We start from the raw sequence: 128842 nt of genomic DNA on the forward strand, positions 1-128842 counted from the left end.
CTCTAGGCTTCAATTAATCCCCTGTAAATGAAGGGGTTGGACACTTAACACCTCATACAGACTGTAATTACGTATTCTATTTGGAAAGAGATTATAAAATATTCCCACAGACCTTCAGTTTATGTAGTTTGTTGCGGTTACTCAGCTAGAAACTGGCAAAGCCAGCACCCAAATGCAGGTGTTGCTCTAAAGCTTTTTTTGCCTTCATCCTGGACACTGTGATACTACTGCATTTATCACTGCTGTGTATCAGGTAAATTTCTCTCCTCGAGAAAGGATATTTCCCGAAGACAAGGCATCTGGGGAAATTCTGCTGCTCTGTGTTCTATCAAAAACAGGTCTGTGAGTTCAACATTTTGCAGCCACAGAACTTTTAAAAAAGCGATCAGAAATTGGATTACACTAAAATGTTACTTAGACACAACTCTACACATTCCTTTGCTGTATAGTATTTGCTCCTCTTCTTTAAAATGAGCGATTCAGTTCCAAGGCAAGAAAAAAAGTTTTAATAAGCTTTTATTTTTATATTCAAGATAAAGCATATACACAACTGAATATGGAAATAAATAACTAGAAATGCTTTGGAAACTTTTCCATTTCCCCCTCAAACTCATGAGTCTTTTTTTAACTTCATTTTAAGAAATACGGCAACTATAATACCAAGAGAAAAAAGAACCACAACTTTGTACAGAAACATATAGCCGCCTCTGACTATAAGGTTTAGCTGGAGTTTTAATAAACACAAAAGAGCACAAGACAAAAAGACTCTTCAACAGATTTACTCAAACAGCTTTGCTCGAGAAGAAAAAGGCACAGATTTAAGGGGATGACAGTGATTATTAAGAATATAGTAAATGGGGGCTCAGCCAAAAAGTGATACTTTATGAACTAAGTCTGGAAAAATGAACAAAATGAACTCTTTCCAATTACCTGCCTTCATTAAAATGAACTTTTAAATTAAATTGTATAAACATATGATATAAAGCTGGTACTTAGGAAGTATCTTTGTATATCTCCTCTATGTACAAATCTTTGTATACAACTTCAATGTTCCTGATACATTTTCTATACACCAAAATGAGCCCAGGCCTCCCAATTGAACACCCCCAAGTCTCTGTGGGGCTTGTTGGCAGCTGGAGGGCCCCAGCAGCACTCCCAGGCCAGCTAGAGAGAAGAGGGCCAGTTAAATGTAGTCATCTTCAACAGGCTCTCCATTGACGTCACAATAGTGGATAAAGATCGCCACTACTCGCTGAAACACACCCTTCTTCATCTGACGCATCTCTGAAATTTCCTCTCCTATTGTTTCCATACAGATGTCTGCAGACAGCTGCCCTTTCCTTCGAGGAGCATAGATGGTGCCTTGGAAAGTAGAAAGCAAAGGGGAAACAAGATTATCAAAATCATTTGGGAAGCTACTCTGATTAAGCTGGTCCATGAGATATGCCTGTATACTCTCATGCAGCGTACTGATGTATGTTTAGCTCATGGAATAGGTTCCCATCAGTGTGGTTATAATACTATTTTTGATGCCAAAAACAGTGCATATGGTTAAAGGCCCAAGGAGAAAATGCACCAGAGACGTAAAATATGTACATAAACTAAATATGTACATTTAGTTTATGAAATCTATTTCCTCCAAAATCTACACCTAAACTGTTAAGTTCCCACATGCTACCCAACAAGCAGCAGCTCATAATTAGCAGAATAATTAGTATAAGTGGAACAATTTTGAAACAATATAATTGACCAATTCTTTAATAAAAGAGTAACAAGATCATCAACATTTAGGTTAAAAAAAAAAAAAAAAAAAAAACTAGGCAGGAAAATCTGTCTGAAGGGCTCCTTCCTACACATCCCTAGTTAAGTCAATGATTCCCTATTGTACACATTTAGAGCTATTCTGTTTTTTGAGCAAGGGGAGAACCAAATAATAATAAAAAGCAAAAACATTCATATGGGAAGTGATTAAAAGCTGCACTGCTTATAACGCAAACAAAATACTCAGGATCTAACTCTCAAACTAGAGAATAAAAATCAAGTCAGGTCATAATTACTTTCTTCATCATCCTCAAAATCGTATCTGGCAAAGCTGTTAGGTTCTGCTGCCCGTAGTGATCTCAACCAAGGGAAGTCTGAAATCATGGAATACGGTGCTCCATCCACAACACCTAGAAGAAGACAGATCAACAGTGCTACTGGTGGGGAAGGAAGGATAGGGCCAAATGCTGTGCATTTCGAAAGCAGCACCAGAGCTATGGATTCCAATTCTAGCTCTGCTACTACTTGGTCATGTGATTTTGATCATCCTTGGCTTTCATTAAGCCTCAGTTTCTCTCCCTTTATGTGTGTGTGTATATGTTTATACACAAATAAAGAGGCTAACACAGGTTCCCTCAAGTCACTGCAACTCAAGCTGTATCAAGTTTCAATTTCTTTTACTTTTTGTTTCAATACTGTTGATTATTTTAGAGATGGCAAAGACTCATACAGGGAGAGCAATATTTATCTCAGCCCTGCTACCTGCAGATATTTAATATTCCCATTATTTTGACAAACTGTAAGGCTCCTACTCCTATCTTCCCTAAGACATGTCTCTCCATCTAGTTAGTTAACAGCTATTTAGCTTTCCAACCATTTACAAACAAATGCTCACCTTCTAATGTATAGATTTCTCTACCCCAGGGATACTTAGGGTACTTCTTTAAGTCATCTTCACTTCGTGTGGCTTCAGGGAAAAATTCATACTTAATGAGCTCTCTGGAGGCAACAAGAAAAATTAAAAAACTATAAAACTGAAAAAAAAGTTGGGATATAAGTTAGAAAGGAAATATCAAAATGTGTCTTGCCTCGATTCTAATGAAGACCTCAAACAAAATATTAAAATAACAAATGCATAAAGACTGATGGATATATTCTGATGATATAAAACATCACAGTTTTGGACTTGCCTGGTGGTCCATACTAAGTTGCTAAGTTGTGTCTGTTTGCTACCCCATGGACAGTAACCCATCAGGCTCCTCTGTCTATAGGATTTTCCAGGCAAGAATACTGGAGTGGGTTGGCAAGTCTAGTGGTTAAGAATCCGTCTGCTAATGCAGAAGACACGGGTTCAATCCCTGTTCCAAGAAGATTCCACGTATCATAAGGCAACCAAGCTGGTGGGCCCCAACTACTGGAGCCGACATGCTCTGGAGCCCGTGCTCCAGAGTGAAGAAGCCACCCTAAGAAGAAGGCTGTGCACCACAGTGAAGGGTAGCCCCTGCTCACTGCAACTAGAGAAAGCCCATGCACAGCAACAAAGACCTAGTGGAGCCAAAAATAAATCATTTTTTTTTTGTTTTTAAATGCGAATTTTTTAAGATCTTTAATTTGACCTCTTTTAAACATGTTGTGGGGCTTCCCTTGTAGCTCAGTTGTTAAAGAGTCTGCCTACAATGCAGGAGACCTGGGTTTGACACCTGGGTCAGGAAGATCCCCTGGAGAAGGAAATGGCAACCCACTCCAGTATTCTTGCCTGGAGAATCCCGTGGACAGAGGAGCCTGGCGGGCTACAGTCCATGGGGTCTCAAGAGTCGGACACGACTTAGCGACTAAACCACCACAACCAACCAAACATGCTGTAGGCTAAAGGCGTGAAACTAAAGGTACATGCACAGCCTGTTCTTGTGGTTTTTAAGCTTGGAAATAAAATGTTACAAACACACATGTATGCATTTTAGTTTTAAGTCTTATTTCCCTTATTATTTTCACATATTTCATGTGTGTCAGTGCCTGAAAAGCCTGGATGAAATCATTTAAAATAACAAACAATTAGGATTTGTTTCTGGGTGTCCTTGCTCCACAGAATGATACAGAAGGCTGTCAGGGCTGCAGATTACTTACTGGTTAATGTTTGCTATCGTGTCCATCCAGCTGCGAATGCGCACCTTGTTCCGGACATTGGGAGGGTTACTGAATTCATGGATAATACAGATATGATAGGGGTAGGGACCACTAAACAGCTTCTGCTCCAATGTTAGTGTGTCCACCTGTGGAAAATACCAGAGAGGATGTGGAACCAAGGAAGAGAATGCCTTAGCAATCTATCTCCTCGGCTTGAACAATCTTTCCTTGGGACCTCAGTTTTTGAATCTTTGGCTGATTTGAGAATCAAATAGTCACATTCTGCCCTGAACACAACTTGCCATGCTAGGAATAAGGCTAAGCAAATTCATCTGTCTAGCAAGCTCAACAATTTACATCTCACTGTTGTATAAACGCACATTAAACCAGAGAATCTGGATTTAGGTAACTGATCCCAGCAATTCACTTCTGAGTATGTCCTTTAGAGGTTTAAAGACAATATATTATAGAACTGTGAGTGTAGAACCATACACCTCATTCTAACTGGACTACTGTCCATCCCTAAAGACAGAACACATTTCCTTGCTTCCCTGTAGCTTTTGTTCGCACTGCATCCCTATTATACTTACGAAATCCCACTTTGCCATCTTGATGACATCCATGTCTACCTCCTTCATGGAAAGGCAAATTTCTCAAGGGAAGGATGATGATCTGGGTATTTTTCAGCCCCAGCAAATTATAAACACTCAATAAGCAATCTGTGTACTGAAACGACTCTTTTCAGGCCAGGTTCAAACACTGACTGAAAACACTGATTGTTTAAAGGTTACTATTTCCTTTAAACGTTCTTTTGACATCAAGCAGTTTTACATGCAGTGCTACTCTTTTTCCCTCAGTTTTACTGAGAAATAATTGACACACATCACTGTATACACTTAAGGTATATAGCATGATGATTTAGTAATATATACATTGTGAAATTTTACCACAAAAGGTTCAGCTAACAGCCATCATCTCATATGGATACTATAAAATGTTTACTCTTAATAATGATAATGGTAATAACAGCAACTATCATTTGATTGTTTGGTATATGCCAGAAACTATGCTAGCACTTAACATGTATTAATTTAACCATTACAGGAACTGCAGGTTTTTATTCTTCTAATTTTAGAGATGAAGAAACTAAAACACAGAAGTCAAGCAATCTGCTACAGATCAGTGAACCAGAGCTGGAACCAGGAAGTCTGAAACCAGAGTCTGCTCTTTATCACAGGCAACTTTTAGTAAGTATAAAAACTTGTTGAAAAACAACTCTCTTCATCATATAACTTGCTAAAAGCCTCACAACGATCTATTAGAGAAGCCCTGATGCAGAAAACTGCAAGATAGTCTAGGTTGGTTAAAAAACTAGAGAATCCAAAGAAACATTACTGTGGATTCAGCAAATGAATAAAAGCCAATTTTAAAAAGGCTGAAGACTAAAAAAAGGATGAGTGCAATATGTCATCACCAAAAAGAAGCAGAGCTCGTTACCTGCTGCATGGGGCGTAGGTATATGATACGGTTTCTCTCAGGAGGCATCCTTAGTATCTGGTCTAGTACCTGATCCATATTCAGTTTCTTGCACTGTGCATAATCAAATCGGTTTACGATTGGTGCATTTTCTACTTTTAAATGTTTCAGTACCCTGCATCTTGTAGCTACAAAATGAAAACAAAGGTAAGATCTACAAATAATTCATACAAAATAACAGAGCAACGAATATAGCCTATTTGGAATCCTCTTTGGAGGACTGGCACATCTTTCATTAGCATAAAATACTGCAGATAAAAACATATTTAACACAGGCCAAGTATTATTATACAGGACAAGTGACTGTCATCAAAATAACTTGAAAATATGATTCTGTCCCATTCAAAGGAGGACTGTCACCCTCATGCTAGAAGGGAGATGAAGGTACCTTTTCCTATCTAAGATGTTACTCACAAGAAATTCAAGTCTCAGAGAATGACTTGCTTAAATACAGGAATTGTTTAGGAAATGTTTATTGAAGAGGATGAATGATAGCAACTATTGACCTATACAACTTTATGAGTAATGGTTCACATGTTATCTTTCATTGGCCCATAGGGAATAAGCAGTGTTGATTTCAATTCTTATCACAGTATAAAACCAGAACCTTTAAAAAAAAAAAAAAAACAACTCAGAAATATTTGGATACTTTGGTCTAAAGTTGTACAGTCCAGTATGGTAGTCACGAGATACCTGGAGCTATTTAAATTTAAATTAACTACAATGTAATAAAACAATTTAGTTCTTCAGACACTAGTCACAGTTCAAATGTTCAAAAGTCACAAGTAGCTAGTGGTTACATATAAAACAACAGAGATACAGAATATTCCATCACTGCAGAAAGTACTACTTAAAGTGCTGCTCTGAAACATGATTAAATATTCTTCCCATTTTTTTTTAAATTTTATTTTTAAATTTTACATAATTGTATTAGTTTTGCCAAATATCAAAATGAATCCGAGGTTATAGAGAAAAGTAAATGTGACACATTTAACTACAGTAAGATACCAATTTCAGAAAAATACCCCCTTCCTTTTTTTTAATCTCACATATCATATACATATATGTAAGCATGTATCAATCACTCCATTAAACCTTGGCAAATGCTTTATAAAGTATAATTATGTACACTTTACAGACCGAAAAAAATCAATGCAGAATACATAAGTTGCACAAAGCAAGAAACAAGTCAGTTCTTAATGATTTTACATGGATAGTATCAAAAACAATTTTGAGTATAATAGAAAAATAAACAGATAATGCACGAGGCGTACTATGTATCTGAAGCTTTTAACTCATACATTTTCAATTTAAAAATTTTAAACTTGTAATAACTCACTTATTTGCTCAGAGATAAATATGTATATTAAAAAGACATGAGAAATGTACTGGAAGGATCTATATTAAATAGACAACCAGAGGTAATGGGAGCCAAAGGGACTGGCAGTGAGGGACAGATGGGACTGGAAAGAAAAGTAGGGCCTGGACTAAGGGTGATGTGCCTCGAACTGAGGTTATGATTGATGGTATCACATCCAGAGCAGTCAAGCACTTAAGGCCCAGTCACCACTCCCTCTGTAAACACACACGTAAAGACATGTCCAACACCACAGCTAGAAAATAGCAAAGAAGGATTCAAGGTGAGGCCTACTTGACTCCAAAGCCCAAAAATGCTGTTGACTTAACCTCTGTCAGATCAAGTTGCAATTATCTTGAGGAGGAAACTGGAGGAGAGTCTATATTAAAAGATAAACTAAGTCTCCACACAGGACCCCTTGCAAATACTACAGAGTTGAGAACTACAGAATGAGGACAGAATTAGAAAAATCTAACTGATTCTTTTGAAAAAGCAATACAGTAATGTTATCATAGCATTTATGAGACTTTAATCCTTTAAGCTCAGTCAGATGCTGTAGTATGACGTGGGCCTAAGTACATACCATGGATGAACATCATCTTGGGACAGTCTTTCAGCACTAGATCTGTGATTCCACAGTTGGTCATAGTGACTCCAACAAGATTTTTGGATTTTAATACAAGGACCTACAAGGAAAAAAATTTAAAAGATGTACCTTCTAGAGTATGTACTTTTTCTTTAAAAAAACAAAACTAAAATGTTTTCACTGGCACAACTGAGAAGCAACTACTACCAATCTCTTCTCTATAGGGCAAAGAAAATATGTAAAGACGGACACTTTATTCAGGACTTGGCAGGACTGAAAGGTGAGTGAAGGTGTTCCCCTTCACCTGTACATGGTCATCCTCAATCACAGGATCACTGGTACTGGTGGACTTATCCGCTGTCCGCTTCCGCTTCATGGCATGACGTGGCTTTGTTTTGGCAACTTCTAAAAAAGGCGAGAGGAAATTAAAGTTTTAGCTTTGTTGTCTTTCCTTCAAAGAGAGCACATTCAAATGCATAGGTATAAACTCCATTAAGGCAACTCTCAATTCTACTACTTGATTCTCAAAGGAATACAAACAGACTGCCATTTCCAAATGACTTCCAAAATAAGATAACCTTCCACTGTCTCAAACATACCAACATCAAATATACACCGTGCTCTTCACACCTGGGCCATTCCAACAGTCTAATCAACATTCTCGTCTCTAGACACTCAACCCATCCTAAATACTACTGGTAAGATTAAACTCACTGATTTCCTGCTAAACAATTTTAAATCATTGACTGCTGCTTAGGGAATACATACTGATGCCTGACATTTGGAGCTATACTTTAGCCCCAACCTTTCTCAATTTTACCCCATACCATATCCTAGTCATCTCCTATTGCCAATGGCTCTGAAGTCATTGATCATTTTAGCTTTTCCTGCCCACCTTTCCTGACTTCAATTTATGAAATACTATCCATCCCTGAAAGGTCCAGCTTAAATGCTACCTGCTCTAATAAGTCACCTGGATCCCCAAACATCTGGTTCTATAATTCCCTGTATATGTTTTATGTCTCCATTTAAACTAAAAGCTCCTTGAAGACAACAACATTGTCTTATTTCATCTTCGTATCAACGTCAGCTGCTAACGATGAGCTAAAATGAACATTTATTGAATGAAATGGCAATCAGCATTCACTGAATGACTGACAGCATCACAGATACACCAATGGAGCAACAATAATAGAAAATATTTACTGAGCGCTTACTGTGTGTCAGGCACTTTTCTCAGGGTTTTACTTACATTAACTAATTTAATCCTGTTAACAGCCCTCTGAGATAGATTATTCTCCTTGCTTTACAAATAAGTAAACTCAGACATGGAAAAAGAAAACAGTTTACCAAGGTTATTTAAGACTGTGCTAGAAAACCTGCAATTACTCATCTGCCAAAGCCTGCCTGCTGCTGCTGCTAAGATGCTTCAGTTGTGTCCGACTCTGTGCAACCCCATAGATGGCAGCCCACCAGGCTCCCCCATCCCTGGGATTCTCCAGGCAAGAACACTGGAGTGGGTTGCCATTTCCTTCTCCAATGCTTCACTTTCAAACCCTGCCTAGTAAGGCTCTAATTCATTTATTAGTATTGTTCTAAAACATTATCGTTTCGTTATATAATCATCAAATATCATGTTGATATTATTTAAGTACAAGTTCGAAATTCATCTCAAAAACTTAACAAGCACATATATTTTCCAAGACAAGACACTAAATCACTGTCTTCATTTAGAGTCATTCTGTAGCAGAGCATATACTGAATGAAGGTTGACATTAATTAATTAAATCCCACCATATTGCATACTACTACTAGATTATAAACATTCCACTTGGTAACTCTCTCACTTCTAACTTGAAAGACCACAAAGAAAGGGAAACAAGGTACAAATACCGAAAATTCCCAAAGGCCTGGGGTTATATAGGAACTCTATACAACCAGTTCAAGTGGTTTTTTTCTCTTTTCAATATACCAGAACTCTTTCCTCTACCACTCAAAATCTTTGTGAAATATTACACAAAACAACTGAAGACAGCTACTTTGGTTGAAGCCTAGAAGGGAGTACAAGAGTTTTTACCTATCAAACTTCCTCCAAGGACTTTGAACCCAAGCAAAAAACCCCGGGTTTCTGGAAAAGAAAACTACTGATACACTGAAGGCCGACTTACACAGTACTCCTGAAGGAGCTTCATGAATAATCTAATCATCTTCACTGACAGGAATCTAACAGCAGCACCATTTCATACAACAGCCAAGTTTCACACACCTGTTTCAACCAATAGTAAGTCCTGGTTCCCTCTCCCAGCACCACAAAAGCAAAACAGGGTTGCTTTCACTCCTTCATCACAGCGTCCAAATAAGGCTCTTCTATCAGCACTCTCCTTTCATGCTCCAGTCTTCAGCCTCTCACCATCATGGATTGTTTCCCTCCCCTACTCTTCAACTGATCAGAATATGGTGCTCAAAGTTAAATTTCCTATTCTCCTGAGTACCCAAATTGGCAGTTTGTTTTCTAAGAAAAATTATAAAACTAAGTCACATTTTATATGTAGATAATTTTGAAAAACAAATGCTTCCCAATGTAAAAAGAAAACAGAGTTCATTGTGCTTTTTCCTTATGCCTCCTTTGTTTAGGGACAATCTTTAGTGATTTTATACATCCACCAGCATCAACATACCTCAGATGATGGCTCCTACCACTTATTAAGTTCACAATTATTCACTCAAGACCCATACCATGTAAGACATGTGCTAGAAGCTGGGAATATTATGGTGAGCAAGCAGACACTGTCCCTGCCCTCTTGGAGCTCATAGTCTATTGGAAAAATAGACAGTAAAACATGGAATTACAATACACAGTGTAATTGACATTAGTCGAGATGCTACAGAAACACAGAAAAGCAGACCAATGCGGTTATGGGTGTTAAGGAAGAGGTTAGTATTCATGAGAACCGTATCATACTCATCTTAAATGCCATTCTTTGACAATCCAGTTAGTTATTTTTATGATATTTATTTTATAAAGCATTATACAATGAGGAGAAAAAGAACAACTTACAGGCATTTATTCCTAATGTAGGAAATCACAAGACAAATACTACTTCTAACATGGTTTTAACACTACATAGGGCCATAAATAAAAAACAAAATTAAAAACTCAAATATTTTCTTTGAAGTGATTTTAAAAATATCTGTAACACTCAGTCATGTTTGTTCCTTTATTGGTTTGGACTTTTCTCCTTAAAACTTTTAAAGCAGAATGGCCAACAGATATAAAAAAACATGCTAGATTAAAAATAGCAAACTGAAAGTCACCCACATAACTTGTTCTTCCCAAAAGAGATATGGATAATTTAAAAATCAGCAGTTTGAAATTTCCCCAGAAAAGCTGTTATTGAAAGAAAATGAACATTTGTATTGTGTTTAAAAATATTAAAAAGTAATTTACCTACCATATACATTATACACATTAAATATAGACATTATAAGTCTTCCCAAATTGGAATTTAAAAAAATCAATAAGACAATAGATATAATTTACCTAAAAAGTAAAAAGCACTATATAATTTAATTCTAGTAAATTATTTAACCTAAGAAAAAGTTCTAGTCACGAAACAAGTCAGAAGAAAGTGGCAAAGGGAATAACAGAACATAAGGCAAAGAAGTCAAACCCCCTCCCCTAAGATGGTTAATGTGAAGGACCCATATTAAAAACACAGGCAACACCCCCCGCCACCCCCGCCAAAAACAGTAACAACTCTTAAAACTTTACCAAGGCACAGGAGACAAAAATAGTCCCTAAATAGGAAGACTCAAAAACTGATCATTATCTTTTGTCCATCAATGTAAAGGAATTACAAACAAAACATAGGAATGTTTGTTTCTGCAACTTGACAAATTATAAAACTATAAAAATAAGTGATAAATGCATGACTAACCAAGGAAATTTTGCAACGAGTATGAAAGAGGACAGAACACTGGAATAGGACCTCATGCCAAGAGGTAAACTGCAACAGAGGCAAAGTACATGATAAAAGAGTATTTCAAAAAATGATGAGGATGGATGTCAATAAGTAGTGCTGAGACAATTAGGTGACAATTTGTAATTAAAAAACAGTTCCCAAAGATTATAATAAAGATTTAAACTAAAATAAACAAATATATGAATAAAAGAATGAGAAGATGTGAACAATTATCTGAGCCAGGTGTACGGAAGGCTTTCCACAGCATAAAAATAAAGATATCACAAAACTAAACATGTAGATCTGACTTTACAAATATGAAAAACCATACAACAAAGAGTGTCCTAATGAGGTGCTTCTGTTTAACAGGCAGAGACTTTCAATGTGGGACGATGAAAAAGTTGAGCTGGATGGTGGTGATGGATGCGTAACAATGTGAATATACCTAATGCTAATAAGCTATATACTACAAAATGATTAAAATGGTAAATCCATGTTATGTATTAAAAAAGATAAAAAGCATTTAAAATTCAAGCTGGGAAAAGTATTTTCATCATGGCCGAACTAATATTTGCAAAGCATAATAAAATCTTCAAATAAAACTCATATACTTTGAGTTTATGACTGATAACAGTACATAAGTAAGGTCTCATATTTATCTTACGAAAGCTTGCTTTTGTTAGTTTAACTCCACATGATTTAATCAACTCTACTTAGTATATAAAAAGGTACTTTGTGCTGGGTGTTGATGTAAAAATTTTAAAATTGAGTGAGACTTAGAGAAAATAAAATGTATTATTATTCATTGACAGCTATATACAACTTAATAAAGGCAGCAGAGAGTATTTAAAAATAAGATCAGAAATATAAACAGAACTACAATTAAGAAATGTGCTTTACCCCTACCAAATTCAATGCCTTGGCATACAAATAAATATTAATGAAACTGTATACATATGTACATCTTGAATATTTCTTCATCAAAATAATTCTCAGCTAAACCACTTACTTACCTGCTTATCTCCTGGCAAACCTGACTGGAAACAAACTAGACTTTGGAAAAAATTACTAAATACTGCAGAAGCAGATATAGGGGTATACCCATATGCTGTGCTCCCCCAGCTCCAACAACTTACAGTCCTTACCTTTTGGCTAAGGTTTTAAAACTTAACTAGTTAAGTCTTAAAAGTTAAGACTTCTGAATGTGGAATGGGAGCAGAGTTTATATATTGGGAATAACACATCAGAATCAGTACAGTATTTAAGGTCAATACATATACACAATTATACTTTTTTTAGAAGCATAACTATCTAAGCTTTTCGTGCCTGGATATCTTACAAGCTGTTTTACATGCCACCCCCACTCCCCACTCCCATCCCACTGCTGAAAATTAGCTCAAGATCTATATGATCATAGAACCCAAACACAGAAATCAATTTGCCAAACTGGCTTTATGTAAGAAAACCTTTAGAATGAGCAGATGCTCTTCTCTGGTGCTAACCTGCAGTAGCTAATCCTGGCAGCATTGTCATACCTGACTCAGATACCAGCGGTACATGGGAGAGTCTGCTCCTGGCCCTTGTTAGGGGCCTCCGAGGGTAGTCTTCATTAGACTGCACGTCACAGCGCTCAGGCTGGGAGCTCCCCCTCCTGTCCTCACCTGTAGCCCCAGAGCCACTCCCATTAGTCCTCTCATCATGTGCTGGGCCTGAAGACCCCCCTTGTGGCAGAGTCCTAAAGGAAAAGGCGGATCTCGTACCATCCGGGCCATTCACAACACAGGCTCGGCTGGTTGAAGGACGTTCCTCATCAGAACACCTGCTAGTTCTCCTTTGGGATTCCTGGGGCCTGTGACAGCAGCATCTGGGGCAGACAGAACTCTCTGCATCTCCCTCCTCCATGGCCTCAGAGTCCTCTGACCCACCGGGGGAGCAGACACACTGCCTGGACACATCCACTTCTGTAGGGCTAGGCTCGGAAGAGCCGCTGCTGTTCACCGTCCTTACAAAGTCGGGGCTTTGAGAAGCAGTGCTGTGTGAGCTGGAGTTTCCCACTGTGCTGGCGGTGGTGCTGCTGCAGCTGGGATAAACATCCTTGTTTTTTTTCTTTTCAGGTATATCCCTAGCTGCTTTCATATCGGCTTTGATCTGCTCACTGGTGACCTGACAGCCTTTCTCACAGCTGCTTTCCTCGAGAGGAAACTGCTTCGACTGGCCCATCTGATGGGAGTTGTACCTCTTTCGAAGTGGAGTCTTGCCTTTTCCACTTACTGCTTACAGAAAAAGAAGAATGGCCCGAGGAAAAGAAAAGATTTCAGTACAAATTCTGGACAAAAGGTAAGAGTAAATCTGGAACAGGAAACAATGTACACTAATTTTCCTAAGGCATAATGGTGACCACATCACTCAGCTGCTCAAGAGTTCTTTATGGCTCTCTACTGCCTACCTGATTAATACTCTTGAGATCAGCTGTCAAGGCTTGTCATGACCTAACTGCAAACTAACCTTCCATTCCTGTCCCCTCTATAAACATTCTATACCCCCACCCAAACTTTTCTTTGAATATACCCCTGTTTTATTACCTAGGAGCCTTTATTCTCACCAGTTTTTTTTTTGAGGGGGGCTTTGGACATCTGTTCAGTCTCTTCAGCACTCCCACCCCAGAGCCACCATAGTACATGCCCTAAAATATAATCTGTTTCTGACCTGACTCTTCAACCAGACTAGAGGTTCCCGACAGTGGGAGGGAAATACAGAGAGGTCAAGACTTATTCATCTCACCCCTCACAACACCTAACACAGTACCTTGTGGGCACAGTAAGGCTGAATGAATATACAAAAGCATACTTATATTAGGTTTTGTCTGGCTGACACAAAATCTGGTTTCTAAATTCAGAAATTAAACTTTCTAGGAAACACTAGATTAGTCAGCTGGTCACATGACTTTTCCTAAATGTCAGTGTCCATAAAACTCCTTTAAATAAGTGTAAAGATAAATCTGAATTTCTTAAAAGGAATAAAGTAAAAAATGAGTAATCAGTTAGTGGTTAGTAAGTTATTCCAAGTCTAAAGAACTGAGCTTACCATACACAGAAATGTGTGTATATTTCAGATTCGGTGTTAAATGTATACACATACATACTAAACATTCAGATACATTAAGGAATAGGGTCTTCAAGGAAAAATGAGTGGAAATTTAAAAAAAACCTCATCCTTTGCAGAAAATGGTAAGCATATGGTTTTAAGAAATAGAAGGGAAGACCAAGGAAAGAAGTATAAACCTAAAAGTTAACAGAATTAAAGTTTCTTGGTGAGGCAAATGGCAGAAGGTTGTAGACTGATTTAAAGGGAGACAAGGGATTATAAGAACATACTTCAGGAGTTCCTCAAGCACCAAACTAACCACCAACATTTGCTAAATAAGCACAAGTGGACAGATGACCACCTGGGGAATGGTTGTTCTTCACTGCTCTAGATGACTCGGTTGTCATCTTTTACGTGAGGCACAGGCCCCTCACTAATCCCTGATACTCTGATGCCACACCTTCCTAAAGCCTCCACTGTGGGACTGACAACCTCACATCTTCTCTTCCCCAAGCCCCAATTCCACAATATTCTTGTGCTGCACTCGCCCCTGGCAGTGCCACCCAGATTTTCCTCTCTTGCTTGCTCTGCTGCTTTTCTTGCCCCCTGTCACATTTCATAAGGTTATGTCAACTGTACCACAAGCTGTGGTAGGGACACAGTATGTAAAGACCAGTGTGTCCGTTCTCATGGTGACTCCCTAATAGGTCAGAGTAAGACACAGTCTCTCACCTGATAATTCCCTAGACTGTACAGACTCTCCGGTTTTTTCTTCACGCTCAGAGAAACGCCGGGCACCATTCTTAGGAATCCAGACTTCTTGGAGTTCTAGACTGTCTTCTTCATCATCACTCTCTGAGTCATGAACAGTAATTGGGGTTGGTTTCACTACACGCTGAAGACCACTGGGTCCTAAAACAAACAGCAAAGGCTTAACAGTCAATTTTTGCCCAAGAAAGGCTTTCACTCAAAATATTGTTCCAGTATTTTGGGATCAGAGAGATGCTTTGGCTCTATGAAACCTCCCTGATCACTCATTTTCATGCACATATACTTGGATGAGACACTGTGAAAACACTTTAACTCTAAAGCATTATGTAAACATTAAGTATGACTAATATACCACCCAACATTATAAAGGAAAATTAAAGTAGAAGAGCATATGGCATCTCCCTTTAAGATCTTCACTGCTGGAAAGAGTCACATAATTATCCTAAAAATAATACTCATTATAATGATTTAAAAAATAGGCTAGATATTTTCCTAATTTTGCAAATGTCTGAATGAAAGCAAGCCTCTGACACTTATAGACTGGTGAGAATTCTGCATTCTTTAAGTACAGGTCTAATGCACTGGATGTCACAGATATGCTCTTGAAAGGCTGGATGCATGCTACACTTTGGGTCTTTGATTATTTATATAAAAAATGTTTTGGGCTTCCCTGGCGGCTCAGTGGTAAAGAGTTCACCTGCCAATGCAGGAGACGTGGATTTGATCCCTGGGTTGGGAGGATCCCCTGGAGGAGGAAATGGCACCCAGTGCAGTATTCTTGCCCGGGAAATCCCAGGGACAGTGGAGCCTGGCAGTCCATGAGGTCACAAATAGTCAGACACGACTTGGTGACTAAACAACAACAAAAAATTTTTTGTCTGCTTGGCATTACACATTGTAAACCTTCAGCTCTCACAACCCACTTTTCTCTGACAAGTGAGGGAACTTTCCTGTCTTTTTCCTGTCATACTGTATAATGCCTGGCACAAGGTAGGCACTCAAGTATTTGTTGAGTGAGCGACTGCATCTGTAAGACACTTAAAACAAGGGTAGTTAAAGATTTTTTCAATTCAAAGGCAAGGTAGCATTTGAACAGACCAGGAGTGAGAAAAATTTTAGTTCTCATCTCAATTCTGTTCCTTGATCAATGGCTGAGTGGTCTTGAGTAAACCATTCAAACTTTTGAAAGAATATTAATTTCCCTATCTGTAAAGATGAAAGATTATATCAGGTAATCTTTTGGATTATATGACTGCTATAAATGACCCAGTGCCAAACTGAGACTAGATCTTGTTCTGTTTATTATACCAAATCAACCTCTCCACTGCTTCTTCTCCCCACCAAAATGAAGGGAGAGAATAAGCAGAACATTTAATCAGGTTATTTTCTTACTTATAACTTGAGTGTTTTTTTTTTCTCTACACACACACACATGTGTGTATACCAATAAAGAGGAACTGCTGCCACAGTTACAAAAAAATAAAAAACAAACTAATAAGATAAACACACACATACACAGAGAAAGAAATACCACAAGTCTAGTCAAAAATAAATAGCATGTAACATATCATTAGCTGTCATGTCAAAAAAAAACATCATTCTCAGTGTTTTCCTTTCTTCATTAAAGTCAGGCCCTAGTTTTTAGAACCCTGAATGTGGGAAGTCACAAGATTACCTGCTTGTTCCTCGTCAACATCCACAGGAACAACTGCCTGACTGTGAGCTGGAGTCTCATGTCCACTCTCGGCCATCACCTCTCCATCTTCTTGCACCATGTCTTCCATCTCATTCAGTGCTTAAACAAAAATAACCACAGTCAAAGCAAAACCAGGAGATGTCTAAGAAAACCACAATGGCAGGAAAAACTGTGGCACCATTAAGAAATGAGCAGTCTCATGAGCACTAGGCCCATTCTAAAAGAATGTCATGTGAATGTGCTTCATTCTATCGACATCAACAAGAAGTGTCCCATTCTATAGGAGGGGGGGACCACAGATGGGAAAAGCATTACTTGGTAGAGAAAGCCCACCATTTTAAGGTGAAAGGATGGAGAAAGGAAGAGTGGAAAGAAGAAAGCACTTATTCATTCCTGAAGATGTTACCAGGGATGGCTATATGAGGCAACTGTTTGTCTCCTTCTAAGCTGTTTGTTTGATGGCAGTGATAGCCAGCTACTGCAAGATCTCATGATCATCTTGTAAGCAGTTAGTCTTGTATCTGCCACCTGAACCAGGATGCACTGAGCAGGCAAGCTCAAATTGTTTCTTTTGCTGCTCTCTAGAGAATATGGTCATATTTTCAGCTCATGTGTAGCATGGATTATTAAACACAGGAAGTACATTTTTAACATTTTAGCATCATTCAAATGTTTAATCTGCATCTGAGTCTTCTAAGGCTATTAGTGCCTATCAGTAAATGGGAATGTTTATATTTTTCCGGATGATAAGCACATTGAATAACTTCAGACTGATAAGCTTCAAGATTTTAAAAGATTAAATTCAAATCCCTCAAGTCTGTATTCAAAGCACTCACCCCAGTACCCTCTTACTCCCGACCCCTAAGCTAGGTGCCTGCTCTCAGTCTGAATCAGGACAATACCGGTAGTGTCCTTTACGCTTACAGCATGGCCAGGACCCAGATGGCGGCAGGCTGTGTCTACCCTGTGAACCACTCAACACCTATGGGTGTACAACACTACTGCTATCTAATCAAACAACCATTTGAATGAAATGAAGACACCAACACAGAAGAAAACAAGATACTGTTCCTGAAAGAACTAAAGAATCTATTTAAGGAGACAAGAAAAATTCATACAGTCAACAAAGAAACAAGGTAAAATATGAGTATGCCAGAAACATACTATTTAGATAAATGCTACTGGAATATACAGCAGAGAGGTCTGAGATTTCAGAGGGACACTGGGGTTTGCTTTGGTTTTGAAAATACACAACAGCACATTTCCCCTCATGTTTAGCCTCCCATCCCAAACTCTTGCCCAACTCTAGCTTCTACACTTCATTTAGGGCCAAAAAAAAGGACTGACCTTGTCAAGAAATACTATATGATAAACGTCAATCAATTTGCTTCTTTCATTCAATTCTCAAGAGCAATTATAAATAGCAGCTAGTAATTACTGTGTACATATACTATGTCTGGCTCTGTGTTAAATGCCCTCAAATACGTTAGTTATTTCTTACAGCAATCTTATGAGGGTATTATTACTAGTCTCATTTTTGCAGTTGAGGAAACTGAGGCTTAGAAGGGTTAGCAATTTAAGGGGATTTGAAATGAGGTCCATTTCCAAAGACTGATAAAAAACACGGACGATGAGTAGGTAGAAAATTTATAGTCCCTGCTCTCAGACAACGCACACCTTCTAGCAGAAATGTTAAGATGTATAAAATAAGGTCAAGGCAAGGCAACCTACTCCAGTATTCTTGCCTGGAGAATCCCATGGACTGAGGAGGTTGGTGGGCTGCAGTCCATGGAGTTGCAGAGAATTGGACACGACAGAGCGACTAAGCACAGCACAATACATACTCATTAAGTGCTAGAACAGTCCAAGTAAAGGGAACATGGACAAAAAAGCAGTTGTTAAGTCTCCTGTTGGACAGAGAAGGTTTCACTGAGATGGAGTGATATTTCATATATCCTAGGAAGCATGTAACATTTTCCAGAAGAGTAAGTAGGTCAGTGATAAAAAGAACAAGAGTTTGAGTTGAAGTAAGGGTGTGAAAGAGGAAAGGAAGTTAAAAAGGTAGCCTGGGTCCCAGACTGTGAAAAGCTTAAAACTGCCTCTTATGGGCCGAAGAAAACCACTAGGACAGAACTACATTCTTCTATCTATGTGGGAAGATTTCCAAAGCTGTTCAGCAATTGCTTTTTAGGTTGCCACAATAACCTGTGGAAATACTATAAATACCCCAAGGTTATTTTAAACTTCTTTAATTGCATTCACTCACTGAATATTTATCTAGAGCTTACTACAATGTGTTACTGTTCCTAGGTTGCTAAAAGACAGTGGTTGTAGTCAGTATCTCTAATCTCATGGAGTTTAGTTGGGGAAGAAAAAAATTTTTAGTAAAATTATTTTTTAGTCAACAATAAAAACATCAGAAAATAAAATTAAAAGAGGGTGATATAAAAGAGAACGAATTAGTGGCACTTAAAGTGGGAAATTAAAAGACTTTTACTCCTTGGAAGCAAAGTTATGACCAACCTAGATAGCATATTCAAAAGCAGAGACATTACTTTTCCAACGAAGGTCCGTCTAGTCAAGGCTATGGTTTTTCCAGTGGTCATGTATGGATGTGAGAGTTGGACTATGAAGAAAGCTGAGTGCCAAAGAATTGATCAGCCTTTGAACTGTGGTGTTGGAGAAGACTCTTGAGAGTCCCTTGGACTGCAAAGAGATCCAACCAGACCATTCTGAAGGAGATCAGTCCTGGGATTTCTTTGGAAGGAATGATGCTAAAGCTGAAACTTCAGTACTTTGGCCACCTCTTGCGAAGAGTTGACTCATTGGAAAAGACTCTGATGCTGGGAGGGATTGGGGGCAGGAGGAGAAGGGGACGACAGAGGCTGAGATGGCTGGATGGCATCACTGACTCGATGGACGTGAGTCTGAGTGAACTCTGGGAGTTGGTGATGGACAGGGAGGCCTGGCGTGCTGCAATTCATGGGGTTGCAAAGAGTCGGACATGACTGAGTGACTGAACTGAACTGAAAGTGGTAAGGTGATCAAAAGGTTCAATAAGTCATGGAAATGTAACACACAGCATGCAGACTATATTTATTAATACCCTATTGCATATTTGAAAATTACTGAGAGAAGATCTTAAAATTTCTCATCACAGTAAAAAACTAATTATGTATGGTGATTGATGTTTACTAAACTTATTGTGATCATTTTGCAATATGTACAGTGTCAATTATACCTCAAGTGAAAAAAAAGAAGATTAACGTGGTAAGGAAAGACAGCTCTGAAATTACTATTTAAGCTAAGACCTACATATCAAGAAGCAGCCAGCCATGCAAAGATGGAGGGGAGGACATTCTATTAAGAGGCAGCAGTTAGTACAACAGTTGGTGCCAGTTTGGCACATTCAAGCACAGCATGTGAGGTGGGGAGTAGTACAAGGTGAGAACAAGCCAGATTATGTAGCACTTTATGGCCCAAATCAAGAAACTAGATTTATTCTAAGGCAGAGGGGAGCTGTCAGAAAGTTTTACAAAAGGAAGTAACATTGCCTGTTTTTGTTTTTTAAAAATTGCCCTGCCTACTCTAAGAACTAATTTTGCTATAAAAGCTATTAAAACATTTAGGTAAAAAAAGGTCTGGTACAATGAGGAAGAAGAATGTAGATAGACTGGGGAGATGTTTTAGAGACAGTCAACAGAACTTACTGAAGATTCCTTGTTGGAGAGAGCAGGTAGGTGCTGGTATAAAGCAAAGAAAGGATAATATCTTGGGAAAGACAGGCAAGATGGCAGAGGAATCGGATGGGGAGACCACTTTCTCCCCAACAAAATCATCAAAAGATCATTTGAATGCTGAGCAACTTCCACAACACAACTTCTGAACGCTGGTGGAGGACACCAGGCACCCAGAGAGGCTGCCCATTCTCTTTGAAAGGAGATAGGACAAAATATAAAAGACAAAAGAGAGTCCAAAGAGTTAGGGATGGAGACCCGTCCTGGGGAGGGAGTTGTAGTGAAGGAGAAGTTTCCAAACAGCAGGAATCCCTCTCACCGGAGGGTCTGTGGGCAGTTTTGGAATCTCACAGGGCAATATAACCAGGAGGATAAAAAAAAACAACCCACAGAATATGCGCCTAAATGCAACTCCCAGTGGAGAAGTAGCCCAGACGCTTGTGTCTGCTACCAGTGAGCGGGGGGCTACACAGGGAGGCTTGGGCTGCATGCTTAGGGTAAGGACCAGGCCTGAATGCCCTGAGGATAATCTGAGGGAACTAATGTGAGACAGCAACCCAAACTGTGGGATAGCCAGAGAGAGAGAGACAAGAAAAAAAAAAGAACTTCCCCATGAACATCTCTAACCTGGCCCTCTCACAGAACAAAGGACTGAATGACTACCAAAGGAGAGCTAGCTGGCTGTATACAGACCCACCCCCTTGCCAGAAGCAGAGAGGCAGGTATGCAATAGCCAGAGCTGGAAGGCAAGGGGCAATCTCGACCCCAGATACGCATCCTCCACCAAACTGTGAGCAGGCTCCCAGTTGCTAACCACGTCTTCCTAGGATCCTGGAGGACTGACATCTGCCAGTAGGGTCACAGCCTGAGATCAGCTCCCCAGAGGAGATACAAAGCACATCTGAGACAGTGCTCTCGCGGCACCCCCGGGAAACTGAGTGGGGGGACCAGGGAGGTGATTAAGATGCACAGTCCACCTGGGACAGTGCGCTCACCAAGCACCTGGTCACCTGAGCTGTTGGGACCTGGGAAGGGCATAAAACGCATGCCCAAGTGAGTCTGTGCCTTTGCGGAGTACCCGAGAACCTGAACCTGAGCAGCTCAGACCTAGGAAGTGCATACAACTCAGGGCCAGCTTTGGATAGTATTCCTGCAGAGCAACCTAGAGTCTGAGCAGTGTAGACCCGGAAAGCACAGGCCACAGTGAGCTGGGGCAAACCCAGTGTGGTCCATACACTGTGAGCACTCCCCACACATGCCAGTGATACTTGTTTGCAGTGTTCCTCCTCCGAACAAGTGAGCCTAAATAAGTGAACACCTTTGCCCCCTTGTGTCAGGACAGAAATTAGACACTCAAGAGACTTACAAACAGGAAGCCAAAATAAATAAAGAGGTGGAAGTGACTCTGGAAGTGACAGATGCAAAAGATTAAAACCCTGTAGTAAACATCAACAAAGCATTGGAAGGGGCTTATAGAGACTTTGAGAAGTACAAGGTGGAACAAGGAACTATCTGAAACTGAACTGACTCCACACTGCCCACAACAGCTCCAGAGAAAATCCTATAAATATTTTTATCATCAAAAAAAAAATTTTTAAAGTTCTTTACTATTCCTTTAATTTTCATTTTTATAACCTACTATTACCTTGCAAAAAAAAGAAAAAAGGACCTTATTTTTAAAGCAAATTTCATATATATATATTTATAATTTTTGTGACTGATTTGTTTTTTCTAAATATTGTATTTTTGAGAGTTTAACCTCTATCTAGATTCTTAATCTTTGCTTTTTGGTATTTGTTATCAATTTTGTACTTTTAAGAATCTAATCTTCAGTATCCATTTCCACTTGGGGGTGTGATTACTGGCTTGATTGCTCTCTCCGCTTTGACTCTCCCTTTTCTCCTCCAGGTCACCTCTATTTCCTCCCTCCCCCTTCTCTTCTCTACTTAACTCTGTGAATCTCTCTGGGTGCTCCAGGCTGGAACACTTAGGGAACTGATTACTGGCTAGACTGCTCTCTCCCCTTTTGACTCCCTGTCTTCTCCTCCTGGTCACATCTACCTCCTTCCTCCCTCTTTTCTTCTCCATGTAACTCTGAACCTCTTGGGTGTCCCTCACTGTGGAAAATTATTTCACCATTAACTTAGATGTTTTATCATCTGTGCTGTATGGATGGAGAAGTCTTGAGGCTACTGTAAGAACAAGACTGAAAGCCAGAGGTAGGAGGCTTAAATCCAAAACTTGACAACACTAGAGAACTCCTGATTCCAGGGAACATTAATAGACAAGAGCTCATCCAAAAGCCTCCATACCTACATTAAAAACCAAGCTCCACCCAAGAGCCAACAAGTTCGAGAGTAAGACATGCCACACTAATTCTCTAGCAACACAGGAACATAGCCCTGAGCATTAAAATATAGGCTGCCCAAAGCCTTGCCAAATCCACAGACACTTCAAAATTTACTACTGGACACTTCACTGCACTCTAGAGAAAAGAGATCCAGCTCTGCCCACCAGAACACAGACGCAAGCTCCCTTAACCAGGAAAGCTTGACAAGCCACTAGTCCAATCCCACCCACAGGGAGCAAGATCCACAATAAAGAGGAATCATAAACTTCCAGCCTACGGAAAGGCCACCCCAAACATAGCAATCTAAGCAAAATGAAAAGGCAGAGAAATATTCAACAGGTAAAGGAACATGATAAACGCCCACCAAACTAAAGAGGAGGAAATAGGGAGTCTACCTGAAAAAGAATTCAGAATAATGATAGTAAAGATGATCCAACATCTTGAAAACAAAATGGAGTTACAGATAAATAGACTAGAGACAAGGATTGAGAAGATACAAGAAATGTTTAACAAAGACCTAGAAGAAATAAAAAAGAGTCAATCATTAATGAATAATACAATAACTGAGATCAAAAGCACTCTGGAGGGAACCAACAGTAGAATAACTGAGGCAGAAGACAGGATAAGTGAGGTGGAAGAAAGATTGATGGAAATAAATGAAGCAGAGAGGAAAAAAGAAAAAAAGACTTAAAAGAAATGAAGACAACCTCAGAGACCTCTGGGACAATGTTAAACACCCTAACATTCAAATCAGGTGTCCGAGAAGAAGACAAAAAGAAAGGGCATGAGAAAAAACTTGGGGAGATAATAGTTGAAAACTTCCCTAAAATGGGGAAGGAAATAGCCACCCAAGCCCAAGAAACCCAGGGAGTCCCAAACAGGATAAACCTAAGGTGAAACACCCCAAGACACATATTAATCAAATTAATGAAGATCAAACACAAAAAGCCAATATTAAAAGCAGCAAGGGAAAAGCAACAAATAACACACAAGAGGATCCCCATAAGGATAACAGCTGATCTTTCAACAGAAACTCTTCAGGCCAGAAGGGAATGGCAGGACATACTTAAAGTCATGAAAGAGAAAAATCTACAACCCAGATTACTATACTCAGCAAGGATCGGATTCAAATATGAAGGAGAAACCAAAAGCTTTACAGACAAGCAAAAGCTGAGAGGATTCAACACCACCAAACCAGCTCCTCAACAAATGCTAAAGGATCTTCTCTAGACAGGAAACACAGAAAAGGTTTATTATAAATTCAAACCCAAAACAACAAAGTAAATGGCAATGGGATCATACAAATAATAACTTTAAATGTAAATGGGCTGAATGCCCCAACCAAAAGACAAGGACTGGCTGAACAGATACAAAAACAAGACCCCTATATATTCTGTCTACAAGAGACCCACCTCAAAACAAGGGACACAAACAGACTGAAAGTGAAGGGCTAGAAAAAGATATTTCATGCAAATGAAGACCAAAAGAAAGCAGGAGTAGTAATACTCATATCAGATAAAATAAACTTTGAAATAAAGGCCATGAAAAGAGACAAAGAAGGACACTACATAATGATCAAAGGATCAATCTGAGAAGAAGATATAACAATTATAAATATATATGCACCCAACATAGGTGCACCGCAACATGTAAGGCAAATGCTAACAAGTATGAAAGGGGAAATTAACAGTAACATGTTAATAGTGGGAGACTTTAATACCCCACTCACACCTATGGATAGATCAACTAAACAGAAAATTAGGAAGGAAACACAAACTTTAAATGATACAGTGGACCAGTTAGACCTAATTGATATCTGTAAGACATTTCACCCCCAAACAATGAATTTTACCTTCTTCTCAAGTGCACACAGAACATTCTCCAGGACAGATCACATCCTGGGGCACAAATCTAGCCTTGGTAAATTCAAAAACATTGAAATAATTTCAAGCATCTTTTCTGATCCCAATGCAGTAAGATTAGATGTCAACTACAGGAAAAAAACTATTAAAAATACAAACATATGGAGGCTAAACAACACGCTTCTGAATAATCAACAAATCACAGAAGAAATAAGAAAAGAAATCAAACTATGCATAGAAATGAATGAAAATGAGAACATGACAACCCAAAACCTGTGGGATTCAGTAAAAGCAGTACTAAGGGGAAGGTTCATAGCAATACAAGCTTACCTTAAGAAACAAGAGAAAAATCAAATAAATAACCTAACTTTACACCTACAGCAACTAGAAAAAGAAGAAATGAGGAACCCCAGAGTTAGCAGAAGGAAAGAAATAATAAAAATTAGGGCAGAAATAAATGAAAAAGAAACAAAAGAGGCTATAGCAAAAATCAACAAAACTAAAAGCGGGTTCTTTGAGAAGATAAATAAAATAGACAAACCATTAGCCAAACTCATCAAGAAAAAAAGGAGAAGAATCAAATCAACAAAATTAGAAATGAAAATAGAGAAATCACAACAGACAACACAAATACAAAGGACCGTAAGAGATTACTATCAGCAACTACATGACAATTAAAAGGACAACTTGGAAGAAATGGATGAATTCTTAGAAAAGTATAACCTTCCAAAACTGAACCAGGAAGAAACAGAAAATCTTAACAGACCAATCACAAGCATGGAAATCAAAACTATAATCAAAAATCTTCCAATAAACAAAAGCCCAGGGTCAGATGGCTTCACAGGTGAAGTCTACCAAAAATTTAGATAAGAGCTAACACCTATCCTACTCAAACTCTTCAAGAAAACTGCAGAGGAAAGCAAACTGCCAAACTCATTCTATGAGGCCAACATCACCCTAATACCAAAACCAGACAAAGATGCCACAAAAAAAGAAAACTACAGGCCAATATCACAGATGAACATAGATGCAAAAATCCTCAAAAACTTCTAGCAGACAGAATCCAACAACATATTAAAAAGTTCATACGTTATGACCAAGTGGGCTTTATCCCAGGGATGCAAGGATTCTTCAATATTCACAAATCAATCAATGTGATACACATCAACAAATTGAAAGATAAAAACCATATGATTATTTCAATAGATGCAGATAAAAACCCTCCAGAAAGCAGGCACAGAAGGAAAGTACCTCAACATAATAAAAGCCATATATGATAAAACCAGAGCAAACATTATCCTCAATGGAGAAAAACTGAAAGCATTCCCCACTAAAGTCAGGAACAAGACAAGGGTGCCCACTCTTACCACTATTATTCAACATGGTTTTGAAGTTTTAGCCACAGCAATCAGAGAAGAAAAAGAAATAAGAGGAATCCAGATTGGAAAAGAAGAAGTAAAACTCTCACTGTTTGCAGATGACATTATCCTCTACATAGAAAACCCTAAATATACCACCAGAAAATTACTAGAGCTAATCAATGAATTTAGTAAAGTTGTAGGATATAAAATTAATACACAGAAATCCCTTGCATTCCTATACACTAACAGAGAAAACAGAAACAGAAATTAAGGAAACAATTCCATTCACCATTGCAAGGAAAATAATAAAATACTTAGGAATCAATCTACCTAAAGAAACAAAAAAGACCTATATATAGAAAACTATAAAACACTGATGAAAGAAATCAAAGATGACACAAATAGTTGAAGAAATATACCATGTTGATGGGTCAGAAGAATCAATGTAGTGAAAATAAGTATAAACCCAAAGCAATCTATAGATTCAATGCAATCCCTATTGAGCTACCAACAGTATTTTTCACAGAACTAGAAAAAGTAATTTCACAATTTGTATGGAAATGCAAAAAACTTCAAATAGCCAAAGCAATCTTGAGAAAGAACAATGCAACTGGAGGAATAAATCTGCCTGACTTCAGACTGTACTACAAAGCTACAGTCATCAAGACAGTATGGTACTGGCACAAAGACAGAAATATAGATCAATGGAACAAAATAGAAAGCCCAGAGATAAATCCATGCACCTATGGACACCTTATCTTTGACAAAGGAGGCAAGAATATACAGTGGAGTAAAAACAATTTCTTCAACAAGTGGTGTTGGGAAAACTGGTCAACCACTTGTAAAAGAATGAAACTAGAACACTTTCTAACACCACACACAAAAATAAACTCAAAATGGATTAAAGATCTAAATATAAGACCAGAAACTATAAAACTCCTAGAGGAAAGCATAGGAAAAACACTCTCTGACATAAATCACAGCAGGATCCTCTATGACCCACCTTTTAAGCAAAAATAAACAAATGGGACCTAATTAAACTTAAAAGCTTCTGCACAACAAAGGAAACTATAAGCAAGGTGAAAAGACAGCCTTCAGAATGAGAGAAAATAACAGTAAACCAAGCAACTAACCAAGATTTAATCTCAAAAAATATACAAGCAGCTCATGCAGCTCAATACCAGAAAATTAAACAACCCAAACAAAAAATGGGCCAAAGAACCAAACAGATATTTCTCCAAAGAAGACATACAGATGGCTAGCCAACACATGAAAAGATGCTCAACATCACTCATTATCAGAAAAATGCAAATCAAAACCACAAGAGGTATCATCTCACACCAGTGTTAATGGTTGCCATCAAAGTCTACAAACAATAAATGCCGGAGAAGGTGTGGAGAAAAGGGAACTCTCTTATACTGTTGCTGGGAATGCAAACTAGTACAGCCACTATGGAGAACAGTATGGAGATTCCTTAAAAAACTGGAAACAGAACTGCCATACAACCCAACAATCCCATTGCTGGGCATACACACTGAGGAAACCAGAACTTAAAGAGACACATGTGCCCCAATGTTCATCGCAGCACTGTTTATAATAGCCAGGACATGGAAGCAATCTAGATGTCCACTGGCAGAGAATGGATAAGAATGCTGTGGTACATATACACAATGGAGTATTACTCAGCCATTAAAAAGAATACATTTGAATCAGTTCTAATGAGGTGGATGAAACTGGAGCCTATTATACAGAGTGAAGTAAGCCAGAAAGAAAAACACCAATACAGTATACTAACACATATATATGGAATTTAGAAAGATGATAACAATAACCCTATATGCGAGACAGCAAAAGAGATACAAATGTACTGAACAGTCTTTTGGACTCTGTGGGAGAGGGTGAGGGCGGGATGATTTGAGAGAATAGTACTGAAACATGTCTATTACCATATGTGAAACAGATCACCAGTCCAAGTTCGATGCATGAAACAGGGCACTCAATGCCAGTGCACTGGGACAACCCTGAGGGATGGGATGGGGAGGGAGGGAGGTGGGAGAAGGTTTCAGGATGGGGGACACATGTACACCCGTGACTGAGTCATGTCAATCAATGTATGGCAAAAACCACTACAATACTGTAATGTAATTAGCTTCCAATTAAAATAAATAATTAAAAAAAAAAAAAGAAAGGATAATATCTCAATAGATGTCTTTGGTAATTAAATGAGATGATGGTACTTTGGGGCTAGGGAAGTTCTAAGTGATTCTTGGTTTTGATTTTTTTGTTTCAAAGTATTTTATCATTAGGAAGTACATATTTTTCAGAACAATTTTAACTTACAGAAACTATGTAAGCTATCTTTTAATCAAATATCAATGCTTAACAAACATTCTGTTCAGGTGAAATGTTGTTTCAGTTATAAAAAAAATCCTGTTACCTAATATAATCATAAACCTTGATGGAGCTGAGCGATTTTACATATACACTAACTGGTCTCTTTCATATATAAATTTGAGAACCACTGTCTAAAATAAATGCTGCAGAGCAGTTTCACTTAGTGGTTAATTTGCAGGGGTGGTGGTGAGGGAATGGAGTGGCACCCCACTTTTGAAAGCAGTAAGTACATGGGATTTATTTTAAATCCAGATAGAAAAACAGTTAATGATATATAAATAAAACTATGCTTTACAGTTATAATTACTTCAAAAGTAATCATATCTAAATAACTTGGCAAAATGCTTTAGCAATTACAGAAGCATGATTTTGACAGATGGTAATATTGTTAGACAATGAGAATTGTTAAAAAATATGGCTATCTCCTCCTGTTTTACAGTGCTGCAAAATGAAGGTAATGAACTGAGATTTTCAGTTAACATAAGTAGTTCACAATAAAGCATTCTAAATCTTAACAGTTTTGGAAGTGCAAATCTAAGATAATACCGTAACCAAATTATTGAATCTTGGTAAATTAAATAGTACTCTGTATAACAATGAAAACATATTTTTGTTAGAGTCATCTATTACTTTCATGATAATGTTCACTAAAAAAACACCAAATTTTATTTCAGTGGTTTATTAGCAAAGACACTTAACTTATATAAATTAAATGGTCTTTAAAATTTTACAATGCCCTTCTTTGACAGGCAATTACTTCATGCAAGCTGATTAAGTTAAACAGGGCAACAGAGTGAAATCTACTTCATTCTAGCACTAATCCAAAAGTACATTTATGAAAAGTTCTAAAATTCTACAGTAAGTAAAGTAGACATGTGACTATCAATTTCAAACTGTTTAAAATATTGTTATGTTGGTACTTAAGGAGTACAAGCATTAATATTAGTCATTTCAGCTAACATTCATTCTTCATGATCCCTTTTATTTTTAATCCCTATACCACTCTTTGTTTTTTTTTTTTTTTTTCCTGTTGTTTCTTTTACTTGAATTCTTTGTACTTGGAATTTTGATCAACAGTCACATGCCCTTTCTCCAGATCTTTTTTTTTTTTGGCTGTGCCTTGTGGCTTGTGGGTGCCATCAAGGGATGGAACCTGGGCCATGGCAGTGAAAGTGCCGAGTCCTAACCACTAGAGCGCCAGGGAATTCCCCATGTCCTTATTTTTTATTTAAAAGAATTAACCTGACGTGTATGTAATAATAAAAATACACAAAAATATAGCATGAAGTTGGAAAGACCCATGGAGCCTAATGTTTCATGCCAATATTCACTTCTCTAAAGTGCTGCCACCATCTTTGGTATTCTTAGGTTTCCTCTTGTTGAGGCTGTCTAGTTCCTCAATCTTGGCATTTTGTCACTAACCTCCTTTACTTCTCAGCATTTGAAGATAACACATCTGACAAATTCGGTACCTCATTTGTTTTGTAATTATATCTCACATCTACTGAACCTTAATTTCAAATGTTAGTGGATGTAAGTTTCATTGTTCTCTCTTAAATCGAATACAGTATTCTTGCATATGTTTTGGTTCGTGCTGCATCAATATATGACTTAACAATGAAGGGCACCCCCCATTCTATACCGAGAAGCCAATGGCCATGTAACTTTCTAGTGGAGTCTATACTCTGTCTAGCACATCAACTCCAAACACAACTGCGTTCGGAGGATTTGGGGAGTGCTGCACTTCAAGTGCTGCACCAGTTTCCTACAGATGGTCAGTGTTCTCTGAAGTCCAGATCTTTGTGATGGCACACAAGGACAAGAAGGCAAAGAAACAGCGGACTCCACACTCCACCCCTTAACCCCTAGCACTTGCTGGCTCTGCACTTTTGTTTTTGTGTTTTAGGAGGAGAGATTTAGCCAGAAGTTTGAAATGCCTAAAAGTACTCCTGTGGAAATCAGAAGTATGAAGTTGGATATAACTGCAATTACTTTAAAAAAACAGAAATATCAAAGCTGAAAATAAAGGTTTAGAATTCAACTGTATATAGTTGGCACTGAAGCCATGAGACTGGATAAGCTTATAGAAAGAAAAAGGGAGAGCAAGGACAAGAGTGGAGGACAGGAGATGGTACAAGTGAAGGAACCTGAGGAGGTGTGTCCAGTGAGATAGGAGGAAAAATCAGGAAAATGGTTTCAGAAAGGCCAAGAGAAGCAAATACCTCAGGAAGATAGAAGTGGACAACAGTGACAAATGCAGCTAAGACGAGATGTCAGAGAAGATACAAGTGGAGAAAATATCACTAACCTTTATAAAAGAGCCACTGGTGACTTTGCCAAGAGCCAAAATGGAGAGTTCTCTATAGAGAGAACATGTAGGGCAGGGAAGTGAAGACAATGCCTACAAATGATTCTTAGGTCAGGCCCTGCATATACAGAGTGATCTTAAAGGAAATTATACACAGAATACTTTCATTATGAAAGTAATGAATACACCAGGGCACCCTATTTTCATTAATTACTCTGCCCAAGAGAATAAGTGAAGGGGCAACAACCAAAAAAGTGGCTAGAAGAGATTCCTTTTCCAGTTCTTAAGTGTCAACTGAGAAACTGGAACATCTGTAAGGAAACAATTTCACTCCATTCTCACTCATCAATATGGGCAGATGAAGCCTAATAATAGCTGGGGTGGCAGAGAGCAGGAGTTCAGTCAGTATCAAAGAACTGGATGGATAGTTACATAAGTTAAATCCCATAGGTCCTTATTAGCTTATGTGCTTAATTTTCTCGGTGGCTTTGAAGACTTAATGGCGAGAGGTGTGTGAAGGGTATCCAACACAATCTCTACACATATCTGGTATTCATTTTTCCAATTCTTGGTACATCCAAAAATGATCTCCACACTCAAGTTCAATGGTGAGAGAGAATATCTACTGTTTAGCAAGATACCGAAAGATGCTTCTTCACCCAAATCCTGACAGCTAAATCTCCATTAAGCCAGGCTTCTAAGGCTCACTGCACCCTAATTCTCATGGCATCTGAGTCCTTCCCTTTCTGTAAGTACCTCCAATAGATTCTATGGACAAGAGACGTCGCAAAGACAACTTTAAAACAAGCAAGTAGACAGGCAAACTCCATCCACCCATCAGCTGCTTTGTTAGCAAGGTTCCTCAATGTATAAAGTGACAAACTGAAATGGAGGAGAAGGAAACAGGAAAGTCAGAGAAACATGACCCAAAGTAAAAATCATCTCTATCTGGAGCTCACAAAAGATCTGGGTTACCGTCGGCTGCAAACTGCTGCTCTCCTGGCTGCAAGTCTTGCCGGAAGTCATTCTCTTCATCTGAGTCATCTGGGTGATGGTGATTGTTGTCGTGGATGTTGGCATTATTCTGGGCATTATTATCATTGTCATTGTTGGAGTTCTGATTGCTAACAAGGGCCGAGGAAACCCCAATTCCCGTGCCTGCACTCAGACCAACCCGAGCACAGCCCTGAAGCAAGACAAAACCACATGTTTATTAATTTGGGTTAGAATTAAACACTGCAGTTTTAATATTCCTTCATTTCATCTTTACATAGAATACTTATATAGCACTTTAAGAAATACTTTCACCTATTCATAAAGAACCTCATTTAAGGCCCATAACACCTCAAGCAAGACAAAGTTATTAGTCTTAATTTACAGATGATGACATGCACAATGGGAAGGGATCTGCCCAACAGTGCATGACCAGTATGTGTTACACCTGAGACTTGAAACCAAATAATTTGTCCTCAAACCCTGAGCTTTCCCTACTATGCAGCACCGCTGAGCTTTCCCTACTATATGGCACTGCTTTAACAGTGAGGGTATAACCATTAAGAACTGACAAGAGAGAACCTAATTCATTGAAACATTAAGTTTTTATTACAATAAGTTAAGTTTCTGTATACATTAAGAAGTTTTAAAATAACATTTTGTACAACTGGGCAACTTCAGATTTCCCCAGATACGCAACTGAGTAGAAAAAGTAGCAGCAAAAGAAAACATCCAAAATAAGTTCCTAATCCTTACTTATATTTTGGGTTGCTAATTAGAGATCTAATCTTTCAACTAACTACTCTAAGTAATAATTTTTGCTTTAGCTCAAATTTCCACCTTTGCTCTTACCTTAACTTTATAAACCTGATGGAGAGCTTTCCACTTACTTTTTTATTTATCTGGAAACCCCTTAGTATTCACTCACAAGAACATATGGCCATCCATTATTATAACCTTTATGCCTTCCTTCACTGAGGCTGGCAGTAAAAAGTCATATTATATCATTTGTAAAGGCATATCATTAGGGAAAAAAGTTACTTAGGTTGTTTTCTTGAGTACAAAACTCTCTCAAATGTGACTTACTTTGGGTGGTTCACGAAACATTTGGTCCAGTGAAATAAACTCCAGGCTGGGCAACAATTCAATAAACTGGCCGAAGGAGTCCAGCTTCAAAGCGTGGCAACGCACTAAGTTGATATCAACCAATCGAGTCCACCTTGAGTGGTCTGTTGAAGAAATGACATGGCCAGAGAAAATATTAACTAACACTTTCTCCATTACTCATGAATTTTGCTATAGGTCACAAAGACTTTCAAACCCATTTTCTTTGTGTAAATTTTATCTTATTTCATGATCTCTAATACTTAATGACTCTAAACTATGATGTCTCCTTACCCAATTTCATGAGAACCAGATGGACTGGAAATCGTTAACTTGAAAGTAAGTCTGTCTTTGTTTAAATGTGATTCACTTAAAACCTACATGCCTATTTAACAACAGGACACTAGTTAAAAGAAATGTTGGTGTATTCCTTTAATAAAACATTATGCAGCTACTAAAAGAATGAAGAACCGAATAAGCCTGCTAATATGGAGAGCTCTCCAAAATATTCTCAATGCAAAATACAAGTTACAGGACAATGTATATACATAGTAAGGTCCTTCAGTATACATAAATCATTTTTAAATGCTATACATGTATAGGCTGCAAATGCACAAAATAACCTGTCCAGAAAAATATACAAGAAACCATTGATGGTGGTTACCTTTGAGAAGAGGAGGCCTTTCATTTTGTACCTTTCTGTACTGTTTGATACTGTTTATCAAGTGCATGTATTACTTTTAGTTTTTAAGTGTTAACAGGAGTTCTGAGTGATGGGATTATAGGCCATTTTTTATTTTCTTCTTTATACTCTTCTGTATTTAAGAAAACAAACAAACCAAAAACCCAATAAATGTTATTTTTTAAAAGTGATCTATGCCAGCTACAACCTAAAGCTTGTACTTTCCAATAGCTTCCTGGTGCAGCTGGGCAAGGGGTAGAACTTCTCTTCCCATGGGTGAGACATGGCCATTCTAACAACTGATCTTAGCAGAGGCTCAGGAGCCCTGCAATAGGCCTGGAGGTGGGTTTTGTGTGGAGCTGTAGTATCCCTGTGTGGTGGCTCAGACAGCTGTCAGTGTTGGTTTGCAGCTGTCAGTGAGAGGGCCTGTTTGGTACGAGGATGTCAAAATGAAAAGTCTCTAGCTATGACTTTATTAAAGGCTTGTGAATTTAGGTATCTAAGAAGTGCCTTAAAAAAAATAAATAGCATTACTCTCTTGGGGTGGCGGGGGGGGGGAGGGGGGGCAGCGCGCGGAATAAAACTCCTCTCATAAGGGAAAATACCAAGTGCAAAAGTCACACTTCTGTACCCAAGGTATCAGGCAGGGAGATATCATGTGAAGTAGCCTAAAATTTTAAGGTAATAGAAAATTTCACTACGTGTTTAGTATGTCATTTAATTGAAGTTTTTAAAATACATACATACCTACTTTGTCTGTTCAGATGATATGCCATTTTAAGGTAACACAGAGAAAACAACCATAATATCCCAGGCAACAATTCCTAAGCTTAATTTTACATGCCCGGCCCAAAGAAAAACACATAACAATTAGTGCGACTGAATCTATAATCTCGACAAGTGCAAATTTCTAGGCAGAGAATCTCGGGAGTTCAAAGAGGCACTGAAAGTGTTTCTAACTCAGTTATCAAAGGCTCCCAGAACTTCTATGAACAATCTATATAAAAATCTACATTTTACATGAGGAATGTTAATGCCATACAGAAAACAAAGATATGTATTATTTTGACATCAATAAAATATACCTGTACTTAAGATATAGTACCTGAGATCCAATTGTATGGGTTATGTAGATGGGGGCAATTATAAATTGCCAGATATTTGATACAGGAGAAAACTTCATTGACTGCCTTCATCCCTATATCAGTGATAATACCAGGATTTTCCACCACATCAGCCAAACCATATTTCACCAGATCTGCATTAGCCATTCTGCCTAGAAAAAGATTTAAAAAACAAAAGATTCTTTAGTGTCATGGAATCTTGACAACTTAAGCTGTCAACTATTTAACATCCAGTATTGAAGAAAGTAGGGAAAACCACTAGACCATTCAGGTATGACCTAAATCAAATCCCTTATGATTATACAGTGGAAGTGAAAAATAGATTTAAGGGCCTAGATCTGATAGATAGAGTGCCTGATGAACTATGGAATGAGGTTCGTGACATTGTACAGGAGATAGGGATCAAGACCATCGCCATGGAAAAGAAATGCAAAAAAGCAAAATGGCTGTCTGGGAAGGCCTTACAAATAGCTGTGAAAAGAAGAGAAGTGAAAAGCAAAGGAGAAAAGGAAAGATATAAACATCTGAATGCAGAGTTCCAAAGAATAGCAAGAAGAGATAAGAAAGCCTTCCTCAGTGATCAATGCAAAGAAATAGAGGAACACAACAGAATGGGAAAGACTAGAGATCTCTTCAAGAAAATCAGAGATACCAAAGGAACATTTCATGCAAAGATGGGCTTGATAAAGGACAGAAATGGTATGGACCTAACAGAAGCAGAAGGTATTAAGAAGAGGTGGCAAGAATACACAGAAGAACTGTACAAAAAAGAGCTTCACAACCCAGATAATCACGATGGTGTATCAATGACCTAGAGCTAGACATCCTGGAATGTGAAGTCAAATGGGCCTTAGAAAGCATCACTACGAACAAAGCTAGTGGAGGTGATGGAATTCCACTGGAGCTATTTCAAATCCTGAAAGATGATGCTGTGAAAGTGCTGCAGTCAATATGCCAGCAAATTTGGAAAACTCAGCAGTGACCACGGGACTGAAAAAGGTCAGTTTTCATTCCAATCCCAAAGAAAGGCAATGCCAAAGAATGCTCAAACTACCGCACAATTGCACTCATCTCACACGCTAGTCAAGTAATGCTCAAAATTCTCCAGGCCAGGCTTCACCAATACGTGAACCGTGAACTTCCTGATGTTCAAGCTGGTTTTAGAAAAGGTAGAGGAACCAGATATCAAATTGCCAACATCTGCTGAATCATGGAAAAAGCAAGAGAGTTCTAGAAAAACATCTATTTCTGCTTTATTGACTATGCCAAAGCCTTTGACTGTGTGGATCACAATAAACTGGAAAATTCTGAAAGAGATAGGAATACCAGACCTCCTGATCTGCCTCTTGAGAAATTTGTATGCAGGTCAGGAAGCAACAGTTAGAACTGGACATGGAACAACAGACTGGTTCCAAACAGGAAAAGGAGTACGTCAAGGCTGTATATTGTCACCCTGTTTATTTAACTTATATGCAGAGTACATCATGAGAAACGCTGGACTGGAAGAAACACAAGCTGGAATCAAGATTGCCGGGAGAAATATCAATATCCTCAGATATGCAGATGACACCACCCTTATGGCAGAAAGTGAAGAGGAACTAAAAAGCCTCTTGACGAAAGTGAAAGTGGAGAGTGAAAAGGTTGGCTTAAAGCTCAACATTCAGAAAACGAAGATCATGGCATCTGGTCCCATCACTTCATGGCAAATAGATGAGGAAACAGTGGAAACAGTGTCAGACTTTATCTTTTTGGGTTCCAAAATCACTGCAGATGGTGACTGTAGCCATAAAATTAAAAGACGCTTACTCCTTTGATGGAAAGTTATGACCAACCTAGATAGCATATTCAAAAGCAGAGACACTACTTTGCCAACAAAGGTTCGTCTAGTCAAGGCTATGGTTTTTCCTGTGTTCATGTATGGATGTGAGAGTTGGACTGTGAAGAAGGCTAAGCGCCAAAGAATTGATGCTTTTGAACTGTGGTGTTGAAGACTCTTGAGAGTCCCTTGGACTGCAAGGAGATCCAACCAGTCCATTCTGAAGGAGATCAGCCCTGGGATTTCTTTGGGAGGAATGATGCTAAGGCTGAAACTCCAGTACTTTGGCCACCTCATGCGAAGACTTGACTGACTGGAAAAGACTCTGATGCTGGGAGGGATTGGGGGCAAGAGGAGAAGGGGACAACAGAGGATGAGATGGCTGGATGGCATCACTGACTCGATGGATGTGAGTCTCAGTGAACTCCGGGAGTTGGTAATGAACGGGGAGGCCTGGCGTGCTGCAATTCATGGGGTCGCAAAGAGTCGGACACAACTGAGCGACTGATCTGATCTGATCTGATCTGATGATTACTCTCTATGACCGTCCTGCTACATCTGTCCATTGTCAGGTTCAGATACAATCTTGGGTTAGGTATTCTGTACAAATGGTAGCCTTTATTTTGCAAAATAAAAATTTATGTTAAAAGTTAAGAGACAGCTAGCAGATTATTTTCAATTGTCTAGAAAAGGAAAAAAGAATGTGAAGTCTTAAAGCAAAACTGACGGATACATTGTACTGGTTTACATTTATGGTAAAGTTTTATTAGCTTTTAAAAAGAAAAATAAAATCTTAAAAATATAACTCTCTGGGACTTGCCTGGTGGCCCAGTGGTAAAGAATCTACCCTGCAATGCAAGGGATGTGGGTTTGATCCCTGCTTGGGGAAATAAGATCCTACATGCCATGGAGCAACTAAACCCACACACCACAACTGCAAAGTCTGTGTGATGCACTAAAAGATCTCGCATGACACAATGAACAACAATTTAGACCCGATACAGCCAAATTAATTAATTATTTATTTAAAATGTAACTCTTTTGCTGTATAAGGATAATGTTTTTCAAGTCAGGTGTGGCCATGTGTAGAGAAGAGTGAACTTTGAGAATCTGGATCCATTTTTAGAACTACGGTATTGGTTAGTAAATATTTATACCTTAGAGAGTGGACTTTTAACTCAGACACTCCCGTTCTCTCTGTCTGGGCTTTAGGGTCTACTGTCTTGTCAGAAAGTAGGGGCTGGGTTTAGTGATCAGCCAGTCTAGATTATGCCACTGGATATCACACTGTGTCTCCTGCTTCCTATTATTATTCCTGCCACCTGCCTGACCTTTACTCTATAGGATGGTCCACTTTACTATGAGCAATTTGAAGGAAAACTAGACTCTGCCTAGTTTACAGTTACATTTTCAATGTCCAGCATAATACTGGGATATAGGAACCCAATAAATGTCTCTCACAATCCCAGGGATCAAAACTGACACAAACTACAAAGAAAACACTGTTGCTCTGGTGAAGCTGTCCTGCCCATTACTGGGATTTACTCCCACCTCTTTAAATTTCTTTCCATACAATTCATGGTCTCGCTCCTAGGGTCCCTTTTTTTTTGTATTTACTGGCATTCTTGGACATTTTACCTTAACTAATTCTTCATAATTTTGCTGAGAAATACTCTTTAATCTCCTGGTAAAAACTTTGTTTTTGCTCTGTGAAGTATAATTTGCCTTCTCGCTTATGATCATCTTGAACCTGAGTGGGTGTTTCCAGCATTACTGCTGCAGCCTAGCATGATAAATCCATGTCTTACATTCATTCCTTTGATATCTGTTCCTATTTTTAGGGTCTCCTGATTGTCACACTTCTTCAGAACCCTGATTACATCACCTAGGACTTAGACTGTTTCTTTTTCCTTCAGCCCAGAGGTCAGCTAGAAGTAAAAGCTACCATTTACTGAATTTTTTTTTTTTTTTTTTTGAGATTTATTTTACTTATGGCTGCACTGGGTCTTCTTGCTGCACACAGGCTTTCTCTAACTGTGGTGAGCTACTCTGTTATAGTGTTTTGAGCTACTCTGAGTGGGGGCTCCTCTCTGTTGTGGTGCACGGGCTTCTCATCACGGTAGCTTCCCGTAGAGCACAGGCTCCAGGGCACTTGGACTCCGGCACTTGTGGCTCGAGGGCTCCAGAATGCTGGCTCAGTAGTTGTGGCACACAGACTTAGTTGCTTAGAGGCATGTGGGATCTTCCCAGACCAGGGATTGAACCTGCATCCCCTGCGTTGGCTCTTTACCACTGAGCCACCAGGGAAGCCCTACTGAATGCTTTCTAAGTGTAAGAGATTATAAAAGTCCATGTTTTCTCACTTGTCAAATGGATATAAGACCGTTTTCTACTTTTTTATTGGGTGATTTGAAGCCAAGAAATGATGTGCCCCAGGTCCCATGATTAATAAAATTCCATCTCACTCCTTCTTTCCAAAGTCCCAACACTAAAGACTATTCTATACTTCTCCTGAATCTGAATGAGTTTTACACCCCTAGCACTTTCCCACAAAGCTCTGAAATCATGAATCCACGTAAACAAAGAACCCCTCTCTGAGTGTTCATCCTTGGATCACTTTTCTTACATTCCTAGTACACAGCATCTACTTTTCAGCACATCCATTTCCCCAACCTGGCACTGCCACTTTTACCGTAAGTGTATGGGGACAAAGGTGATATTTCTATATTTTGCCAGAATCTCTGGAACAAAGAACTGATGCGAGTTTTACCAGGAGCCACCCCAACCTCCTGGAAAGATATTTCAAAATCTAAATGGCTAAGAGGCAAGAGATTAGTGACAGAGTATAAACAGTGACCTGTAATCTCTCCATGTTTGTTGGAGGCAATTGGCACCTATTCCCATACAGAGAATCCCAGACTTATCTTTGGAGTAACGGAGGAAAGTACATATATAAGAGAAATGGGTGAACTGTAGCAAATATGAAGAATGACGTATAAAAAGATAACTAATAGATTATTAAGTATAAAGAAGACTATGAAATAAGCTATGTTGCAAACATAAGATAATGGTAGTCAAAAGGTAAAGTGTTTTCAAATGAAAATGTGTGTTGAGGGGAAACAAACACTATTGAGAAATAGTTGGTTATAAAGACAATTCTCAGTGGACCTAAAATATAGTCATCATGAATATACAAATCCATTAAGTTTTTAGCTCTTAGGAAGAACAAAAAACAAGACTGCAGAAAAAGCACCAAATTACCAATAATAATTTTAACTATTACTATTAACTTAAAATTTTAAGTTATTATGTAGTAATATATATAACATATTTTCAGTTACTATACAGTAAACTTAAAATTATTAGCTTAATAAAATTAAGCTAAAGCTAATAATTTTAAGTTACTATATAGATACTGTAGAAACAGAGAATGTTAGCAATTTCACTGAAAAAGGAAAAACAACAGTCATATTGTTTGATCTGGACTGTCTTAAGAAATCAAGGTTGCTGGGAGAAATAACCTCAGATATGCAGATGATACCACTCTAATGGTAAAAAGGTGAAGAGGAACTAAAGAGCCTCTTAATGAGGGTTAGAGAGAGTGACAAAGCTGACTTCAAACTCAAACGTTAAAAAAACTAAGATCATGGCATCTAGTCTCATCATTTCATGGCAAATAGAAGGGGAAAAAGTGGAAGCAGTGACAAATTTTATTTTCTTGGGCTCCAAAATCACTGTGGATGTTGACTGCAGCCCCAAAATTAAAATATATTTGCTCCGTGGAAGAAAATCAATGACAAACCTAGAGAGTGTATTCAAAAGCAGAGACATCACTTTGCCAACAAAGGTCCATATAGTCAAAACTATGGTTTTCCCAGTGGTCATGTACAGACATGAGAGGTGGACCATGAAGAAGGCTAAGCACTGAAGAACTGATGCTTTTGAACTGTGGTGCAGGAGTAGACTCTTGAGAGTCCCTTGGACTACAAAGAGGTCAAACCAGTCAATCCCAAAGAAAATCAACTCTGAATAGTAACTGAAAGGACTGATGCTAAAGCTCTAATAATTTTGGCCACCTGATGCAAAGTGTCGACTCACTGGAAAAGACCCTGATGCTGGGAAAAACTGAGGCAAAAGAAGGGGGCAGCAGAGGATCAGATGGTTAGACAGCATCAATGAATTTCAGCAAAACTCCAGGACATGAATTTGGCCAAACTCCAGGAGACAGTGGAGGACAGAGGAGCCTGGTATGCTGCACGCCATGGGGTTGCAAAGAGTTGGCCATGACTGAGCGACTGAACAACATAAACAACAAAGCTTTCTTACGTTCTTTTACAATGCAAATTAGATCCAAAGAAAAAAAAAAACACCACCTGGTGACACCCAGAGTTTAAGAAAGACTTGTTATAAATTACATGAGTAAGAAACTAATTCTTGCAAAAATAAAAACATGCTGATGGTGTAAATGTTCTTGCATGTCTGACTACTGTCATGTGGGAAAAAGTTTGAATAGTGAACTGACATGCATTCAAACCCAAAGGATTGAATTCCCAATTTTAAATACATTCCAGAAAATGGTGTGAACAAGCCTTCCAACAGCAGTTATTATTAAATGAATACTGACCAAAATATGCTAACACTATCAGAAAATCCAGAACCCCCAGCAGGCTTATTACAGAAATGAAGAGCAGGGGTAGGGGCTGGGACCTCATCTGAGAGGACCAGCAAAAGCTTCAAGAAGTGTGGTAGGTCAAATTCAGCAAACAGAAGCAAGGGTGACATCCTGTGAAAACAATGAGGCAGAATGGGAGAGAAACTTGGGGAGCAAAGCGGAGACAAGATCAAATGTAGGTAAGGATCTTTTTTTGGGTAGACAATCACTTCATTTTCTGTAATATGCTAAAATCAGAGGCAATGTAGAAAACAAAAAATCACTGGCTCTTCAAGTTCAAATTTTTCAAGAAGTGAGAGCACCTGAGATTTGAAGTATTTTTATGTCTAGGAAAATAATGGTACATCCAAATTTAGGGTTCACTTTGTCAGGTAACTTTCCAACAATAATTTTAGGGCAGTAAATGAGCTAATTCTTACTCTGCAGCAAAAACTCATCTACATATCCCAGATGAAGGGTTTCAAACTGGGGGAATTCCAACTCTGCCATCTTTAGGGCGGAAAAGACGCCATCTTTGGTTAGGGAAGGCTGGATCCGAACTTCATGTAACCTACGAATGAGAGACACATAAAGGAATAAAATGAAAGCCATCAAAATAAAAGGTTCTTCCTAATGTAACGCTCTGAAAGAAGTTTATCGTACTGAAGTGTCAAATGCAAAAACACTGCCTCCTCCACAAAAAAATATCAGAGATGCTTCCTTTAAAAGAGCATTTTATAAAAGTGTGGGCACATCTAATGTGTACACTAAAGTCACAGTAAGAACAAATTATAATAATCTTATATCCTTTTTGGTACTTTCCTGAACCTGATTAAGTCAAGGCAAGAATCTGGTATTTCTTCAATACCTTTTAGAGGTTAATATTAAGTCCTGTTTTTAACAGAGTATAGTCCTATATAGTAGGTAACAATATCTATTCACTTAAATACAGTTTTATTTATACTCTTCATATTCTATGATGGAAAGGAAGTTTCCTTTTTTAAAATTCAATTTAAATATTATAAAAGTAAAAGCAGAGGTAGACTTTTGATATGTAGGAAATAGTAAATGTGGCATAAAGTGATGTGAAGATAGGTTAAAAATTTAAGGGTTAAAGGTCAGGATGCTGAAAAAGCTGACTTAAAACAGTGATTTCTAAATAGCAAGTATCACCAACTAAAACAATTCAGAAAACTGTCCAGAGGACGAAACAATGGCTCCTGAGCAAGTATCAGTACTGACTTCTGTTGGAATCTCAGGCACTTCCAGATAACTGACAGCTTTTTTCTGATGAGATCATGCGCATTTTAACACTTGCTGGGTCTGGACTGCAGCTCAGTTGGTCATCAGTTGTATAGAAGACTTCCCCTAAATGATAACCTACTGCTATTTAAACAACTTCTCTGTATTTTAAATCTGAAAAAGGCATGATCAAACGTCATATACATATTCTGCCAATTTTTATAGCACAGATAAAAACATAATTCTGACCCAATGTGAAGAGAAAACATACCTACGGGCAGCAGTGATGATGAGGTAACCAAGATCTACTTCAAGTGCATTTTTACAAGCTCCCAAAACAATAGTGTGCAAATTTCGGAAACCACCTAGTTAAAGGAAAAGAGGAACAAAAACAATTATCCCATTTGACCATAGCACTTTCAGTAAAGCATTTATATACACTTTCAGTGATAACTGTTTAGGTATAATCATTTTAGTGCTTGTATATAACACTGTGGTTTTAATTTTCATTTCTCTATGATCAGTGAAATTTACCGTATTTTCATGTTTGCTGGCCGTTCAGATATCCTCTTTCATTAAGATCTTCTCTACTCAAAATTTTTTCCTATTTTTCCTCTTGTTTCTGACTTTTTCTCACTAGTATTAGTTCTTTTTGTATTCTAAATACATAAATTAGAATATATGTATTTTAAATTCTTTCAGTTCAGTTCAGTTGTTGTGTGCAACTCTTTGCGATCCCCTGGACGGTAGCACACCAGGCCTCCCTGTCCATCACCAATTCCCAGAGTTTACTCAAACTCATGTCCATTGAGTTGGCAATGCCATCCAACCATCTCATCCTCTGTCATCCCCTTCTCCCGCCTTCAATCTTTCCCAGCATCAGGGTCTTTTCAAATGAGTCAACTCTTCGCATGAGGTGGCCAATTACTGGAGTTTCAGCTTTAGCATCATTCCTTTCAAAGAAATCCCAGGGCTGATCTCCTTCAGAATGGACTGGTTGGATCTCCTTGCAGTCCAAGGGACTCTCAAGAGTCTTCTCCAACACCACAGTTCAAAAGCATCAATTCCTCAGTGCTCAACTTTCTTTACAGTCTAACTCTCACATCCATACATGACTACTGGAAAAAACCATAGCTTTGACTAGATGGACCTTTGTTGGCACAGTAATGTCTCTGCTTTTTAATACGTTGTCTAGGTTGGTCATAACTTTTCTTACAAGGAGCAAGTGTCTTTCAATTTCATGGCTGTAGTTACCATCTGCAGTGATTTTGGAGCCTAAAAAATAAAGTCAGCCACTGTTTCCCCATCTCTTTCCCATGAAGTGATGGACTGGATGCCATAATCTTAGTTTTCTGAATGTTGAGCTTTAAAGCAACTTCTTTACACTCCTCTTTCACTTTCATCAAGAGGCTCTTTAGTTTTTCTTCACTTTCTGCCATAAGGGGGGGTGTCATCTGCATATCTGAGGTTATTGATATTTCTCCCGGCAATCTTGATTCCAGCTTGTGCTTCAGCCAGCCCAGTATTTCTCATGATGTATTCTGCCTATAAGTTAAATAAAGCAGGCTGACAATATACAGCCTTGACGTACTCCTTTTCCTATTTGGAACCAGTCTATTGTTCCATGTCTAGTTCTAACTGTTGCTTCCTGACCTGTATACAGATTTCTCAAGAAGCAGGTCAGGTAGTCTGGTATTCCCATCTCTGTCAGAATTTTCCAGTTTATTGTGATCCACACAGTCAAAGGTTTTGGCATAGTCAGTAAAGCAGAAATAGATGTTTTTCTGGAACTCCCTTGCTTTTTCAATGATCAAGGGGATGTTGGCAATTTGATCTCTGGTTCCTTTGCCTTTTCTAAAACCAGATTGAACATCTGGAAGATTGAACAACATTCACGGATCACGTATTGTTGAAGTCTGGCTTAGAGAATTTTGAGCATTACTTTGTATTCTAAATATTTATCTGATAGCTGTACTGCAAATAGCTTCTCCCAGTCTGTAGCTTGACTTTTTTACTCAAGCTCTCACTTATGCCTTTTGATGAACAACAAAAAAAACTCTTTAATTTAGCACAGTTTACCAATTTTTTTCTTTATGGTAAATGCTTTTTGATGTACGAATCTCTGCCCAACAATGTTAAAGAAAACATTCTCCAAACTTTTCCTTTAAAAAGTTTATTTTTTATATTTGGATCTATGATTTTTCTGAAATTAACTATTGTGTGAGATATTCTGGCTCCTTAAGTAAAATTAGAGTTGTTCTTAAATACTTATTAGGGAAGAAGAGTCTCTGTTGCTCTTTTAGGCCGTTTATGCAAATTCTTGGCTTTTGGCACCTCTCTCTAGGTCTTCTAATGAACGATTCCACTGTGGTCTTCTTTTCCTTTCTGACTGTAATCTTGTTAGCTATAGACATGGAGTAAAAATTGCGCTGTTCATTTTGAGGGAGTCTCCATTCCCTTCACAAAATGTAATGAACTACACTTGCACCAGACTTGATTAACTGACAAAATGTTAAAAATGCACTGCTTACTCATTTTAACAGTATTAATGATAACATCTATTTGTTACCAATGATACTCTATGATTTTCCATTTACATTTTGGACATTCAAGGTTACATTTTCTGTTCCCAACTATTAATTATCTATATAACTATACTTCTTGGTCTTTTTCTTACAATGAGGAGATAGTTTACATGGAGCACATTCTACTTACACATGATCATTTAAAATATAATTATGGGTGCTAGGCAGTAAAATCTTTTTTTCTTTTAAAAGCCATCATCTGATGGGTATGGGTGATCTAGTATCCAACTGACAAACTTTAAAACATTTTATATACTATAAAGTATCAGACAAACATTAGGTTAACATTTCTAATGCCTGAGTTCTTTTGTAGACCTAATTTGTCTAAGTCAAAAAATATCTCTTCTCAGCAATAGACACTAGGATATTTCTGTTAACATTTCTCAGAAAGATTTCAAATATACCATGAATTATTAACTAACTGATAAGTATTAACAAGCCAGAAAATATGACTTATCATTTTGAGAAGGTTTAACACTGCATAAAAAGGAAATGAATACTAGCCACACTCATAGTTACTTATTCTTCATCAAATATACCAGATAGAAAGTAAAATTACTAACAAGCATTTCTTTTATAAAGACTCTGTAGAAAAGCTAAATAAAAGCTTAATAATTTTTTTAACAGATTTTTAAAATATTTAGTAACTAAAGGAAAATGAATACCTGATCTCCAACTGTCTTCAACTACATGCTGAATAAGACCTCCAAGGAAAGGAACTCGAACCATTTCTAAATGTTCCAAGTTGCGGGCAGAGGCTAGGCCTGTTACTAAAGGGACATATTTCAAGGAGTTTGTGGGTCCTGAAGAAAAACAATTTCAATGGAACAATGTAAATTGCCAAGATGATTTTTCAAATCAGCAACAGAAATGAATAACATAAATTCTATGTCTGAAAATGATAGCCGAGTGGCTGGCTCTCTACAATTTATCATTGGAAACAAAACCATTAGTAAGTCAACCACATACTGATTCAGCATATGGATTTTTCAGTAACATTGGAGATATAGTATTTTTTTAAATTCCCTGGAATCTCAATAGTTTTGAGCTGAAAATAACTGAGGGGGGAAAAGGCAAGTTGAAAATTTGATCTTTCATTAAAATAAATAGCTCAATGACTTAAACATCTCTCTATGTGACCAGTATTATATTAGGTGTTATGGAAGATCACAAGATAGGAGCCTATCCATCAAAGAGTTTGCAACTGACATGGACATAAAACATGAATAATTATAAAAAGATAAAAAGGCAGAACATATCAAGAACAAAAATCAAATCTGGTGTACTACATAAAAAAGAGAAGGAAGTAAGTTGATGAGGCAAAACTTGCATAAAAGATGCGTACAAGTAAAGAGGAGGAAGGAAGTGTTAAACCTCAGGACAAGAAAACAAGAATAAGAAGACACTCAGGTGAGAGCTGGTATGGCTGTTTGGGAACAGTGAGTAGGCAAGCCTGACAATAAAAGGGGTACTTTGGAAAGGACTCTGAAATAAGGTATCAAGAACAGCTCTGATTGTTATGAACTCTGAAGCAGAACAGTTCCCACTTGACACACTAGGACAGAAGAAATACTTAAGGTTTTGAAACAAAAATGTAGTATCATAAAAGCAATGTTTTATACTTTAAGGTATATTAAGTCAGACAACATTTACATGCAAAAAGATCAAGAGACCAGAGACAAAGAAAATGTACAACAATTTATTAAAACAAACCTATATAAAAAGTGTCCATAAGAAATATGTAGAGACATTTTTGACACTTTGTGAAGGGTCAAAGATAAATCATATGTCTACTGTCTTTAAAACAAAAAAAAGTACATTTATATAAGGTAAGTTACAAACATAAATAGTAACAGCATAATATAATTTCACTTACAATGTATCATATCTATGCAGTTTGCTTTAGGATATTTTTAGAATGGTACATGTATATTTCCACTACAATTATAGACCCTTACCTGCACAGTTCCTCATGACAAAAGTTCGTAAACTGATGCAAAGAAAATCTTTGAACGGTTGTGGTTTAGTGAGTCTTACCCACTTCATGTAAAGGTGCCTTAGCATTGGGATACAAGGAATTTCAGGAACATTCACCCCTAAAGCATATACACACAAAAAGAAAAAAAACAAGAAAACCACTAAGACACTGTTTGCTGTGTACAGGTCCAACAGTCTATTTTTCAAGTTGACAATATATCCCTCCTGGATATTTTCATCAGAACAAATTACCTAGTTAGCTCCTATGAAGATAAGCTTATATAAAACAGGCTTGTAAAGAACAATTTAAACAAACAATAAACAGACTACTTTGTAATTTCTTTAGAAAAGGAAAATGGAAAGATGGGATTTATAAAGTATTTCAACATTTTATACACACAAGCTTTTCTCTTAACTCTGTAACTCTTCAAGAGTTACCAAGAATCATACTTGCAGAGGACCATTTCTGAAAGAAAAGGGGATGTACTGTAGGAGGATAAGTCAAGAGATATGGAAGAAGAGAGAATATGGGTAACTTGAAAATTCTTATGGAAGGACGCAGTTTGAGGAACTTGCCCCAAAGTCTAAACACTGTAGATTAGGGAACAGCAAAGAAGTGACAAATTCTCAGAAAGAAATTCAAGGATCCAGAGTGATGACATTTAGAAAGCAACAGCTGGCAAAATCAGTTTAATATAATTTTTAACCTTGAGTCAGTAGAAGCCCTGCTAGCAACAGCAACTAGAGAAAGCAAAATTGGGAGTACTTAAATCGGTGGTTCTTTGAAAGCTAAATTCTACACATTCTACTGTAAGCATTACTCCTTAACCTGGTCCACCCAAAAAACCATAGATAGCTTTAGCTTTGCACTATGCGTAAACACTGGACTCACTGGTGATTAGTCCAAAGGAAGAAAAGCAGAAGTAAGGTACAGACTGAGACTCAAGACGCAAAACTCACAAAGGTATATTTAGCATCTACCATTATGGTGGTAGTTCTGATTAGGAAACCCAAGGGCAGCAAGGGTGAGACAGACCCAGACAAGACAGTTATATTCTACGCCCAATCCACATTTTATCCCAAATCCATTCTATAAACAAAGGACACAATTACCTGTCTTCCCCAGCATGTTCATTAATTTACTATACACGTTTGTATCACCATCACAGTGTTAAACTGTTGAATTAATCAAATGAATTAATGCATTTCAACAAAATTTACCAAGTATTTATATTTGCAATGAACTGGAAACATGGAAAATATAGATATAAAACCACAGTCTCTGACTTTAGAGAGCTTATATTATAAACTTCAGATATTATAGAATTCCTTTATTATCTAAAAATCCAAATTCAAACTAGATATCCAAGTCTTTCATCAGAACCACTCATTCATCTTGTAAAGGAAGGACTGCTAGAGAGCTTTGCATGTCTCCCATAACTGCATCTAAATAGTTTTTAAGACCTACTCTTTATCATTCTTGCTGCTCTCCCTTCCCAGTTTCAGAAATATTCAGTTCTTCAGGACCATCCCCAATATCTGGAAGAATGCTTGGAACACAGCAGATACTCAATATGTACAAGTTAAATAAAATACTTAATCAGTATTAAAGGTCAGACTATAGTAACAGGAGTCCTCCCCAACCACCCTGAAATTCCTTTCAGCAATCTAAGCCAAAGACAACAAATTAAATTTGTAAAATATCTGTCCTTATCATTTATTTAGGTTTGAAATTATTGGGACACAATTTCAGAGAATATTCAGATGAAGAATGTACACCATGATGACTGCAAATAAGGTGTCTTTGGAAAAAGACCACTCCCTCCTTATTTCTCAAGAAAAAGAGAAGTGGCAGTTTTCCAGAAGCTCTGGGTTAAAGAAATGGGGGAGTTTTCTGCTTAGAGAAGATACAAGTAAATTTAAGAGTTTTACCTAAGATTTTTTATTCTGTCATGTTCTAGAACTGAAGAGGATAATAAAGTAGCCACTAGCTACATGTGGCTATCTGATACACTACAATAAAATTTAAAAATTCAGTTCTTCTGTTTCACTGGCCACAGTGGGTACCATATGTGATACTACAAACACAGGACATTTCCATCATCACAGTAAGTTGTTCTAGAGAACTATTCTCTAAACTCTCCTCTAAAGGGTAGAGCTAGGAGCAAAGGGTGGGTATCAGAAAACAGGGGCAAGCTTCCAGCTCATTCAAAAAATCAAAAACACAAAAAGCCCAACAACTTTCCAAACTACTCAAACTGTCTATTTAAATGAAAATAGACTAATTCTGAAATAGTAGTTTTCTCACCTACCCACCAGGCCCCTGGCCCCAAAGGCTCTTTAGTGGGAAATCTAAATTTTTATGCAAGTCTCACAAACATTTCTTTTTCTTTTTCATATATGTACTTTAAAATAAAAATATTTAATTAAAAATTAAAGAAAAATTTAATTGGAGGATAACTGCTTTACAATATTGTTTCTGCCACACATCAACATGAATCAGCCATAGGTATACATATGTCCCCTCCCTCTTGAACCTCCCTCCCACCACCCACCCCATCCTACCCCTCTCGGTTGCCATCAGCAATCACCAAGCTATTTCTAAAATCCCCATTATTCCCTTTCCACTAATATTCAGCTGTATGGCATTTAAAGGAGTCACAAGCAACCCAAGAAACATGTACTCACCAACTAAATGTAAAGTTTGAATTTTGGCTCCTATAGGAATTTTCAGTTTATTTTCAGGAGGAATTGGAAATGCTCCATTACGGTTACGAAATTTCCCCAAAATATGAACATGTGGCATGTATGTCCAAATGGATTCTACTAATTCCAAGTGAGAAGTTTCCACACCCTACAAAATAATGCCAAAGCAAGCATAAGAAAGGCTTTTATTTAGCATCCAAAGCTTCTATTTCTATATCATAAGATCCTAAGTATGGAGTGGAACTTAAAAGTTCGTTATGAATGAAATTTGCATGAACATGTTCTACCATTCTTTTAATTTAGTGCTTCATTCATCAGTTGATGTCAAATGTTCAACCAAGTGCACTCACCACTAAGTTTGGGCATGCCTGCAAAGCTTCCAGAACTCCTGGAATGCTAAAAGCCTCATGGCCCCGTACCCTTCGCCTCTCAAGGTATCGAGGGTGAAGGCCATATAGCTGTTCGACATCTGGCATCTTCTTTAGTAGTGTCAGAAAACTGGAATCTGTGAAGCCTAAGAAGTTCACAACTATTTAGAGCCAAGTTTATCGCCACTTGTAATTTTTATCAAATGTTAACAACAACAAAAAGATTTCCTTTTTAAATTTTCATAAGGCTAACATTACAGTTGAACAAACAGTTAAACAGAAAATATTTCCCTTAGGAACAGAAAATATATTAGAAACACCACCTATTTTGAGTTGATACTTCACAGTTGAGGCTTTTTATTTTCTTGTTGTTGTTGCTGCTGCTGCTTTTAAAGAACAGACATCTTCAACTAGGAACACCATACTTTCAACACAGATGACTTGGACCTGGTGGTGACGAAGGACAACCTACCTGACCACCACTCTCCTTCCCCAAAGGCACTTTCTGGTCCATAAAACCTTTATGCTCTACAGAGCACACAACCAAAAAATAAGACAGACAGGATCCCCATTTTCAGGAAGCTCACAGTTCTAACCGAAATCCCCTCTCGAACTGGGTTCTCTTAGGTACCCATGTCACGACAATTGCTCTATCCTGTGTTTAACATCATTCCCAGGATATTTTAGACAATTCATTCTTTTGAACAAGACAGATGCAAATTAGCTAAGAGAACATAAGCGATCCAAACTATGAGGATGCTGAGCTGACAGAAAACTATTTATCTCAAAGGCCAGTTGTGCGCCATTGTGGGAATCCACCAGACTGGGAAGAGAGAAACACTTCCATAGTATGAGCTGCTAGTGCCTGGTAAGTAAAGAGATAAGTATCTTAATTTCTGTTTTTAATGGAGGCCATCAGTAAGGCAACTGTTTATTCACTAATAATAAAAATAATAATTTTCAAGAATAAAAGTTCCAAACCATTAAGTCTTACTACAGTTTTCAAAAGTTGTTCTAGTTGTACAGGGCTAGTCAAGATGTTGTGTAAACTCCAAATTCACAAATAATGAAGATTAAGAAGAGACCTCAGAGATTACCTGGTCTCTCTAATTATAACAATAGTCCTCATTATTGTTCTGTATAGTAACTCTACTGATTAAGCCATTCAATGTGTTAATCATTTCACATATCTACTCTCACAACCCAATAAAAAAGTTTATCACCCCATTAAAAAATATAAAAAATGAAATTACCTTTGCCAATGGCCATCCTCTTTTGTTGTGTATTACACATTGCCTCCCACCCAAGAATGGGTAAAGTTCCACATTTACACATTTGGTGGGAGAGTCCAAGAATATCACATAGGTAAACCATAAAATGCTATATAAAAACCTTATTTAGTATTATTATATAGAGAATCAGGGTATAAACTCCAGAGACTAGACCCAAGTGGCACTAGCAAAGCAGGGTTAGTGAGATCTTATTTTAGGCTAGAGACTTTTGATTTCACTTTTTTACATTTGTTACACTGATGGAAAGCCTTGGGCTCACAGGTATTTATCACAGTCTAAAAGAAGCCAGCAATGTAAAAACACATTCTTCTCTAGTTTGATAAGGGGCAGAGATTTTCATTGGAAGACTGCACCACATGGGAGCTCTGCTATCCTGTCTCTTTAGTGCATTAACCCCATCTCCACAATTCCTACTGGCCTGCTGCTGCTGCTGCTAAGTCACTTCAGTCGTGTCCGACTCTGTGCGACCCCATAGACGGCAGCCCACCAGACTCCCCCGTCCCTGGGATTCTCCAGGCAAGAACACTGGAGTGGGTTGCCATTTCCTTCTCCATCCTACTGGCCTAACCTCTGTTAAAGCAAAATAATAAAACAAATAACAGCCCTTTTCACATTGCCCCTAATTTTTTCTTTTCTCTATCTCTGCAATATGATAAATCCTCTTCCCTTACAAGAGCTTCTTTAAAGTATCTGAAGATAAAAACATCACACCAAGCTAGGTTCTAGCCTCAAGTCTTTGCAGTGTTCTTCAGAAAAAGATATAACTCTGATCAAGTGACAAAATTATCAGTTGACTGATGAACTCTTAAAAGGCCTTGTAGCAACCCAAACTGAACAACATCTCAGTATTTCAGAGGCAGTCTGTTCTGTTCCTCATAACAGAACAGAGCAAGACAATAATCTCCTCAGCCCTTCACTTCTATTAAGCTCCCCACCACTCCAATTTGCCCAGCACCATGGCTTTAGCACATTTTCAAAATATCAAGATATGAATATTGTTGATCAAAGGTAGTTTAAAAAGACATTCAAAATTGCTAAGCATTAAAGTGGAGTACTTAAAGGACCGCTGTTAACTGAAAAGAAGCCTGATTAGCTCTTAATATTAATTCTTCCCTTTTAGGTGTGCTCCACTTAACTAAAGTCATTGACTTTTTCCAGTGGTCTCTTTACCTGAGGTCCATTTTTTAAGGTTAGGCTACTAACTTTTTTGAGTTCTTCACGTGCAAGGCCAAGGCATAATTTGAGAAAATTCCAAGACCTAGTATAGACCTTCTAAAAGTGTTAGACTATCCCAAAGCAACAAGTAACTTTTGATACGAACACTATTATTAGTTTCCAGTGGGGCTCCACTCACTGTACATTACAGGCTAAATTTACTTACCACTTGGCATGTATTCCCACCATCGCCCTGCACAGAGATCTACAACCCTCACAACTCTCAGATACAGGGTGACTGCTTCCTTTAGCTTCCGGGAAAGACACTCCATACACATGATATCCTGCAGGGGGAGGTACCTTTGTAAGAGAAAGAAACCTGGATTTATCAAGTGGGTAATTACTTCATCTAACTGACAGGCTATTTTCTTCCTTCCTCCATTCTCCTGCCTCAAGTTAAATACAACCCTAGGAATATTTACCAGGTTTTAAGATTAAATACATAGCATTTTACTGAAAAAAAAAAAAGAAAAAAATTAGCAAATACTTAAGCATACAAAAAAACTGTTGAGCTCCCTCCATATAGCATTGTATAAATCCTGCCTTTCTCCTTATAAGAACAAAGAAAATCTAAAAGGAAAAAAAAAGTCAGTACATTTCAAGGTACGGTGATATGGGAATATTAAAAAGATTAGAGAGAAATGATTAATTTAAACCTAACCTATATTATTTTATAGTTTTATAGAATCCATTTCCTAACGTGGCTAAAAATATTCCTTTCTGCTCCCGTTCACCACCTCAAAGAATCTCTACTATCTTCTTCATCAACAGATCTGTATACTAAGTTTACAGTGTACCTTTTTCCCTAGATCTTTTACCTTATAATCACATATTCTTTAAGTACTGCATAAGCATAAACTCATCTGAATTACAATTTTCTTTTTCCAACCTCCCCTGTTATCTGGTTCCTTCATGAAACATTTCAACTAACCTCTACTTTTGTTCTGTTTCCAGTAATATGAATATATTATATATTTTGAAAGATCAGAAAAATCTCATCTCTCTTTCTCAACAGACCCAGGTTAATTTAAGGGAAAAGAAAAAAGGCAAAGCTCCTCTTTATTGACCTGGTGTTGCATCACAGACACTGTACTATAGCCACTGTTTCATTTCACAACTTTGCAAGCTACGTTCTTTTCCTGTTTGCAACACAGCCCTCCCGCAATCCTTTTTCTTCCCTTCTCTGTTCTGCCGTGTTCCCCAGCCCCCCACCCATCCCTTTATGAATTGACTGGCCAGTGGAAGGCAGGGCAAAAGCTTTATGCTATTGTTAATCCCCTAGCTGAATGAATCCTTTAACATCTCTTACGTGTTCCCTTAACCCTACCTACACATCTCTGAATGATTCCTTCATTATCTTCAAATTCCAGCCAAGTATACCTTGCTTTCTGCTAAAACTCTCATTGATATACTAGGTGCTACCATTATTCCACTTTACAAGTAGTGAAATTCATCAAAAAGCTAACCAGAAAAAAATGTCAACAGTTAGATAAGAGAGTGGAAGAGCATGGATGTCAACAGGTACATCTATTTCCTAAAAATTAAGCTAATTCTAAAGGAAAATCCAAGTATGCCTGCTGAATATTTCTCTGCTCTATTTCCCCCCACCTATACCTGGCCCCTTTGCTTTCTCCTTTATAACTATTTAAATAAAGCGAATAAAATAAAGTCAAATTTTCTACCAAAAAAAATTATTGCCAACTTAATCTACAGTTTCTATTTCTCAGATATGCAAATAATTTTCAGAAACTACATTACCATGCATTTTATAAACAATGAAAAATTGAATTTGTTTTCTAAATCAACTTTTGCCACTAAAATCTTCCCCCATATCACTAATTTTTACCCAAAGTATTTGCCTTAGTTAATATTATTTAATATTACACTCCCTTGAAATAGAAACATTAGCAATTTTATGAAGATTAGATAAACAATGTATTTTTACTCCACAGATACATGGTTAAAAAGCTGGAGTTCAAAAGACAGATCAAACATGTTTTAGAAAAGATGTGTTTAACATGGCAGGTACAGCAAAGATTGGGTTTCTTTTAAGGAAACCATAGTTTTTTCTTATTTCATGAAAATATACTCAACAGTTAGTACAGGGCTACAAAAAGAATCTTCAAATAAAAACTTTAGAAGCCTAAAAAAATAAATGTTTATTTTTAGAATAAACATCTCAGACCAAATTCAAGCACTCAGCTTAGTTCACAGTTATCACTACATTCTGCCAATCTGCTGCATGTTTTTTTCATAAAAACTAGGGTACATCCTTCTACTTGATTCCACTCCTTCTACTGCCATATCCTGTTTGAACTGCAAAATCAAATCCACTATCAATTTATAATATGATCAAATAACTAGGGTACATCCTTGATTCCACTCCTTCTACTGCCATTTTGTGTTTGAACTCCAAAATCGAATCCACTATCAATTTAAAATATGATCAAATTTGTTCATAATATGTCCTACCATTAGTCAACAAACAACAAACACAAATCCCTATTTACCTATGCTCTCCTCTAGAATTTTAATAGTTTCATTATTTAATTCAGTGAAACATTTAGAATACAGTTGTCAGCACGTACACCCATGGCTGATTCATGTCAATGTACAGCAAAAACCACAATATTGTAAAGTAATTAGCTTCCAATTAAAATAAATTAATATTTTAAAAAAGAATACAGTTGTCAGAGAGATAAGAACATGTTTTATTATTTTCTTCAAATAGTTTTTAGGCTGTGACATCATCACTGAATAATCCACTCAGCTTTTCTTCACTGACGTGAATACCTAGTCTGTCATAAACTCGATCCCCACATATATTTGAATCCACATATGGAGCCCATATATGGAGTCTGTTTTACCCAACTGGCTGGCTATCTTCTCCCATACCAAATCTTTAATTATTTTATAATTTAGAATACATTTGAACATCTGCCAGGGTCAGGCTATTTCTGGAAAATTTTGGCTATAGGATTTTTCCTGCCAGATTAACTTTAGTATCATCTTGCTATGTTTTTTTTTTTTTTTTAAAGGTCTATTAATTGGGCCTTCTATTACCAGACAGAACTGAACAAAAACTACACTGACAGAATAACAAACTGCAGAAGACAAAGACTGAGGCAAATTTATACTGAAAAAAAAAATAAAGTGCCTAATGGTTCCCCAAAGTAACTCTATCACTATTTTATATAATCTGCAAATATTTAATAACTTTTTATAAATTGAAAACCTTTCTAGGAATTTTATATGTGGAAATTTCCCCTAAGTAAATAATCTAAAATAATCGAAAATTCAAATGTTTAGAGAAGTTAATTGCATTATTTAAGAGAAAAATTAGAAGTAATCCAGATGAAATATAAGAATAAAGGTAATTACATCATAGTGGAATAGAAAGCAGTGACTGAAATGATAAAGGCCATGTAGTAATATGAAAAAGAGGAACAACACAGTCATAATCACTAACATTTGCCAAGTATTTGTGTCATGCAGTGTATAAAGTGCTTTAAAAAATTATCTCAGATGGGAGGGAGGTTCAAGAGAGAGGGGACATACATATATCCACGGCTGATTCATGTTGATGTTTGACAGAAAACAAAATTCTGTAAAGCAATTATCCTTCAATTAAAAAATAAACAAATTAAAAAAAATAATTATCTCACTGAATCCTCATAATAACATCTTTATATCTATCATTGGTCCACAGCTAGCAAATGAGACTCAAGAGTCAAACTTTGGTCTCTCATTCCAGAGACAAAATATGTTAAGAAGAACAGAGCAGGAGAAATTATGATGACAGAGTTTTTTGGTTGTCTTTTTGGATTTGTTTCTGGTTTTTGTAACAGTTGTTAAGTACAGTTTAGATAAAAATATAATTTTTAAAAAAGGTTTGGAAAAAAATTTGTCAAAACAATCTTAATGTGTACACTGCATATAGTGGTTATTATTTCACAAAACTTTTTTTCCCATTTACTTACATATATGTGCACACTGAGCAAAATGTTGTTTCTTACTGTGGACTGTAATCAAAAAGTCAGAAACACTGTCTTATGCTGTACACAAATGGTACTGTAATAATAAAAGTCAACAAGTCTATCAGTCAATAGGAATTCTAAGAAGCCTGGAATGTTAACCATCTAGATAATTTCTGCCCAACAGAACTTTCTGCAACAAAGGAACATTCTTCACTGTCTGTGCCATCCTATACAGTAGCCACTAGCCACACCAGATCTGTAATTTAAACACCACATGTAGGTAGTGACTACCATACTGGACAGACAGCTCTAGGATTTGCTTCTACCTATAAATTCCAGGTAGGTGAAAATCAACCAAACAAAACCTTACCTAAAAATATGGCAAAGCACTTCATGTGAAAGTTGATTCATATAATCCTTTGTTTCATCGGATACTGCTTCCTCAGGAATTTCATTATTCACGAGACACGTTTTAACACTTTTCTTTCGTGGACCCATTGCTGTGTTATCTCCAGGATCAAAGAGCAAATCTTCCCTCTTGGTTACTTGATTTCAAAGCACCTGAAAGCAACCAGTGATTAGAGGAGACTAAAACATGCCAAACCCAGACAGAAATTATCCTTATAAAACACAGATAAAACAATGTCTATTCTAGAATACAGACACACGACAGTGGTGCTATTACAATGATACAGGCTACATTCAAATTAACAAAAATATTACACAAAAGGCACAGAGTATCTTTTTTTCTGAAGAGAAGTAAAGGTTAAAAACTAATTATTTAGAATGAGCAAAAATCCAAAGAGTAGGGAGTCTTGAATTCTATTTGTACTGTTGCTTCCTAGCTAATTCACTCAATTTCTCCGCATGTGTAAGGTAAGATCATTAAACTAGATACAGGTGCTTATGATTCTAGGATTGCCCTTAACAGCAGAAAGTAGAAGACTCTTAGATTCTAGTCCTGGGTCAGCCCAGATTATTTCTATGAACTTGGAACCACTGTTTAAATTCTCCCACCAGTAACAGTGAGGGGATCCAATTCCACCAGTGGGTCACATATCCCTTTAAGAACTTAATTAAAAAATAATAACCTTTTCCACAAAAAACAAAACCCCCAAAAAACTGCTTAATTTTATATGCAGCTTCAGAAGAAGAATAAAACTACCCTTCTCCTCTCTCTCTCCCATAAATATTAAGGAGCAGAAGTTAATTCACTTTTGTATTAAACGCATGTATGGTTTGTTTGAGGGAAGGAGGAGGTGATGCAAGGGACAAAGGAGGAACACCACAGTGGGGGAAAAGAGGAAAGTCAGATGAGCGAACTTCCGCCTAGAGGTTTGTTTTATTTTGTAGGTTAGGTTAAGAGAGAACTATGTGAAAAGTGTCCTTTTTTTTTTATATAAAATCTTTATTATTTTCTGATTATAAAGTTACTGTGTGCTCATTATAGAAAGTCTGTAAAGTACAGAAAAGTATAAAGATGTAGAAAAGTTACACCACTCAAGGCAACCAGTGTATTTCCTTCTAATCATTTTTTCTGTGCATGTTTTAACCTGGTTGAGCTCATATATATATATAGTTTTACTTGTTCCCTGGTGACTCAGACGGTAAAGCGTCTGTCTACAATGCGGGAGGCCTGGGTTCGATCCCTGCGTCGGAAGATTCCCTGGAGAAGGAAATGGCAACCCACTCCAGTACTCTTGCCTAGAAAATCCCATGGACGGAGGAGCCTGGTGCAGACTACTGTCCATGGAGTCGCAAAGAGTCAGACACGACTGAGCAACTTCACTTCACTTACCTGTTCATGTAAAATAGTCACTCAACATGAGAAAAATTTCCTGTGCTATTAAAATCCTATTTTTTAGTAACTGAATTTGAATAGAAAGTGAATATATAGCAAAATTTACTGAACTGTTCTTCTATTACTGAATATTGACTGTGCTGTGCTCAGTCACGTCCATGTGGTCTCTTGTGACCCCGCTGGACTGCAGCCCACCAGACCTCTCTGTCCATGGAACCCCCCGGACAAGAATAATAGTGTCATTTAAATAGTATTATGAATTATCTCTGGTAAAATTCTGAAAAATTAGCTGCACTCAAAGTGAGAGAACTCTAGAGTTCAGAGCTTAAACTTAATCATGTTACAGTGATGCAAAGAATGGCTGCTGCAAATCTGTCAGTCTCTCATTTACAGTGATTGCTCCCTTTTATGCACCAGTGTTTTTTCTTAATTATATTGGTATACCAAAAGTTTCTGAAGTGGACCACGTGCTTCCATTTTCTTACAGAGATGAGTCAATAAAAGCATCCCCTTTTCTTGATGACCTGAAGTGATCAATATGAATATACATGATATTCTGCAATATATTCTCAGGGATTAGTGAACCATATGGAGTTCCTGGGGTTCCTTTGCTTCAGCAATGGGAGAAAGCTACAAGGCTAAGTGAATTCTTATATTTTTGTGTGTGCATGTGTGTGTATACTCTGGTCTCTTCTTCTCTCACTGAATGGCTATGCACTGTGAATTATGGCAGGTGTCAGCATGCTTGCTTCTCTCTGCACTCCACCCAAGCACACACACAAACCTCTTAATTTGCTGCTTCTAATCAGCTATGGCCTGGAAAACCAAAGAAATAAATTTTTAGAATTGTGGATGGATTAATATTAAAATGAACTTAGTACTATGGCTTGAAGGAATTCTACAGAGTAGGTACATGAGCTACAGTTGACTGAATTTGTTTTTAAAGAAATATATACACATGATCAAACAGAAACCAAATCAGCCTACAAGAAATCCTAGTTTCCAGAGTATAAAGTCTTTCCAATCTGATCAAGCACCTTTCCAATCTCATCTTTCAATTTTTACCACTTGCTCATTCCAGCCACACCAATCTCAGTTCATGCATTTATTTAACATTCATCTTTTATTCCTAATAAGCACTAACTCCAGCTATAAAGTCCTTCCTTCCCCTTTCTTTTTCTTTTTGCTAGAAAGGCATTATTCTAAAGGCATTATTCAAAATCTAGTTTAAACGTTAGGTTCTCTGAGAAAATGTCTCCTACTAAAACTTCTCTTCTGAGGTCCCTGTAATACTTCACTAACATATGCTTCTCCCATAGCAACTTGGATAGTATTTTACTGATTATGTCTCTGCCAGGAAAAGGAAAAGAATCTCAATCTCCTGCCACTGGGTGATGACAAGTCCTCATTCGTAGTAAATCATACATCTAATGTGTAACTATCCATCATCTTTCCATTCTTCCATATGTGTTCAGCAGCAAAGCTGCTAAGAACCATTTCATGCTCCTATGAGCATTCTATTTGCCACCACAGCACTCAACGATCTCAGCAACAAGCCTGTAACCCTGGCAAAAATATAATCAAACTCCAGTAAGAACACAAAATAGCTACCCCTGAGGCATTCAAACACAGTGACAAGACTATTAATCAGTACAGACCCATCCAACCATGGATTAATTCTCCAGTTATGTTATTTAGCACCTGCATGTATGGATGTGAAAGTTGGACTGTGAAGAAGGCTGAGGGCTGAAGAATTGATGCTTTTGAACTGTGGTATTGGAGAAGACTCTTGAGAGTCCCTTGGACTGCAAGGAGATTCAACCAGTCCATTCTGAAGATCAGCCCTGGGATTTCTTTGGAAGGAATGATGCTAAAGCGGAAACTCCAGTACTTTGGCCACCTCATGCGAAGACTTGACTCATTGGAAAAGACTCTGATGCTGGGAGGGATTGGGGGCAGGAGGAGAAGCGGACAACAGAGGATGAGATGGCTGGATGGCATCACTGACTTGATGGACGTTGAGTCTGAGTGAACTCCGGGAGTTGGTGATGGACAGGGAGGCCTGGCGTGCTGCGATTCATGGGGTTGCAAAGAGTCTGACACGACTAAGCGACTGATCTGATCTGATCACCCTTTACACCCTCACCTTTGCTAACTCTAATCATGCATGGATACCATGTTCTTGACTTCATCCTTTAAGTAAAAATCTTTCTTGGCTCTTCATCCTCCTTTTACTAAGTGGTGTAGATCTGCTACCCTCATCTTATGATTCCACTTTTTATCGCTCCTTATTTTGCAATACTGAGGTTTTGTGTGAATCAGATTTGGTAGCTCCAGTGCACAACATACACTTGAAATTTTAAACAAATAGACTGCTCCTTAAATATCACAGAGTTTATATAATTTCCCTCGTTTAGAACTCAGAAAAATATTTACTCAGATATGACATTATACATTATAGAAAGGTCAGGTTAGGTCTCCAGCAAGCCCACAAAGATCCATTTAACCTAATATGCATTAACACTAACTACCAAAGAGCCTAAGTTAGTAGGACTGTAACAAAACTTTAGGTGAAATTGTATATATAGTTCCCATATCAAGTCTAGAATTGAAAACTTGGTCACAGAGCTACTTATTTGTCAGCAAGTGGAGTAGTGATGCCCCTGCTACAAACCTTCAGTGGGGAAGGGACTCGTGGAGATGAACACTGGGGTAAAGGATAAGACTACCATCCTCCACCTAGGGGCTTAAAGCTCAGGACCCATACCTAGGGGAAATCGCCAAGTCCTCTCCAGTCCCAGTAGTGCTCCTGGCAGTGTTAAGGACATTAAAGACTTCTTCAAAGACTCAATTCTTTCCCCTCACCACCACTCAAACTTTACTGAAAACAAACAACAACAACCAAAACACCCCACACAACTGTTTCAACTGAAGCTGGCTTCATCATCACTTGAGTGAAATACATGACTAGACTATGCTGAGAGCATTTAATCCTAAGCACTGAGTACATGGGTCTGGTATCCCTGTTTGAGAAGAAAACACTATGAAAGACATAGAGACCTAGTGATGATGAAGTCTCTTATATGTGCACTCTCTCTCTCTGCTGCTTGTCTTTCAGTGGAATGAAGGATAAAAGCAGGTGACAGCAGAAAACTACGATGACTAGCCTTCTATGTCTTGGTTTCCTCCTACCCTTCTCTCCAAAATATCACCACTTGTCACTTGAGAAACTCAGCAACGTAGGAGCGGTCCAAAACAGCAATAGGCTGAAAGGGGAAAAGAGGGAAATTCCAGTTATCAGCAGTAGATAAAGATGACACATAGGAAAAGTTTAGCAGAGGAGTTATGGAGGGTAAGAAAAGGTGAGTATAAATAACGAGTACAAATATATAGAGACTATTATTTGCAGCAACAGGTGTTATTTGGGGAGGATTCCCAGGTGGCACAGTGGTAAAGAATCTACCTGCTAATGCAGGAGACACAAGAGATGCGGGTTTGATCTGTGGGCCGGGAAGATCCCCGGAGTAGGAAATAGCAACCCGCTCTTGTATTCTTGCCTGGAAAATCCCATGGACAGAGGAGTCTGGCAGGCTGCAGTCCATGGGGTCGCATGCAGCCCCTAGGTGGAAGAGTCAGTCACAACTGAGCACACACACACAAGTTCTGGAGGCTAAGACTCTAAACCTCTAAGAAATGTCATTCCGAATGACAAAACTCATTTTCAAGGAAAGTTAAAAGGTGAAGGGTCCCTCAGAGATTAGTCACACAGTTCTTAATTTTTTGTGCATCATAAACCCATTCAGGACTATGACAACAGTTGTACATCCCCCAAAGAAAAAAACAAAACACTTTGAGACTCATATACTTTCAGGGGCTTCACAGCGACACGCAAGCTCTTTAACAGGATGCTATCCAAACTTGGTTCCTCAATTTTTAGATGGACAAACAGAACCAGCGGGTATAAGTCACTTTCCAAGGGCATATATTAAGCGTCAGAGTTTATGCTGGGATTCAGATTTTTCAGCCTACACTGTATAACCTGTCATCAAGGCAGTCCTCTGCACCTCAGCTGCCTGCCGCATTCCAGAACTATGCCCCAGTGCTTGGAGACGCACTTCTTGATGCTGTGATAAAACTGCTGACCACACCCTCCTTCACAAATTAGAGCCTGTGGTCCATCTAATTTGATTCCTACACAATAGCCTACAGAAGCCCTGGGTCTCTACAGTCATCCTGTAAAAGCTGTGTAGCAGACTTTAGCCAAAGGAAGCGTCGTTTTTGTTCTAGTGATCCAAGTACATTCTAACTAATGATAAGTCTGAGTTGTTTCTGAGTATTCTTTGAATTTGAGAAACTCGACAAGGGAAGGAAGGTCCTTTTCATTAACACAGTTTCTTAGGCTGCTTCGTTCCTTGCAACCTGCCAGTTCAAGTTTCCCTCTATCCCAAACTAGACTACCTATCCTCTACTAATTTAATTCACTCTGGTTGCTCCCAAATTTATCCCTCTCTTTTAAACCTTAACCCTCAAGGCTATTTCTACCACTTGCTGAGGAGCACCAACATTTCCTTGCTTGCAAAAATCATTTCCCTTTTTATTCTCTATTCCCATTAGAGAAGTTTTAACACTTATTGTACACAATTCTATCATTGATACCTATAAAAAGTCCTACATAAATCCACTCCTTTACTCCCTAAATGTCCAATTTAGAAATCTTCTTATACCTGTTCCATCTTGTCAACATCCTCTTCCATCTCTCTTATTCTAATTACTCTCTTCCTCAGGTCACACTGGACCCTCCAAGGTACATGTTTGTCTCTTACTAACGTACTTTATAAGGAAGAGATAAACTGACTTATCTTACAATTAATTAGAAAACTTAGGGACCTCTGCTTTTTCAGACTTTCACAATACTGAATCAATTTCCCATTCTGTATCTAATTAATAACAATTTTTTGGAGAAACTCCTTTTTTAAAACTTGCTATTATCAATCTGTCCATCCATCCAACCATCCCCTCACTTGATTATTTTTTTATTGCCTACTAGGTGCTGCTGCTGCTGCTAAGTCGCTTCAGTTGTGTCCGACTCTATGTGACCCCAAAGACGGCAAAGCCTTTCCTCCCATGAAGCTCCACCGTCAAGGGCTCCTCTGCCCCTTAGGTTTCTAACACCTTTCTTTAGTTGTTGTTTTGCTTCAGTTTGCTCATATCAAAGTAATATTGTATGTCACTTAATCTGACACCATTCCTTACAGATCTTCCGTCTACCACCTAGAACAGCCTCTCCTGCCTAAAGAAATGCTGCACCACATCCACCACGCTGCTCAGATAAAAAACAAACAAATAAGAAAAACAGAATTACAGTGCTGAAAATATCTAGGAATCATCCAGTCGAATCTTTCATTTTCCAAATAAGGAAAGTGAGAACCAGAGAGATAAGCTGGCTTGCCAGAAAGTATCAGTGCTGTAACAAGGTACCAGTACCGGTGCTGTCTGTATCTTTAACTCAAGTCCAGTTTTATTTCACTATGTCACTTTACTATAATCTGGCTTTTCCTTTTTCTTCTTTTCTATATCTTAGTATCTTTTTTTTAACTAAAGAGTATACCTCCAGGGACACAGTCATTTAAACAAACACACACAAAAGTTTACGCAAAGAGGACATACGAATCACAGCATGACAAATTTTAAAGAGAAGGAGCCCTGGTGATAACAACCTAGACCAGTAATTGTCAAAAATGAGATTTAAAAATTAGAAACACAGATTTTTCTATCTATATGGCTACATAATATGTACCCTCCATATCTCACCTTTCCCCTCCCCCAGAAAACCATGGATCTATAGTTATTATTTTATTCATTTGTGCAGTTGTTGTTTTGTTGTTTAGTCACTAAGTCCTGCCGGACTCTTTGTGACCCCATGGACTGTAGCCTGCAATGCTCCTCTGTCCACGGGATTTCCCAGGCAAGAAAGAATACTGCAGTGGGTTGCCATTTCCTTCTCCTAGGGATATTTCTGACCAAGGGATCCAACCTGCGTTTCCTGCATTGGCAGGAGCGTTCTTTACCGCTCAGCCTGCAGAGTATGAGAAAGGGGATTAAGAACCTGTGACCTAATCTAACTAATTCATTTGTCTGATGAGAAATCTCCAGTCGAGAGAAAGGAAGGTATTTGCCCAAAGTAAGTAAATCAGCAATTTAAGAGCAGTTTTAAGACAAAGGTCTGTTTTTCACATTTGCGTGTTTTACACTGCTGATATAGGTTCAAAAAACAGTCTTCAGGACAGAGCTTTTCAGAGCACAGGAAACACAGCAAGCTTCCTAACTGCCCAGGTGCCCTTGGTTGGCTTGGTGTCTGGAAACAAATATGGTAGACACCTCTGATAAATCATCTCCTGGTTACCCAAAAATGCAAAAAAGAGATGCTTTCAGGCGTGTTTCTAAGGAAAGTCTCCTTAAAAGAGAGTTGAGATTCTGACTTTTGAGTTCGGAGGGGCATCAAACGCACCCAACACCCTCATTTTACAGATATGTAAGCCGTGCCACAGAGAGGGTAATGGAAATGGGCAAGGTCAGAGTGAGTCGGTGGACGAGGTAACACTAGAACTCCGGGCTCCCTATCCCCCGTTTGGCCGCCTCTCACAGATGTATTCACCGCCTCCTGCTCGGATAATCCCCTCAGTAAGCTGACTACTGGCTTTAATTCACAGGTTAAAACACTGACTTAACATTAAAATCGTGGAATTTGTGACGCCCAGAGTACGACGGGGTCCCAGAAGGTAGCCAGGCCAAAACTCCCATTTTGTTCAGGAAATCGAGATTCATAGAGAGTGCTATATGCCGGGATCTTGGGCAAAGTTCAGGCAAGGTGGCAAACGCCGCCACCAGGGCCTCGAAGACCAACCACTACAAACCCAATCTACTACAAACCCAATCCCGGCTTTTCGAGGAGCTCTAGGCCCGAAAAGGGCCGGAGACCGAGAGCCCAACCGGTCGAGGGCCCTAGAGCCCGATCCAGCCGCCTCCACCCGCTGTATGCACCCCGGGCTCTGTAGTTCGCCGCCCGCCCCATGCCCACCCGGCCGCCGCCTCACCTATGCCAGCCCTCCGTTTGTTGTACTGGTGAAGGGGGAGGGAGAAACGCGACAAACACTTCCCGCGGACCCCACCGCCGGGACACTTCCGCTTCCGCCGCCCCTCGGGCACTTCCGGAATGTTGGCATCCGGGGCTTGGCCCATTCCCTGTGCCCATGTTGGGTGTGAGGCTCGGGCGTCCAGGCCTGGCAGCCATGTTAAGCGTGGCTTTTGGGTAAACTCGCGGCAACTCCTTCATTCACGTGACAGCGTTACCACGCCCGAAGTGTGTAGCGTCTGCCGCCGGATAAATAGTCCAGGTTCTGCGGTTTGCTTCTAGGTGGCTTTGGTGCACTTTTCAGGGTTTCGCGTTTTTCGGTTGCAAAGTAGCTAAATTCCGGTAGAGACTTTTTCCCAAAACTTACTTACCTGAAAAACAGAAAAACTTTTTTTGGCGAGGGTGAGGTGGGGTAAAAACGTCAATGTTAAGTCTGCTTTTCTCTACATTTGGGACGTTGTGTATGTACGTACTTTACAGTATTTTATAGTTTCCAAAGGATTTCCTCATCATTGTCTAATTAAACACTCGCCACGACCGTGACGTATTGGTAGGAGTTAATTTGACCCGTTTTTTTCCTTACAAAAACTACTTTCAGAGAGGGTGTGGACTGAAAAAAAAGAAAACAAACCAAAAAAAAAAAAAAAACCCACAGCCTAGAATTAGGGAATTACTTTTTATTCAGCGCACTGGCTGAGGACTTAAGCTGTGGAGATGGCCTCTCAGATGTCTGCGAGTGACTGTTGTGAAGAGGTAAGGCATGCAGATGTGTAGGCGAGTTTGAAAAAGAAAAAAAGCAGGTAGTTGAACGTGAAAATATTACTTCTCGTTAAAGAAACAAAATGTCAAATAAATGAATTTAGCTCTTTTTTATGTATGAGGTAATATGTGAATCTGGGCTTTATGAAGTCATTCTCTTGATATGTACCTTAGGTTTCTAGGGTCTATAATCCTGTTTTTCTCCGAACTGAATCTCAGTAGGATGCACCTTCAGGCACAGCTGCAGTGACTGATGGCTCCATGACCGCAACAGTCTTTAACCGAAATGACACGAACCATTGTATGTCTGCAGAGATAACTGCGCAGTGTCACACAGCTAGACTGAAACCAAATTTTTTTACCTTCCAAATGCCTTGCCCCTAAATATGGGTGACCCTTGATCAACTCTGGGGTTAGGGGTCAAAAATTTGAGTATAAGTTTACAGTAGGCCTTCCCTACTGCAGTCTACATCTGTGGGTTCAAGCAACCACAGAGTGAGTACTCATTCTGTGACATTGAGATGTCAACTCTAAGCTTCGGGTTTGTTAGGAAAAAAGGGATGTCGTTATGGTAAGTACATACAAAACCACCGCAGAATTTAGTGGCTAACCATAATTTGTTAGGATTCTGGGAGTTGACTGGGTTCAGTTGGGCAGTTGTAAATTGGGGTTACATGCATTTGATGTTAAATGTCGGCTGAGACTTTTCACTGCAAATTCAAATGAAAGTTGCATCATGGACAATTTAGTCTGCAAGCCCTCTAGGGCCTCAGCTTAAACTATCTGTCAGAGTACCTACACGTGCTTTATCCTTTTGGTTTGGATTTCTCACAGCAGAGCGCTGGGTTATGATAGCGAGCACTCAGAAATAGAGTAGAAAGTGAGCTGTTCCAAGCAGTACAGGAGGAAACTCAAGGACAGGACTTCAAATGATTCAGCCTTGGGAGTCCCAGAAGTCATTTCTGTCACATTCTGTTGGTCAAGGAAGCCACCCAGATTCAAAATGAGAAGGGTAAGATTCCACCTCTTAATTTAATGAGTAGCAAAAGATTGAGGGTCCATCTTTAACTGTTTTTTGGTGGGGGAGAGAGATGTAGATTTTATTAGCACAGGCTTCAAATAGGAAGGCTAGTAGCCCCACCAGTACAGTCTTGAGGGTGTACCTTAGTGATTCCTTACATGATTTATTTTTAATTGTAAAATATACATGGCTTCCCTGGTGACTGAGTGGTAAAGAATGCACCAGCCAATGCGGGAGTCACAGGTTCCACCCCTGGATCTGGAAGATCCCTTAGGGAAGTAAATGGCAACCCACTCTAATATTCTTGCCTGGGAAATCCTATGGACAGAGGAACCTGGTGGGCTCCATTCAGTCCATGGGGTCCCCAGAGTCAGACACGACTCAGGAACTAGATCACCACCACCAAAATATATGTAAAAAAATTTAGTATTTTTAACCAATTTTGAGTGTACAGTGGCATTAATTCATTGGCATTAAGACTATTTACATTGTTATGTGACTACATCACCATCCACCACCAGATTTTTTTCATCTTCCCTTCCATATATCCTAAACAATTCCCACCTGCTGCAGCCCAGCCCCTGGCAACCACCATTCTACTCTCTCTCTGTACCCATGTAAGTAGGCTCATACAGTATGTCCTTTTTGTTTGTTTTTTTCCACTTAGCATAATATTTTCAAGGTTCAGCTATGCTGCAGCATGTGTCAGATTTTTTTTCCTTTTTAAGACTGAGTTATATTACATTGTATGCATATATCATATTTTGCTTGTTCATTCATCCATCAACTGACATTTGGATTGCTTCCCACATGTCTGTTGTAAATAGACATTGTGAATAATTCTTCAATGATTATTAGTGTGCAGGTGTCTTTTCTTTCTTTCCATTATTTTGATATATATCCCAAAGTGGGATGGTTATATCATATGGAAATTCCATTTTTAATTTTTCCATAGTAGTTACACCATTTTACATTCTCAGCAACAGTGCACAAGGGTTCCAATTTCTCAACGGCCTTTCTTTCTTTTTTTTTTTTGTGAGATAATGTTCGTAATCCACTAAGAAGAGTGCCTCAGTTCAGTTCAGTCGCACAGTCATGTCCAACTCTTTGTGACCCCATGAATCGCAGCATGACAGGCCTCCCTGTCCATCACCAACTCCTGGAGTTCACCCAAACTCATGTGCATCGAGTCGGTGATGCCATCCAGCCATCTCATCCTCTGTCGTCCCCTTTTCCTCCTGCCCCCAATCCCTCCCAGTATCAGAGTCTTTTCCAATGAGTCAACTCTTTGTGTGAGGTGGCCAAAGTACTGGAGTTTCAGCTTTAGCATCATTCTTCCAAAGAACACCCAGGACCGATCTCCTTCAGAATGGACTGGTTGGATCTCCTTGCAGTCCAAGGGACTCTCAAGAGTCTTCTCCAACACCACAGTTCAAAAGCATCAATTTTTTGGCACTCAGCTTTCTTCACAGTCCAACTCTCACATCCATATATGACCACTGGAAAAACCATAGCCTTGACTAGACGAACCTTTGTTGGCAAAGAAATGTCTCTGCTTTTCAATATATTATCTAGGTTGGTCATAACTTTCCTGCCAAGGAGTAAGCGTCTTTTAATTTCATGGCTGCAGTCACCATCTGCAGTGATTTTGGAGCCCAAAAAGATAAAGTCTGACACTGTTTCCACTGTTTCCCCATCTATTTCTCATGAAGTGATGGGACCAGATGCCATGATCTTCGTTTTCTGAATGTTGAGCTTTAAGCCAACTTTTTCACTCTCCACTTTCACTTTCATCAAGAGGCTTTTTAGTTCCTCTTCACTTTCTGCCATAAGGGTGGTGTCATCTGCATATCTGAGGTTATTGATATTTCTCCTGGCAATCTTGATTCCAGCTTGTGCTTCTTCCAGCCCAGCATTTCTCATGATGTACTCTGCATATAAGTTAAATAAGCACATAGCAAATATTATGAAAAAGTTAGCTGTTACTATTTGATTGTTCAGAGGCTCTTCTTTTCCCTTTTTTCTCAGCAGTGTTTGAAGTTTCAAGGACTGAATTCTATGCATGTGGTTTTTCTGAAGTTCACTTTCAAAGCATCTTAAAATTTTCCAAGTTACATAAGGAAATACTGTGAAAGGATGTTGTAAGTAGGTGTATGCTTAGTGAATTGCACTATCAAAACCAAACACAAGGTGGTAGATTAGGCGTGTGCACATGCGGACACACACACATACACAAAAGGAGAAAAGAAAAAGTTTCATGGGTAGCTTTTATAAACATAAGGCCTGCTACTGCTGCTAAGTCGCTTCAGTCGTGTCTGACTCTGTGCGACCCCATGGACTGCAGCCTACCAGGCTTCTCCATCCCTGGGATTCTCCAGGCAAGAACACTGGAGTGGGTTGCCATTTCCTTCTCCAATGCATGAAAGTGGAAAGTGAAAGTGAAGTCGCTCAGTCATGTCTGACTCTTAGCGACCCCGTGGACTGCAACCTACCAGGCTCCTCCATCCATGGGATTTTCCGGGCAACAGAACTGGAGTGGGGTGCCATTGCCTTCTCCCAACATGAGGCCTAAGTGAGCATAAATAAATAAGGCTGTTTATTTCATTTTTAATTTGGACCATACTGTTCAAGGTTACATCTCAAGAAAGTGAATAGATTTAGAAACTTCAGAAACTCAAAAAGTTTACTTTAAGTAATAAGTCTTACTGTGTTTTCCCTGTCAACTGCATTGAGTGCTGATCTTTTAGCCAGCTCTCTAGAGATGTGAGAGTAAAGAAGATATTTTTTATAAAAAGAGATATTTGAAATGCCAAGAACTATTTACCATGAGCCAGCATTTACTAAAAGGCTGTGTGGGGCCTGAGAATATGTTAGACTGTTAGGGCTGCAGAGATGACTATGTAGCAGTTTCTGCTCCTAAGCAATCTGGGAGACATCTACAAAGAACACTTAAGTGAAGTTTGGGAACCCCTGGCCCAGTGGAATGTCAGGATACCCGAGCAGTACAGAGAACAGAGTCCAGGCTCTGTGCAGCTGTGCTTGAAATAGTAATTACAAACACCCAGTTCAGCTCACTTTTCCTTCCCCCACAAGCTTGTGTCACTACTTCTTTTTTTTTTTTAATTTTATTTTATTTTTAAACTTTACATAATTGTATTAGTTTTGCCAAATATCAAAATGAATCTGCCACAGGTATACATGTGTTCCCCATCCTGAACCCTCCTCCCTCCTCCCTCCCCATACCATCCCTCTGGGTCGTCCCAGTGCACTAGCCCCAAGCATCCAGTATCGTGCATCGAACCTGGACTGGCTTCTCGTTTCATACATGATATTTTACATGTTTCAATGCCATTCTCCCAAATCTTCCCAACCACTCCCTCTCCCATAGAGTCCAAACTACTTCTTAATTAGGTCTCTCTGTCTCATCATCCTGGCTCTAGTATCTCACTTGCAAATTCTTAATGTTTTGTTTTTTCATTGTTTAATCTCAATGTCTCTCTACCAGTCATTTTAAATACATCATTATGTTTAATCCCTATGAATTCTGTGAGGTAAGTGTTGTTTACCCCATCTTACAGGTAACGTAACTCAGGTTCAGAGAGGTTAAGTATTTTGCTAAAGTTCACACAGCTAGCAAATAAAGAGAATCACTGTGAAATTTTAGCTATCTTACTTCAAAATCCATATTCCTCCTGTGCAGTCTTGTAATTTTTCCTCCAAATAACAATCTGATTAATTTTCTTAAAGCACACAAGGAATGTGTCAATGGCTCATTTTTTCTTAAACTTTAAACCTTAAAGCATACATTTATTTCTTGTTGATCGGAATTCCAAGGCCCAGTATGCCTTGGTTGCAGTCTAGCATTTCAATCTCCTTTTGCTGCATATAGGACACACGGGAATCAGTTTCCCCTCACATACTCTATGACTCTCCTGACCTTGACTAAATGAGCAAGTTGCCCCCCGATTAGTAGAAGGTGAATTAACCTCATTCAGCTGTCACAAGGAAAGAAATGAAAAGTGCTGAAGGACTGGGCCCACCCAAATGAGCCTCATACTGGGATGGAAACTGATGGTCCTTACATTCCAAAAGTAACAGGTAGAAAGCAGGTGTAGTTTTTGAACGCTGGTTGTATTTTGAATCTGACATGGTTCATTAATTCATTCAACAAATATTTTCTGAGTGCTTGCTCTCAGGGGAGGCACTGGACTAGTCGCAAAGAAACAAACAATGATAAGTGGATATATTTCTTCCTGCAGTTTGGTCAAGGGAGTCAGGCAAACATCCAGATGAATCAATTTCTCAAACATAAACAGATAGGGGGGTGGGTATACAGTTAAGCTTAGTTGATGAAGGAATTAATGAAAGGATAATTGTACTCAATTTTTGCTTTTAAGTACTTCAGTTATAACAAAATTCTTTCCAAATGTTACAGCTCTATTCGGTTAAACATAAATGTGGCAAATGACAACTTCTCAAAGCGCCAAATAATACAGACTTAATAAAATTTTTATTCTCTTAAAATTATAAATTTAAATCAATAGTTAAAGATTTCAAATTGGAATCACACAATTCATCCATCATATTCTTTACTGTTATATTTTCTTAAAATATCTATATTTTAAATTATAATTATTTGTAGACTATTTCTTAACCAAAACTACAATATAGATGTGATTTATTCCTCATTTCTATGCTTAAATTTAATATTTTTGTGGTTATAATTACTTAAAAATTTCAACTCCCCATATTGGCAGATTGTAGTTGCATATTGATGGGGAGTAGCTAAGCCCCATGATTTCCCTTCTTCCCACCCCAACCCTTTTCCTTTTGGCTCTCAAGCTATGAGGACACATGACTAGGGTGGTAACAGCATTAAATCATCATGTAGATGGAATCTGTATGGGAGATGACAAAACCAGCATTCTGTGCAATCCATAGACTAGCAGAGGTCAGAGGTGGACAGTAAGACTCCTTGCGTTACTTAAGTCAGGGGATACTGCTGATCTTGAATTAAGACCATGGGTCCTCTTAATTGCATGAACCCACCCATTTCTTGTTTGACCTAGGCTCAGTTCAGTTCAGTCCCTCAGTCATGTCCGACTCTTTGCGACCCCATGAATTGCAGCACGCCAGGCCTCCCTGTCCATCACCAACTCCTGGAGTTCGCTGAGACTCACATCCATCGAGTCAGTGATGCCATCCAGCCATCTCATCCTCTGTCGTCCCCTTCTCCTCCTGCCCCCAATCTCTCCCAGCATCAGAGTCTTTTCCAGTGAGTCAACTCTTCACATGAGGTGGCCAAAGTACTGGAGTTTCCGCTTTAGCATCATTCCTTCCAAAGAAATCCCAGGGCTGATCTCCTTCAGAATGGACTGGTTGGATCTCCTTGAAGTCCAAGGGACTCTCAAGAGTCTTCTCCAACACCACAGTTCAAAAGCATCAATTCTTTGGCGCTCAGCCTTCTTCACAGTCCAACTGTCACATCCATACATGACCACAGGAAAAACCATAGCCTTGACTAGACGGACCTTTGTTGGCAAGGTAATGTCTCTGCTTTTGAATATGGTATCTAGGTTGGTCATAACTTTCCTTCCAAGGAGTAAGCATCTTTTAATTTCATGGTTGCAGTCACCATCTGCAGTGATTTTGGAGCCCAGAAAAATAAGTTTCAGTTAGATTTCATCACTTTTACCAAAAATATTCCTGATAGTATTTCCTATGCTGTGTTAGCCATTAACCTCCTCTATTATCCTCAGTTCAGTTCAGTTGCTCAGTTGTGTGTGACTCTTTGTGACCCCATGAACCGCAGCACGCCAGGCCTCCCTGTCCATCACCAACTCCTGGAGTTCACCCAAACCCATGTCCATCGAGTCGGTGATGCCATCCAACCAATTCATCCTCAGTTGCCCCCTTCTCCTCCTGCCCTCAACCTTTCCCAACATCAGGGTCTTTTCAAATGAGTCAACTCTTCTCATGAGGTGGCCAAAGTACTGGAGTTTCAGCTTCAACGTCAGTCCTTCCAATGAACACCCAGGACTGATCTCCTTTAGGAGGGACTGGTTGGATCTCCTCGCAGTCCAAGGGACTCTCAAGACTCTTCTCCAACACCGCAGTTCAAAAGCATCAATTCTTTGGTGCTCAGCTTTCTTTATACTCCAACTCTCACATCCATACATGATCACTGGAAAAACCATAACCTTGATTATTATCCTAAACCTTCAGAAAACATGTTACTTTGAGTAGCCTTGAACATGCTTGAGGAATGAAGCACCAAAGTGCTGCACCAAAGTGGTGGATAATATTAAAAGGTCAAATGAGGGGCTGATGTCGAGAAGTCTGCAAAATTAGGGATATGGAGCAAGAAGTAACCGTGAGAACAGAAGTGCCCTGGGGTCCTTTGAAGTTGAGAGGCCACCAGACTGCCCATGGTTGTGGGCCAGCACATCAAATGATTTTGTATGGGTATGAAAGTGTATTTTCCAGAAGGTTTAGCTCTCTGGGTGATATTTCCTTGCCTTCTACTAAGATAGTAAAGTGTTTCAGGTCCTGGCAGTACCATAACTTATGATACAGATAAGTGTGGTAAAGGCAGGAAAATAGCAGGGAATTGAAATTTGGGCAGGCCTGAGGACAACCTCAGATTCAGAGGAGGGAAAAGTGGAATCCCAAAAGGGTAGTATCAACATGTAATTGTAAAGAAGTATAAAGAAGTACACTTCTTTACAGAAGTAATTTTACAGAAGTAATTACTTCTTTCATTTTCCTGGCAATAGTGCCTTAATGTGGAGAAGGCGATGGCACCCCATTCCAGTACTCTTGCCTGGAAAATCCCATGGATGGAGGGGCCTGGTGGGCTGCAGTCCATGGGGTCGCGAAGAGTCGGACACGACTGAGCGACTTCACTTTGACTTTTCACTTTCATGCATTGGAGAAGGAAATGGCAACCCACTCCAGTGTTCTTACCTGGAGAATCCCAGGGACGGGGTAGCCTGGTGGGCTGCCGTCTATGGGGTCGCATAAAGTCAGACATGACTGAAGCGACTTAGCAGCAGCAGCAGTGCCTTAATGTTCCTTTGGGGAACAGTTCTTCATCCTCATCTCGTCCATTCAGGAGGGCTGCTTCACCCCTGGCTCCTGCAGTGCCTTGTAATTTAGTCTATTTCAATAAAAGTTAAAGCACACTTGTGGCCCTAAAATCTGATTCAGCAATCTTATCCCAACTAATGTATAAGCTTCAAATCTTTTACTAGAAGTCTTAAGAAAGGAAAGTTCTCTTCTACTGAAATTGTAACTCTGGAGCTGCCAGGGTTTACCTCTGGGATGGGTGAAGTGGTCAAAGCCTGAGAATGAAGACAATGTCAAGGAAAACATGGATGGATCGAAAAAAGGAGACCCAAAAAAACACCTGGCAACAATTTTTGAGACTGGGTTGAGCCATGCCTGAATTCAGAGATCCCTCTGGATTTTTCAAGTACAAATGCCGTGGAAATCCTCCCCACCTCCCCTACTTTGCTCCCACCTCCCCCCACCCCATTTTTTTTTTTTTAATTCAGTATCTGAGATGAGTTTTCTTTTGGGTGTTATTCTTCGAAAGAAGTTCATTATACTACATGTGTTTTCCCCACTAGAGGGTGTAGCTCACTCACTGCATAAGGAGCAAAACTGTAGATGCTTCAGTCAGATCTGTTGGGATGGTGCAGAGTCCCAGCCACAGAGTTCATATCGCTGATGGTGCCCTTAGAAGACCTGGGAGAACAGTCATATTGCCAAGTCCAAGCTCATACTGCTCACTGCATGACAGAACAATAAATCAAGAGATAAAGTGTTTGGACAAGGAATAACCACTTTATTTGGAAAGCCAGGAAATCATGAAGATGGTGGAGCTAGTGTATCCAGAATTAAAATTCAGGCTTCTTTTATATTAAAAGGGGAGGGAGTGTGATCAGTTATTGCAAACTTCTCGGTGCCAGAATCATTTGTGCTTCTAGCTGTCATGACGCTCTAGGTCATGACATTCCCGTAAACTTCTAACAAGCCAACTGTTACTCTCTACTCTGCAAATTTTTATTTCTATATGAATGAAAAATGTTCTACCTTTAAAGGTCAAACTTGAGGGGTAGAGCCTTGATAATGGGCTTATCATATGTTTCAGGTTTTTTCTTCTCTGTTACAGATAGATGATCAAGGCAAGGAAATGGAAGAGGACCCAGGTGCCACATGGAGACTTCATCTCAAGAACAGTGAGGCTTCCTTTGTCTTAAAAAAGTAAGGGCCAGAATGGCAAATGGGTTTTGTCTTCCATGCCAAATCTGATGGACACAACATGTTTTGATTGCTATGTTGAGAAAGATTTTGAAACCATGTCCAACTCAGTGGAGTGTACTCTCATTGATTACCAATACCTGGGGTAGGCATGGGAAGAAGCAGCAGGGTTGGATGCAATTGATACTTTGCCTCTATGGGTGAGATGTTTCTCAGTAGGCATTTTGGGTTTTTGGGGTTTGGCATTTTGGGTTTTTTGTTTGTTCATTGTTAAAGCAGATGTTTTTAAAATTTTTAAATTCTAGTTATTTATTGATGGCTGTGCTGGGTCTTGACTGCTTTCACCAGTAGTGGCAAGTGGTGGCTACTCTCTGGTTGCGGTCCACAGGCTTCTCTTGCAGTGGTTTCTCTTGTTGTGGAATATGGGGTCTAGGGCACACTGGTTCAGTAGTTGTGGTGCATGGGCTCCACTGCCCTGCAGAATGTGGAATCCTCCTGGAGCAGGGATTGAACCCATGTACTCTGCATTGGCAAGTGGATTCTTAACCACTGGACCATCAGGGAAGTCAACTCTTGGCATTTTGGATGGGTCACTTCTTTATTGTGTAGTGCATTGAAGAGTATTTATCCACTGAATAGCAATAGTACCACTCCAGTCACTGTGACAAACAAAAATAAAATCGCAACATATTTTTAAAAGCGTCTTATGAGAGCAGTCACTTGAAAATCATTATGTTTGGCTGAGAGTGACTTGACGTAGACTTACTTGAAGATTGCTCTAGAGCTTCTTATGTTTTTGAAGACTAACAGGAAAAAAGAATGAGGGTTTTTCTTATAAAACCTGAGAACCAATTTTCCACCAGTAGTGAATAAGAATCGACAATGGAGATGGGAATGAAGAGTGTCCAGTAAAGGGAAGAAAATGCTTATAAGGACAGGGAGTCAGCTATCAACTGGCAGCAGGTGATTAATATGGTTGAGGAAAGGATAGAGGGAGCTTCAGCTTTTGGGGAAGGGGTATCCTATTAAACATCAGGGTCATTGGGGTACTTTCATCCCACCTTAGGGTTCCATTGTCTCTAGGTGTCCTGTTAGGTCAGAGTGTTGTCTTTATATAACAGTTATCAGGGAGCTGCCCCCCTCTATACCTCTGAATCCACTGAATAATATCAGCCTCCTTAAATTATTTTTTGGAACAAGTTAGCATATAAGCCAATGAGTGAATAAATAGATGAATAAAATATTCCTTACCCCTTCGTTTAAGAGTTCAGTAGTACCTCTTTCATATTTCTTATGCCCCTGAAGAGAAAGGCCAGAAAGAGGGTTTGAACAACAGGCATGGTATTGTTGCCACTTTCAAGTTTTGCATTTGCCCAAGACCACACATGAGCAGCACCTTAGTTGGACAGGTCGGATGTATTATTCATCTCTGTGAGAGAGAAAACAATGGAAGCCATAGGGTACCTCAGTAAAAGGATATTAGGAAGGATTTATTGTCCAGATTTGGGATTATTAGGTTGATTTGGGGAAATTTTAATGGCTTTGCCCTGGATTGGGTACCCTCAGGACGTGGTAATTCTATGATTGGCATCTTGAAAAGTCTTATTTAGAAGGAGGAAATAATAGGCTAAAGTTGTAATTGGTAAAGAAGCAACAGTCACTCATATTAACCTAAAATAGGGGATGTTTGCTAGTTTGCATGATGTTTGTTTTGCCTGAGTTCAGGCTTAATTATAGAGTAGTATTGTCTTCGTCTTGATTCATCACGGTTGCAGACCAACTTTGTTGGATGTTAATATTCTGCAAAGTTGTTTGCTAAACAGGAGAACATCAAGGCCACTTGTTTTTTATTTTTCATTTGGACCCATGAGTGCTATGGCAATGCCAAGGTTAGCTCCTGGATGTCATGGGTTGTTTTCTTCTTTTCACATTGTATTATATCTTTTATAATCTTGTTTTCTTGCTCCCTCCCTGGATTGTAAACTGCACAAGGAACAGACTTATTTTGATTACTATTAAGGACCCAAACGTAGCCAAGTCTGTCAGTTCATAAGTTCTTAAAGAATATTTACTGAATAAATGAATTGTCCAATTAGCCTATCAGACTGAGTTACTCAAAGGCAGAGGTCACTTCCTACTCAGCTCTGTACTTTTAGAAACAAACACAATTCTGGTGTGTCTCATTAAATATATCTTGAATTAAAGAGGAACTTTCCATAGCATAAGATTTATTGATTTTTTAATAAGAAAATATAATGAATTTTGCTTTTTGAAGGAAAGATGATGGTTGGTTCACTTATGACGAATACAGGAAAGTCACTTCACAGTCAAGATTTTTTGAACTTCTGACATTTTCCAAAATGTTGAACTGAAAGAGTGAATTCCAAAGCTCTAAGAGAAATTGATATAAGTATTTAGTGACAATTCATATGAAATACAACCTTTATTTCTCCTCCTCTAGCTTTACTGTTTTGGGGATTTTAAGCGAAGACAAGTCTTGATTTGTAAACTCTTAACTTACAAATAACCTATAGCTACAAAGATTTGCCTCTCCTCTCAATACTCCCTTCACTCTGGAAACCACTGTACATTGTAATCACGGTGAATTATTAGGGCTTTTAACAGATGTATAAACTTGTATTTTAAGTAGGGAGAGGGAAAAACAGTGACTCCCTGAAGAACCATGGGAAAATCTTTTCAGTATTCTGAACCAGAATTATTTATTTGTAAAATGACCATAATTATGGGTACCTAACAAGAAAGGCTCTTTGAGGATCCTTGTAAAAGGGCTCTATGAACTACAAACAGGGAGGATTCTTATTGTGGGGGGCAAAGAGCATAATTGTCAAGAAAAAGATAAATACAGCAGTGCAGAAAACACAAGTGAAAATATTTGTCATCATTAGCAGAAATGTAATAACAACAGCAAGCCAATTACTACATTTTGTGATAAATTATAGTCAATGGACTTTTGTTATTGCATTTTTCATAAAAAAGTGGTCCATTTAAAAAAAGTAACAATAGCCTCTTAGGAAACAAAAAAACATTGTTCATCTTCCGTAAATCCTTCCAATTTGACTTGAGCAAAGGAATTAACTTTGGAGTCTTTTCTTATTATGTATAAAAAGGGAATAATCTCATCCTTGCCTACCATCCAGTATTGGTATGGCTTTCATAGGTGCCCTGTTTAGGAAAATACTTTCTAAACTATAGCAGACTATTAGTTATATATCTGTGTGACATATAGTAATAGCCTGAGAATAATAGTATCTTATTCTTCCCCACTCTTTCCCTGCACCTAGCACAGTGTGTAGAACTTACTAAGCATTTATTAAAGATTCATGAAACAGGTAAGTGTGAAAGATTGTTTTTAAATATTCTAAAACTCTGGTCAAACATAAGATTCTAATCAAAGTAATTCAAAGTTAAGCTTGAGGGCTCTGGATGTTAGATTCCTGGAATTGTTTCTTGGCTTCTCCCCTAACAAGCTGTGATATTTTGAATGAGTCCCTAAATTCCTTCCATTTTTACTGATAGTCTAGAATAGGCAAATACATAAAGGTAGAAAGTAAAGTAGTGATTGCCAGATACTGAGGGGAATGGTCGAATGGATACAGGTTTATATTTGATGAAAACTATTCTGACCTTTAGATAGCTATGATGGTTTCATAACTCTGTGACTATACTAAAGACAATTGTATACTTTAACAAAGTAAATTTAATATTCACCCTGCTTTTAAACTAAAACCCTAAGGGTAAAGTCTTAGCGCTGAGAAGTTATTTTTCAATTCCCTGAAACCTTGAGATCCTAGGAAAGTGGGTAGATAGTAAATTTGAAGAAAAGATGGAAGTGAAGAGCTATTAATAAATTTGAGAGAAGAGATAGCAATCATCTATACAGTTTCTCTTCCCTCTAAGGCGTCTCAGGGTGTTCCATGGAATTATTGTGATCAATACCTTGGAGGCCTGTAAGATGAGGGTTGAGATTGTCTGAAAGATATTGTTGTACTAGCCGAAGATGACTGTGATATAGTTTTTATGGTCTGAGTGAAGAAAAGAGTTGGGAAATGTAGAAGGAGAACAAGGGGTTGGTATGAAAGCATGTTGATGGTAAGATGACTGTTTTGGTCAAGACTGTCCTGTTTTAGCACTCAAAGTTTTCCCTCCCAGGAAAACCATCAGTCTCAGGCAAACTGGGATGGTTGGTCCTCTAGTTAGAAACGACATAACAAGAACACTAATGGCCTACTGTATGACAGGCATTATGCTAGGCTCCCTTTATGCATTATGCCTTTTAATTCTCATGACCAGCCTCTCAGGTAATTACTGAGGTTAATTATCTGTCCTAGATCATAGTTTAAATAGAAGAGGTGAAATTCCAATTCAAGGCTATAAGGATTAGTCTTTACTCTTAACCACATGCTCAAGTCTGAAAGATTGAGCCAATACAACAAGTGATAAAACTTAAAAATACATAACCTGTAAAGGGTTAAGTTTAAAAATGCTTTTTATACCCATTATGTTCATTCTCCTCAAGAACTCATTCATTCAATAAGTATATACTTACAGTGCTTATGTGGTGCTAGACACTGTGCTAAGTATTATGAATAAATAAAAAAACCTGCCTTCTGACTTAATGGAACTTAAAATTAGGAAATAAATAGAAAATCTGGGTGTTAGAAGAATTATAGACAGAGGCATATTAATATGGAAAATGTCAGAGATAAATCTATGTTAGGTAGGATGGTCAGGGAAGGCATCTGTAAGAAAGAAATACTTAAGCTGAAGCTTAAATCATGAGGGAGAACTAGTTCTATGAAAATCAAGGGGCAAACATTCTTATAGGAGAGGATAGTTTGTCCTAGGGTCTTGAAGCAAGAAAGAGCTTTGTACATTTGAAAATATCAGGAAAGAAGGTCACTGTAGTCAAATGATATTTAGCAAGTGAAGCAGTAAATATCATAAATACAATCTCAGATTTTAAACAGGAGCTCAAGGTTTGGAGTAGTTATGAGATTTCTCAGTATCACTTAACCACAGGGGCGGGACTCAATCCAAGGTCCTCAGACTTGTTGATTTGTTATCTTGAAAAGAGTGATTTGTCTTACAACTATGGTTTTCAAACATTTTAGGAACAAAACCTTTTCCCCATAAAACCATATTGAAATCCAATATTCAACGCTGATAAAGGAAAGGTTCTCTGCTAGAGTTGGAGGTGGGACTCAAAAATCTCAGTTAATCTCAGTTACCCCACACGCCTTGGGTTCAATAAGTACAACAGAAATTCCAGTAACATTGTTTTTAGTTTAGAGAATCACATCTTAAGGAGTTCACACACATTTTCCAAAATATGTAGAAGTGTTATCAGTTAGCTACACAATAGATTTTCAAAAGAGGGTTCTGTTTGGGGGTTGGTGTTTTCACTTACATTTTAGCAAAGCAGTACACGCAGGAGTTAGAATATGTAACATTATTAGAGGCACATATTGGGCTGACTCTTATGGAACATGTGTGTTTCTGTTGTACAGTCTTCTTTTGATAATAACTGCACGAAATGTCCTAAAACAAAACTCACAGGTCAAACTCTCTACCCAACAAGTTCTCTTAATGGCTTCTACTATAAGTACTTGGGTGTTTAACTTGGTGCACAGAGGAGATAATGACAAAATATGTCTTCTTTTAAAATTCAAACATGAAAACTTTCTTATCTTAAATTTAGCAGTCAGAGTCTGCAATTTTTACTCTGAAAGGCAGTTGAGGCTATGCAGCCCTGGTCCTTGACTGTCTGATATCTGTAACTTCTTGGAGAAGTAGATTATTTTGAGGAGTAGCAATAATGACTGTACCCACTCTCTGGGAATAACTGACTACAACCATTGTTCACGTGACTCCAGAGTTATTTTAGTTCATCCAAACCCACTGTCCATTAACTCTTATGCCTAGATTGGGACACCCTGAGTGGTCCCACTCTGGCACTGGCTATAGTTCAGTCTTTTGGAGATTTGGAAGCTGGAATAGTGAGGGAAGAAGTTACCAGGTTCAAATTTTACCAGTATCTCCCCCATTTTATTTTGATTTCTTCAATATTACCAGAGTTGGAGTATGTGTAGAGGAACTTGAGTGACAGAACAATTTGTCTGCAGGCAACAGGGAGACTTGTAAAGTTCATGAGAATTCTGTAATGAGCAGATTAGGAATGAGCTGTCCCAATTCCCTACTCCATAGGTTCAGATCACAGTCTATCCATACATCCAGTTTTTCCGGCTACTGCTCTGTGTACAAAACTTCCGTCGCTCCCATTACTTACAGTAATGTTTCCCAAATTTCAGTCATTTGGTTCATGACTCCTTCTGAATTCAGGTGCCATTTTTTTAAGTTTCCTTGAATTGGCTGCCTTTTTAAACTTGACTATTCACCTTAGATTTGTCCTAAGTATGAATATCCATGCTGTCTTGAATTTGAAGTTATTATATTCTAACACATTAAAAAAGCTATAATTATTGTAATACATGATAGTCATTAGATATTAACTAAAATCATCACTAATACTCAAATCACTGTGGGAAACAATGTTTATGTCTTCTGGCTCTTCTTTTAATGATTAAGCCCATATAATATGTTTGGGAAAAATTTACCAAAGAATTGATTCTTTATTGGGTTCCTGTCAGACTTTATTTTTTGGGGCTCCAAAATCACTGCAGATGGTGACTGCAGCCATGAAATTAAAAGACGCTTACTCCTTGGAAGGAAAGTTATGACCAACCTAGATAGCATATTCAAAAGCAGAGACATTACTTTGCCAACAAAGGTTCGTCTAGTCAAGGCTATGGTTTTTCCTGTGGTCATGTATGGATGTGAGAGCTGGACTGTGAAGAAGGCTGAGCGCCGAAGAATTGATGCTTTTGAACTGTGGTGTTGGAGAAGACTCTTGAGAGTCCCTTGGACTTCAAGGAGATCCAACCAGTCCATTCTGAAGGAGATCAGCCCTGGGATTTCTTTGGAAGGAATGATGCTAAAGCGGAAACTCCAGTACTTTGGCCACCTCATGTGAAGAGTTGACTCATTGGAAAAGACTCTGATGCTGGGAGGGATTGGGGGCAGGAGGAGATGGGGACGACAGAGGAGGAGATGGGGACGACAGAGGATGAGATGGCTGGATGGCATCACTGACTCGATGGACGTGAGTCTGGGTGAACTCCAGGAGTTGGTGATGGACAGGGAGGCCTGGTGTGCTGCTATTCATGGGGTCGCAAAGAGTCGGACACGACTGAGCGACTGAACTGAACTGAACTGAAGAATGAAAGGCATTTCTGAAGTTGAATATAAGTATAAAAAAGAAGGATAATTTAATTAGAAGGAATTATAATACAAAGACACACTGAAATAGCAAGGACCCCCAAATAGTTAAAGTTAGCTAGAATCTAAAGTGAGAGAAGGGAAGTTCTCCTTTTAGGGAGAAAGAGGCTAGGATAAGGAGGATATACAAAAAGTTTACTCTAAGGGTAGTAGGAGCCTTTCTTTAAGGAAGGTGGCATCTTAATCAGATTTGCATTTTAGAAGGCCCATTCTTATGGTTGTGGAGATTAGTGCACAGATTGGCAAACTTCCTATTAAGATCGAGGTGGTAAATATTTTCCTATTTAAAAGCCATACTACATCTTCCTTGCTTTGTTGTTGAAAGCAGCTAGAGACAAGATGTAAACAAATGAGTATGCCTGTGTTCCAATAAAACTCTATTTTCTAAAACCCTTGGATCAAACTAAGTGCAAGGAGATCATTAGACGGCTCTTGTAATAATATGAGCAAAAAGTGAGAAGGACTTGAATGAAAGAATCAGCAATGACTTTAGAAGGAAAAAGTGAAAGTCGCTCAGTTGTGTCTGACTCTTTGCAACCCATATACAGTCCATGGAACTTTGCAACTCTATATAGTCCATGAAATTCTCCAGGCCACAATACTGGAGTGGGTAGCCTTTCCCTTCTCCACGGGATCTTCCCAGCCCAGGGGTCGAATCCAGGTCTCCCACATCGCAGGCAGATTCTTTATCAGCTGAGCCACAAGGGAAGCCCAAGAATTGTGGAGTGGGTAGCCTACCCCTTCTCCAGAGGATCTTCCCGACCCAGGAGTCGAACCGTGGTCTCCTGCATTGAAAGCAGATTCTTTACCAACTGAGCTGTCAGGGAAGCACTTAGAAGGAAGAAAGATATTTAAAAAATTAAAATGAGGAGCTTTAATATCTAGTGGTTGATAAAAAGGTGAAGAAGCAGTAAGAGACAGGGATGAGCCCTGGTTTTCCTCAGCATTTATTTTGACAGAGATGTTTAGCTTGAACCACTGATCTGCAATTCTATAGATAAACAATGATCAAATATTAGCAGTTTCATATGGGTTAATATGGTTCAATCTAATGGAAATGCTACAAGCTTAAGATTGTAAAAATCATTCTTATGCAGGAAGTAGCAAACTTACCTTATCTCCGATGTTAGCAAAAATATCTGAAACAAAATATTCAGAAAAGGATCAAGAAATGTAATGTTGAGATGTAAACAGCTAATTCACCCATTAAGTAATCCCATGGAAATTCATAGCCATGAAACTCACAGAAAAATATGTGGCTTCTTCACGCAAGGTTTGTCTGGTCAGGCCTGATCCCTGAACACTGCTCCCTTCCTCTCCTCGTGCCTGAGACACAATGTGCCACTTGAGAACTCAGTCTTAGCCCATACCTAGCTCTAATGCTGACCTTAAGCAGGAGAGATTTGAATCTTGGACTCAGCATATCCTCCACTACTGGGCAGTTCACACATTGCTAGATCCATTTCAGAGTCTAATTCTTGATAGTCATCCTGGCTACCTGCTGACAGAACTCTTACATACCTGCCTCCATTTAAAAAAATCATTTCCTGTCCTTCTGAATATACTCTTTCCAAACTCTATCTGCTTCCAAGGAAACATCTTCCATTGTTTGGCCTCTGTGTCAGCAACTGCTTACCCAAACTTTTAATGGTTCCTATTACCTTCATCCTTCATGTCTACTTCACACCCTTGACTTCTTTCAGCTGCTGAGACGGAAGCTCCTCCTTGCCTCCCCCTCTATCTGAGCCATCCTGCCAGCAGATTCACTTTCCCATCATGGACTTCCCTTATTGGTGACATTGGTATCATTGGCTTGTGCTCTAAGAGTAAGCCACATCAGAAACTGACATGGCTTTGTGCAGAAGGCATTTGTGTGTGTGCACACAAAAAGTACAAGTTTGTGGAGGTTTCTGGCTGGTGTGCAAGTATTAGGAAGAAGAGGGAGGAGAGATGAAACTGATTATAAAGTCGAAGACCAATTACTTGTCAAACATTGGTTATACTTCTTAGGATCATCCCTTAAAATATCTTGAGTCTAAACCTGTCTATGGGTGAATTCTTGGGATACTAAAAAATGGATTCAACCACCATTAATTATTTTAGTCAAGGTAGTGAATTTTTTAAATCCAAGAGAAATGTCAAAATTTCAGAAATTCCTTCATCTAGAAAACGATTATCATTGGCTTGTTACTTCCCTTAGAAGATCAATTGTTTACTCCCTCCCTGAGGTTCTTTGATAAATCCTTACATGAGAAATAGCCAATAACCATGAGAGCCACAAAGAAAGTTTTCATCTTTTCCATAAAGAACAATGTAATTCATCCACGGGCGTTCCTTCTGTTGAAAGTTTCATTGCAAATCCTCAAGGCCTCAATTCTCTTGATGATTTGAGAGCAGTGGCCCCATTATGAGAACCTGAGATTCCCATTATGAAGTCACTTAGCAAATAACCCATTTACATGTGACATCAAGGATAAAGTCATCAGGTTACTAAAGAACAAGACTTCCAGAGAAAATGTTTCTTCTAACAGTCTGTGGAGCTAAGGTTCTGACAGCATGACTTAACATTATCGTGATTATTAAATTATTCAGTTCCATAGAAGTATATTCTTTTTTTAACTAGCAAGAAGAAACAGATGTGAAAAAAAGATGAACTTGGAATGAGTAATTTGGAGAAACTTTTTAAAAATTTACATGTCTTCCTTCGACACTTGGTCCCCTCAACTCAAAGATTCTAATTCAGTAGGTATAGAGTGTGACTCAGACATATGATACACATACATTTGAATTGCATAGTAGAATCTGATTAGTCTCTTTGTGGAACCAATGGATTAGGAGACTATAATATTCTACTAAGGGTTGATTTTGGGGGAGCTTTCCTCTCTTACTTCCTAAAGGCAGTTGTCTGTTTTGTTAGAACAATCTCCTTTTTAAAAAAAAAAAATTAAAATATGGTTGACTTGTACTATTTTGTTATTTTTAGGTATGCATCAAAGTTAATCAGTTTTATATATATAAATATATATTTCAGATTATTTTCCATTATAGGTTAATACAAAATATTGGATATGTTTCACTGTATTATACAGTAAATTCTCTTTGCTTATCTATTTTATGTATTCTAGTTTGTATCTGTTAATCCCATACTCCTAATTTATCCCTCTTCACCTCACTTTCCCTTTGGTAACCATAAATTTATTTTCTATGTCTGTGAATCTGTTTCTGTTTTGTAGATACATTCATTTGTATTTTTTTTTTTAGATTCCACATATAATTGATATCATATATGTCTTTCTGACTTCAGTTAGAAATATTTTTCTAACATATATATTATATTTTTCTAACTATATTCTCTAGGTCTAGGTCCTATATTCTCTAGATCCATCCTTTTTGCTACAAATGGCAATATTTTATTCTCTTTTATAACTGAGGAATATTCCATTGTGTATATATACACACACACACATGTGATACGTATATACACAGATGATTGGTTTAAGAAAGTGTGTGTATGTGTGTGTGTGTGTGTGTGTGTATGTTATTATTTGATGGGCACTTGAGTTCCATGTCTTGGCTATTTTACTGTAAGTGGTGCTGTTATTAGTATTGAGGTACATGTTTGTTTTTGAATTAATTACATATTTTCTGGTATATGCCCAAAAGTGGGTTTGCTGGATCATATGGTTGCTTTATTTTTAGTTTTTTAAGGAAATTCCCTAATGTTTTACCTAGAGGCTGTGCCAGTTTACATTCTCACTAATAATGTAGGAGGGTTCCGTTTTCTCTGGCCTTCCTAGGTGGTGCAGTGGTAAAGAATTCACCTGCCAAGAAGGAGATGCAGAAGACGTGGGTTCCATTCCTGGATCAGGAAGATCCCCTGGAGTGGGAAATGGCAATCTACTCTGATATTATTCCCTGGGAAATCCCATGAACAGAGGATCCTGGTGGGCTACAGTCCATGGGGTTGCAGAGAGTTGGACACAGCAGAGCATGCGTGCACGTACACACACACACACACACACACATGCGCGCGTGCGCGCGCGCACACACACACACATACACACACACATACATGCATTGTAAAATGATAATCTTGCTGGATAGAGTATACTAGGTTGCAGGTTTTTCCTTTCCGGATTTGGGATATATCATACCTCTCTCTTCTGGCCTATAAAGTTTATGTAGAGAGATAAACTGATAGCCTTATGGGGGTTCCCTTGCTATTGACTCTGTTTTTTCTCTTGCAGCATTTAAAATTCTGTCTTTAACTTTTGTTGTTTTTAATTATATCTTTGTGTGGGTCTGGTTTGGGACCCTCTATGCTTCTTGTACATGGATATCTGTTTCTTTTTAGATTTATGAAGTTTTCAGCCATAATTTCTTCAAATACATTTTCAATTCCTTTTTTATTTTCCTTCTGGGGCCCCTATTATGCATAGGTTAACACACTTTATATTACCCCATAGCTCTCATAGTTTGCTTCTTTTTTGTCTATATGCTGTTCTGATTGGATGATTTCCATTATTCTCTCTCCTAGATCACTTATTCATTCTTCTGCATTATTTAATCTGCTATTCATTGTATTTAGCTTGGGTTTAATCTTGGCAAATGAGTTATCCAATTTTGATTGATTCCTCTTCATAGTTTCTAGTTCTTTGTTACAGTGATAATCTTTCTTAATTCCTTTAGCATTTTTATTACCTCCATCTTGAACTCACTGTCTAGTAAACTGTGAGGTCTGCTTCATTCTTTGTTCTTTCAGGTGATTTCTCTTATACTCTTAATTGGGAATAGTTCCTCTGCTTTTTTATTTTATTTAGCTTTTTCTGATTCGATGAGTTTATGAGAAACTGTTATCTACTGTGCCCTTGAAGGGGTGATTTTACATGAGAGTGTTCCCGCGTAGACTGTGTAAGTCCAATATTTTTGGTGCCAGGGCTATTTTTGGAATGGATGCCAGCCATGTCTTTCCTCAGAGTGTGCTGTCTGTTACCACCTTAACAGGGAGTGTAATGATATTGTGGTGTCCAAAAGCTGCACTGGATGTTCAGTGGGGCATCCTTTTTGCCCTGTGCCTGTCACAGCCCTTTTGGGTGCCCTCTTGGCAGTCTTGCACAACTGGACTGAATTTTCTCCCAGGGCCCATCTCTCAAAGATTCAGGGCCTACATGCAATTCATACCAGCAGCCTCGTCTAGTGCATATTTTGGACAGGGAAGTATAGTGAAGAGGCAGCCGTAAGTGCTGTTTTCTCCCCACCTTGATTGTTAGCAAGCCAACAATGCACACTCCTAATGAGTGGAGGCCAGACCCCTCCACCCTCTCTTTCTGTCTTGGTGGACCTCCCAGCAAGCAAGGGGGCCTCCCAGGCTGAGGGGTCACTTGTGAGAACCTTCCACCCTTTATAGATTCCTCCCAGAGACACTGGTCCCATCCTGATGCCCCTTTTCCCTCCATTATACCCTGTTAAATAGGGATCTTTCTTGCAGGTTTGATTATATAACAGATCTTCTGCCTCTAGTTTTCTGTGAGAGCTGTTGAATATGTAGATATATTTTTGATGTGTTTGTTGGGGGAAGATGAGCTCCACGTCCTCCTACTCCGCCATCTTGTTCATTTCCTAGAGTGATCTCTTTACCCTTTATTATTACCAGACCCATTCCTACTTCACTACTCATACCATGTGCTATCTCATATTTGACATAAGACATATTAAATAAATAACCAGGGTGCACGCATGAAAACTCAGGTCCATTATGTGTGATTTCTATTATAATATGTAGCTTGCATAACAAGGCAGCATCCTGGAGTTCATGAAGAAGCAGTAATTCTGTGCTGAAGGTTGTGTTATGGCCAAGCGCAATGGGGCTTAATTCATATTGTAACCAGAACAAACATATGAGAAAAATCAGGCCTATTTCTTAAGGAAAGAAGTCTTATTTTTAAAATGCCATCAGTTCTCAGATTTACCCAGGACACCCCATTGGGAAATTTGACTCCAGAGCTCATCAACTTAACCACTGTATTATTTAGCATTTTGGTTCAACATAAAAGAGTTCATACAGATGGCTAACAAACACATGAAAAGATGCTCAACATCACTCATTATCAGTGAAATACAAATCAAAACCACTATGAGGTACCATTTCATGCCAGTCAGAATGGCCACGATCCAAAAGTCTACAAGCAATAAATGCTGGAGAGGGTGTGGAGAAAAGGGAACCCTCTTACACTGTTGGTGGGAATGCAAACTAGTACAGCCACTATGGAGAACAGTGTGGAGATTCCTTAAAAAACTGGAAATAGAACTGCCTTATGATCCAGCAATCCCACTGCTGGGCATACACACTGAGGAAACCAGAAGGGAAAGAGACACGTGTACCCCAATGTTCATCGCAGCACTGTTTATAATAGCCAGGACATGGAAGCAACCTAGATGTCCATCAGCAGATGAATGGATAAGAAAGCAGTGGTACATATACACAATGGAGTATTACTCAGCCATTAAAAAGAACTCATTTGAATCAGTTCTAATGTTATGGATGAAACTGGAGCCTATTATACAGAGTGAAGTGAGCCAGAAAGAAAAACACCAATACAGTATACTAACACATATATATGGAATTTAGAAAGATGGTAACAATAACCCTGTATATGAGACAGCAAAAGAGACACTGATGTATGGAACAGTCTTATGGAGTCTGTGGGAGAGGGAGAGGGTGGGAAAATGTGGGAGAATGGCATTGAAACATGTATACTATCATGTATGAAACGAATCGCCAGTCCAGGTTCGATGCATGATACTGGATGCTTGGCGCTGGTGCACTGGGACGACCCAGAGGGATGGTATGGGGAGGGAGGAGGGAGGAGGGTTCAGGATGGGGAACACATGTATACCTGTGGCGGATTCATTTCGATATTTGGCAAAACCAATACAATATTGTAAAGTTTAAAAATAAAATAAATTTAAATTAAAAAAAAAAAAAGAGTTCATTAATGACAAGGACAACCTTACTCACCATTGCATCTTGGGCCCCTAGCCCAGTGCCTGGATATGATACATCAATATGAGTAGTTAAAATATTACAAGCAGACAATTTTCTGCTGTAAGGTGACAGTGTCTGAGAATTCTTTGGGCAGAAGATAGTCATGGGGCTGCTCTTGTCTCGGGCACGCATAGGGCAGTGCTGAAAGGGAAATACACACTGAAGATGGATGGAAAGCAAAAGCAAAAGACCAGGAAGCAAGTTCTATTCTCATTTGCTGAGGTGACCGAGGGCAGTGAGGGAGCGGCAAGACATATGGGCTTGCAGTGCCAGCCAAGCCTTCTGTACCTGTAATATTTTCATCAGGATAGCTCATCTTGATTATTAAATCATCTCTTAGTGATTTGAGATGGTAAAAGCATGCTAGAAGTTTTTGCTGAGCTGGGAGAAGTTTTCTTCTCACTTAGGAAAAGAAAGCTTAGAGCCAGAAAGTAGAAATGGGATACAAGACTCAAACTTCTCAGGGATACTACCTATACTGCTGGTCTGGACTTTAAAGTACTTCAGAGCAGAAGAGTTTCTTCAGAATAACAAGTGTAGATTGTTAGTTCAACATAGTTCATAGTTCAAACTATGACAAGTGTAGATTCTCCTTGATATTTTAATTAATGACAATGTCCTATAGAGTCCAAAGGAGTCAGCATTACCAGTATGTTCCATGTGTTCCTGTAGCACCTAATGGTTTTTCAAGCATATTCTAATAACAATAGGAATCATAGCTACAACAATGTTTATATATTTTAGCATTGATAGCATTTTTATGTTCGAAGTACTTCCCTTCTGTGCATTAACTGCTAATTCTTATGGTAGTTTTGAAAATTAAGTATCATTGGTACCATCTTAGTGTGTGTGAAAGTCACTTGTCATGTCCGACTCTTTGCAACCCCATGGACTGTAGCCTGCCAGACTCCTCTGTCCATGGAATTCTCCAGGCAAGAATGATGGAATGGGTAGCCATTCCCTTCTCTAGGGGATCTTCCCCATCCAGGGATGGAACCTGGGTTTCCTGCATGACAGGCAGATTCTTTCCCATCTGAGCCACCAGGGAAGCCCCAAACCTTTGTAAAAAGGACTTCTTTGCCTCTCCCAACAGGGATAGGAGCTTGTAGATCAAAGGCATGCCCTGGAAACACTTGTAATCTCCTGAATTCCCATCCCAAGAGGACTTTATCCTGCCAACAGGAACTACGTAGATGTCTTCTTCAACTCCACTCTCCAAGGCAGCTTGTGTTCTTGGGATACAAACCCTTCACCTTAAAATGTCACCTAGGTGTGACTGTTTGCCAGGGTTTGAGTGAAGTTTGGACACACAGGCTTTGGTGTGCAAGTGTGTGTGCACAGGGCTCTTCATGAGGCATGACAGGATGGGAGTGGAGAGAAGAGAACTTCTGCAGGTCAGGAGAGGGACCAATGACCAATTTCTCCCATGCCACCATATTCCAGGAAAGAATTCTAAGGAGTTTGAGAATTTTACATTTCAACCTGGGTTTTCATATTGCAGTAATGCTATTATTTGCCAAGGTAGAAGGATATAATTTTATTTAAATGTGTCTTAGCTATAAGTTTTAAATAGCTGGGCTGAGTAAATTATGGCTTCCCTAGTGGCTCAGATGGTAAAGAATGAGTCAGCAATACAGGAGACCTGGGTTCGATCTCTGGGTCGGGAAGATCATTGGAGAAGGAAATGGCAATCCACTCCAGTATTCTTGCCTGGAGAATCCCATGGTTACAGGAGCCTGAGGGGTTACAGTCCATGGGGTCGCATTATATACATATGGTATATGGGCTTCCATTTTAATTTTTGCCTTCAGCTCCCAAATGTAATGCATGGGCCTAGATATTACTCCCATTTAAAAAATGTGTTAACAACTCTGAGAAGACAAGTGACTGGCTTATAATCATGAAGTGAGACTAGATTTGAGACCAGCACTCTTTAATATGAATGCCTGTGCCATTTCCACCACATGTTTCCTCTCACGTATATTCTGACAGTCCTCACTTTAACTGTATGAAGTGGGGTTACTTCTGTCTCCACTTTTGTCAGCTGATGTGGACTCTGACTAAGCAAAAATGACTGATCCAAGGTCCCATGATACAGCCAGTCCTTAACCCATCTTTTGACTCAGATTGGTAAGTATCATTGGTAAGTATTAGATGATGAGAATATTTTCCAAGAATGTTTAACTTGGAAAAGAGAAGACCGAGCATGATCCATAAAAGTCATTTAAAACCTATGATAGTCTGTCTGTGAAAAGAAACAGACTTGGTCTGTGTAGGCACTACCAGACAGAACTAAAACCCATGGATAGAAACTAAAGGAAGATATAGGGGTTCAGTATAAGGAAGAACTTTCCAACCATTAGAATCTTTCAGTTGTGTCCATGTTAAGTTGATGAACTGTCCATTGCTAGAGGTGTCTAAGCAGAAGCTGTCAGGGATGTTGTAAGTAGGATTTCTGTATTCGTTATCTGGATGCCTCTGATGTTCTCTGAAGTCCTTTCTAGAGATTCCAAATTCCAATACTCTGATTCCATAGTCAAATGGTCTTCAGTTGAAAACCACCTCCAGGATAGGTGGAAAAATCCAAGCAGCCTGAGGGCCTGTACCTGGTATCTTCCATTCACCTCTCCCTTCCTCACCCTGCTCTGTGCCTTAGGATGCGAACTGCTGTGGACTTCATCACAGGGCTCTTTGCCCTGTAGCTACTGGTGAATTCATCTAATGAGCAGTGCAAGCAGGAGACGGAGGAAGGAGATGCCCTCCCTGTAGGGTCTCCACAGACTACTTTTCATTCAGTGTGTCAGGCCATTTTCTCCACAGAACACGGCCTTCTTCTTTCTAGGTTTCTTCCTGTTTCCCCTGCAGGCCTAGGAATGGTAATGTGCACTTTTGCTGTCCCTGGCTGCAAGCCACTGGAGTACTCCCAGTGATTTCTGTACACTATTCCCACAATTTAGTAAACTAATCGGCTCTTCTCAAAGTGAGCAGTTTGAATGTGTTCTTTCCTGCTCGACCCCATGTGATTCAGTAAGCCTGAGGTGACTACTTTTTTGCTAAGGGGAAATCTTGGCTGTTGTCAATATAGAACAACCACAGAACCTGTGTGTCAATATATAGGACCCTCCTAAAAAGGAGGGCCAAAACCCTCTAGGGTATTGAAGGAGGAGGAGAAAGCCTGAGAAAGGAAACAGCCCATCAGAAAGCTGGCAGTTGCTATAGGTAAGTGTATATATTTGACACTTCAGAAGTGTTTCCCCCTTATATACCAGATGCAGCTATGGTAAATATTGCCCATTCTCAAGTTTATGCACAGACTTAGCTGGTTAAGAATGTGGGTTCTGGAGTCTGACTCCCTTAAGTAAAACCCTGACTGGGTCACTTGCTGGTGTTGTAACTATGGGTAAATCTCTTCTCTGAAACTCATTTTCCTCATCTAAAAATAGGGATAATATCTCCTGGAATTGCTGTACAAATTAAATAATTTAATGGGTAAGAAGTATTTATATGCATAGTACCTAAAACATGTTAAGAATTAAATAATATTAGCTATTTTTTTTATTAGTCCTACTGTAGTTCTGGATACCTTACCTTATCACAGACTCTAGTATCAGTTTCTTGACTGTGGGGAAATCAAATAAAAACATCAAACTCTCAGTCATTTTTAGCAACTAATGCTTATTCCTTTAACCCAATCCAGCATTTAAGAACCCATTATGGGTAGAGGTAGGAATCATTTTATCAGGATATCGAATGCATAGCTGAGTTCAATGTGGCAAATAACATAGAAATATATGTAATATGTAAACAGTAGCATCAAAAATGGAGACAATAGATATTGCTGGAGGAGAGTCACCCAAGAAATCATCAAAGAAGAGACTCTAGATGAAAGCTGACTAGGAAGTCCTTAGTCAGATTTACAGGATAAGGCCCAGGTCCTTCAAAAGCATTCTCACAGTGGTCCAGCCTAGTAATCATTTCATACTCTGATCACCTGTGGTACCTAGTGTCTGTTCTTTTGTATTTATCCTGTGGATTCTTGCATTATTTATTTGTTGTAGCAAGTACCCTCTATATACTTGTCTCCCAAGTCCAGATGCAAGCTCCATAAAGTTAGGAACCATTTCTCATTTCTTTAAATTCTCAGAGTATCCGTTGGAAATTTTTTTTTTCTCTTTTTCATGGAGGTAATTTTTTTTTTGAAGATGATAATATTTTATTTAATTGGCAATCAATCTAACCAATTGTATGGAATGATAAAAATCTTATGTAGTTCCATTGGAAATTTTTAAGTGTTGAATAGCACAATGAAAATGCTGATGCTGCCTAAACCCAGTTACTGTTTAATCAAAAGTTATTTATTGAGTGGCTCTTACATTTAAAATACTGCATTAAGTATATCATATCTCCCCAACTTCAAAAAATAATAATAATAAGGTCCACCTGTAAGAGCAGAGACAAAGTCAATAACAAAGTCAATTCCATTTATGATTATTTTCCCAGTTTTTGTTGTTTAATCACTAAGTCGTATCTGACTCTTTGCAACCCTGTGAACTGCAGCATGCCAGGCTCCTCTGTCCTCCACTATCTCCTGGAGTTTGCTCAAGTTCATGTCAGTTGAGCCGGTGAAGCCATCCAACCATCTTATCCTCTGTTGCCCAGAGCCTAGCACAATACCATGCGTTTAGGAATTCAGTGGTTGATTGGTTGATTAATGATAGATGAAAGAGTTTCAAAGATGATCAAGGCATCCTCCTGTGATTACTAAGCTAGCCAGAAACAGTTGAACCAATGCATTGCTCACAGATGACACTGATGGCTGTGGTCATAATTATGAGAAGTAAAATTTAGCCTTTCATTTGGTGATGACTATTTCACTTCAACATTAACAATCCAGATTGTCTAGAGAAAAACCTCCAAAGACCAAATAAGGGTATAAGATCAAATAAGGGTATAAGATACTTCAGATAGGGTCTTAGGGATCAAATACAGTAATGGAAGGACAGAAGCTGACCCACTAGAATATGCATAACTTTATATGGATTCATTTCCTAGATGCTTCATCCCAGTCTACTAGGGATGAAGGGAACACTGAGAGAGAATCCTAATCCAGGGAGGTTCTCCATGTTATATTTGAGGGGATACCTGCAGCTCCTGGTAAAAGTACACTTTACAGGTATCAGAAGTCAAGGCTGTAGTCTTCCCATGAATTCTTTCATGTTTTCAGGTTTTAGTGTTGAATCCACATGAATCAAGCAAAACCTAGGGTTTATTTACTTGGTGTGGGTTAGAAAAAAGCATGTGTCTTAAATTCTTGGAGCTGTTAATTTCCATTGTTGGCAAGGAAAAAAACTCTAGTACAAAGAGACTCTGTAATGATCTATTAGCTATTAATTGTGACTTAAGTAAACCCTAAAGATTTAAATTCTATACCAGAAGTTTGGAAAGAATTTACTGTAGGTCTATTTTACTTAAAAGCAATTAAATTTATTGTGGTGCCCAAGGCATGGCATCCTTTTCCTGGCAAATAAATGACCTCTGTGCTTAGAATGCACTATAAACTATTTTAGAACTTTCCCAACTGTAAAAATTCAGATTTATTATTACTTACTTCATGGAGAGGTTATAAAGACAAATGATTCATATTAAATGTGTAAGTATTTTCTTAGCATCAGACTTCACCATAATGATTGAAGAAACTTATTCCTATTTGTCAACAATTTTAAAGGGAAGGCTGCAGTCCAAGGATACCTTAGTGACTGATGTAATGCAGTGAAGAAAATCACCATTTCAAGTTATTATTAATTTTTGTTTTCAAAAGTGTCAAATAGCTTGTAAATGTTCTTTCATTCTGGATTTATTACTTTAAAAAAGTGGCAGAGGATGAGGAAACCTAAACAAACATCCAGAAACATTTTATGCTTCTTTCCTTCATAAATAATACATTTTGGAAATAATTAAAATGAAACATATGTATATCTTAAGGTCAATTGTAATTCTGTTCTATGTTTCTTTCAGTAGTACTAATAGGTTCTGTAAGATGATCACTTTGAAATTATTAGACTGTTTTAGTCCATATAATTTATTCTTCAAATCTCCTTTGAGGTTTATAGAACAACAGAACTGTTTTAGGTTTAGCAAAACATTTGTGCCATTTGCCAGTTTTAAATGGCAAATATAGAACAAAAAGCACAATCTTTTTTTAGCTGTTAGCATTGTCCTAGAATGTGTTGTATAAACTAACAGGGAATGAGTTTCCTGCCAATAGAAGTATTCAGCATGGCTGGGTGGGTCACCTGGTGGGCTTCCTGGTGAGAGAAGTTAAGCAGTGGCTGTGTGGATGGGATATTTTATGATTCTCTGGCACAGCTTATACTGTGAGAAAAAGAACATAATAGATCTGAAAATCCTATACATCAGCAGAATACTGTTCTTTAGAGCAAATGTGTAACACTTTAAATCCCCTGAAACACCTTTCAATTATAAAGGAAAGCTGTTTATATATTTAAATTTGGAATTAAAATGTTAATTTTTGGAACAGGTTTTGCCTACAGGTTCATCACTTTGAAATATAATTACTCCTGGTGGCTGTTTCTTATAAGAAAGATATTTTTATATTTTAAATAATATACTAGTGTTATTAATATTATAATATATTAATATTAACTTTTGTGAGCTATTCCTGATTTCATGCCTTTGGCTTTTTCAGTTAAGTCTGATAGATTCTAAATACAAAAACCTGGTCCGTGTCTGTCTTCTGTGAAATATAAGAAGGAAATGGACCTCTGAATTACAGAATTGCACATAGCTCTATTCATTGCCTGTAAACGGGAGACAATCACACAAACTCTGCATTTGCAGTGATGAAAGATGAAAGCAATCATCCATATTTAGTTTATAGTATAATGTATTATGGGCTTTCCCTGATAGCTCAGTTGGTAAAGAATCCATCTGCAATGCAGGAGACCCTGGTTCAGTTCCTGGGTCAGGAAAAGCCGCTCGAGAAGGGATAGGCTACCCGTTCCAACATTCTTGGGCTTCCCTTGTGGCTCAGCTGGTAAAGAATCTGCCTGCAATGTGGGAGACCTGGGTTTGATCCATGGGGTTGGGAAGATCCTCTGGAGAAGGGAACGGCTATCCTCTCCAGTATTCTGACCTGGTGAATTCCATGCACTGTATAGTCCATGGGGTTGCAAAGAGCTGGACACGACTGACCAACTTTCACTTTCCCTTTTCATAGTTATTACAAATAGTTTGGGGATAATTTTAGGGATTATGTTTAGCTGTGACTTCATTTATACATCCAGATGACATAAAATATTCATCAATATCTCCTACTATCCCAGGGTTTCCATTCTGAATTTCTAATTAATTTTTGAACACCTCTACCTGAATATTCTGCAGTACCTTCAACTTATCACGTATCCAAAATTAAACTCATCTTCTTCCTGTTGATCTGCTTCTAGCGTTTATTTATTCTGCTGCCACATGTTGTGTCTCTATAGTTTTTTAGGTCTTAGGATGGATGCTGGAGTTAAGTAAAACATTATGCTGGCCAAGGAGAGCTACAGACTCTGCTCGAGACAAGAATTACAGTATTTCTTGAAAAATATAACATTAAGTTCAAAGGGTTGAGGTACGCTGAGAACAACCAATTTTGCACCTGGTTTTATAGAAGACTGTGGCTGAGAAGTAATCATCAATATGTCCTTCAGAAAGGGAGACCCAAACAGAGAAAGTTAAATAAAATTTCTAAGACCATACAGCTAGTAATTGATGAATATATTACTTGAACCAAAGTTTGTGACTTCAAAGAACATATTCTTAACTTCTATGCTAATGTATTATTCTCTTTTACTTATAAGGCTTAACCTCAAAGAGAGTTAAGGAAAATACTTTTTATTACCACATACATGTATACTCTAAAATATATTAATAATTTTCACTCTGAATCAAAATGAAAATTTAAATCACATTCTTCATCCTCTAATGAGTAAGTAGATAAACATGGCATTTTATAATAATACTTGCTAAACATCCTAGAATTCTTATTATATAGGAAGGGCTATGTTTAGCCCTTTACAAAAATTATAGCATTTAAGCACATAGAAATTCAAATAGGTAGGTACTATAACACTTCTTACAGTATAAATGAGAAAGCTGAGGTCCAGAAAATTAAAGTGATCTGTCCTAGTCATATAGTGACAAGGCTGAGAACCAACAGAATTCTGTCTGACTCTAAAGCCAGCACACTTAACCACTGTTCTCTATTGACTCCACTTAATAATGGTTTGAATTTAAAATTCTTTTAATAGAACCAGGTTTGACACTTGAAGGGGTAAACACTCAGCTTCATAGCAAAACTATATTATATCAGATTTATCTCTGATTCTAGAAAATTATGCTAAAACATGTCAAGATACATGGAAGACCTTTTGATTTTTGAGAAAAATTCATCCCAATTTTGAGATAACATAAAAGTAGTAGTTCTATAGCACATGTTGTGAAGTGACCACTTTCTATAATGAAAATGATTATTTTTGGAAAAATATGAGTTTTACTTCAGTTTTTAGTGTGTGCCAGGTGACATGAAGTTCTCATCAAGGCTTTGAATCAGTATAATACTCAGGTTCCATTACTCAGCAGAGGTTAGAATACTACGATCGCTCTTTTGGATTAGGAATGGAGTATGAGGAAAAGGACCCTGAACAGAGACTCATGAGTGGTTTTTCTAGTAAGTGATGCCAGGTCATATTCGGTATTCAATAAATATGGAGTAGATAAATAAGTGATATATTTTTAAATTCTTAAAATTTTATATCAGTCATGGATGACTGAGTCAATTGAATTCTACTGAATAAGGTGAGAATATTGACTCAGGTCATGAATGGGCTGGTTTGGGCTGTTTTTTTTTCCCCTTTTGAATAGAGATTTTTTTTTTTTTTTTCATCAAATCAGAAGCCAGATAGATGATTTTCACTTTTCAGGGATCTCCTGGTATTTCTTATATAGTCAGGAAGTTGGTTTATATGAATTTTATGGTCTACTCCCAAGCTAAGATTATATGATTCAGTGATTTCCTGATGGAGAGAGAAAAATGCTTTAAAAGAAAAATGAAAAGAAAAAAAACACAAAAAACTTGCTCTCTTCTAAGATGAAAGAATCTCAATTTCCTGGACACAGGTTCTTAGTTGAGATTCTGATAATAAATGAATGTTCTAGTACCAAGAGAGACTGTTGCTCTCACGATGCTGAAAGTGCCATAGGGCAGTAAGGTGGAGTCAAGAGGAGTGAACTGCTATTATCAGCCTAGCCCATTTGAGGTTTTCATTATATCCTAGCCAGATGTGTCATCTCTATTAAGAAATAGCTGCTTCCCAGAACAGGACCTTAGAACAAGTTCAAAAGACTTAATGAATCATGGGAAATATTTCCTTGTAAAATATGATTACATAATATGACCCAGATTCTACTTTACATTTGGTGCATAAACAGTTGGCTTATGCAATTGGATGGTGTATAAACAATTCTTCAGTGCTTTCACATATATTTTATTTGATTCACGTGTAAGACTGAGTTGGCTATTACTGTCGTCTCCATTTTATAGAAGAGGAAATTGGGTTTTAAATAAGTTAACTGGCTTAAGATATTAGAACTAGTAAATGTCTGAAGTAAGTCTTAAAGACAGCTTCCTGGGTTCCTCATTTTCTGCAACAGTGCCATTTTCGTTCATTGATAAAGTGATTAGTGCAGCTATTAAGACCAGCCGTCTTGGCCCTTTACACAGAGTCCTCATCAACTGGAAGCCTGCAGGTCTGTTCCATACTGGACGCAAAGCAAAGAAATTCAGTCGTTGTTGTCTTTGTTGATTAGGCTAAAGTAGAGATGCATGCCCTACAGTAGAAAATGGCTTTCTCAAGAGCCCCATATTTTGTGATGGAAGTGGTGCTAATGATGGAACTAGCTGAATAACTATTGGGGATATAGTTACTCTTTTTTGGAAGTTATTTATTCAAGTTTCTAAAGGAGAAGATCACTGGCATCTTCAAGCACCAGTATAAGGGTCAATGTGGATGTCTTTAAGAATCCCATGGTGCGTAGGCTGGGCTCTCCCTCATGTTTTGACCATGACTGCTTTGTCTCCAAATAGGGCTGACCTGAAGAAATCAAGTATAGTTTAATGTATCAAGAACTCTTCGCACCCAGTATCAAGGGGTTTACTTAGCTTGTTGTTGTTGTGAAGTTGCTCAGTCATGTCCGACTCTTTGCAACCCTATAGACTGTAGCCTGCCAGGCTCCTCTTTCCATGGGGTTTTCCAGGCAAGAATACTGGAGTGGGTTGCCATTTCCTTCTCCAGAGGATGTTCCCGACCCAGGGATTGAACCTGGGTCTCCCACTTTGTAGACAGACGCTTTTACCATCTGAGTCACCAGGGAAGTCATAGTCTTAGTCTTACTTAGCTAGTAATATCATCAACTGCACTGACATTTTCCAAAGGAAGAGAAGCATTTGCACTTCTCACTATGCCAAATATTAGGAAGTAACTTACTTATCTTGACCAATATTTCAACAAAACATTCTTAATTTATGATGTTTGCTAAGTGCTACAAGAAAACTCTTGACAGTGGAAAATGACGATTTCAAAGAGCTGTTGCATGGCTCTATGGCAAGACCACTGGTAAGTGGAAAGGACTGGTAGCTGCTCTTGCCTTTTGAGTTCAGGAACTAGAAAGTATTCTGCATAACATTAATGGACATGGTTTCTTTGGCGTGGAAGGGCTGTGCCAAATAGAACTCAAGTTTGTCTTCCCAGAAATGAATAACGATTCCAGAATCTGGTGATATGAGCTGCTATAGGAATGGGGATTATGATGTTGACTAGAGAACATGGTGAGGCAGTGTTTAAGAGCTTGAGCTCTGGGGTCAAGCAGAACTCTTGTCGATCATAACCCTACCATTTCCCGTTTATGTTGGACAGTGTATCTGTCATCTGTAAACCTTACTTTTCTTAAGTGAAATAAAAAGCAGATTTATTCATTAACTTATTGTTCTTTTTAGCTCCTGTCATGCTTCAGAACTAGATTAGAAGCTAGACTTACCATGATAAATATTATAAACTTTTATTTATATAAATTTATTATCAGAGTTGTTTTGTGAATTAAAGGAGGTCACTATGTACAGCATTTAGCATAAGACCTGTTTGAAGGTTTTCTTCAAGTAATAATATTAAACTCAGGAAGTACAAAAGAGCTATCTTTAAAATACTAAAAAGTTTCCCAGTTAGACTTTTTATTTGTGGCTCCAAGGGACAAGTGAGAAGGTAAATAATATACAGTAAATCTAAGCATGATAAAAATAAGAAGTTTTGATAGTAAGAGTTGCCCATTAATGATTGTCTCAGAAAGGTGGGAGTTCCTTCTCACTCAAGGGGACCCAGCCCAGAAGAAACTGCATGAATATCTGTTAAGAATCTTATAATGGCAATTCCTGCATTGAGTCGTGATGATTGTATTATATTCTTTTTCATATATTATACATTTTAAACAGTAACAATACTTATTATTGAGTGTTTATACCATGCTATGAATATTCTAAGCACTTATCATTCATGAATTCATTTAATCCCTACAAAAATTACATGAAAAGGGTACAAACAGAATGCCAACATAACTAATGAGAAAGGAAGTTGAGTCATAGAAATAAAAAACATGCCAAAATTCAAACAGCGTTCCAGTGATAGAAAATATTTCTGTAACTTTCTCGCCGTGCTCCTTTTGCTCACTCTCTGATATAAGGCTTCATTTTGTGTCCAGTTGGTAAAATACATGATACTTCAGAAGCAGAAACTCAGTCCCTATCCTATAGTCGCCTCAGGCATTCTACTAGCATTCTTTAAGGATTTGCTTTCATGTCATTCCTTTGGTATTTAGCTTACCTGAAGAGTCAGCAAGCTGATGCGTGCCTACTAGTGATTTCCTATTAGCCAGGTACCTTAAGCCAGTTTTATCAGGTTTTTTAATGGGAAATAAGCCTCTGCTTCATGGGTATTTTTCATGTGGAAAAATACCAAACCCTCAGGTTGAGCACTTACATTAATCTCCTTGGGGATTTTTAATCTCATACCTTGTTTCTAAGTTAAAAAAAAAAAAAAAAACCACATTGCTTAGATGGAAAAGTATGAAGATGGTTCTTGCCTTCTGAAATGGCACAGATGAAGGATATTCTAGCTATAACTGAAGTCCTTTTTTGGCAAAGAAATGACTTTTCTTTCCCACATGCATCTGTACTTTTCTCCAAGTACAGAATTGCCTTCCCCATTGAATTGTATTCCCCCAAATGCATTTTTCATAAGCTATAAGATACTCAATAATGACATATATTTCAGTAGCATGGCATAAAGTTTAGGAAAACTCTTTAGGAACTAGTGTGCTCAGTGGGGGTAGGGGGAGAGGGACCTTCCCATGTGGCTCAGTGGTAAAGTATCCACCTGCCAATACAGGAGACCTGGATTCGATCCCTGGGTCAGGAGGATCCCCTGGAGGAGGAAATGGCAACCCACTCCAGTATTCTTACCTGGAGAATCCTATGGACTGAGGAACCTGGTGGGCTGTAGTCCATAGGGTCACAAAGAGTTGGTCACAACTAAAGCAACTTAGCATGCATCCATGATTCACCTGTAGCCCCTTCTCTTTGGGAGAAGTGATAACAGCTAGCTTAAAGACTACATTCTGGAGTCTATATTTCCTAAAGAGACCTTTTCCCTGAGAAAAAGAATATGTTTAAGCTTATTGCAAATCTTACAGAGGTATGTGTTACAATTGGCATCTTTGTCTTCAAGATGTTATACATTGTTATGTGCATCATGGAACAGCTCCATCACTGGCCTCCAGTGCTGTATGGCTTCAAGTCTGCTCCAGCTAAAGATCATTATGAAGAAGAGATTAGGAAATATATGGCCCTTTTCCATGAAGATGACATTTCTTCCCAAGAGGAATATGCATTCTAATTAAGTATCTATTATTATTTCATTGCTCTCCCAAAACTAAGCCCTAGTACAGCATTTTAGAATCTTAACTGAGACTTACTTCTTTACCCCTTAACTTCTGCCACCAACTTGCTAAAGTTTCACCTGCTCTTCTGCACAGACACAAATTGGTATATTTTTGAAAAAAATTGAAGCCACACATAGTCTTCTGAGTCCTTCATCAAAATTCTTGACTCCTGCTTTTTGCTTACTACCCATATTCTTAGAAAAAGAAAAATCCTCTATAACCCAATAAAAAAAGAAAGAGGAGTGGGGAGGGTGGTGTGAGGAATAAACTAGGACGTTGGGATTAAAATATACACACTACTATATATAAAATAGGTAACCAGCAAGGACCTATTATATATCACAGGGAACTAAATATCTCAATATTTTGTAACCTGTGAGAGTGCAAGTTGCTCAGTCATAACCAACTCTTTGCAACCCCATGGACTATACAGTCCATGGAATTCTCCAGGCCAGGTTGCTAGAGTGGGTAGCCTTTCCCTTCTTCAGGGGATCTTCCCAGCCCAGGTCCCCTGCATTGCAAGTGGATCCTTTATCAGCTGAGCCACAAGGAAAGCCCAAAATTACTGGAGTGGGTAGCCTATCCCTTCTCCAGTGGATCTTCCTGACCCAGGAATCAAACTGGGGTCTCCTGCATTGCAGGAAGGATTCTTTACCAACTGAGCTATCAGGGAACCTGTAAGGGAAAAGAATCTAAAATATATGTGTGTGTGTGTGTGTGTGTGTGTGTGTGTGTGTATGTGTACACATAACTGAATTGCTGTGCTGTATACCTGAAACTGACACAACATTGTAAGTCAACTGTACTTCAATATAGATAAATAAAAGGCAAATGTATCAGAATTGACGTCAGAGTAGAGGATTCCAAATCACTGGGCCGGCTTTTTCTTTACCGCACTGTTCAGGCCATGCCAGGGACTTCCAAGAGTTCCTTAGAATGATGTTTGAGGACCCTTGGTTTTCATGAGTGGTTCTTAAATGCTAGTACCTGATTCATAGGAGACTTTTGGCCATTCCAAGGCAAAATGAGAAAAAAATAAGAACCAGTAAGTAATAAAAAGAATGCAAAATTACAACTATTATTTGATATTAAGAAACAGTTATGAAAGTACATTGTAATTTTTATCAATGTCTTTATAGAACAAAATTGGCAATGCTACATTAGATTACCCATTTTTTTTCCCAGTTATATATTTTTTTTAAGTTACTGTTTATACTGGTTATTTTAGGAAGTTAGGAAAGAAAAAAGAAACAAGAAAAATTAAAAAAATATTCTTATGATATAACATTAAGCAAAATAGAATACAAACAAAACTGTATTTATGATATTATTACTGATATAGGAAACTCTATATCCAGATAAGTGATAAAAATGATGTTTTCTAAATATTGTGGGTGATTTTTTTGTCTTAGATTTATATTGTGCTTTTTACTTTAATTTGCAATAAATAATTATGAAAAAAAAATTTAACTGGTCTGTGAAACCCAGAAATCTCTGTATCACTGGATCAATATTTGAGGTCCTTTTTTTGACCAACAATTTCTGTCACAAAATGTCCTTAATTCTTTGCTTTGCTTTTCATGGGAACTTTCATAGAGATATTCAGGCCATTGCATAATGTAATGCACTATTACATTAGTGCATTACTAGTGTAATGCACTGTGCCAGTCTGCATCCCTTTCTCCATAAAGTGGGCCTCTGTATTGGGTTAGTTTCCTAGTCTACTTAGGACTATTTTTGGAAAGGAGTAAGTCTCTGTCCTTGAGGAAAAAGGTGTCAAAGAGACCTGTGGATATTGGAGAAGACAGGATGCCTTAAAAGTAAACATACTGATGCTTTGCACTTAGCAAATCCTCTCAAATTCAGGGCCAATTTATACCTGAGAGCATCTACTTTTTTTTCCCACTTTTTCCTCCTTGTCTTTTCTCTATTTCATCATGTATAGTACATGCAAGAGTATATTTATTAATAATACACAGGTACAGTTTAAACAATAATCATAATATCAATAACCACAGCACAAATGCTCATATACCTATCACACAATATAAGAAATAGCACAAGCTGTATCTTTGATATCTTTTATGTCTTATATAAAATCATATAAATTTTATATGCCCCTTCCCTAATTCCCATTCTTTTTTTAATTGCTTTGAAATTTAGAGACAGATTTTGTTTAAAATCTGAAATACAATTCCTAAAATATCAACTTCTCCAGAAAACTGTGGCTATACAATAGTGCATCGCCTCTCTCATGTTAGAACGTGCATTAGACTCAGATGCAAAAACTATGGACCAAACTACCATCCTTCAACAATTTGAATGATATTAGCAGAATGTTCAAGCAACACAAATGAACTTTCAGAGGATGGGCTCTTTTACTTCAAGCACTATTAAAAAAAGCACAAATGCTTGGGTTTTCAGGTATATATATATTAAGTTGAACCTTTGGAACTGGGAATCAGGGCATTTTTTGCACACAGTTTTAACACAGAAAATTGTGTAGTGTCAAAGAGGTAGAACCACAAGCATTCAAGCAATGTTGTCAAGTAGGCAATAAAATGTTCTAGTCAGTGTTTCTTCTTTGTCTAATTACTGCCTGCACTGGTAGGAACTTTGAAATGAGAAAAGGAGCCTGTACTGCTTTTATTTTCTGTTTAGAACAAAACAGAAAACTAACTGAAGCATAAGCCCTGTTATACATTAGCAATTTTAAAGAACATCAGTTATGCAAGAGAAAGACTAAGAACAAAAAGAGTGTTTACAGATACCAGACATAGCAGTGAGTATTCAGTAGACCCTCTCAGGGCTTTGTGGTGGTTCTCAGCAGAAGCCACTTTGTAACCACTGGCAGTAAACAGAGACAGCATCTTTCACCAGGTATTTTAGGAAACCATGCAAACAGCCCAGAGATCATGCAAGACTCTTCTCATCAAAGGGCGTATGTGCCAACATTGCTGCAGTTCTTACAAATAATCTCAGTAGGTGTGGTGCTGCCTAAACCTGGGACACTGGCACATCAGGGTAAGCCAAGAGGATTTTGGCATACTGGAGTCTCTAAAATGTGGAGAGCAGCTGAGTGCCCAGTATCACATTGAAATACTCTTCTATTCCTGTCACAACTTTATTAACCACATACTCCTTATCACCAACATTTCCCAGCAATTTCTTGCAATTTTAATACTCTTTATAGCTTTTGTAAATGCTGTGTAGAATACCATCTACATTTTTCTTAGCAGAGAGTTGAAACAGCTGCTTCTGCCTAGTAACTTTTGGAAGGAATGATGCTAAAGCTGAAACTCCAGTACTTTGGCCACCTCATGTGAAGAGTTGACTCATTGGAAAAGACTCTGATACTGGGAGGGATTGGGGGCAGGAGGAGAAGGGGACGCCAGAGGATGAGATGGCTGGATGGCATCACTGACTCAATGGATGTGAGTCTCAGTGAATTCCGGGAGTTGGTGATGGACACGGAGGCCTGGCGTGCTGCGATTCATGGGGTCACAAAGAGTCGGACACGACTGAGCGACTGAACTGAACTGAACTGAGTCCTCAACAAGCCATGATTTTAATTCTTCTGGAATCTTTATTTTCCGTTCTACTGTTAAATGCCTCCTAACTTTCAACAGTGAGCCCTTTTCTTCCAAGGTGGTTGAAGTGCTTCACTAGTGTTGCCACCATCTCCATTTCCACAAGGCTTCTGTTTGTTCATTCTTGTCTTCTTCATGGATCTTGAAGGGGGGTTCTCTGCAGAGCAACAACGCCCCCACCCCCATCTGCCTGGGAGTGCTTCTTCAGATTCTTCTTCTGGGGACCAGCTGTCTTCTTTCCTGAAAAGACCCCTCTCATCTTCTATGCCTGTTGCTTCTAGTTGATTTTTGAAAGTTATGTTTTGCATATTGTCATCCACAGGTTTAAACACCCTGCTTTCCCAAGCTCATTCCACCCTGTTTTCATTCTATCCAGTAATCCTCTTCCTTCCTTCCCTTCTAAGAACTCCTGGTGTTTTCACAGGTAGAATCTTACAGATCTTCTGGTGTGGTCTGGAGAGATGAGGTGGGAGACACAACCCAAGACACAACCCATCCCTATAATCAGGGATATTCTGCAATTAGGATCAGACCTTCTGATCATCACTGTACAGCTAACTTAGCTTTTCTGGTGGTAGTCTTTTTGTCCTGACCTCCAAGCAGAGTGTTCTTCAGGCAAGTATTCAGTCAGTTAATTTTCTAGAAAGTTGTCTGAGTGAGGTTTTTACCTTTTGAGTTTGCCACTGCTGCTGCTGCTAAGTCGCTTCAGTTGTGTCCAACTCTGTGCGACCCCATAGGTGGCAGCCCACCAGGCCCCGCCATCCCTGGGATTCTCCAGGCAAGAACACTGGAGTGGGCTGCCATTTCCTCCTCCAATGCATGAAAGTGAAAAGTGCAAGTGAAGTTGCTCAGTCGTGTCCGACTCTTAGCAACCCCATGGACCGCAGCCTATCAGGCTCCTCCATCCATGGGATTTTCCAGGCAAGAGTACTAGAAGCCCCTAATTCTCATTCTTTACTGCATCTCCTGCTGCCAGCTCCCACCTAATTCAACCAGTCTTCCTCTCCTCCGGCAAAGACACTTATGCAACCACAGACTCTGGAAATGTTTTTCTGTCTGTGGAGGAATTCAGTTCTCTTGTTCTCTGCCCTTTGCTAAATATTGGTTTCTTTTGTTATTTTCTGGCAATGCAGAATTTAGTGTGGGACCCCTGATGCCATTAGGATGTTGAAAACATGGCCTTGATTATATTCACCCTGTTTATTCTGATGTTTTCTTTTTTGACAGTTAAAAAATTATATATATGATGTTTGTCAGGCATTGCCTACTATTTTTCAGGCAGTGCAGAAACAGATAGACCAATACCCATTTTAGATACAAATATAAACAGGACCAAAGTTCTTGCTCTTGAGCCTCAAAACCAGAAGATATATATACAGATATAGATATAGATATATATATATAGGTATAGATATATATAGATATAGATATATATTTTTTAAACCAAACGTGAGGACCATCTTTTCAGAAGTCTTTGTAAAGTTCCTGATAGAAGACTGTGTGTTTTTATTTCATTGCAGTCAAACTACTCTGCTGACTTCTGTGGCTCTGCTCTGACAGGAGGTTCATAGTTCTGTCTCTTAGGGTGGGGTCAGACATGGGTAACAGGGTGGGGCTGGAAAGAAGACAGGGAGGGGCCAGAACCTGAAATAGAACCATCCATTGTGTTTAGGATACAAATTTAGGGCAACCACAAGTTTTTGTTCTGTTATTTTTAAATCATTTATTAATTTTTTGGCTAATTATATGCCAGGCACAATAGTATATGCTGTATGTATAGTGGTTCATACCAGTTCATGAGCAGCTGCTTTTGCCCCCATTTTGAAATGCAAGAACTGAAACTCAGAGGTTAAATCACTAACTCAAGGTTTCTCAGAAGTAGCAAATGTAAATTTGACCCCAAAGTTCTCTTTCTTCAAAATCCCTCGTCTTTTTTTTCAGCTTTCTTAGAGTTTTTTAATCTGTGTTTTCTTTAAAATTGAGATGTAATTGATGTATAATATTAGTTAATGTATACAACATAATGATTAGACATGTATATATACCATTTTGCAAAATGACCACCACCTTATCCATTGTATCACAGATAATTTCAGTCTGACTGGGGGACATGTTCATATCTAAAGAGCGGCAGCAAGCAGATGGTAGTCCAGGCAATGTGTAGGCCTCATAGATAAACTGGAGCCCAGACAAGCAGTCTAAAAACAGGCAGACAAGGGAGGTGAGCACCACAGCAGAAGTCTGCCAATATATTGGGGGTGTCAGCCACTGGGCTTCATTTCTAGGAGCAGTAAAGCAGAGAGGAAGAGAGAAACAGGGAGCACAACGTGGAAGGGCAGAGAGCCAAACGGTCTGGCTGCTGGGCCAGTTATAGAGGTGGGGCTTCAGGTGGGATCTCCCACATGAAGAATGAGATTCAGGAACTGGGATTAGGGAGCGTGAAACCCCAAAACTGGGCTTGTTGATGGATGAGCCATGGAGGACTTGGCTGGGCCTGGCCGTAGTTCTTTTAACCTCAGAACCTATTTTTGAGTGTTAAATGCCTTACATCCCAGGAAGGAAGTGCCTAGGAGTCTGGCAACTGGTAAGGATCCAGTAGCTTTCAGATCTCTCCAGAAGCATTTTTCAATACTCTAGTAGTTCGTTTGTAGAGTTTTATTAGGCACTCTTAAAAAGCTTAATTTTCTGTGAACTCAAAGTTTCTTTTCTTCAGAAATTCTGAAAAGTTTTCAGTGTGTGTCCATGTAGATGTTTTGTTGAGGTGTGTTTTTCTGGCTCTGGCTTACATTTCCTTGATCTGTACTATTATTGTTAATTAAAATTCCAAAGTCAAAGTCAGTGCTTCCACTTAGCTTAGTTTTCGGAGAGAGACAGGAGTTACTTGTTCCAGGAGGACAGGTTTATTGGATGTAGTAATACCTGCTTTGCTTAAATATGAGGAAGAAAAAGAAGCAGAATGAGATTTCTTAGAATTTGAATAGGGAACATGTTTTGACAATGTATTTAATTTTTACTTTATTTTATTTGGTAATCTTTAAAATTTGATGGCAGTTTTCACGCTATAAATCATAAAGATTGACTTACAAGACAGTGTTGCAAGATATGAATATAGAGAACAGGAACATAATGGAGAGTTTTAGGCTGTGGGTGTGCAAGGTAACCACCATCTCTGTCTTTATGTGGCAGTCTCTAGGAAAACAGTCATTTGCTATTATTTGTGTGTCTGTGGATTCTGTTTGTAGGTACTTGACTAACCATTCAGAGCTTCGGTTGATATAGAATGCAAACAGATGCAAAAATTTCAGGTGAATCAGGAAGTGACATCTGACTTCAGGGTTATCTGGGATAAGACACCATGGTTTGCTTCCTTACTTGTTGATAGAAGTAAAATTCAATTAATTTTAGTTTAATTAAATTAATTTATAAAGCATTATTTGAACACCTGCAGTGTGCCAGCTGTGAGCTCACAATGTAACAAAAGAGATAGATATTTATTAAGCTAATGAGAATATAATGTGAAACATGCTGATCTAGCAGGACTGAATACATAGGAGGAGATTTTTAGAGAAGATAACCCTGGGGCTGAATCTTTAATGAGTGAAATTGGTATTGGAAATTGAGAAAGAGAAGTACTGGAAGAGGGAGCAGCATGTAGAAAATTGCAGAGTTCACGCAAGGTTCTAAGAGTGGTAAGCAGTTCATATCAAAATGTGGAGTGGAGAGGAATGCAGATGGAGAGCGAGGTGGCCAGTACTAATGGAGGATTAGGCAGTGATACTCACTAAAACAGTTTTTGCAGGAAGATGACAAGATGAGATCGGTGTTTCAGAAATACCACTTTGGAAGTAATTGGAAAATAGATTGTGGGGAGTGGATTATAGAAGGGGCTTGGGAGGAAGAGTGGTTTAAAAATATGAACTCACCAATTGTTGGTGTTAGTTACTTTGTTCTCTCTGCTTGTAGTGATGCTTCTTGCTTCTTAGCACCATGACTATTGCCTCCCACTCTACCCTCAACTCCACTCCTGCACCAGAGATCATTTTCTGCTTAACTAGTCTCAAGATTCGCCATATACTCAAACACACACATATTTGATTGGTATCTTATTAATATTATTATTCCTATGTAATCTTAAAGCTTCAAAAAAAAGAATGAATTTTTATATTTGCTTATTGATGCGTTTCTAGCATCTAACAAAATGTGGATATTTAATCAGTATTTGGTGAAAAGATAAATGACATTCAAGTCAGTATTTTCAATTTCTTTAAAGAGTTTCTCTAAGGAGTGTTTTTTTCAAAACACTCAGGAAAACCAGAAAATAACCACTACAACAAACAGTATCCTACTTGAGTTCCTACTTCATGCCATCGTGGTGGACAGTCTCAGTCCCTAAATTTCGGATGGATCTGTGAAATCAGACCACAGTTCAAAAGAGTTTAACTTTTTCTCCCTCTTTGCAGAGATTTCTCCTTTTCCCTCTTTGCAGAGATCACATAGTTAGATTTTCATATGTTATATACTTATATAATGTGACTCTGTTATAATACAATTGAAATGTTGCTTAATTTTGATTCAGTGTTACTAAACATATTTGTATAATATCACTTTTGTACAGGATGCTGTACTAAGCATGGAAAATAATTTTTCCACAGAATGTAAGCTCCAAGAGGATAAGACCAAATCAATTCTATTCACTATTATATGCTACCAAGTCTAACACAGACTCAAAGTATAATAGATAGGCATTAATAGATATGTGTTCATTGAATAGATGTACAGATAGATTTAAAAGTTTTGCAAGGCACACTCTGTTTTGGGGAACAAATAATATGATCTTTGAAATAAATAATAATATAATTTTGGGGATACATAATGTATTAGTAGGATTTCAAGTTTCAGGTCCTGGGCCTGAGATCAGACTTTAAAGAAAGAAAAACATGGGAGACATCAACTAATTCATGGGAACTTGCACAACTTTCCTGGATGTGTTTACTTGAAATGTTTTACAGACATATTCTCTGGGAAGAAGTAGCAGTCTCAACCCAGGGTTGCTTTCAGTGTCTTAAACACAAGAGACATATAGCAAAACAGTATTTCCTGATTGTTGTGCTTGAAGTCTTCCTCTTTATGTGTTAAGGAATTTTTCAGGAATAGGCCAGAACTAAGTTATGCACAGAGAATGTTTTCCTGGCCTGGGCAAGAGAAGGCACCAGCTTTAGCTCCTTTGATTTTTCTGGTTCCTACTTTGTTGTTGTTCAGTCTGACATGACTGAGCAACAGAGCAAAATAACAGCATGCTGATTTTAATTTAATATTGTTGTTATGCTTAGTTGTGGGGGGCAGTGCGGACTGGCATTCTTTATTTTTATTTTATTCTTTAATTTTTATTGGAGTATTTGTTGCCATTCAGTCTCCCAGTCATGTCTGACTCTTTGCGATCCCATGGATTGCAGCATGCCAGACTTCCCTGTCCTTAACCGTCTCCCAGCGTTTGCTCAAACTCATGTCCATCGACTCAGGATGCCATCCAACCATCTCATCCTCTGTCATCCCCTTCTCCTCCTGCCTTCAATCTTTCCCAGCATCAGGGTCTTTTCCAGTGAGTCAGCTCTTCGCATCAGGTGGCCAAAATATCGGAGCTTCACTGCTGCTGTTGCTGCTGCTAAGTTGCTTCAGTCGTGTCTGACTCTGTGCGACCCCATAGACAGTAGCCCACCAGGCTTCCCCGTCCCTGGGATTCTCCAGGCAAGCACACTGGAGTGGGTACTACTAGTCTTAATTGGCCCCTTTCCCCCAGGATGTGGCCCTAAAGTTGTCTTATAGAGATTACACAAAAGTGAAACAAATCTAGAAGATTCAACTCCTAAACAAAAAGTCAGACATATATTTATTTCACTTTCTTTATTTTACAAGCAAATCAAGACATAATAGTGACAAGATGAGGTAATATGGTATAGATTATATGGGAGAAGAAATGTGTCTCTTGTGTTTGTAATCATAAGACTGATTCAACATTTTCCAAAGTGTACAAATTTAAGTTTGTTGTTAGTTTTCCTGTGGAGACAAAAATAGCAACAAATGAGAAATGCTGAGGCCATAGGCATTTCATTAGCATCCGCATTTCACCAGTGAGCCCCTCAAAATGTAGCCAAGTCTCTCCATTTATTGATGCTTTTAAAAGGAGTGACAGCAGTTTAGGGATTTTTTAGCAGCTGGTGCTGATTACATAAGGATGAGGCTCATAATACATCATAGTCAGTTTATGTCCCTAAAAATATATTTTAATGGATTTTTTATTTAAAGAAGATACATGTAAGCCTTTTTTATAAGAGTTCGTAATTTTTTCTTAATAAAACAGAATCAGAACAATATGCCATATATACTAGATGCTAGTTTTCATTCATGTTTGGTTTAAAAGTACTTAAAGGGAACTGTAAGTTTCTAAATACACTCTAGTATATTAGTCATCATTTCGTGCTTTTTGAGCTGATACTAATATATCTTTTGGATGATTACTTTGTAATCTTTAAACTGCTTTTGGTTATGTGATTTTCTAAATTTAAGTTTATTATACTTCCAGCATACAATTTTTTTTTTTTTTTTTTTTAGAAATCATACTCAGAACAAGTTCTTTAGGTTTTTCTTGTTAAGGAGCTCTAACATATCCAGACTTAGTTGTTGAAGCTGAACAATAAATACAGCTCATCCTAGCAGTTGTGGACTGGCATGCCTAGATGGAGGGATATTTCTTTTTCCCTGAAAATAAACAAAGCATTGGCTGAGAGCCAAACTGGTGAATTTTTCATGGGAAGAGTTTAAGCAATAGATTAATAGGTGGAAGTTGAACTGGATGACCTTTAAATTTCTTTCCAAGATTCCTTCTGTCTAAGGTTCTCTGCTCTTACTGCCAATATGTAGTGACACAGTAATACCAGTGACGCCCAAATCCTGTAAATTATGAGAATTCTATTCATCAGAGTCAGCATGGATGACTCACATATTCTATACCATAAACAACTCCTTCTGTTTCAAGTACATTGGTCTTAACACGTAATTATTAACCCTTAAATGTAGGAAACTATTTCAATACTTACTCAACTTCATAACAAAAGTAGCAATCATTGTCATAAGTTTTGCCATCAGATCCACAAATTGGTGCATATATTTCATAACAAAATCTTTCTTCTGATGGTAACATTTTATATTTACTACAGTCAATCTGGAAATACATATAAAAAGCCTTGAATTCCTTAAGCAAAATTTTTATTCTCAGGATTTAGGATTTTCCAAGCAAGTTCAGAAAGCTCTCAGTGCATTTGTATCTTATTCCAATTGTCTTTTCTCATCTAACCCCAAGATACAGTAAGTAAAAAAACAAAAAAATTATATCGTATATATAATCACTCATGATAAACTTCTTTATAATAACTGGTAACTGAATCGTTATTTATTTTAAAATAGAATCTTTTCCACCATACTGGTTGATGCATCTGTTCTCAACACATGTAGCATATTCACAAGTACAACCATTCCCATGGGATCAGTTTTCTACATGTCTCATGTAGTACAGTTTGCTACTTCTTTCTTTCACTTCAAAAGTTCTGCCTGAATGTAAGTATGAGATATATTATGATAACTACTATAGTTATAAGAACTACTGTATCATAGCAACATTTGCCATTAATTATTGGTAGCAAGGTACTTGATATACACTTCACTAGCGCATAGGCAAACAGATGTATTTTAACATTGTAGTTGAGATCCACTAATCTCAGTTTCTGGAGCCAAAGCCAAGGTGATCAGTTGCCTGCAGGAGCAAGTAGGCAATTACCAAGAAAGAATTTTCTAGGTTTTTAATCTTTGAGCAAATTGTGGAGTGTGGACATTAAAGTCAAACATGTTGGAATTCAGATCCTGACTATATAACCCTGGGACAATTATTTTCCCTCTCTAAGCTTTAATTTATTTATCTGCAAAATGAAGGCAATAATAACTGTATTGTAATATTAAAGTAAAACATACATAACTGAGAAGATATATATGAAATACTTAGCAGTACATGGCATGGTAAATAGTGAATACATGATAGCTATTAATTTTGTTCTGTGGCTTTACTTCTAATTCTACACTAACTCCAGTTCTTTACCAAAGACTCTACATTTCCAGCTCCTTCTGTCCCAGAGTTTCAGACATCATATTTTTCTTTTTTTTTTTAATTTATTTTTATTGAAGTATAGCTGATTTACAATTTGCAATGTTGTGTTAGTTTCTGGTATACAGCAAACTTTAAGTTATATAGACATTGAATATAGTTCGCTGTAGTGTACAGTAAGACCTTATTGTATACTCATTCTATATATATTAGTTTGTATCTAGTAATCTGCCCCCCACCCCTGGAAACCTGTCTGTTCTCTATGTCTGTGACTCTTATTTGGTTTCAAAAATAAGTTCACTTGCAGACATGATATTTTTCTAATGTTTGAATATCTCCACTTGGATAACTCAAAATATGCTTAAGTTCATGTTCCCCTTCAGATATGTTTCATTAATTCATCCACTCCTTCAGTTACTATACTTTATGAACCTTCTAAACTTTAGAGCTGAGGTGAGAGCTGCCAATACAAAGATTACTAAGCATGACATGATGGGAGAGGACTTCAGGGGCTAGTACAGCTTGGTGGAAAATGGAACTGCAGTGTCCCATGTCAGGTATGGCTGCCCTGTGGTTTGTCCTGGGACAAAAACAAATTTCCTTTTCATTACAAGGGACTGGAATGCAAAAGTAGGAAGTCAAGATATACCTGGAGTAATAGGAAAATTTGGCCTTGGAGTACAAAATTAAGCAGGGAAAGGCTAACAGTTTTGCCAAGAGAACGCACTGGTCATAGCCAACACCCTCTTCCAACAACACAAGAAATGACTCTACACATGGACATCACTAGATTGTCAATACCAAAATCAGATTGATTATATTCTTTGCAGCCAAAGATGGAGAAGTTCTATATAGTCAGCAAAAACAAGAGCAGGAGCTGACTGTGGCTCAGATCCTGAACTCCTTATTGCCAAATTCAGACTTAAATTGAAGAAAGTAGAGAAGACCACTAGAACATTCAGGTATGACCTGAATCAAATCCCTCACACTTATACGGTGGAAGTGACAAATAGATTTAAGGGATTAGATCTGATAAACAGTGCCTGAAAAACTATTGACAGAGGTTCATGACATTGTACAGGAGGCAGGGATCAAGACTATCCCCAAGAAAAAGAAATGCAAAAAAGGCAAATGGTTGTCTGAGCACAAACAGCTGAGAAAAGAAGAGACATGAAAGGCAAAGGAGAAAAGGAAAGATATAGCCATTTGAATGCAGAGTTCCAAAGAATGGGAAGGAGAGATAAGAAAGCCTTCCTCAGTGAACAGTACAAAGAAATAGAGGAAAACAATAGAATGGGAAAGACTAGAGATCTCTTCAAGAAAATCAGAGATACCAAGGGAACATTTCATGCAAAGATGGGCACAATAAAAGACAGAAATGGTATGGACCTAAGAGAAGCAGAAGATGTTAAGAAGAGGTGGCAAGAATACACAGAAGAACTGTACAAAAAAGATCTTCATGACCCAGATAATCATGATGGTATGATCACTGACCTAGAGCCAGACATCCTGGAATGCGAAGTCAAATGGGCCTTACGAAGCATCACTATGAACAAAGCTAGTGGAGGTGATAGAATTCCCGTTGAGCTATTTCAAATCCTGAAAGATGATGCTGTGAAAGAGCTGCACTCAATATGCCAGCAAATTTGGAAAACTCAGCAGTGGCCACAGGACTGGAAAAGGTTAGTTTTCATTCCAATCCCAAAGAAAGGCAATGCCAAAGAATGCTCAAACTACCACACAATTGTACTCATCTCACATGCTAGAAAAGCAATGCTCAAAATTCTCCAAGCCAGACTTCAGCAGTATGTGAGCTGTGAAATTCCAGATGTTCCAGCTGGTTTTAGAAAAGGTAGAGGAACCAGAGATCAAATTGCCAACATCTGCTGGATCATTGAAAAAGCAAGAGAGTTCCAAAAAAATCTACTTCTGCTTTACTGACTATGCCAAAGCCTTTGACTGTGTGGACCACAACAAACTCGAGAAAATTCTTCAAGAGATGGGAATACCTGACCACCTGACCTGCCTCCTGAGAAATCTATGCAGGTCAGGAAACAACAGTTAAAACTGTACATGAAACAACAGACTGGTTCCAAATTGGGAAAGGAGTGAATCAAGGCTGTATATTGTCACCCTGCTTATTTAACTTCTATGCAGAGTACATCATGAGAATTGCTGGGCTGGAAGAAGCACAAGCTGGAACCAAGATTGCTGGGAGAAATATCAGTACCCTCAGATATGCAGATGACACCACCCTTATGGCAGAAAGTGAAGAGGAACTCAAAAGCCTCTTGATGAAAGTGAAAGAGGAGAGTGAAAAAGTTGGCTTAAAACTCAACATTCAGAAAACGAAGATCAAGGTATCTGGTCCCGTCACTTCATGGGAAATAGATGGGGAAACAGTGGAAACAGTGACAGACTTTATTTTTCTGAGCTCCAGAATCACTGCAGATGATGACTGCAGCCATGAAATTAAAAGACACTTGCTCCTTGGAAGAAAAGCTATGACCAACCTAGACAGCATATTAAAAAGGACAGAGATTATTTTGCCGACAAAGGTTCATCTAGTCAACACTATGGTTTTTCCAGTAGTCATGTATGGATGTGAGAGTTGGACTATAAAGAAAGCTGAGTGCCAAAAAATTGATGCTTTTGAACTGTGGTGTTGGAGAAGACTCTTGAGAGTCCATTGGACTGCAAGGTGATCCAACCAGTCTATCCTAAAGGAAATCAGTCCTGAATATTAATTGGAAGAACTGATACTGAAGCTGAAACTCTAATACTTTGGCTACCTGTTGTGAAGAACTGACTCATTTGAAAAGACCCTGATGCTGGGAAAGATTGAAGGCAGGAGGAGAAGAAGGTAACAGAGGATGAGATGGTTGGATTGTATCACTAACTCAATGGACATGAGTTTGCATAAGCTCTGAGAGTTGGTGATGGACAAGGAGGCCTGGCATGCTGCAGTCCATGGGGTCACAAAGAGTTGGACACGACTGAGTGACTGAACTGAACTGAACTGATGTCAAGTATATGCCAGCATGATTTCACTTCTTGCCTGTTCAAACCACAGTGCCAGAATTTATATCATATGTAGTGTAAGCAGGAAACTCCTAAGGTTTAATATTAATTAACCTTTAGTGCCTGATGAACTATGGACTGAGGTTCATGACATTGTAAGGGAGACAGGGATCAAGACCATCCCCATGGAAAAGAAACACAAAAAAGCAAAATGGCTGTCTGAGGAGGTCTTACAAATAGCTGTGAAAAGAAGAGAAGCGAAAAGCAAAGGAGAAAAGGAAAGATATAAGCGTCTGAATGCAGAGTTCCAAGGAATAGCGAGGAGAGAAAAGAAAGCCTTCCTCAGCGATCAATGCGAAGAAATAGAGGAAAACAACAGAATGGGAAAGACTAGAGATCTCTTCAAGAAAATTAGAGATACCAAGGGAACATTTCATGCAAAGATGGGCTCAATAAAAGACAGAAATGGTATGGACCTAAGAGAAGCAGAAGATATTAAGAAGAGGTGGCAAGAATACACAGAAGAACTGTACAAAAAAGATTTTCACAACTCAGATAATCACAATGGTGTGATCACTCACCTAGAGCCATACATCCTGGAATGTGAAGTCAAGTGGGCCTTAGAAAGCATCACTACGAACAAAGCTAGTGGAGGTGATAGAATTCCAGTTGAGCTATGTCAAATCCTGAAAGATGATGCTGTGAAAGTGCTGCACTCAATATGCCAGCAAATTTGGAAAACTCAGCAGTGGCCACAGGACTGGAAAAGGTCAGTTTTCATTCCAATCCCAAAGAACGGCAATGCCAAAGAATGCTCAAACTACCGCACAATTGCAGTCATCTCACACGCTAGTAAAGTAATGCTCAAAATTCTCCAAGCCAGGCTTCAGCAATACGTGAACCGTGAACTTCCAGATGTTCAAGCTGGTTTTAGAAAAGGCAGAGGAACCAGAGACCAAATTGCCAACATCCGCTGGATCATCGAAAAAGCAAGAGAGTGCCAGAAAAACATCTATTTCTGCTTTAGTGACTATGCCAAAGCCTTTAACTTTATGGATCACAATAAACTGTGGAAAATTCTGAAATAGATGGGAATACCAGAACACCTCATCTGCCTCTTGAGAAACCTATATGCAGGTCAAGAAACAACAGTTAGAACTGGACATGGAACAACAGGCTGGTTCCAAATAGGAAAAGAAGTACGTCAAGGCTGTATATTGTCACCCTGCTTATTTAACTTCTATGCAGAGTACATCATGAGAAACGCTGGGCTGGAAGAAACACAAGCTGGAATCAAGATTGCTGGGAGAAATATCAATAACCTCAGATATGCAGATGACACCACCCTTATGGCAGAAAGTGAAGAGGAACTCAAAAGCCTCTTGATGAAAGTGAAAGAGGAGAGTGAAAAAGTTGGCTTAAAACTCAACATTCAGAAAACGAAGATCAAGGTATCTGGTCCCGTCACTTCATGGGAAATAGATGGGGAAACAGTGGAAACAGTGTCAGACTTTATTTTTGGGGGCTGCAAAATCACTGTAGATGGTGATTTCAGCCATGGAATTAAAAGACACTTACCTCTTGGAAGAAAAGTTGTGACCAACCTAGATAGCACATTAAAAAGCAGAGACATTACTTTGCCAACAAAGGTCCATCTAGTCAAGGCTATGGTTTTTCCAGTGGTCATATATGGATGTGAGAGTTGGACTGTGAAGAAAGCTGAGTGCTGAAGAATTGATGCTTTTGAACTATGGTGTTGGAGGAGACTCTTGAGAGTCCCTTGGACTGCAAGGACATCCAACCAGTCCATTCTAAAGGAGATTAGTCCTGGGTGTTCATTGGAAGGACTGATGCTAAAGCTGAAACTCCAATACTTTGGCCACCTGATGCGAAGAGCTGAGTCATTGGAAAAGACTCTGATGCTGGGACGATTGGGGGCAGGAGGAGAAGGGGACGACAGAGGATGAGATGGCTGGATGGCATCACTGACTCGATGGACATGAGTTTGAGAGAACTCCGGGAGTTGGTGATGGACAGGGAGGCCTGGCATGCTGCAATTCATGGGGTTGCAAAGATTCGGACACGACTGAGCAACTGAACTGAAGTGAACTGAACCTTTTCATTCTCACACATCTAAAAAATCATGAAGGATGGCTTGAACTCAATCCTGACTCCAAAATTTACAGTCTTAATGTCTTATTTTCTTTAACAGGGAAACCAAAATTTTTGACTCAAAGAAGTGGAAGGGACTGCCTGGGCCAAAGGGTCATGCAGCTAGAAAGCAGTAAAGCTAGTCTAAAACCCAAATTGCCTGGTAGCTAGCTTAAGTTTTTACTACCACACCTAGATTTTCTCAACAGTAGTCATTATTTAATGAGTAATGAAAAAAAGGTTAAGTTAAAATCTTCATTCTTTAAGATAGAGAACAAAGATGTATGTGACCCATTTAAACATTTTAAGTCATGACTTGTCCTTCCTGAGCTTTACTATGTGTCAGGTACTGTGCTAAGCCCTTTTTAAATATTACAGCTTTAAATTTCACACTATTGTGAAATATGAGGCAAGTATTGTTTCGCATGGGCACACTATCAAACAGCTAGAATTTAATCAGCACCTATTCATTCTCATGCTAGGTGTCTAACCACTCTGTTCTGCCCCTTCCATTTTAGAAAGGTCTACCTACAGTTTTTAAAAGAAACAATTTTTGAAACTTAAAAAATAAACCTTTAAACATGTAGAAATTTAATTAATATATAGTGTTGAGTATTTCTTTACTGATACTGGCCTTTAAAATTATACAAAAGTAGTACTTTCATGTCAAGATGAGCATACAGACCTGTTCATGGTGTTTGACGCAGTCTACATCTGTAAGATACAGACAAAGAAATTTAAATTCTGGAAGCATTAATCTTATTAGAAAACTAATCTTTGATTTGTTTCAGCTCTCAGACTGTCATCAAAATATAAGATTCACTTCAAAGCTGTATAGCATAATATTAAAGGTTGAAGCTCTTCACACAGAACTTTTCATTTTCTTTTTTGAAGCAGGTTTAGAGTGTAGCCCAAAAGATGATATAACTATTATAATAATGAGTTTGTGCTGTTCTTTCCTACTTCATAATCTGAATTTAGGAAAAAAAATCCACAAGTTTTATATTTTGAAAGTGTCTGCTGTTATGTAACAAGCCTAGAGGCAGAAATTGGACTAGCAGTGGAAAATTCTAGGGAGGCAGATTTCAGCTCAATAATGGAAGAAGAAGTAAAGCAGTTCATGCTGCCAAACTATAGATTGCCAGTCATGGATTGAATTGTTTTATGATTAAATGAGATCCCAATAAAAAGTGATATTAAGTCCAAGGATACATTGGATAGACATTTCCCAAAGAAGTTATACTAAATGTTTATATGGATAGCAATTTGGCCTTGGTTGACCATTTAGGTCCACTTGCACCCTGATGATATAATTTGGTCATTTATTGGTACAAAGAAAAAAGTGCATTTCAGAAATTTTCCTTTATTATGTGTGTTGTATATATTTCAGAATTATATGGATAGAAGATAACATGAACTCTCAATATCAGGGCAGGGGCAGGGTTATGAGGGAGATACTCACTGAGGATGGTTGCAAGCGTCAGGGCTGAGAGCAGGACAAAGGCTGTTGTTCTCATACTGCTGAGGTGGCCAAGGGCAGTCCAGTGGAGGAAAAAGAAGTTACTTTCTGGTGTCTGCACAGCCCGAATGGGTTCTGCCTTATATATTGTCAAGAGTTCTGTCTCAGTTGTGAAATAGCTGTTTCCAGAAACAAGCCTGGGAAGAGGGCAGAAACATCTGCTAAAGAGGAATGTTTTTTTTGTTGTGAAAGACAGATGATTATATATGACATTTTAATAGATGATAGGACCCAATAAAGTTGGCATTGTTTCCTCACCTCTTTAAGTTTGTGTGCTTTTACACCTGTTACACAGTCTGATCTTCATAACAGATAGTAACTACCGTTTTCTTTGTTCTACAGATAAGGGAATGAAGTCACAAGGAAGTTAAGTAATTTCACTGGGTTTACTACATATTCTTTGGTGTACTGCTTTTTCTAGGAAGAGTCATCAGTATGGCAGCTTTATAGGTTTTAACATTTTCTCAGGTTCCCCTCTTTCCTCTTCTCTCCTCTAGAACCAAAGGGGGAAATGTTGGCAGTTGAGACCCTGGACTGGGAACAGAGAAAAGGTATCAGCATCCAAGTCTTGATTCAGCACAGACAGGCAATAATTCCTGACTTTTAGGAAGAGGGTAATTTCCCCCCAAATCCCATTTTGGGGAGATGGTATAATGGGTGGAGCTGGTGAGCACTCACACTTCATTTACCCATCAGATCTCTGGTGAAAGCTTCTTTATCAAGAGCCCTTAGGAGGAGGATTTCCCCAGAGCCGATAATAAAGAGGTATATAACGATCGTAGCAAAGAACAGAGCTAGTGGATGCAGTAGCTAGACTTTCCCTGAAACTCTGGCCGTGATTATCCGGTCCCCAAATGCAGGCTGATGGTTCAAAAATGACATGTTAACTTGCCCTGGCATGTAGTTACACAGTGATGGTGGTTTAGTTGCTAAGTCATGTCCAACTCTTGCGAACTCATGAACTGTAGACTTCCAGATTCCTCTGTCTATGGGATTCTCCAGGCAAGAATACTGAAGTAGGTTGCCATTTCCTTCTCCATGGGATCTTCCTGACCCAGGAATTGAACCTGGGTCTCCTGGTGATTGCAGGCTGATTCTTTACCAATTGAACTGTGAGGGAAGCCCTGCTAATAAAATAACTTTCAATAGATAAGCCACCAGCCATTTAATCATGATTTAAATAAGCTTAATTGTGCTTTCATCAAACCATGCTTCACTTGAAGTCTTTGATAAAGCCTACAAGAACACTTTTTGGAATGTGCCATTTTTGAATAAAGTGCCCCTGTGAGAAGACCTCAGAAGCAATTCTTGCAGTTTTGGTAGATAAGTGTTGGAAGACATGGTCTATACCACTAATGGAGGTAGTGCCAAAGGCTGAGAGACTAAAATTCATATTTGTTTCCCTTCAGAAGGATAAAACAACTGGAAACTGTGCTGAGATGGTTTGGAGGGCAGGCATCATAATGTTATATGAATTCATTGCCACCTCCACCATTCCTGACTTTCCTGGTGGCTCAGACGGTAAAGTGTCTGCCTACAATGCCGGAGACCCGGGTTCTGTCCCTCGGTTGGGAAGATCCCCTGGAGAAGGAAATGGGAACCCACTCCAGTATTCTTGCGCCTGGAAAATCCCATGGACGGAGGAGCCTGGTAGGCTACAGTCCATGGGGTCCCAAAGAGTCGGACACGACTGAGTGACTTCACTTTCACTTTCACTTTCCACCATTCCCTGTGTGACCTTGTGCAAATTATTGAACTCGTAGAAGCCTTAGTTTCTTTATTTTCATTTGCTTACTAAGTGACTATTAATGACGATTCACTCTGTCTTAGAGACTATAATACAACTTGGGTATACCATGAATAATGAGAAACTATTGCCAGTGTCTTCATTGTAGCTTGACAAAGATTCTCTTCTTTATCAATCTTGAGTTAGGCTTCTCTGAGTTCTCTTGTCAAATGGACCTTGACTTCCCTACACCTCCCTTCTCTCGGCCTCCCCTCTACTTCATGTCTTTGGCCTTTCCAGGCATGTCTTAGCATAGAATTCTGCTAAGTCATCTCCCTACTTTTGATATCTGATCACTGTTTATATTTGATCAAGTTTTTCATACCCCACTTTTAATATATAAGTCCTTGGCCTGACTTTAACAAGAATCCCCTTAGTATCTCTTATTAGTAATTTTCCATCTACTGAGTACTTAACCCAGCTCCTTGGCTAAAATATCCATTTGTTGTATTTAGAGTTAAGCCCAATCTTTTCCCCATTGCCATAGGCGTATTACAGTAAGGATATTCAAGACTATACCTTGAATAATGCTTTCCTTACCATTTTGACAAGTGTCAAATAACTTTTCTTTAACAAGCTTTCAGAATACAGTTAATCATGGCACCATAGCACAAGCTGATTATGATTTTCAAATGAGATTGTAAAAGCACGTATATACATCCTGTTAATGAGGGTGAAAGAGAAGAGTGATGTGCATCCAGTTTCTTAAACTTACTCTGCTTCTGATGAAGGCTGTCACCAGTTTGGAGCCTATTAGTGTGCGCATATGTGTTAAGTGTTCACCTCTGAAAAGAATAATGTTGCAGAATCTGGGAACCAGGAAATCCTGGACAGAAAGTCCCTTGAATATCTCAGAAATCTCTTTCAAAGCAATGGCAGTCCTTTCTTCTTATGTAAACAAGATCTTTTAGGCAACTCTGATTTATACTGAAAAACGACTTAAAATGTCACTATGAAATTGAGATTTCTGCACAATTGCACTCATCTCACATGCTAGTAAAGTAATGCTCAAAATTCTCCAAACCAGGCTTCAGCAATACATGAACTGTGAACTTCCAGATGTTCAAGCTGGTTTTAGAAAAGGCAGAGGAACCAGAGACCAAATTGCCAACATCCGCTGGATCATCGAAAAAGCAAGAGAGTTTCAGAAAAACATCTATTTCTGCTTTATTGACTATGCTAAAGCCTTTGACTATGTGGATCACAATAAACTGTGGACAATTCTGAAAGAGATGGGAATACCAGACCACCTGACCTGCCTTTTGAGAAATTTGTATGCAGGTCAGGAAGCAACAGTTAGAACTGGACATGGAACAACAGGCTGGTTCCAAATAGGAAAAGGAGTACATCAAGGCTGTATATTGTCACCCTGCTTATTTAACTTCTATGCAGAGTACATCATGAGAATTGCTGGGCTGGAAGAAGCACAAGCTGGAACCAAGATTGCTGGGAGAAATATCAGTACCCTCAGATATGCAGATGACACCACCCTTATGGCAGAAAGTGAAGAGGAACTCAAAAGCCTCTTGATGAAAGTGAAAGTGGAGAGTGAAAAAGTTGGCTTAAAACTCAACATTCAGAAAACGAAGATCATGGCATCTGGTCCCATCACTTCATGGGAAATAGATGGGGAAACAGTGGAAACAGTGTCAGACTTTGGGTTTTTTGGGCTCCAAAATCACTGCAGATGGTGACTGCAGCTGTGAAATTAAAAGACACTTACCCCTTGGAAGAAAAGTTATGACCAACCTAGATAGCATATTCAAAAACAGAGACATTACTTTGCCAACAAAGGTCTGTCTAGTCAAGGCTATGGTTTTTCCAGTGGTCATATATGGATGTGAGAGTTGGACTGTGAATAAAGCTGAGCACCAAAGAATTGATGCTTTTGAACTGTGGTGTTGGAGAAGACTCTTGAGAGTCCCTTGGACTGCAAGGAGATCCAACCAGTCCATCCTGAAGGAGATCAGCCCTGGGATTTCTTTGGAAGGAATGATGCTAAAGCTGAAACTCCAGTACTTTGGCCACCTCATGCGAAGAGTTGACTCATTGGAAAAGACTTTGATGCTGGGAAGGATTGGGGGCAGGAGGAGAAGGGGACGACAGAGGATGAGATGGCTGGATGGCATCACTGACTCGATGGACATGAGTCTGAGTGAACTCCAGGAGTTGGTGATGGACAGGGAGGCCTGGTGTGCTGTGATTCACAAAGAGTCAGACACGACTGAGCGACTGAACTGAACTAAACTGAAGGAATTCTAAAATGTTTTTAGCGTATATTAGAGGTGGAGGAGATAGAATCTTATGATTTATTTGAAAATTTACTTAAAAACTCAGCGTAGATAGCATATCCTTTCCATATTCTCTTGATATTTAACATTTTGAAGTCACTACTGTGCTTTGACTTTTAATTCTTGTAAGAACAATTTTATCAGATTACTAGTACCTGCTTTTCATAGCAGTTAGGAAGCACACATTTTTAAATTTTAACTTTTTATTTTGAAATAATTGTTGCAAGAATAGAACAAGTAACTTATTGTGTGCTCTTCACCTCAAGACTCTAATTTAAATTTTACCATCTGTGCCAACAGTGCCTTTGTTGATGATCCAATCAACAAAGATTGGATGATCCAATCAACAAAATGACCCAATCCAACAAGTTTTTATATTGTTAAGATGGCAGTGCTGTCTATCAAGCTGCCCTTTTTGGAAAATGGATGAGATAATCCTAAAATTCTTATGGGAAATACAAGTTAGCTAAAAGAGTCTTCAAAAAGAAAAAAGGTGGAGGGTTCACACTAAACATTTTAAAATTTTACTGTAAGCTTATAGTAATCAAAACAGTGTTTAATAGAATTGGGAATTCAAAAATAACTTCTAATATGTATGCTTAATTGATTTTTGGACTAGAATGACAAAACAATTCAGTGAAGAAAATAATCTTTTAAAAAACTTTGGGACAACTGGATATTCACATACAAAACAAATGAGATTGGACCCCCACCTCATTTCGTGTTAAAAATCATAACATAAATTAACTTTAAATACATAAATGTGAGAGCTAAAACTATAGAATTCTTAGAAGAAAATATAGGTGTTCATCTTTGTGACCTTTGATTAGGTGATGGTTTTTTAGATATGACACTAAATTATAAGAAACAAAAGAGGAAATAGATAATTTGGATATCATAAAAATTAAAGACTTTTGCATTTAAAAGGAGAGACCACAGAATGGGAGAAAATAGTTGAAAATTATATATCTGATAAGGAAATAGTATCTAGAGTATATTTTAAAAAATTACATTTGCAGCTTACAATGACCAAATAATTTATTTAAAAACAAAGCAGAGGGTTTGAATAGATATTTTCCAAAACAAAACATGAAAATATGCTCATTGTCATTAGTTATTAGGTAAAGACAAATCAAAACCAAAAAGAGATACCATTTCCTATCCATTAAGATGACTAAAATTAAGAAAACAGACAGACAAGTTGTTGGTATGGATGTGAAAATGTTGGAACTCTCATACATTGCTGGTGGGAATATATTATAAAATGTTGTAGCTGCTTTGTGAAATAGTTTGGTAATTCCTCAAAAAGTTAAATGTAGAGTTACCATATGACTTAACAGTTCCATTCCTAGGTATTTGCCCAAGAGAATTAAAAACATATATCCACTAAAGACATTAATGTTCATAGCAGCTTTATACATAAAGGCCCCAAATTGGAAATAATCCAACTAGTCATCAACTGATGGATGATTAAATGCACTACATCTGTAGAATATAATATTATTCAGTAAAAAGGATAAGGTCCTGATACATGCTATAGCATGGAATAATCTTATAGACAAAAGGTCACATACTTTATGATTCTATTTTAGTATAATGTCAAGAATAGTGAATTTATAGAGAAAAGTCAGGTTAATGATTGCCAGGGGCTACAAAGATAGAGCTTCCTTCATAGCACCAACAAGATGGCAGAGTAGAAGGATCGTGCGCTCATCTTCTCCTGTGAGAACTCCAAAACTGCAACTCGCTGCTGAACAGCCGTTGATGGGAGACTGTTGGATCCCACCAAAAAAAGATACCCCGTGTCCAAAGGCAAAGGAGAAGCCGCAACAAGATGATAGGAGGGGCGAAATCACATTTAGAATCAAACCCCATACCCATCAGCGTGTTCAGAAGGCTCAAACAAAACATGTGCACCAGGGCCTAGAGACCCCAGAGAGACTGCCTTTGAGTGTTTGAGTGTCTCCTGTGGCAGCACAGGTCAGCAGTGGCCTGTCGCAGGGATGGGACTCTGTGTGCAGCAGACCTGGGTCACCAAGTGTGTGGCATAAGCTCTCTTGGAGGAGGTCGCCATTAGCCCCACCATAGAGCCACAGAGCAGACGACCCACAAACTGCAGAACAATTATACCAAAGAAATTCTTGGACTGTTAAGAAACTTCTAGGACCCACAACAGATCTCCCAACCTGGGGATCTGGCAAAGGGACTGAGAACCCGCAAGGAATTTGACTTTGGAGGACAGTGGGAGACTGAGCCAGACTTGCCTGTGAGTGTCCAGGAGTCTCCAGTGGAGGTATGGGTTGACAGTTTGGCCTCAGGCCAAACAACAGGGAGGGGACACAGCCCATCAATAGAAAATTGGATTAAAATTTTACTGAGCACCCAGTTTCTCCCACAGTCTCTCCCATCAGAAAGCTTCCATAAGCCTCTTATCCTTATTCATCAGAGGGCAGACAGAATGGAAACCACAATCACAGAAAAACAACCAAACTGATCACATGGATCACAGCCTTGTCTAATTCAGTGAAACTATGAGCCATGCTATATGGGGCCACCCAAGATGGACAGGTCAAAGTGGAGAGTTCTGACAAAACGGGGTCCGCTGGAGAAGAGATTGGCAAACTACTTTAGTATTTTTGCCTTGAGAACACCATGAACAGTATGAAAAGGCAAAAGAATAAGCACTGAAAGAAAAGCTTCCAAGATGGAGAAGCCCTATAAAGTCAGCAAAAACAACTGTGGCTCAGATCATGAACTCCTTATTGCAAAATTCAGACTTAAATTGAAGAAAGAAAGGAAAACCACTAGACTATTAAAGTGAAGTTGCTAAGTCGTGTCCTACTCTTTGTGACCCCATGGACTGTAGCACACCAGGGACTGTAGCACACACACACTCCCTCCATGGGATTCTCCAGGCAAGAGTATTGGAGTGGGTTGCCATTTCCTTCTCCAGGGGATCTTCCCGACCCAGGGATCAAACCCGGGTCTCCCACATTCCAGGCAGACACTTTAACCTCTGAGCTACCAGGGAATCCCTCACAGTTATACAGTGGAAGTGACAAACAGATTCAAGGGATTAGATCTGATAGACAGAGTGCCTGAAGATCTATGGACAGAGATTCCTGACATTGTACAGGAGGCAGTGATCAAGACCATCCCCAAGAAAAAGAAATGCAAAAAGGCAAAATGGTTGTCTGAGGAGGCCTTACAAATAGCTGAGAAAAGAAGAGATATGAAAGGCAAAGGAGAAAAGCAAAGATATACCCATTTGAATGCAGAGTC

At 38.5% G+C, this 128842-nt stretch overlaps 2 protein-coding genes and 1 pseudogene across 13 annotated transcripts; all 3 read right to left on the reverse strand.

The window, feature by feature from the left end:
* Positions 1-498: 498 nt before the first annotated feature.
* Positions 499-65700, reverse strand: FBXO38 (F-box protein 38). 12 transcript variants are annotated; one of them, XM_027546027.1, is made up of 23 exons: positions 65517-65600; positions 61483-61688; positions 56992-57182; positions 52811-52944; positions 50120-50283; positions 49752-49917; positions 47045-47182; positions 45752-45889; positions 42773-42866; positions 41700-41830; positions 34774-34944; positions 32969-33111; positions 31865-32075; positions 16857-16976; positions 15143-15322; positions 12829-13599; positions 7669-7769; positions 7362-7464; positions 5383-5549; positions 3886-4031; positions 2657-2760; positions 2058-2171; positions 499-1362 (listed from the first exon to the last, which is right to left on the reverse strand). In XM_027546027.1, the coding sequence occupies exons 3-23, from the start codon at positions 57117-57119 to the stop codon at positions 1184-1186; spliced, it is 3603 nt and encodes a 1200-aa protein (XP_027401828.1). In that variant the 5' UTR covers positions 57120-57182; positions 61483-61688; positions 65517-65600; the 3' UTR covers positions 499-1183. The 12 variants fall into 12 exon arrangements, with proteins under 12 accessions (XP_027401828.1, XP_027401829.1, XP_027401834.1 ...); XM_027546031.1 differs by having other exon boundaries at positions 715-1362; positions 12862-13596; positions 65517-65603; XM_027546035.1 differs by having other exon boundaries at positions 796-1362; positions 13087-13596; positions 65517-65634.
* A 40076-nt stretch (positions 65701-105776) lies between these two features.
* LOC113896249 lies at positions 105777-106899 on the reverse strand (annotated as a pseudogene).
* Positions 106900-109488: 2589 nt separating this feature from the next.
* Positions 109489-121604, reverse strand: SPINK9 (serine peptidase inhibitor, Kazal type 9). The gene is made up of 4 exons (XM_027548495.1): positions 121427-121604; positions 120650-120678; positions 113735-113859; positions 109489-109567 (listed from the first exon to the last, which is right to left on the reverse strand). The coding sequence occupies exons 1-4, from the start codon at positions 121479-121481 to the stop codon at positions 109489-109491; spliced, it is 288 nt and encodes a 95-aa protein (XP_027404296.1). The 5' UTR covers positions 121482-121604.
* Positions 121605-128842: the final 7238 nt, after the last annotated feature.

This window comes from Bos indicus x Bos taurus, chromosome 7 (genome assembly GCF_003369695.1).
Source record: "Bos indicus x Bos taurus breed Angus x Brahman F1 hybrid chromosome 7, Bos_hybrid_MaternalHap_v2.0, whole genome shotgun sequence".
Classification (NCBI taxonomy): domain Eukaryota; kingdom Metazoa; phylum Chordata; class Mammalia; order Artiodactyla; family Bovidae; genus Bos; species Bos indicus x Bos taurus.

Coding starts and splice junctions, on each gene's coding strand:
- FBXO38 (XM_027546026.1), bottom strand. CDS start 57,119: ATGGGTCCACGAAAGAAAAGTGTTAAAACGTGTCTCGTGAATAATGAA. Junction 50,284..52,810: donor GTGGGAATACATGCCAAGTG/GTAAGTAAATTT, acceptor TGAACTTCTTAG/GCTTCACAGATTCCAGTTTT. Junction 13,600..15,142: donor ACAGTCTAGGGAATTATCAG/GTGAGAGACTGT, acceptor TTTTTCTGTAAG/CAGTAAGTGGAAAAGGCAAG.
- SPINK9 (XM_027548495.1), bottom strand. CDS start 121,481: ATGAGAACAACAGCCTTTGTCCTGCTCTCAGCCCTGACGCTTGCAACC. Junction 113,860..120,649: donor GCGTCAAACACCATGAACAG/GTCTGTATGCTC, acceptor ATGTATTTCCAG/ATTGACTGTAGTAAATATAA. Junction 109,568..113,734: donor TACTTTTGTTATGAAGTTGA/GTAAGTATTGAA, acceptor CTCATATTTAAG/CAAAGCAGGTATTACTACAT.